The sequence below is a fragment of the Muscardinus avellanarius genome, assembly GCF_963383645.1.
Source record: "Muscardinus avellanarius genome assembly, chromosome: 9".
NCBI classification, from domain to species: domain Eukaryota; kingdom Metazoa; phylum Chordata; class Mammalia; order Rodentia; family Gliridae; genus Muscardinus; species Muscardinus avellanarius.
Window position 1 is genome coordinate 83,866,193 of NC_137795.1, and position 144,179 is coordinate 84,010,371.

At 37.4% G+C, this 144,179-nt stretch overlaps 2 protein-coding genes across 2 annotated transcripts in view; one reads left to right on the forward strand and one right to left on the reverse strand.

Annotated features, from left to right (window-relative positions):
• Nucleotides 1–10,629: 10,629 nt before the first annotated feature.
• On the reverse strand, nucleotides 10,630–69,531 carry WASL (WASP like actin nucleation promoting factor; the record flags this gene model as incomplete). Its single annotated transcript, XM_080701442.1, has 11 exons — nucleotides 10,630–10,691; nucleotides 12,532–12,640; nucleotides 15,515–16,020; nucleotides 21,388–21,541; nucleotides 22,458–22,500; nucleotides 23,090–23,258; nucleotides 25,749–25,772; nucleotides 30,872–30,968; nucleotides 31,307–31,393; nucleotides 33,664–33,798; nucleotides 69,418–69,531. 11 exons carry the CDS (start codon nucleotides 69,529–69,531, stop codon nucleotides 10,630–10,632), a joined length of 1,500 nt encoding a protein of 499 aa, XP_080557568.1.
• Nucleotides 69,532–140,805: 71,274 nt separating this feature from the next.
• LOC308266825 (hyaluronidase-4-like) overlaps nucleotides 140,806–144,179 on the forward strand; it is a gene marked incomplete at both ends in the record, with an annotated part of 7,079 nt that continues 3,705 nt past the window's right edge. The window contains 1 exon segment of the mRNA XM_080701217.1: nucleotides 140,806–141,729. Within this exon segment, the coding sequence (XP_080557343.1) occupies nucleotides 140,806–141,729 (924 nt within the window).

Below are 144,179 nucleotides of genomic sequence, written 5' to 3' on the forward strand. Positions count from 1 at the left end.
ACATTTTTCTCTAAGGAAAAAACATCTCAGTGATGGAAGGTCTGGGGTGGGGGTGAGCACAGCTATCAGAGTTTTGAAAGCCCCTTTAAATAGATTTCTTAGTCATCAAAAAGTCATCCAATCTGAAACAATGTGAGAATCCACATTATAGCCCCTCCGCATAAAGAAGCAGAGTCAGATGTCAGTCCAAGGAATCCAGAGAGAAATCTACAGCAGGAGTTATAATGAAGTGGGCCTTCTGGGCGTGTTTATTAGAAAAACACTTTATCATGGACTGGTATTTTTTTTTTTTAACTATAAAGCAGGACTAATGCATAAAGGCATTCTTGTCATTACTCATAAAAACTCTATGGAATTTCCATTGTGCTCCCATCCCCAATATCAATTCATTAATGAGTTACAGAATCCATATATGTGAAGCAAAGTCCTTTTCTATGTGTTTTATATACCCTAACCCTCTTGAATACCTGACACTAAGTATCTGTGATGGAAGAGAGGATTGGGGAAAATGGAAAAGTAACATGTATCATATAACTTTGATGAATAGTACACAGAAGGTACCACCATTTGCAGAGAAAACGTAGAGCTGGAGAGTGAGTCACGGAAGCGAGGGTTTCAAAAGATGCAGCTACAGAAGCCTGAGAAACAATCAATCCTTGTAATTCCCTGAAACCTGTTGTTTCTTCTGGTTTCCTGTTCAACATTGTGCAGTAGTTTCTATCTTTTGAGATGTGTGAGGAAAAAAAAAAAGTAATTGGGAATTTAGGTCCTGAAAACAAACATTTGTGAAAGCAGTTTTCTACATTTTGACCTTTACATAGTGTTAGGTCTGTTTCTCCAGAAGAATTAGCCAGCACAGCTCTGGTAAGTCAATTAATACCACTGGTAAGGTGCACATTTATTCAGGCCAGTTGTTCCAGAAGATGTAGCTAACCACTGGCACTTACATCTCTCTGAATAGCATGTTAAACCTTGATATCTGTACATGTCCCAAATTCCATGCCTAATGGTCCTTTCTCTCAGTTATAGACAACAATCACCATGGAAAGCTGATTCAGCTTTGACAAAACAATTAAGAAATAGGAATATAGATCTGCCCTCCCTACCTACAGGTTCTGCATCTGCAGATTCAACTATGTATTGAAAATATTTGAAAAATAATTGCATCTATACTGACTCATACACACTTTTTTCCTTGTAATTATTCTCAAAACAGTAGCTTTTATTAAAGCAATATAAGTATCCTAGAGATTGAAAGCATATGAAAGAATGGTTGAGGAATATGTAAATACTCTATTTTATAAAAGAAACTTGAGAATCCCTGGATCCTGATATCTACAAGGGGTCCTATCGTCTTCAATGGCTATAGAGATGGCTTTATTTTCCAAAGTACAGCAGTGATTTAAACTACTGCCACAGAGGTAAATTATACAGCAATTTAATATTAACAACCCTTCAATAAGCCAGTCATCAAATCTTCAAATGAGTGTAAATTTTCATCATCAAACCTACTATCAGCTGGGCATGGTGGCGCACGCCTGTAATCCCCGCGTTTGGGAGGCAGAGACAGGAGGATCGTGCAGGTTCGAAGCCAGCCACGCGCGCTGGTTTAGGAGACCCTGTTTCCAAATAAAAATGTAAAAATAGGTCTGGGAGTGTAGCCCAGAGGTAGAAGGGCTTCCAGGAACCCCAGTACCATAAAAAAAAAAAAAATACTACCAGTTGTTTCAGATTATAAGTCTTTTTCTTATTCTGTTCTTTTTTAACAAAAATTTCTTTTTAGATCAGAGGCTGAGTACAGGCCTGTAAATTATGTAAGAATCATGACTAGGCTAAAATGCCATTTCTCAACTCAAATGGACTCAGCCACAAAAGGAATTGGGCACTAGTTTCTCCTCATACCTGGCAAGTTGTTCTTAATTCCCACAGAGTAGGGTGGTTCTAAAAGTACATTTTATAGACATCAACATACATAGATGTTCTTGCCCACACATATTAACACAATGATTGTCTCTTTTTGTGGTACTGGGGATAAAACCCAGGGGCATTCTATCTCCGAGCTACACCCCCAGCTCTATTTTTTATTCTTTATTTTGAAACAAGGTCTAAGTTGCAGAGGGCCTAAGTAGCTTAGGCTGGTTGCGAATCTGAGATCCTCCTGTCTCAGTCTCCTGAGTACGGGGATTACAAGTGTGCGCCACCACACCCAACCCACAAGGATAATTTTAGTCCCAAGACTGGCACCACCAATGACCTGCTGGAGCTGACCTGACTTTACATAGATTTGAAAATAGTCTTAGCCATTGCTTCATACACCAGCTGTTATAGTTATGATGTCAACTTCCCCTTAGGGTTCATGTGTTTAAAGGCTTGGTCCCCAGCACTATTAGGGGTGCAGTGGACTTTTAGCAGGAGGGTCTCTGCCATACACTGCTCATCATTGCCATCTGGCACCCAGAGCAACAGGTCCACCCAGTCATGGACAGAATCTCCAAAACTGTGAGTCAAAACAAAACTTTTCTTTTTAGAAGTTAATTTTATGTCACGCATTTTGTTACAGCTAACCAATAAACTAATGTAGCCCCAAAACTGTGTCAAGGTTTTTCAGCATCCTTTATTTCTTCATCAATCTATGCCTTCTTGTCATTCTTTCATAGATGGTTATGGACACACTTTCTATTCAAAACTGACTTGTCAAGGTAATTTAATAAACTGTAAAAAAAAAAAATTGCTAAGAAAATGGCAGAATTAGCCAGGCATGGTGGCACACGCATATAATCCCAGCATTCGGGAGGCTGAGACCAGAGGATCCGCGGTTCGTGGACAGCCTCAGCTACTTAGTGAGGCCCTCTGCTACTTAGTGAGACCCTGTTTCAAAATAAAGAATGCAAAATAGGGCAGGGGGTGTAGCTCAGAGGTGAAATGCCCCTGGATTCTATCCCCAGACCCACTTAAGAAAAAAAAAAGAAAATGGCAGAATAATAAGTTAAAAAGCCTAATTAGTTATGAGGACAGAGCATTATGTGATCATTTGAGTTCGCTCTATTACCCTGATCTTGAAGATACACACTACTATGTAGAATAAGAGATTTTATTCTGTCTACTTTTAACTTACAGTAACGATAATCATTTTAAGTAGTTTGCTTGAGAGTATGTAAGGATATAAGGCAACACTTGTATTCAAGCACCAATTTATCTACTGGCTTTGAAAATCAGACATCTGAGAATTCTTGAAGATTTAGAACATTTCCCATCTTCCTTCCTTCCTTCTGTCCTTTCTTCTTCCTTCCTTCCATCCTTCCTTCCAGTACTAGGGATGAAACCCGGGCGTATTCTACCTTTGAGCTACACCCCCAGGCCTATTTTTTTATTAATCTTTATTTTGAAAGGTCTCACTAAATTGCAAAGGGCTTACTAAGTAGCTGAGGCTGTCTTTGAACGGCAATCATCCTGTCTCAGCCTCCCAAATTATGGGATTATAAACTGTGCCACCACGACCGGCTTCCTGGTCTTTTTTTTTTTCATTACTCACCAGTAAGGAACATACGTATCTGAAAGCTTTCTGGGCAAAACTAAAAAACTTTTTATAGTTATGATACCCATCCATATTATATTCTCTTTTTAAAAATATTTTTTCTCAGTTTTTTTTTTTTTTTTGGTGGTACTGGGGTTCCTGGAAGCCCTTCTACCTCTGGACTACACTCCCAGACATTTTTTATACTTTTTTTTAAATTTTGGAAACAGGGTCTCTTAAGCCAGTGTGGCTGGCTTTGAACCTGCAAAATTCTCCTGTCTCTGCCTCCCAAGTGCACAGGGATTACGAGCATGTGCCACCACGCCTCGCTGCCCTATCCATATTCTCAAATGTATAAAAGTCTTATCAACACACACAGAAATAGTTTTTGCTAGTAGAAAGACAACCCAGAGTCTTAAAATGCAAAGCAGTTCAGGGGTCAAGTTATGTGTAGGGTCATTACTATAATCCTAATTTATCATACAATACAAACCAAAATATGAAGATACTGCTCAATCAGTTAACTAGCCATGCAGTAGAAAGAAAGAAAAAGCACATTTTTCCTTTTTTTAATTTTTTTCTTTTTGTGGTACTGGGGTTCCTGGAAACCCTTCTACCTCCGGGCTACACTCCCAGACCCGTGTGTGTGTGTAATTTTTTTTTTTGGAAACAGGGTCTCTTAAGCCAGCGACGCAGGCTTCAAACCTCTATGATCCTCCTGTTTCCACCTCCCAAGCAGTGGGGATTACAAGCATGTACCACCTCGCCTGGCCTCCTTTTTTTTTTTTTTTTTTTTTAATATACAGGTTATCTTACCTTTCTCAACAACCTGCCAAATCCCATTTGAATTCAATAAAACACAATGATTCGTAAAGTCAGCTTTAAAAAGCATTTGCAGAATTGAAACAACTGAAATGCACAATATATTTGCTTTTCCTAAACTGCTGGAATGATGTTGGATTGAAAAAGATCTCAATAGTTGGGAAACAAGAGATACACGTGTATAAGTAAAGATTCTAAACAATTCAGACTTTCTCTCATTGCACATCGCCTGCCTGGCCTGAACTGTATCAGGCGGCAATGTCACAGACCCAAAGCAAGCATCTGGCTTAGGACCTGCCTAAAGTGCCCACATATCTCTAGACATAAACAACTCCCAGACAGTTCATCATAATCACGTGCCATCACATCCAGGTGTTCAACTAGGGACAAAGCAAGGCTACTTAGAAACAGAAAGTGCTCCATTCACAGGTAGCTTCAAAAGAAATTAGTTGTGCATGCTTGTAATCCCAGCATTTGGGAGGTGGAGACTGGAGGATTAGAGTTCGTGGACAGCCTCGGCTACTTAGCGAGGCCCTTCACAACCCACTGAGACCGTTTCAGAAAAGATTTTAAAAGGGCTAAAAAATAGGGCTGGGGGTAGAGCTTGGAGGTAGAATACCATGGGTTCCATTCCCAGTACTGCAAAAAAAAAAAAAAAAAAAAAAAAAAAAAAAGAAAGAAAGAAAGGAAGGAGAGGTTGCAATCCTAGGATTATGCTTATTAGGCTGCCTCATAATTATTTAATTACTAATGTTAACCACGTCATCTTTGGTAAATATCCCCAGTGAAGTTCAGAAAGTCTTTAAAAAGAGAAATTACATTTGCATGGTCTGCTATAGATGGAAGCTTCAAGCTGATAATACAACTCAGAAGTTAGCCCTTTGACATTGACACCCTTGCTCAGTATTGAACGAAAAGAAACTATATTAGTATACACTAGCTATTAGCTATTTTCCATCCTTCAAAATGGAAATTCAAATGTATTTAATTTTACTTAGAATTCTCTCTTGAAAAAAATAGATCCTTACAAACTGACCTCCCTATTCTCTGCCTTCTTAGACCTTCACTGTGACTAAAGAAAAAGAGAAGGTTCTTCTTAGGTCAGAAGCCAACCTAGGGCTAGGTTATGCTTGTCTTAGAGACAACTACAGATTTGGGGCATGGTCAGCTTTGTCTCCCAGTAGGCCAACGGAACAAGATAATACCTCTTCCTTTTACCAAATTTTTACCTTTCACCACAAACATTAGACAAACATTTTATTTCCCTCTTTTCCAATCAAGTACATACAAACAAACCAGAATCTCTTTCTCACCAATAGTAAAAGTAGGACGTCGGATTTAAAGCGTTCAGTTTGTCCTTGTACTCCTTGGAAGAAGTCCTGGTCTTTAAATTGACATTGCAGCTGTTGATTGAAATTTACTTAGAAAAATACACTTTAAAACTAATTTTGTCCTACAAGTCCACTGTAAGGGTTTATAAAATATTTATACCTAAATAAAGACAATACCTATCTACTTCCTTAGGAAACTAATGAGAGTAACTTGGATGTAAGATCAAAAGCTCAACCTCCTTTCAATCCAGTTCTAAATGACAAAAGTACCCTGTGCTGACCAAATGCTTGGGCAGTGTAGGGTGACAGCCATCACTGAGCCAAACACCACATGCTCAGTCAGAGGTTCACTCCTCAGAGCAGGCCAGCTGTTCTGGGCAGAGATGGGCACAGGATGCTAGTGGCGCCTATCAACAGCCAGATGATATGTGAGATGGGATGAAATCTGTAGCCATAAATCTTTCAGAAACAAACCAAATCTATATCTTTCCTTGAGAAAAGTAGAGAAGATGAGGATGCAGGATTATGGTGCATAAAAAAAAAAATCCCTATTAACAATCAGCTGTGGCTTCAGTGAGATCCTTCAAACTGACCTTAGGCAAGCCCCACAGCCACACTAAGGGATTCCAAATTACTTACATTTGCAAAGTGTTTTAGATTCAAATAATCTAAGTATGGGTGGGGCCTATTTTACTATACTATTATAGTTTAATGTCTACATATTTAGTTCTTAATAATAGTTGTCTAAATATGGTGATACTGATGCTTTAAAATTCTTAACATTGGCATTACCGAAAATCCTCACACATCTAGCAACAACTAAATAACTAAACGTAGGTCATAATATGCCAACAAATCTAAGACAGAAAATAGTGTTAATTTTAATACTTTTTCTGCTGCATTTTAATTATACATCATAGTCATACAAACATGCACACAGGTCTTGGTGTTTCCCTTTTATGGCCCACCCCGCTACCCACCCCTCTGTACTCAACTTTTTTAAAACAGAAAATTAAACAACAACAAATTGTTAACTGAGGTAAGAGATTTTTGTTGTAAATAATTCAGGGGCCACTTAAAATTTAATAGAAATCCCCTCAATACATAAATATCACACTGAACTGAAAATCACTTACAAATTATTATTTTACTCAAAACAGTTGTGTGACACTCTTATTTTGTCAGTCTTGATGGTGATAGAGATGATCAGTTGAGATCAAAACTGAACTTGTGTAAAATCAATACAACAATTATTGATGTGCACTTTTTTAAAGCTATGGCAGATATATTTGGACATGTTCTGTTATAGAGACAAAGTAATAAAAGGGTCTTAGCATTAGTTGTAAAGTATGTTCCCCATCATATTCTAAAGGCAAGCAGTGGGAGTGTAATAAAACAAATACACAAGGTAAAACCCCCAACCTCTGTACGAAGGATCTTCTGTTGTGCTATAAATAAGTCCTTATCAGCACACTTGTCTACAAGGAACTCTATTCCTGAAGCAGTCATTTCAGAATCTCTCCGCTGATGAGGTAAATATGATGGGACAGGACAATCTCAGGCACATTTTTCCTTAAAAAATTCTTTTACAAGAATTGTTTAATACATTCTTGAGTGTTCATGTTTATAAAACAGAAACAAGTTTTGATAGAACATATTATTCTTGAAATGTAAGGCATTCTGTAGCATCCTACACTCTGGATTCCATAACTCAGTTTAATCTTCAGACACCCACTTGTGCCAGGGTCAGTGGAACAGAAAATTCCATTTGTGAAAAATTGTTTACAATGAACACCATCTTTGATACTCTTTATTAAAAACTATTTCCATTCCACATGAACTGCTATATTTGGCATTTATTAAGATTACCAGTAAACTCCAGTATCATTTTAGTTTAGAACACTTTTAGCATTATTAGCATGTTGAAAGAGTTCCAAACAGTTTGACCTTGGGATGTGAATGTTCCCTATGCTACAGCAGTGGCTTCCAGAAGGGAGCTGCTGAGCAGCTATCCTATTTCCCGACAGAACAGGGTGTAACATTCTTGTGCTCATCATGTTTATTTAATGGTGCCACCTTAACTCTTGGGGCATACGGTCTGCTGAAAACTCTGACCATTACCCTTCACTGTGGTCTACCCTCAGCTATTCTCTATAGTTTAAAAAAATCTTTACCTATTTTATTCTCTTAATAAACAAAACCACACCATTTTATACTATTTAAGTCAAATTAATTTTATTATGCTCCATGATGAATTGCCACCAGTGCAATATCCTATTTACCATACATTTCAAAAAAATTCACATACTAAACAAAATTTCAGTTAATAAATGAAAATGAATGATTGAAAATCTTTATGAATCTCATACATACAATATGTGACTAGCTGAAATTGTCTATCACGTAGCATTTAGATATAAAAAGCCTCATGCTAGTTGGTTAAATGCAAAGGCTACCAGACAATCATTTAGCTGGAGTATATACGGAGGCTTTCAGACAGTGCACAGGTAGAGTGCTGCCCACGGTGCAAGACGGTGGAGGACTGAAACATGCAACCTCATATCTGACTTGGTAAAGCGGATTTAGTCTTCATGCCTGGACTCAATTCCACAGCTGGATGTTTCAACCAATAATAATTTAGACTTTGTGCAATAACAACAAAGAGTCTTTTTTTTTTTTTTAAGAAAAAAATAAATAAATTTTTTAAGAAAAAATTTGCTTTTGGCAAATTATATACCCACCATACATGTCTCCAACTCAAAGAATTGATATCCCCTGCTCAGATAAGCTCCTAGTAAATATTTATCATACAAAAGTTAGCTGGAAAATCCTGAATTTCTTGGTCAAGAATTAAAGAGACATGATAAACAGGCCTTGTCTTCAAGAAATTTCTAAGGCATTTAAAATGTTCTTTTATAATAATACAAAGAAAATGTTCAATGTTATTTATTCATCTCTTTTCTGTACTGAAAATTGAACCCAGGGGTGCCGAGTCACATCCCTGGTCCTTTCTATTTTTTTTTTACTTTGAGACAGGGTCTCGCTAAGTTGTCCAGGCTGACATGAAACTTAAGATTCTCTTGCCACAGGCTCCCAAGTAGCTGGGATTACAAGCATGTGTCACTGATCACTGTTATTTACCTAAAATAATTATAATATCCTATTTACTGATTGCACAAATTCCTAATTTTATTGGTTAGTAGCTGTCCAACCTCATCTACACCAGACTCACTGAGCTTAAGCCACAATAAAAATGACACTAAGCAGAAAAAGGTTTCTAGCAGCAAAGGGCATTGTTTTTACAAGAAACAAAAATCTAGAATCTTTCCCATGTGCTTAAATTACTCTTACAAGGAAGGTAACATTCTTTGAATAACTTAGCTATTTTTCCACACCACTTACTGCTTTCAGAAATTAAACCTTTTAAATTATTTTTATGATAACTAGATGCATGATCACTAGAGATTATGAGATACACTGGTTAAAATTCAAGCCATATCTTGCAGGTCCAGCCTGTCAAGATCATGCCAATACTAGACTTTGGTGGAACAATTCTAGATAGCACAATTGTTAATTGGATATTGTGACTATAGTAATGAAATACATTTGAAACTACATTCTGTGTACGACTCAATGTGAGAAAAATAGGTCTGTATTTAAATCAGATAATTTTCTACCCAAACTCAACATAGGTAGGTATGGTAATTAGCACTATTAATATGAAACAACCACCTTTAGGCAGATTAGTGAAAGAGGCAAGGACACCCTAATTTTAATACCACTTAGTATGCATAACAAATGTGCAGGTTGTAAAATTTTATTTTAAAAAAATCTATCAAATCAGTTATGTGTTTCAAAAAATTTGACATTGGGACCATCAATCTTTTTTAAAAAAATGCAACCCTTCACCTGATATTTGACAGAAACCTTGAAAATCATCAGTATGAAATACACAACGTTAGATTCAACATTACAGTGCATACCTTTGTCAACTAATTTGATTTCTATGGTTGGTATTTCTGAATATCTCAATCCATACCAAATACAAAGTAAAATACTTAATTCCACATCATTTTTAACAGTTCTGACTTGTATAGCATTTTTAACCAAATATGAGAATAGCCATATTGGTTCATGAAGAATGAAACACTCCCCAAGACCACCAAAACTCTCAACTTAAATAACTTTAGAATAATACCAAAATATGTTTTAGAATTTTGTCAAAAAGAGCCTGCCACATTTGCTACAGCATAAAAATAACTCAGTCAAATACAGTATGTAAGAGAGGGCTCCTTGTGATTCTAGCCTGCCAATACCACTCCTGTGCCTGTGACAGTCAACAGGGCTGTAAGAGGTGTGTTACTGACTTTCCCATTAGTATCTCTGTAGGTTTCATGCAGAGCATATTGCTAAAATTTGAAAAACTGCATCAGTGTAGGATGTCTAGAGAACTGTGCAATGTATCAGCTTTTCAACATTCATATGTAGCATCATATTTAAAATGAAGGGGCTAAAGAAACTAAGGTTTACATCACTTAAAAAAGAATGTAGTGCTATACTAGATTTTAATAAGAAAATTTAGGTACAGAAAAAGTAGGGTATGAAAATAGTGTTTTCCTTCTGGCATTTTAACTAAATTACATTAAGGTTTTTGTCAGTCTCACATATATTTAAACTCCCCTGTTGATGGAATGAAAAATATTCACAAACTGAGTGAGCATCCTGGTGTAAACTTGCACACAGTAACAGGGAGTAGCTTTGTAGAGGATTATGACAAACCTTTACAGAATAATTGAGGTATTGCACAGATTAATAAAAAAAAGCAAAAAAGGCAACAAAAATATACAGCAAATTGGTAGAACATTTACATGATAATTTTACAGAATCCATAGACAGAAAGTAGTGTTTAGTATTTCACCTTAAAAATATATATATATATAATATATATATATAATATATAGATCAGTCTTCCCACTCATCATCATCCTCAAAATCTTCTTCATCATCTTCATCTTCATCTTCATCTAGAAGAAAATCAAGACAGTGAACACATATACATAAAAAAATTACATCATTTTTGGCGATCTCTCCAATTATCTAATTCATCAAACATAGACCATTTCATTCCTAGAGAAGTCTAGTTAAAAAGATGAGTGCGATGATAAACTGAAGAAAGAACAGGCGTTCTGGGGATCGGGTTCTGCCCCTTAGTGTATGTGACAAATCTCAAACCTGTAATGACTTTCTCTCCAACTCCCAACTCTCTCCCCCCAGCCCCTTCTGAGTCTAGTATGGGACTCAAGGCCTCACACATGCTAGGCAGGAGCTATGCCACTGAGCTATATCCCCAGCCCATCTTCTGTGCTTTTTAATGCATACTATTATATTTGGGTCAGTGTTTCTAAATTTCAGACTTCCATATTGTGAATTCAACTGTCTTCTTGTACTCGTCATGTAGATTTTCAAATTCAAAACTTTTGAGGTTTTTTCTCTTTCCCCAACCTGTTTCTCTACCTCCACTCTAGTCAGTTCCATCTAAATAATGGCACCAATCCTCTCAGTAATTAGGCCAAAACCCTGGAAACTATTAATGATTCCTCTTTCCCTCCATCCAATAATCAAGTCTATTCCGTTCCACTCTGACTCCACACCATACTGTACCTTGCCTAACTCAGCATAACTCCCCCATCCATTTGCATCAGAGGAAAAGAGTGACATTATCTACATTCTGAGTTTTAAAAACATCAGAATGCTTCCCTTCGAAAGGCAACTATTCTTGTGGCTAGCCTCTGCTGTCTGAATAAGTCTGATAAACCCTCACTTCTAAAAGAGCCTTTCCCCAAACCTTTCTTCTAGGAGGAGTTTCTAGTAAGATGCCTCCTTTCTATCCCTTGAACAGGCTAACCTTATGCTTGCTCCAGAGATTCAGAAGTAGCACTTTTTCTACCTGCCTGTATCCTCTTTTTATTTATTTATTTTTTGGTGGTACTGGGGGTGGAACCCAGAGGCTTTCTACCTCCGGGCTACACTCCCAGACCTATTTTATATTTTATTTGGAAACAGGGTCTCACTAAGTTGCTGAGAGCCGACTTTAAACCTGTGTGATCCTCCTGTCTCAGCCTCCCAGGCGCGGGTATTACAAGCGTGCGCCACCACGCCTGGCATATTCTCTTATCTTTCTGGTCCCACTCAAAACCCATCTCCTCAAAGGCCTTTCCTGATCATCCTATGTAAAGTACTACTACCTGTAATTCTTATACTGTTGACAGACTTTTTCCTTTAAACTAGAATAAAAGCTCTATGAAGGAGGAGATTTTGCCCATCTGATTCATCTCTGCACCAGAACAGTGCTGCAAAGAAGCAGTTCAATGGTACTTGTTGAATGTATGTTCATCATCGAATTCTAAATGTACACTTTTACATTATATCAACTTCTCCTCATTGCTAACCTCTTAAGGACATATCTCATAAGCCCATTCCTTCTGGTCTTTTCTCAAATGTTACCTCAGGTAGGAATGTCATCTCATTAAAAAATGAATCTCCCTCCCATAGCTTGTAACTCCTTATCTCCTTTTTCAGTTCAATTTTTTGTCCTTAATAATGGTCAGCAACTTTTAGTATTTCTCAATATAGGAAACAAAACTACCATCTTTCCCAAGTTGTTCTCCAGTTTATGATCATGACTGCAGTGTTCTGGCTTCCATCAAGCTTCAGATAGACTAATCATAGAGGGAACGATTTTTATAAAATATACCCGAGGACTCATATCAGTAGGTAACTCAACTAGCAGAGAAAAACTAACAAAGACAGTCATAAAAACAAAAATAGAATTTCAAACACCCAATCTATCTTACACACACACACCTGAAGAATGAATGGCTTTGCTCCTTTTCTGCATCACTTCCATTAATGCACCCACAATTCCTGAAGTAGGTGCTGGTGTAGGTGGTACAGACTCTTGGCCATCAGACACCTTGGAAAGGAAAAATCAGAAACTCAAATATAAATCCTTAGCAAAGAATCTCTATCTTTGGAATGTCTTAGTTTCTTAGAATCACTTCTTAAGAGAAAACTGAAAAGAGAGCAGACAAACTTTCAAGTTCAGGGCAGGATTAACTAAATGAAGAAGAAATAAACTGCTACCTTAAAAGAATTATTCCAGAAGCATTTTCTTCCTTTTGCAATGTATAATCCATGAATACATTTCCAAAATAGTAGTTATATATAGACAATAATCAATCTCTTTCCTGAATAATACTTGTGCATATAGCTGGGTAGTTACTTTTATACCTTCCAGCACACAAAGCCTTAGATAAAACTTTAAAACTATTATGAAAAGACATCATTTTATAAACTGGGGCAATATTTAGATTCCTAGAGTTATTAGGTAGGAATAATACTTAAGATAACTAGAAGCAATAGCAAAAACTTTTATTCCCTGAGAAAACCTTTTTTACCTCACAGAATAGTCATAATTCTGATGTACCATATTTTAAAAATAACCTCCCTTCTCATAGCATATAACTTTTCCTTAAAGGGAGCAAGTGAGAAGCTTTAAAGAATGTACCTGCTCTTACAGGGTAAAAATCTATCCCTACTGGAAATGTTTCCATCTATTCCAAATTATATTCAGGAAAAAGTAAAATACCAAAGAACTTATTAAAGTTCATTTTTTGGAATAATAGTCCATATAAAATGATTCCTATTTTCAATGTTCATATGTAAGAAGAATAATACAAGAAAAATATCCAAGAAAAATTACAATTTAGAATATACTTCTCCTTCAAGTGCATTTTGACTAAAATGAAGAGTTTTTATATATTCATTTTGTTACTTTTGTCTCTGGACGTATCCACATAATGGTATAATACTGGTGTCTAGATGAAACAGCATAGTTATACTAAATAGTTATATCGTTTTTAAATATACATTTTTTTCATCTAAAATTCTGTATTACTTCCTAAAGAAAAATAAATTCATTAAGACAAATTTTTCATTTCACAGCTCTTCTCCATTGTCTTTCTGGGCTGCAGACCTTTCCCTTTTAAAAATATTTAAAAATATTTAAAAATATTCTATGTATCTCCCTGTAAGATTTAATAAAAAGACTCTTTCATTATTAATTAGGTTTTAGAGGCTGTATGTTAAGTATAGAAGTGCCACAAAAATAATAACAAATACAGCTTTAGAGTCTTACATTTTCTGCATGAGGCTCCCAAAGAAGGGCAAGAGCAGCCAGGACTACCTTTAAGTAACCTGGTAGTAGAAAGCAAAGAGCACAAACTGGAACTGCGACACCCACCACAGGCATCGTTCTGTGGTTCTTACTTAGGCAGTTACCGGAGGTACTATAAACAGAATTCAAAATATCTGTGAGTACTGATATGCCTTCTACGAGTTCTTTAATGTGTAGCTCCATGTCAGTCACATTCATCACAAAACTCATGAGATACACAGAAAATTTTAAGAAACATACTCAAAGAAACTTCAGATCATATATAACATGCCACTTTTTCCCACTTATTATGTACTTTATAATACACTGAATCCAACAAAAAAGAAAATTTGTTACAATAATGATCTATTATCCTCTGTTTAAGAATAAAAATATCTTTCTCTAAAAAAAAAGTGAGAAACCAATTAGGATTTTTTTTTAGGAAAATGGAAAGTCCTGGGATGGGAAATGAAGACAATAAAATACAGCATACTGGCCAAATCTAGCCTATTTCTTTTCTTTTTTTTTTTTTTTTTTGTACTGGGGATTGAACACCCCCTCCTCCCCAGGGGGTGTTCTAACTCAGAGCTATACCCCCAGCCCAGCCCCTTTCATCCTTTATTTTGAAACAAGGTCTCAATATATTAAGTTGCAAATCACTCAAGTAGCTGAGGCTGGCAGGAATCTGAGCCTTCCATGTACTAGGATTACAAACTAATCAGGCTACCACCATGCTTGGCTCTCCTATTTTAAAACAACCTGCAAGTTAACAATGTTTTTTACATTTTTGGATGCTTGAAAGAAAACAAAAGATGAATATTAGTAACATGAAAAAGATATGAAATTCAAATTTGTGTACAAAGCCAAAGCTTCATGCCAAATCAAGCCCATTCATTCATTTATATACCATGGTTGCTTTTGTGATACAACAGCGGATTTGAGTAATTGTAACAAAAGACCATTTGGCCTTTAAGCCATGTTTATAATCTGATTCTTTACAGAAAAGTCTGTAGATCTTTAGAAGATTAAACAATCTAATAAGTTTAATTAAATGATCATTTCATAGAATCCAGAAAGCCTAAAATTATGTATTCACTGCTACACATTCTACCAAGGACTCCTTCAATTTTCCATAGAATCTGATTTTCTATTACTCTAAAGTTTAGAACAAGGAAACTTTTGAGCATAATTTGGTTTAGTTATTGATTTGGCCGTACCAAGGTGACTGCAATTGGTTTCAAGTAGGGCTATTTTTATTTCTCCATAATTTAGTAAGGTTTCTTCTTTAAAGTACCTTTTATTTAAAAGTAAAGTCTAGGACAATCAAGGACTTTATGACAGAGCAGTGACTGTTCCAGGAGAGGTTAGCTGGGAAGAGGCTTAAGGTAACTTCCTGGGGTGACAGAATGTTCTTACATTTTGATATAGAAATATGGATGATATAGCCATGGGCATTGACCATCCGAATAGCTGCATTTCATTGCATGTAGAGATATTTTAAAACTCACAGGGTTAAAAATTAAACATAAATAACAAGAAAAAGAGAAAGGAATAAACTTTACAAAGCTGTCTTAAAATCACTTTAAAATTCCATTGTGATAGATGTGTCAAACGCAGGAGGCGATTACTCACAGATTTCAATTGAATACCCTGTCGTATCTGGTCTAAAAGCGCATCCCTTCCAGAGCAGGACACGGGTCTGCTGTTCTGTTCCACTTTCTTTAGCTGCGCACCCTCTCTGATTTGATCCAGCAGGGCGGCCTTGCTCCCGGCAGGCGGTGGTGGAGGGTCCCCCTCGCTGGGGAGCCCGGGAGGCGGAGGGGGCCCTGGCGGTGGTGGCGGCGGCGGTGGTGGGGGCGGTGCTGAGCCAGCAGCCGGCAGCGCAGGCGGCGGTGGCGGAGGCCCAGCGGGCGCGGAGGAGGGCAGGGCGGGCGGTGGGGGCGGGTAGGCTCTGTTGGGGGGCGGCGGGGGCACCCCAGCTCCGGGCCGGGAGGGGGGTGGTGGCGGGGCGGCTGCGGGCGCCCTGGAGGGAGGCGGCGGCGGGGCGCCCCTTCCCCGCGCAGGCGGTGGCGGCGGCCCGGAGCTGTGCGGCGGTGGTGGCGGCGGGCCACCGCGGGAAGGCGGCGGGGGCGGCGGCGCTGAAAGAGGAGCAGAAACCCTGCATTAACAAGCAATGTGGTGGTCAACAGGTATAAACAATACTAAGAGAAAAGGCCGCATCTTTGCATTTGCACACAGATGATACCTTACAATTTTATTTAAAAATATTCAGCTTAAAGACCATCTATCTTCCTGTTGTTCTTTGACGAATATAGGCTGAACAGAAAAATTTACTTCTTAGGAATCAGTAGTAATTCTAACGCTAAGAGAAACACTTTCTATTTATATAACAAAAATATAACAATAAAACCAAACTTTTTGCCTAGTAAGTTATATTATAATTTTTTTTTTTTTTTGTAGTACTAGGGTTGGAACCCAAGGGATTCTCTCAAGGCTATACTCCCAGACCTATTCTTTTTTATACTTTATTTGGAAACAGGGTCTCACTCAGTCGCTGAGGCTGGCTTAGAATTTGTGAGATCCTCCTGTCTCAGCGTCCCAAGCGCTGGGATTACAAGAGTATGCAACTATGCCCAGTTTATATTACAATTTAATAAAAATAAATCTATTTCCTCCTTAAAGACAATTGCATTTAGTGTTTTAGACAAAATTTAAGTTCAAGTTTTATACTATAATAAAATTTGTTCACATTAATTAAAGCTAAAATGCATTTATATAATACTTTTTAAATGTAAGCCTTTGATGCCTAATTTTCATATACTTGTATTTTGTAGCATAACATCCTATGTTTCCAAAAGAGGGCCAGCAATGTTAGCAAAAGTATTAAGGGAGGCCGTTTGCTCAGCTGAAATGTTCAATTAGTTATTTAGGTGATAGAAACTGTTTATTGACAAATTAACTGATAACATGTATAAAATGCAAAATTAAAGTTACTAATACAAGTGGACTGTTACTGATAGTAAAGATATTTACATTCTTATTTCACTTAAGTAACAATACAAGATACAATAGCAAAACAATCCATATATTAAAGAGTATGAATAAAACCTTAAAGTATTTTTTTGTACATTTCTGGAGACATACCTAAATTCATGTAATAATGTACTTCTTATTTTCCCACTGATTTCAAAACTAATAAAAATACTTTTTTAAGAGTAATCTTAGAATTCATGATAGTTAACTATTTACTGAAGCAAAATAAAATTACGTGGTATTGAGGAATGTTTCTACCCAACCTAATTCAGTTATAAATACCTATTTTAATTTAACCTCTTTGGATAATGTAATGATACCAGAGAGGGGGAAAAAACACTTCAAAAGAAAGAAAACTATCTTTTTATTTCATTTGGAACAATCATGGGGATCATGTTTATAAAAATATATAGTCAAATATCATAAACATTGAATAAAGCATGCAGAAAAGACCAAACTCACATGGGTACTGTCTCCTGGCATATAAACTTTTCAATCTGGAAATAATACATAGCTGAAAGCAGGAGAGTGATCCTACTTAGATATAGGCCATCATAATATCATTCTTACAATTAGGTATAACAGAGGTCTGGATGTTACAGCTAAGGTTTACCCAATTCTCTACCTTCAACTGGATCACTCAATTAGCTACCTGCACCCCAAGCAAGGAGCCTTACAACATGCTAAAAGTAGGGTCATTTTCTAACATATTTTCAATCAAAGGGTAAAAGGGGGGAAGACATGGCATATTATGTATTATGCCTACTTCCGAAATAAAAGTACATCAAATGCTTCAAGCAGATAAAACAATTAGTCAGTTCTAGGTTTACATTTCAAGTAACAGTATTGTCTAGAATGGCATTATTATGGTTCTCTCAACTGCTACTTAAGAGGAAAAAGATTCAGACTATCTTATTATATAAGGTATTACATAATTATTTCATGGTTTCACCAAGAACGTATTAAAGTTCTTTTGAACTTGCAGTAAGTTCCTTTACTGATTTAATTTGGGGTTCAACTAATACCCACTCAAAACAGACCTAAATCATTTGCTCAAGGAAAGGAGAACATTAATTTATAAGTAATAAATTATCAACTGTATCAAATTTGATCCTAGTACAAGTTCAACAATTCTATTATCTTAAAAATATCATATCTACCATTTTAAAAGAAGTACAAAAGCCCTACTATGTTTTCAAAGAGTACCAAGTCTAAGTCCAGTACTGGAGTGGAGATATACACTACATGTTCCATCTGTGGTCAGGCTGTTGTTCTAGATTGGACTGTTAAATACTGTGAGGCTGGGTTGTCATTTCTATAACTGTCTTGGTGTTTTATCACCATTATTTATTACTTTTGATTTATAGAATGAGCTTCATACATTTATAGAGCAATAAGAATGTATTTAATGTGTCCTTTTTTTAAACCGAGTAAGAACTGAAAGCATGAATCAATAAAACTGATTAAGATGGTCAAAAATAGCATCAAATTTCTCTATATTTTCTTAAAGGATATCAACTTTCAATTTTTATAGTCTGTGTTATATATACAGAGAGGAAAGTACACAAAAAATGATATATCCTAAGATAAACGTGAAAGAATTAAAACAGGAGAGTAAAGGACAGATGGTCTGTTAGATAGATTTACATGCACAAACACAGAACACCACTATGAAAAACTCTTGACACTGATTTTCAAAACTCTTAAGTCACCACAAACATCAGAATCAGAACAACAGTATTTCTTAGATTTTTAAAAAATAAAGAGGAAAGCATAAATAAAGGAACAACAAATGAAACTGCTCTATTAAAGCTTAGTTAAAGGAAGACAAAACTGGCACAGAAAAAAAACCCGGTCTTGATGGCATCCTAGAGTGAAATGTTAGTTTACTAAAAAATAATTTTAAGTATTATTTCAGGTCAGTAGTAAAAGTACTGGTAAATAATTCTCTTGATATTTGTAAGAATTATAAGTAAAAATTACAAAACAATTTAACTTAAAAGATAGAGTAATACTTCAGAAAATATTAACTGATCTGATGCACTGTCATCAAGATAAAACAAAAAATCTTAACACAAATTTACATTTATGGGAATATACTAAACCCCTGAGTGTAAAACAGGTTACCATAAAATGTAAATTTATTTTATGCAGAAAAATGTCAAATGTGAAAAGCCATTACAAAAGTATAATTAGTGGTAATAAAAGCAACAGGAGTGCTGTAAGGCAAGAGAGGCTTTTTTAATAAGAACACAGAATTTCAACAAAATTATCTAAATTATTGACAAAGCATAAGCTCAAACTGATATAAAAATAAATTTTACCACCTATATACTAAAAATATTAGTTTGGAAACAGGACAAAAAACTTCACTGGAAGTTATATTTGGGGGCAGGATATATGAACTCTAGCTCCTCTAAAAATCAACACAGCAGAGCATGCATTAGATTACTGAGTCAAATATTCCACATACATACCACTCCATTGTGGTGGACCTGAAGAACAGATTATATGAGTTAGCAGACTTCAAACAGTTGTATACATACAGATATGTTGGAAGTCACAAGTCAATTTGCTTTTATAAATTTGATTACCTAATTTTATAAAATAAATGTCAAGATTTAATTAAATTGGTTTTATAAAAAGAACTTCACTACTCCCTGTGTTTTAATATTTCATACTTTTAAGTATTAACTTATATATTCTGTCTAGAAAAGATTTTAATAAATTGTTAATTTGCCTTTTACCCTTCTTTAAACAAATTTCTTATATGTATAAAATGAATCTTTGGTATCTAAAAGATTCCACACTGGAAGTTACTAATTTCTTGCATAGTCCCAAAGGATGCTGTTTTTTTGTTTTGTTTTGTTTTGTTTCATTTTTAATGGTACTGCAGGCTGAACTCAGTGGCATTCTACCTTCAAACTACACTCCCAGCCCAATTTTATTTTTTAATTTGAGACCATAAGTTGCCTTGCTAAATTGCTGAAGCTGGCTGTGAATCTATGACCTTCTGTCTAAGCCTCCCAAATACTGGGATTACAGGTGTGTATCACCATGATGAGTTCCAATGCATGATTTTTAATGTGTGTGATGTTTTCTTTTTCATTTTAGGTAATCCCATTAAGAAAATACCCTGCCTGAGTGTTTTCAAAGAAGGTGAAATAAAAAGCAATAACAATACAGTTTTTAAAAAATCCAATCTAATTTATATGGTCAACTTATAGTTATTCAGGTGAAAGGGCAGTGGTAGGGATAGTCCAATACTATCAAGAAAATCTATAAACTTATAAAGAGCTGACAAGTCTTGCTTGCCATTTGCAGTGAATGGCATGGGTGGGTGGTAACAGTAGAGAAATAGTGTTGAGGAGCACATCAGAATTCTCAAGGTCCCTCCTCCCTCATCTGCACTGACAGTAACTGTGTGTGACTAATCAGGAGGATTTAACATCAATGGTGCTGGCCTGAGATATGTTTTTTTTTTTTTACAAAATTTACATAATTTGAAAATGTAATTTGTCTGCAATAAGATAAATTAGCATCATGTTAGTTTCAGTATAACCAGCATTATGTTTCCATGACAGCGATATGACCTTATTCTTATTATGGATCAGTCTCCATAGTAGATTGTAAGACTTCTTGAGGGCTTAGACCGTTATCTTTACATCTAAATATCCTAGGCAAATGCTGGAATAATTATGTTTACTGGATATATGAATGAATCCATTAAAGACTGAATGGACACCAGCAAGTTAAAGTCAAATAGTTAATTCATAATGACAAATAAATGCAAGAATACTTTAATTGAAGCTATTGCTTTGTTATAGAGTTCAAAATATAAGTATAAAGTAGGCAAGTGAAAAGTATAGTGTAATGTATCAAAAAAGCCAAGTGGATAAGATATGATTGTCATATTGGAAAAATTATTTTATTTGAATTATACTGTGATAATTGTTAAAACACAAGCTCTTTAAATAACAGATATCAAAAGGTTACTAATTCCTTTGCTCTCAGGAACTAAAAAAAATCATACTTTAAAAAAGTTTGCATTTCAAGATCAATGATTTACATTTTTGTATTCTAAAAATGCTTATATTACTGATTAGACAGTAATTATATTTAAATTATTTCTGAATTATAATAAAAATTGAAATGGTGGTTTCTAGGATTCAAGAAGTACAATATTTAGGCAACTATAACTGTTTTACATAGGATATCTGGAATATTTGCATGGATTTTCATATACTTTTTTTAATAACAGTAAATACAATAAACAAAACACTATCAAAAGTTTTAGTTGTACCAAAATAATGTAGAACACAGAGTATGGTGGGCCAAATTAGCTGTCCATGAATTCAAACACTCTGCTTAAAGGGTTGACATGACTGTATACAGCTGTCTGTCATGACACTGACATCAAATATTCAAAAGAAAATAACAGACCCAAGTGCCTCAATAGAAATAAAAGTTACCTTGCCTTCGTAGTTCATTTTTAACAGCTTCAACACCTCCTGTTTTTTCAATAAAGTCATATATAACTTTTGATGTTTCTCTGTCCTTAAGTTGTGCCTCAGAGATTCCACACATATCAAAAAGATTCTTTAATTCTGGATCCAAATTATTCAGCTATAATAGATAAAATAACTAACTTTAAAAATCAAGTACATTTAAAAAAATGATAAAATTTAATACTCATCTGTCCCCTTACAAAATTATTTGATTATTTACTTTTTAAATGGTTATATTACTTAAATGCTAACTAAATTTTCTTATTAAATAAAAAAAAATAAGAACAAAAGGAAGATTTCCTATTCTATTCCATCTCTTTTCTCTGCTTTTTTTTTTTTTTTTTGGTACTACAGATAGAACCCAGGGGCATTCTAGCTCTGAGCTACACCCTCAGCCCTATTTTTTATTCTTTATTTTGAAACAGAGCCTCACTTTTCTCTGTTTTTCAACAACAAAAAAATATCAACTTGAAAATATGAGGGTAAGAATCTCCTTATATCTCAAATACATTATATGGTGCCTGACATAAGAAGTACTCAATATTTGCTTTTAGAGTTAATATTGTAGTTACATAAACAAAAGGATTGGTCACCTCAATCAGAAATAATACTTCTCTTCATGACACTTCACCCACAATCCCTGACTAATACTTGCCACCAGTTTTACCTACCTCACTCTCACAGTGCTACAAAATAAGAGAGGATTAAAGTACCAAAAAAAAAGTAACAGGGAAAGATCTAGATAGATTCCCCACAACTGGATAGCTAGAACTTGATTATATTATTTTCCAATATTTTGGTATATATTCCCTCAAAATTATTACTGGGAAGAAAGAACTTTGTTAATACTCTGTCCTCAAACTTAGCAATGAATGACAAAGCAATACTATGGTTTTAGCCATCAGTAATATACAACACATAAATAGAAGCATACTCAAGGCAGCACTGAATCCAAAATATCAAAATCTAAAGATAGACCATAATATCCCCTCATATTCAGAGTAATAATAAATATAACTTTAAAAAATACTTACATCAAAGCCTGTATTTGGGTCCCAACCAACATGTCCAATATGCCTAAAATAGAAAAAAATAAAAAACCAAAATGCATCAAGTATATTTAATCCCATCCATCCTTTACATATATACAAAGTCAGGAAACCAGGATTCTAGCTCCAGTCCTGCTACTAATTGAATTTCAACATTTTTTGCAAATTAACATAAAAATACAAGCACTATAAATACAATAACGTAGGAGTTTTATAATGAGCTAATAAATGAATATGAAAATGCTTAAAATATGATATATAAATACTAAAGGCCTTTCTTATCTAGAAAATGCCTATAGGCAATTTCTAAATATTATTTATAGATCAAAGTAAAAATTATCTTATGTTTAACAATTAGTTGAATATACAAGTTTATCTAACTTTTTTTGATGGGTGGAAAAGAAAATAAGCTTTTAGATTCACAGAACATCTGTTGAGCAACTGCCTTAAAAAATCCAATAAATTCTATAGCTTTTAAACAAACAAATAAACAAAACAAAAGTGATGCATGCAAGCATCTTCCCAAGAAAGAAAACAAAAATTTCCAAGAAGTTATAATCAAGAGCAATAAGAATAAATCAAAAGTGAAGATAAGAACAACAAAATAACTGTTTTACTGGAAATTGCTTGGCGTTCCAATATCTGCCTTGGTTAATCTCTTCTTTTTAGCTTTTCCTTTTTTCTTTTCTTTGGTATGAGAGATGTTGTTGACTTGTGAACCATAAAATCTATTTGTTGTAATTTCTGGATTTTTTATGTCAACTGTAGCCATAGGTAGACTGGGACCTACAAATAAAACCAAGATAATATGAAAAGGATCTAATTGAAAAAACATTTCTATAACTTTATATTTCAAATGTCTTCTTCTAAAGTAGAATCACTCCATTATTATAAATCATTCCTACTGCAAGTTAATGTTTTATAAGTAATAAAGTACTGACTAAATTTCTAAACCCTACACTGGGCGTGGTGGTGAAAGCTTGTAATTCCAGTACTTGGGAGGCTTAGACAGGAGGATCATGGTTCACAGCCAGCCTCAGCTACTTAGTGAGGCACTATAAAACTTAGTGAGATCCTGTTTCAAAATAAAAATAAAAAATAGAGCTGGGATGTAGCTCGGAAGTAGAATGCCTCTAGATTCCATTCTCAGTACTGCCATAACAACAACAACATCAACAACAACAACAGCAACAACAACAACGTCATTGGGAAGTATATAAGCTAAAATATCAGACTGACCAAGAAAGATATTAGAGTTGGAAAGAAAGATACCAAATTGCATTTTTATATCTCTCTATATAACTTCTACATAGAGTATCTTTTTAATAATTACAATTTCAAAAGGTAATTATTTGATTCTCTAAGGATCTGGGACAGAGCACCTGTATGGCTACTACAAGACATGGTTATGGTGCACACTGCCACCTACTGGTGATGCACCAGAGGCCCAAAAGTAACCTCCACTTAGTGGGGAGAGCAAAACAATTGACTTAATGGACTCTAAGAGGGAGAAAAATACTAAAGTTTCTATCAATAATTACTTCATTCTTTATTATGTAACACTTATTCCATTTTATATATATATATATATATATATATATATATATATATATATATATATATATAATAAAAAGTATAAAGATACTGGCAATATAATTTTACCCTTTAAAAACACTTAAAAAAAAAAAAATGACAGGGGAGCCAGGGAGGAGATACAAGAGTAGAGGTGGAAGAAGACTTAGGTTAATTAACAGAAATACTACCATAGACTATGTGTATACATGAGAAAACATACCATTGACAATCTGGGTACTCCATATTGGGAGGGAGGAAAATGAGGAGGAGGGGGCATCAAGAGTCTGTACATCTATGCCACTGTCAACATGATTTACATTATAAGACTATAAAGCACAAATAAAAGTATAAAAAATGGGAGCTACCTTAGGAAGTTGTTAAGCAGTACCTGCCAGTTGGTAAGTGGCCAATTAAATAGGAGCTGCTGTTTGGGAGGCGGAGACAGGAGAATTGCACAGGTTCGAAGCCAGCCTCAGCTATGTAGGCTCTCAGCAACTTAGTGAGACACTGTTTCCAAATAAAGCATAAAATAGGTTTGGGAGTATAGCCTGGAGGTAGGAAACCTGTGGGTTCCATCTCCAGTACCACCAAAAAAAAAAAAAAAAAAAAGAGCTGCTATGATTATTACTGTTCCTATATTTGTCATAGTAGCTATTATTAAGCACTATGCTAAGCACTTAATCTCATGTAACCCCCACAGCAGCTCTTAAAGTATCAATACTTTCATGTAAAAGACAAAACTGAAGTATACAATACATGACAGAGGGGGGAAAATAATTACATTAATAATAAAATTCAATACAGCAGTATTTGGTTTATATTTTATAACAGGTAAGGGAATTGAATGATAAAATCAAAAAGCAATATATTTGTTTAAGGGAAAAGCCCAAATATCACCCAATAGTCACCATATATTAAGAACTTTGTAATATGTTTTACCTTTTATAATCATTTTAAGCTCTGACAGAAGAATTTAGATGCATTAAAAAAAGAAATAGCTATCCTCCCTATTCTAATGAAGTTTCCTGGGGCAATGTTCTTTAATCGTCACAGTCAAGGAGCTTATTTAAATGTGATAAGAGCTATGGGTCCTCTCTTTTCAGTGAAAATAACATAAATAATTGTAAAATTTAGCACCTAATTTCAGAATAGGTTTATAGAGTCCAGTCTCTGCCCTAGTGGCCTAATCCTTATCTTTCATATCTCTGGCATTCACTACAAAAAGAATGGATTCATCAAACTTTAAGGGTTCATTAGCAAATTATAGGGTTGCATTGTATAGCTACAAGTGGTTGTAAACACATTTTCATAGCAAGTGGCCATTTTAGAATTTTACATACCATGTAAGTGTTCATTTTACAAACATGTAAAAAGTGTGAAATATTTTGAAATAAGAAAAAAGATAAATCTTAAGGTAGGAAATAAATAGGCTAGATAAAATGTATGCCTTCTGGAAAATTTTTAAGACAACAGTATACAGTTTCTAAACTTGGCCAATTTATGAGTACAGAGTTAAATACCAGTCACTTTACTGTGTGATTTATGTTTTAAAACAAAACAAAGCAAACATAGTACATTTCATTTATTTAAAATAACACAATAAAACACAGTACTTGGTCATATACTAAGTATTAGTATAAAATGCCATTTCTATAAGCATTAAGCAGTAATATGTTTTTGGTTAATCATAAAAGAGCTTACCATTTGGGGGGTCTCGTCTTTTCTCTGTTAGAAAATAAATTAGGATATTATTAGATTTATGTAATGTAACATTATAAAAATTAACTCAAATTCTGTCTTACTACTGAGTTGATGTGCAGGTGGTTAAAGAAGGTTTTTCTGGGAACTCTTTTTGTTTTGTTTTTGTGGTCCTGACAATGGAACCCAGGGCCTAATAGGAAAGTTTTCTGAAGAACTGACATGTAAGCTGACATAAAGAAAGGGGACAACATATTCAAGGACCTAAGGAGGGACAGCACGAGGGGATGCCATTAAGACTGGACTGTAGTGCGTGAGGATTCGGAATGGTGTAAAGAGACAGGTCTGAAGAATCAGACAGAAACTGATGTGAGCAGCATCTCAAAGTCCATGGATGAGGACTACTGCTTTATTCTGTGTATGACAGAAAGCTCTTATAGGATTGTGAGTAGGGCAAATGACATGATCTAATCTCTGTTTAAGAGTTTCTTCTTTATGGCTGAATAGAATTCCATTGTGTGTATTTCCCACAGTTTTGCTATCCATTCATCTGTTGATGGTGGTCTGGGTTGGTTCCATATTTTGGCTATTACAAATTGTGCTGCTATGAACATAGGTATGCATATGTTGCGGTATTTCTCTGAATTCAACCCCTTTGGAAAGATACCCAGGAGTGGTAAAGCTGGATCATATGGTGGATCTATTCCCACCTTTCTTAGGAATCTCCACACAGATCTCCATAGTGGTTGAACTAGTTTGCACTCCCACCAACAGTGTAAAAGAGTTCCTCTTTCCCCACATTCTCGCCAGCATTTGTTGTTGTTTGATTTCTTTATGCTTGCCACTCTGACTGGGGTTAGATGGAATCTCAGTGTAGTTTTGATTTGCATCTCCCTGATGACCAGTGATGAAGAACATCTTTTCATGTATCTATTGGCCCTTTGTATCTCCTCTTTTATGAAGTGTCTATTTAGTTCATTTGCCCATTTCTTATTATATCATTTGCAAGAAGATGGAAAGCCCTGGAGAACATTATGTTAAGTGAGATCAGCCAAGGACAGAAGGAGAAGGTACATATGTTTCCTCTAATATGCCCAAACTAGGAAACACAGAGAATACCAGTGGGACTCCAGATAATAAAGGGGAAATATCAGCAAAGTTTGAATGGAAAGACAGGAGAGGAGGAAGGCTGATCTTGATTAATGAGGGTCTACATCTGAACATGTGTAAAATTATGAATAAGACATGGTTAACCTAGACAACCATTGGTGGGAGGGGGGAAGGGAAAATGGGGGCAGGGGGAGAGGGCACCAAATATAGTTTAAATGTATACTATTTATGTTCAATAAAAAAATTGTTAAAAAAAAAAGTTTATTCTGAGCCGGGAGTGGTGGTGCATGCTTGTAATCCCAGCATTCAGGAGGCTGAGACCTGGAGGATCACAGTTCGTGGACAGCCTCAGCTACTTAGTGAGGCCCTCTGCAAACCAGTGAGACCCGGTTTCAAAATAGAGAATAAAAAATAGGGCAGGGGGTATAGCTCGAAGGTCAAATGCCCCTGGGTTCCATCCCCAGACCCCCCCCCCCCACACACACACAAAAGTTTATTCTGGCTGTGGTGTAGAATACAAAGAGCAGAGGAACTGACAGGGTAGCAGCGGGGAGACTAGCCAGGGAAGTGGGGTGCTAGGCCAGATAACAGAATGGTCACTTGGATGAGGATAGCAAGGCAGCACAGGTAGCAAAGGATGGGCATATCCAGGGCATAAATTTAAAGGCAGAGCCAGTGGGACTCCCGGATAGAATTATGAGTGTAACTCAGGTAAATCTGAATGATGATGAGATAGAGCACGTGCCTTGTACAGAGGCAGGGAAGAGGAGCAAAGTGGAGGAACAGTCTGAGTGGAAGGTGTGGCTGGGATAGGGGATGCTGATCAAGTGCTCTCTCAGACAGGACAAGTCTGAGGGCTATTCTGTCAGTCAAGTTGAGTAGAAAGTCTGAAGGGTAGTACTGAAAATAAAACTTTGGGAGTCATTAGAATATTGATGTTTCTTTGGCACCCTGGTATTAGACGAAGTCATAAAGGGCAAGAGACTACCCAGAAAACTCTGAGCACTGTGACAGACCAGAAAAAAACATGAAAAGCTACAGCCAAGTCAGAGGAAATCCAGAAGTCTTATTCTTTGCATTCATTTATATATCACCTTCGTTTAGAACAAGACACTATTTTTAAAGAAGTTTAAAAGTGGTTGAAAATTTTTAAGCAAATTTAGGTCTTAAAGAATCACTAACAAACTTTTATGAAATTTCAATAGGTATGCCCATAAATAATTGATGCAGTAGTTGGTTTATAAATACCCACAAAATCAATAGGATTTATTGGTAGACAAGTTAAAAATCCTAGCAATGGGAAATATTAATATATTAATCCAACTGGCCTCATGAAGTTACTTTCTGAAACATTTAAAGTATGTAGTCCTCTTATGACAATGACTATCAATCCCCATTTTCCAAAGATGATATAATCTCTGCATAAAGATAAGGTATAATTTTTAATTTGTGGATGTTACAAATATGGGATTATACTAAGATAAATATAAAAAATTAATGTAAGTCCTAAGAAGCAATTACTTAGATATATATCACCAACCTGGATTGAGAGCTATTCATGAGAAAAAAAGAGGAAGATATGGTTGAACAAAATAGAATGGGAGCTAACGTTGTGAAACAACTGCTAGAATGGTATTTGCCTAATTTGAGAGATGCTTTAGTAACATAGTATTAGACTATATTCGAGTACTGTATTTAAGCCTAAAGACCATATTCTGCAGAAGACAAAATCAATAGTGAATTCAGAGCACTGTACTCAGGATGGTGAGTCTGTATATCACTGGAATATTTCAAGAAACTAGAACTGGTTTGACTAAGGAAGAGAAGGCAACAAAGAGAACATGACAGTTCCCAAAGTTACACAGCGACAGTAAAAAAAAAAACAAAAAAACAAAAAAACAGACTAATCTGTTTCTCCATGAATTGGATTCCACATGCCTAGGTTAAAGAGTGGTAAAGGAGGATACCCATGATGACTCAACCTCCTACCTATGTTAAGATCTCTCTGCTAATGAAACACTTTGCCTAAAGGTTGAGAAACCATATACAAGAGAATTTCTACGCCATGTGAAAGACACCTTTAATTTACCTACCAATTTCAAAATCAGCTACTTTTTATTTTAAGAAGTATTTGTCACATGTTTTAACTAAAAGGAGCCCTAGAGAGTCACTGGCCTAACACTGCACCACCATTGAAAGAGCCACTAGATTGTAATTATTCCTAAAGCTCAAGTTTCACAGCAAAAAATCCTTTACTAGAATGGGATCAAATGGAAAATGCACTTGGTCCCCAAAAGGTACAAAAAGAAGCAGATGCCTAATAATTCTATGTACTCATTAGGAGAATATAGTAAAATAGCAATAGTGAAGGAACAACTTGGTTCGCTTTTTTTTCATTTTTACCTCACCTTCTAAGAAACAATACAGATGTGTAAAATGGATTACATGCTTTTATGTGGCTCTTTTACAGATCCAGTGTATTCTTCTGTCTTAGCTTATTCCCTCTTACTGGTAAACAATGAATACAGTGATCTTCAAACTGAGGTAGCATGTATCCCAAAAATTTTAGATAGATATTTAAAGAGTATAAGGGTATGGCTAATTCTGAGGGGATTTACCTGTCAGTATTAACTCTCATATGTTACCCTTCCTAAAACTGATCTGTTGAACATGATGATTTTAGAGGAGTTCAGCAATTCTTAATGACTCTTTCCCATTTAACCAGAGTGGAGCTTAGTACATTGGCCAAACAGTAGTTTTACACCAATTAATTTTTTTTTTTTTTTGGTGGTACTGGGGTTCCTGGAAGCCCTTCTACCTCCGGGCTACACTCCCAGACCTGTTTTATATTTTTGAAACAGGGTCTCTTACGCCAGCGCGGCTGGCTTCGAACCTGCGCGATCCTCCTGTCTCCGCCCCCCAAGCGCAGGGATTATAAGCGTGCGCCACCACGCCCGGCTACACCAATTAATTTAAAGCTCTAGCCTGGAGAGGTGGCCCATGCCTGTAATCCCAGTACTTGGAAGGCTGAGACAGGAGGATCGCAGGTTCAGTGCCAGCCTCAGCAAGTTAGTGAGATCCTACTTAAAAGACTCTGTTCCAAAATAAAAAATAAGATCAGGCGTGGTGGCATACGCTTGTAATCCCCGCGCTTGGGAGGTGGAGATAGGAGGATCGCGCTGGTTCAAAGCCAGCCTCACTGGCTTAAGAGACCCTGTTTCCAAATAAAAAGTATAAAATGGGTCTGGGAGTGTAGCCCAGAGGTAGAAGGGTTTCCAGGAACCTCAGTACCACCAAAAATAAATAAATAAAAAATTAAAAAAAATAAGGACTAAGAGTGTAGCTAAGAGGTAGAATGTGCCTGGGTTTAATCCCTAATACCAAAAAATAAAAATTAAGTTCCATACTATCCTCCATCATTACCTAATTGTTTTATATATGTTAACGTCTCATAAACAAAACTAAGCTCCTTATGGTTTTATAGTATACAATATTAGGGACAAAAAAGAGAAACAAGGTACTATTTGCAGATCTTGTTTACAATTCTGCTTATCTGTTTCTAAGCTTGCTTATAAAATATCTATTCACAAAGTATAGGATATTTAAAGAAATTTAAGGTACAATGTCATCAAAAATACAAATTTAAGATTCAGTATACATGAAATGTCATCAACAAAAAACCTAGAATGAGTACTTGAATAAATATAAAAAAATTAGTTCTCAATAAAAAATGTAATTTATTTTCAGGTTTGGGTCACCAAACTTATTTTTTTTTAAAGGCTAGACAGTAAGTATTTAGGCTTAGAAGAATGTACAGTCTCTGTCCTAGCTATTCAACTATGTTGTGGTAAAAAAGAAATCACAGTATATAAAATCAATGAATATAGCTGGATTTCAAAATATAAAAAAAATGTATACACACAAACAGGAGATGGACCACATCTGTTCCATGAATCATAGAGTTTGCTGGTCCGTTCTATGTAACTATAAAAAAGAAAAGTAAAAGGGGGAATTACCTGATTTCCTTTGTCGCCGGCCCAACAGGTCTGTAACTGCTTTTCGAAATTTTTTTGCTTCTTCTTCATTGGCAAAATTAAGAGCAACTTGACAAGTCTAAAATATTTTTATCAAAAAGGGCAAACAAAGTGCAGGAATTTAGGTTTACATAATATAATGATGAACAGAAATATACTTTTAAAGGAGATAGTTAACTTCATTGACAGACAAAAAATTATTTTATGATTTGAATAATTTAAGAAGGCAAAAAGCATGGAGAAGGTAGACTGTTAGAAAAGTTACTCAATGCACCAGACACTCAAATATTAAGTCCAACTCAAATAGTTAACAAAGTAAATTTAGTTTGATCTTTATAATGGGTCTCTATATAATTTAGGTTAGAAAATACAGACAATGAAAAATTAAAGATGGCAATAAAGGAAACTATGACTTACATCTCCAGCAAAAGTATGAAAATATCCTCTAGGACTATTATAAACAAAGTTATTGTATAGTTCTTGTTCCCACAACAGTTTCCCATCCTAGAAAAAAGTAAAAATTCAAATAAAAACTATCAAAAAACATATCTCAAATAACTTAGAGAATTATTTACATTAGCATTAACTTTATACACAGATAGTTTTAATATATTAGTAATATCACATAATTTAATACCTTATTGACAAAACAAGTGAATTTACTTCAAGATGCAAATATATCATTCATTTGGCCTAGCATTCCCAAATATAGTATTTAGTTAAATACATAACTAGAATAATTGCTAGACCAATGTTACAAAGCAGGAGTAGGATATGCACTGACTACCAGTGCTTAGTTCCACCAGCAATATTGTGACTGCATACTATCAAATATTACAAGATATTTCATGCTGCGTTCCTCAGTTGTAGAAATGTGAGAGGGTGGAATATACTGTCTCCATGCGGCTCATTAACAATCTTCAAATTCTTAACTTTTGCAGAATGGCTTCCTAGTTAAATACTTGTATAAGCAGTAGTGATTACAGTACAGAAAGAGACAAATTACTAAATGTGTCAAGGTTAAACTATAGATAAAAATATATTTAACCTTCCTACCAAAAATGATCAGCAGTGGTTACCTTCAAATAGAAATTTGTGAGTAGAGAAACATAATCATTGTCGTACTCTGAAAAGTTCCACCTACATCACAACTGTCAAATATGTAAAATACAATATATGTGCATTATGAATACTATAACGGAATTCCTTTCTTCTTGATGAAGTTGTATGCTACTCACTGTGCTTCTCATTCGTGATGAGAAATATATCAAAGCACTTAGGAATTTGTTTCTAACTATGTATGTATTTCCACCTCCCAGAATACTGCCACAGTAAGCCACTATTAGTAACAGAAGTATGCCATTATCTCAGCTGTCTTGGGGGTAGGTAGGAGATGTTGAGAAGCAACAATTTATAAAATACAGTAACATCAATCTTACTTAATCTCAGAAGCTGAGACCAGAGATGTTAAAAAGTTGGTGGGTTTTTTTGTTTTGTTTTTTTTTTTTTTTTTTTTTTTTTTTTTTGTGTGTGTGTGTGTGTGTGTGTGTGTGTGTGTGTATAGGGATGGAAACCAGGGGCATTCGACCTCCAAGCTACACCCCCTGCCCTATATTTTATACTTTATTTTCAACTCACTAAGTTGCGGAGGGCCTCACTAAGTAGCTGAGGCTGTCCGCGAACCACGATCCTTCGGTCTCAGTCTCCCAAATGCTGGGATTACAAGTGTGCACCACCACGCCCGGCCTGTTACAAAGTTTGATTATGATCTATCTGCTCTTATTAATGCTCAGTTCAATGCCACTTTTCGTTTTGTATAATTAAAATTCCATTGCACTTATTGCCACATATAAATGTCAGTCATGGGGCTTACCTACAAAAAGATCTTAAACAGAGAGCAGAATTCACTTTAACAAAATGGCCGTTACTTTTGAGATAAACACCTGACTAGCACATCTAATCTATTATGTTTGAATAATTAAAGGAAATGGAAATTAAACTATAAAACGCTAAATATACCATGATGAGAAACAACAAAAGGAAATGCATAAGAAATATATGTATTTATAGATACCATACAATGCTTTAAATCTGAGCCGAAGCCAATAGCACTCACTACATACAGAGCTAAAATAATCTTATTATTCCTTGAAAGAACTATGTAATACTAGTCTATAATGGGCAAGATGAAATAAATGAGTATCACCGGCAAAAGAGAATGTGCCAAGATCAAAAGACACATTTACAAAATCATTATTTTTAACATACGATGAGAGTAAAGAAATAAAAAACAGGGAACTACAGTAGCCCTCCCATCAATGGGAGACTAAGCTGAAGCTAATTCCTGGATGGCTGAAACCCTGGATAGTATTGAACAGTGGGTGTGTGTTTGTGTGTATATGTGTACACACACATTCTATTTTTCCTACACAAACATGTTTATGATAAAGTTTAACTTATAAATTAGGAAAAGTAAGAAATAAACAATAATAAAATAGCACATTGAGTTGTTTGTTTCAGGAATTTTACATCTGGACCACATCTGACCAGAGGTAACTGAAACCATGAAGACACTACAGTATTTATTTTTGGCTTAGGACATGTTCTATTACATCCCAATCTCCATACTTTAATATCCCAAACCAAGTTTCACCCTTCTAATATAAGTGCAATTTAAAAATTACACATAGGATCAACATGTAAATTTATACTAAATTACAATCAATGCAAAAAATCTAATCTATAGTTTAAAGTGAAAGTCAAACAAAACTCACCTTAATGTCAAATATTCTTAAAAAATAAGATCTCTGTGGATTGTCCTTAACAAGACAAGCAACACCACTGCACTTCTTTGACCACATACAGTTACGATCTGCTGCATATAACTGTACCACTGCCGAAGACATAGTCTGCAAAATAGAAAATTTATAGTCATTAACACCATGACTGTGACCTTATAAGAGACACCAAACCAGGACCATCCAGCTAAGCTGTCCCTGAATTGCTGACTCCCAGACAAAGGAGATAGTACAAATTCACTCCTATTTTAAGCCACTGCTTTTTGAATAAGCACTTGATATAATAACCATATAACAACTATTATTTAAAATCAACACTTATTGAAACTCAAAATGTGCCAAGAAATGCATTAATACCATTTCTCAATATAGCCCCACTTAATTATTATTGCTATTGTAATTTCATTTTATACTTCAGAAACCCAACCCCAGACAGGGTAAGTAATGTGCCCAATATCACACAGTTAAGAGACAGAGCTAAAATTTCAACCCTAGCAATATGTGAACTCTGACAGATTCTGCATTATATCAATAAAATAAATATTTAAGCAATGAAGTAGTAGTATTAGTAAAAGTTGTCTTCTACAAAATAGTTCAAAATAGCTCCAATGCTTTATGGTTTGGGAAGGTACTAACTCAAACTTGAAAGCAAGACTGGTGGTTACTAGTTATTATTATATTACTTAAACATATTAGCATTCTAAAAGGTAGGCTATAATAACCCCATTTTTGAAGATGATAAAACTGAGGGAAAACATTTTAAGTGACTTGTGCAAATAGCTAGGGAGCACAAAACCTATACTGAGGATACAAAACACAATTGTCTTGATTTCCCCCCAAAGAGAGTCTAATTTTAACCTTTTTGGGTGCATGGGGAGAAGTTGATTCATTACGTAATGTAAAGGACATCTTTGGCAGAATATCCTGTTGCTACCTTCCCCATGCATATCACCTAACAAAAGAACATCACATTTTATCCTAAATTAAGTTTCTTTCATATTATAATCTAGAATTATTCAATATTCTTGTAAATGTGATACACACATATACTGATACAGTTCTTTTATGTCCTCTAAAAATTATTACCATGTTTTCTGGTATAGTAATCTCATTCCTAAGCTAAAAACTAAGAAAGTAGTTTAGATAATAAAATATATATATTTTTTGACAGATGGAACCCAGGGTTATTACACCTCTGAGCTACACCCCCAGCCCTATTTTTTAGTCCTTTTTGTATTTGAAACAGGGTCTCACTGAGTTGCAAAGGGCCTCACTAAGTAGCTGAGGCTGTCTACAAACGGTGATCCTCTGGTGTCTGCCTCCTGAATGCTGGGATTACAAGCGTGTGCCACCACGCCCAGCTAAAATATAAATGTTAATGTAAACAAAAGCATTTTTATATAAATATATAGTAATCACTGGTTTTAAAACAGAAATAGAGAAAAGTAGGAGCTCATTAAGTAATAATGATAGCTCAGTTAAAAAAACTTGGGTACTGTGAAAAATAATACACTATAACTGGGCACTACCCTTCTTTGGTAAGAGGATTCTTTTAAGCTATTATATACAGATCTTTTATAATGCCCAAACCAGAAACGCAAGACTACTATTAGGGATCAAAGGTTCCTAGAAATGCTCAGATAAAAGTGCTCATATGATGTTCTTAATTTTTACAGGCAAAATTCATCTCTGAACTTCACATATAGTCATGAGCAGGATATAGAGCAGCAGGAAATTTTCCACAAAAAGAGCTATTAAAAGTTATGACAATAATGTAGAAACATGAAAAACGTGTATACTGGGAAACCAAGTTTAGAAAAAAAGAAGACTAAAGAATATGGGTACACCTCTGGCCTGTTCAAGACAGCTCTGTGTTCCTCTGAACGCACACACTGCAGAATAAGAGCCCATAGTTTTCATACCCTTGAACCCGCAGTACTGAGAACTTCAGAAAATTCATGCATTTTTCATATATTATCCAGAGGCATTAAACAGAGAGAGGGCTCAAGAATTCAAACCCCAGATGATAAAATTTGTATTCTAATGAAAATTTATATAATGTTATAAGCAGTCCTTTCAGTATTGCGCTGTCAAAGTGCACTTATTTCTAAAAAGACAAGCAATTAAGAGACCAGGTAGGAAGACAAAGATCTATAAATCTCCCTACTTTATTTTTCAACTAGAAATCAAGACGTAACAGCTTGCAAGAGGAAAAAAAAAATGTGCTATTTATAGAGTCTGAAATTCCATTATAAAATTTCCTTGCCAAAAGATCAAATATTATTAACACTGTAAAACATTTGTCTGGATATATATGTGACTGCAAAGAAACAAACACTAAAAACAAAAAAAAAATATATTTAAACATTTATATAAATTTAAAACCATCTGCTTCAGAAATAAAGATTCATTTCACTGTTCCATAATTTTCCACAAAGACATGGTCTGGCATTATAAAACCAATAAAAACCCAACTATTCATAAACAACTTTCAGTAACCAGATATCTAAAAATTTGCCACAATCTTTTAAGTCTTTTAATCTTTACCTTAAACTGGCAAAGCTGAAAATGGCATGCCACAGAACTCTATAAAGCCATTTCTGATTAATTCAGAACTACAGTAAATGTAAAATTAGCATGCACATTTAATATTTTATATAGTAATGCTAGACAATATAAGAACAGTAACTATCCCTTAAGCCCTAGATTGACAGTAGCTTAATTAAGTTTTTAAAAAACATTCCTTCCATTCCTTTAAAGTAATTACAATTAACCAACCCATTACTTCTTGTCTTTCATAATCATAAAGATATTAATGAAAAACAACCTTAAAACAAGTGCTTGAGAAACCTATTAGCCCAATAATGTTAAGGTTAAAATCTACTGATTAAAAGGAAAAAAATACTGTATCAACTTTTGTAGAAAAGAACCTGTCATTATCTTATGCATTCCAGATATTTCAGTACTGAGTAAGCACAATAACACATTCATCCTCAAAACTTTCATTGTCAAGGGCAAAAATAAGATGGGGGAGGTATTCTGGGAAATGAATTGCCTCCCATTGTCCTTCAACAGAGCGCACGTTCACCTCTCTGGGGTTGATGTTGTACAACCAAGAAGTATTTCCCTGACTCTTGGTTGGAATGACTGCTTTTTCTTCAAGTTTCTAGAGTGCTTTTTTCAATTGGTGTTACTACTCTATTATGCCACAGATCTTATTCTAAAATAGAATAATCTCCTGTATTGATTTCTTGCCCATTAAAGAGACTAATTCCCTTAAGCATTTAAAATGGTTTGCCAAGCCTCTATTTTCACTCTATCTATATTTTGTCCCCAAGTAAAGAGATATTTAACTGAAAATTGCATGCTGGTTTTGATAAATGCTATGAAAATAAATGAGAATAACCTTGATTTTATGATACATGCCCGAAAGCGGCATTATGTCTGCAACTCACTCTTAAGTTACTTAGGGAAAAAATGTAACTTGCATGTATACATGTAAGTAGAGAGAGAGGAAACCAATGTAGAATGTAATAAAATTTTGGCAAATCTGGTTGAAGGATATACAGAATTCTTTGCACTATATTTTTAACTATAAAATTATTTCAAACTTTAATAAAATTGAAAATACAAATGATTCACAGGAATGTAGTACTCTTAGTCCCATTTCACAGCCATGGCAGTTTTGAGATAGCAATGTCAAGATGGCCCCAAACTGAGAAATGAAGTATTTACCACTTCCCTCAATTCCTTCTATACATATCCCTACTTCGTGAAAATAAGGTCCATGCTAAGTAAGACAACCCACAAACACCCAGCACTTCAGTAGTTTAAATTCCTTTCATGCTTTCAGGACAGCCACATTATATAAGAGGTCAAAAGAAGAATTTTAGAACAGGAAAATCAGTGTTTCTGTGATTACATAATTCTGGAATAACCAGGTAAGAAATGGAAAAGAGTAGGAATCATAGGCCTTGTTTTTGGCAAAAAATGCCTAAAACAATACTAAAATAACATAATACTGAATAACTGTCTACAATGTTTTATTAACATAATATACAATGTTGTTAAAAATGTTTTAAGGCAAACATTCAAAAAAAGATCCAAAATTAACCATGTGGTGAAAAACAATCTTATAACTGAAGAAAATCAGTCACTTCTATAATTACATTGGCCTAGACTAATGGTCAAATGCTCCCACTTTTTTGTGTGTGCCTGTGACTGCAAGTGTACTTGGCTCCAAATGTTTAAAAATTAATCTGTGAAATATTCATCTTAAGTTTTCTCAGGATGTAAAAGCTAAGCATTAAATATGTTCTTAGGTACTCTGATGATATAATCACATGAAATAACCCATCATTATCCAAATGATAAATTTCTAGTCTACACAGTATTAAAAGAAGCATAAAAAGTAAAGAAATACAAATTTTGACTAAATTCTTATAATTACTTAATTATGCAGTTGGCTCTCCAGGAGGAATTTTCTAAATAATGAAAGCATAGACTTTAGTTCTCTATCAACCTTGGAAGGCCAATACAGTAATCAGCAACTTAAAGATAAAACAAAATATATCTGGCAGTGAACAAGCAACTCCTGAGCAGTGGTCGGGATCTGTAAAAACTATCCACAAAAAGAAACACAAAACTTACTTTTCACTCTGGGAAGGAGCAATTGTCATCATGTGGTAATTTTTACAATGAGAAACAACCAGAAAAGAGAGGAAAAAAATAAAATGTTAGAAATTAAAAAAAAAAAAAACTACTGCAAAGATATGACTCCATAAGAAATAGTTTAAAAAAAAAAAAAAAGAAGGCGGTGGCTAGAGGAATGAAGGAGGAGGAAGAAAGCAAAATGTAACAAACAGCATCCTAAGAGTGAGGAATGAAGCCAGATAAAACAGCTGCTGTCATAGGGACCAGACAGTGAGTGCTTTAGGTCTTAGTGGCTATTTAAGAAAACTACTGTGCCAGACATATTTGTTCACCAAGTGTTTATTGAGTACCTAATATCTACAAAAGACAGCGGTAAGCAGGGGTGAGGGAAGGACTGGATGAGGAATTAGACACTGTCTGCAGAAAACATAGTCTAATGAGAAGACAGGAGTTAATTCCAAATGCTATAAAGGAAAAATCCACTATGTGAGGAAAATCTAAAGCCTAACTAGTAGGAAAGCTTTTTTTTTTTTTTTTCCCCCGAACGATGAAAAGGGATGAGTCAGATGAACAAAGGACAAGGGGGGAGAGGGAGGAAATAGCCTTCTCAGTGGACACATCAACAGATCTTACCCTGCGAACGCACTTGGGGAGTTTAAGGAACTCTGTGGTATAGAGAATAAGAAAGTGTGGCATGGAACAAATGTACAGACTCGATATTAAAGTAGTATCAAATATTGTCCAATTCTGCTTACACAGCCAACAGTCTGTAAATCTTGACTGGAAAAGTATAGCATGATATATCATTTCTGTAATGGCCTTTGATACCTCTCAGTATCCAAGTCTTTAAGATTCTCTTTCTCCACCAGCTTGGGATTTGCCCACATGAATTGCTTTGACCGAAAGGACATCACTAAGCCTAAGTAGAAATCTTAAAAGTACTTCTACATTGCAGCCTGTCACCTGGGAACTGCTGCGATAACACTGGTATCAAAGACCACATGAAGAGGGATGGCCCAGTCCTTTCCACTAGTCCTTTCTGAGCCCAGCACCCCATAGGCCTGCCAGCCGAATACAGCGGCCTGAGTGTGCCTCAGTGGCACCAGAGAGGAGCTACCTAACCAAGTCACAGAATCTTAACAAGCTGACATAGCTTTAAGTCACAAAATCATAATGTGGTTTGTTTGCAACAACAGATAACAGATGATGGGGACTGTTTTAGTATATTAAAAAACATAAGAGCTTTAACAGATGGCTTTGGCTTCTTCCTCTATTCTAGTTTTAATAGACATGTGTTTTAAATTACCAGTAGAGCTTTCAACATTTTTAAGTGACAAACCATAAAAGTTTTAGACCTTATTTTCATTATCACCATACATTTATGTTTGGGGGGGCATTTTAAAAATCACTTTATATACAAAAACCAAAATGAGAGGTGTGTCTGAGCAGTAGACTCACTGAGTCTAAACCATAGTAATCTTATGGTGCCTATGATTTAATTTTACACATCTAGAAAACTATAAATGACTATGTGGCACAGACTTTTTGTATCATCTATAATCAAATTTATAGATGTTAAAACTACAAATGGCAAGGTTTACCATATTCTCCTAGATTTTCTACTTGAAGATATAAAGGTATTAAAGGAAAATTGAGCTCTTGCAGATGGGATCACATTTGCCAATGGTCAGGGACAATCTAAGGCCGACATGTGGTCTGCTCTTCTCTACCTCTTCCTTTCCTGTTTCAGGGTCCTTTACCTAGAAGAGACTCTTACAAGGCTTGGCTTCTCCTTTTAGAACATATGGAGGTTGTAGCAACCCAGCCTTTGGCTTTGGGGCTCCCCTCAAGCTATCCCTAAAGGTAGGTGAACAAGGTATGTGCATAGAGGATATGTTATCTCTACATCTATCCAGCTCCTGGCAATAATCTGTCTTGTTCCTTCTGGACTACGTGATGCATCCAGACTCAATTTGTGTGAGTACTGCTCCACTCCTGCTGGGGGTGTCACACTATGACCACACTACAGGGACACTTCTGGGTACTGGGCAGCAGACCAGTTAACTGTGTCTGGAAGCTCCTCCAAAGCAAAAAGCACCCTTTAAGCCAAGTGAAATAATTTATGGATATGCCATTACCAGTAATGGCATATTACTATCAGTAATAAAATTTGAACAAATACGTTTGGGCAAAAAGGTTTTCTATAAAGAGCAAAACAGCTATTTCAGGTTTTGTGCTCCATAGAGTCTCTTTCAACTTGGCCCTTGAGGTGATCAAAACCAGCTATTACAGCCAGGCGTGGTGGCGCATGCTTGTAATCCCCGCCTTGGGAGGCAGAGACGGAAGGATCAAGCAGGTTTGAAGCCAGTCATGCTGGCTTAAGAGACCCTGTTTCCAAATTTAAAAAAGAGTGTAAAATAGGCTTGGGAGTGTAGCCCGGAGGTAGAAGGGCTTCCAGTATAAGAATGCTGTGAAAAACATCCCCCTCCCTTTATAGAATTAAGTTAGGAAAAATCCCTCTCCCCTTATAGAATTAAGATATTAGAATATAGAGTTAAGATATAGAATTAAGTTGGAGTAATGTTAGTAATGTTAAGAGTTGTTTTTGAGAATTAAGATGCTTGGATTTAGAATTTAGTTAGAATAAACTTGTAAGTTCCTGCTTTTAATAACTGCCTGCTCAAGCTCTGGCTTCTGTAAAACTGCTTGCTTATCTCCCATTTACTTTAATGCTAAAAGTTGTTTTAATCTAAAAACCTGGTTTGCTGTTAGAAATTGTCTTAAGGTTAGACTTGTCTTTTAAAATTCTTGTTTTGATGTTAGGAGTTGTTTCTTTAAAGTTTGAGATATTTTAAAATATTATACAGTGGTTTAGAGAGTAAAGCTATTTTTCTTGGAAGTAAGTTCCAAGCCCGCCACAGCCGTATCTAAGAAAACACCTGGCATTTATGGGCCGAGCTAAAGGTTACCATAGTAACCAAGCCTAAGAGGGATAGACATTCCTTGGCGGGCAATGACGTAGACAGGCTGTCTTTAAAAACCATTTGCTGTGATTCAAGTGTGTGTGTGCTTGCTTTTAAAATTACTGGTTGTACTTGTTTATTTCATAATGTGATTGGTCATATTGTAATTTTGACGGGCCGTGACGTGTGTAAGCATTCCCTTCCGGGGCTATAAATTTGGACCCTGAAGTGAGCTAGGGGTCAGCTCTGACCACACCCTTCTGTCCATGGGACTGAGACCTGGCCAGGGCACTCCCTGGTAGTCAGCAGTTTCCCTAAAGGCAGTTAGGCTTGTGAAGGAGTTTCGACCACTGGCTTGCCAGTAAGAGCTGCAGCACAATAAACCCTGCGTGTGATTTACATCCTTGGCGAGTTCTTCGTTATTTGGGTAAGGGGGCAACTCTCAGACCCTAACACCAGGAACCCCACTGCCAACAAAAACAAACAAACAAACAAACAAACAAAAAAAACCCAAAAAACAAACAAAAAACCCCCAGCTATTGTAGACTGGTGTTGTGGTGCACCCTTGTAATCCCAGCCAGCAAGCCTTGGGTACTTAGTGAGGCCCTCAGTAACTAAATGAGACCCTGTTTCAAAATAAAGAATAAAAAGTAGGGCTGAGGGTGTAGCTCAGAGGTAGAATACACCTGGGTTCAATTCCCAGCAACACGCACATGTGCACGTGCAAACACACACACACACACACACACACACACACACACACACTCACACACATACACACGCGTGCGCGAGCTATTGTTTAATTGAAAATACCCATGTTGCAATAAAACATCAATAAGAAGGAGCAGGCTGGAACTGGTCCTCAGGTGACAACCTACAAAGCTGAATAAGAGAATTCTTTCTATAGAAAATATTATAATAAGAAGCTACTTTTCTGAATTTTGTGATGTTTATAGACCTTATTTGTTGTAATATTTCCTCATGCTAAATAATTACTTTTAATTTTGGAGTCTTAATTTATAGGGAACACCTCTAAAATGTGTAAGCTTCAGGCCACAAAACCTGGATCAACCTTGCTTGGTGAGAAAATGATACAATCAAATCAATAGAATTTTGTATCTAAAGCAAAGGAACAACTATCTAAGCCAATAGATTCAGTTTGCCAAACCACACTTATTGAAATAAGCATTTAACAGCCATTGATCTTATCTGCTTAAGAAAACCAAGGCAAAGCAACTTGGAAAAAAACATTAAATAAGATGGGTAGGAAATGTCAATGGGTGTGTGTGTGTGGAAGGAGGGGATTCTTCTATATTCTTCTATAAGAATCTTTTCTATAACATTCTCAACAGATAATTAAAAGGCATTTACTTTTTAAATGTTTGCTCTAATTGGGAGCTCATAACTTGAAATGATTAAATGATTTACATCCTACAGTAAATTTAACAAATAAGCAAGAAAGTGAGGCATAGTAAAATAGCACCCAAATATTTATATACAGAACCATGTCTATCACAGAAGAACTTAAGTTCCATAAAGAGTTTGGTCTATTTAAGGGGTTAACACATTTTTTAAAGACTTCCATTAAAAACGTTAATTATTTTAAGTCTTACTTATAAAATCAAACCTTCAGTACATTACACTTATCGAAAGTTACTCAGACAACTGGAATTTTCTAGATTAAAAAAATCACTTAAGCCGGGCGTGGTGGCGCACGCTTGTAATCCCCACGCTTGGGAGGCAGAGACAGGAGGATCGCGCAGGTTCGAAGCCAGCCGCGCGCACTGGCTTAGGAGACCCTGTTTCCAAATAAAAATGTAAAAATAGGTCTGGGAGTGTAGCCCGAAGGTGTAGCCCGAAGGTAGAAGGGCTTCCAAAAACCCCAGTACCACCAAAAAAATAAATAAATAAATCACTTAATTCATTAAATAAGCCAGTTCAGTTACCCAATAGGATAGTGTCCAGCTGCTTAAAAAGAGGATCCTAAAGTAATGAAAGACAAGATACATTATCATGTAAAAATAAGCAAGAGGTAAAAAGAATAGTAGAGTATGCTAATATTTGTATACAATGGCAAAAATAAGAGTAACTTTCATTTGCCTAAGCAAGCACATAACTTCTCTGAAGAGACAAAACTAGTATCGTCCCTAACTAGAGATTTTGTGTGTGTGTATGTATTTGTTTTGTGAAGGAAGAAATGGCTGGATAAATGTAGGATATATAGAAAAGAAACTTTTCACTCTCTCTCCATATATAAACGTGAAAAATGTACAAATCAAAGAAAGAAAAAGACCATCTTTCTAACTTAGAAACTGTAACCTAGGAAGAATTTTAAGTGGCTTTTAAGCCTACCCCTTAAAAATTAAAAGTGAACATTACTGAATAAGAAAATATGACGCCTACAAGAGGCATGAAGTAATAAAAGCGAACTGGTTACTATCGGGAGATGGCCTTTGTCTCTAATGAAGGACAAAGTCTATGCTTTCCTAAATTTTCTCTGAATCTTTTGAGCTCCTAAACATGACTAAGATAAGCAAATTTAAACTTCAACTGGCTTTCTCTTTGCTATTCCATATTTTGCAAATCCTAATTTTCCACACATTTAAACAGTCACAGAAATGTATGAAGATAAGATACATAGATAGATGGAATATATCGAGGTGGAGATGTTTATCAGAGTAAATGAACAAAACATGGAAAGGGCCTTCTTTTTTCTATTTTTTTAAACAAGTAGCAGCTTAAATTCAACATTAAAACTAAGGGTTTTAAGTGCAACATCTGAGACTTTTCCATACATTATGCATAATAGACAAAATGAAAAAAGGGAACATTTCTGAATCCTTGTTTTAAAGATAATATGTTTACAACTTAAAAGATTTAAAATTAAAGTGTAAAACAAAAATGAGCTAGTTAATAATTAGCATAATAAATTAATCAATATTTCTACCTTTAATTACTAAATTTAATGAACATGCATAATTATTCAAATGGAACACCCCCATAAAGGAGGAAACTGCCTGTATTAAAATAAAAGAGGCTGGGGATATAGCTCAGTGATAGATGCTTGCCTAGTATGGACAAGGACATGGGCTAGATATCCAGCATTGTAATACATTATACATATATACATAAAAGCAGATCACGTTTGTTTTTGAAATATCTTTACCATTAATAAATCAAGAATGATGCCGGGCGCACGCTTGTAATCCCTGCGCTTGGGAGGCAGAAACAGGAGGATTGCGCAGGTTCAAGCCAGCCTCAGCTACTTAGGCTCTCAGCTCCTTAGCGAGACCCCTTTTCCAAATAAAATATAAAATAGGTCTGGGAGTGTAGCCCAGAGGTAGAGGCCCCTGGGATCCATCCCCAGTACAAATAAATAAATAAATAAATAAATTTCAAGAATGGAGGAGAAGAGAGAGAGAGCATGGGAATTTTATATACTATAAAATTACATTACACACTGTAAAAGCCAAACCAGCAAGTTGGTGATTTCCTATTTCAAAAGAAAGGGTACATACATGTTTAGTAACTTAAATACTCTGTATTTTTATAATTATTTATTCATTCATTCATTTATATTTTACTCTATTTTTATTTTTTTGTGGTATTGTGGGGTGGAACCCAGGGGCTTTCTACCTTCAGGCTACACCCCAGCCCTATTTTATTTTGGTGGTATTGGGGTGAAACCCAGGGGCTTTTCTACCTCCGGGTTATACTCCCAGACCTATTTTATACTTTATTTGGAAACAGGGTCTCAGTTGCTGAGAGCCTCACTAAGTAGCTGAGGCTGTCTTTGAACCTGTGCGATCCTCCTGTCTCAGCCTCCCAAGTGCTGGGATTATAAGCGTGTGCCACCACGACCGGCCAAAAATGCTCTGTTTTTTTTTTTTTTTTTTTTTTAATCACATAAACTATTAAGGAGTAATTTCACTCTGGGTCAGACCCTTTGCAATGTTATTGTTCTGTCCAGGTAAGCCCTTGATCAGTATTGCTGGTAGAGGAAAGGGCAAGCTGGTGGGAGGACATTAGGTTTCTAGACTCTTTTTCTGCTATGGAGTTTCACTGTCTAATAAAGCAGCCATCAGCCAGGCATAGTTATCTAAATTTTAGTAAAGCTAAAAATTCAGTTCTTAGCTTTACTATTTAGCCACATTTCAAACATTCAATTAGACAGCACACATGCTATATGATTTTTAAGCAATTAGTCTATCCCTGTGTCAAATGGGGAGAGTAATACTTCATTCAGTTCATACATGTAAAGTGCTATGGTAGAGTTATTAGGATTAAATGAAATAATACATGTAATGTGTTTCAAAAATTGTTTGGCATTGCTTGCATTTATTAAATGTCCATTACTATATTATCAGACTGATTAGTTGCTTTATTTTCATCAGATCATTTTAAAGTTCTATTTAGAGGATTAGTATTTCTTCTATTTTCAGCAAGTTGGTTACAGAAAAAGCCCAAGCTTCCAAGACAAAAACCCTTCTACTGTCTGCAAACCTTCAATCTGAATACGTACTTTAGTACAACAGAAAATAAGTATTCTGGATAATGGCATCAAAAGCAGGTTTAGGTTAGTATCTTAATACAATTTTTACTAGCTTGTACACATATGGCAAGTCCACCTTTAGGTACTGCCTGTCCTCCATCCCCAATACTTGAATGATGGAATCTCTGCCCCTCGAGGGACAAGTACCTGTGCTACTCACATTTAACAGACTCTTTCCCATGAACCCAAAACTCCAGGTCTGTTGGGGAAAGAGACATGTGTAGAACTGAGAGACATTCCTCTGACTCTGGCTTTCCAGCCCCCCTGCTGCTCCTGAAACTGCACTGTTAATTCTGTTTTGGATTCCGTAGCATCCTCTGGTAGCCAATAAATTCCTTTTTTGCTTCGGGCAGCCAGATTAGTTTCTATTATTTGCACAAAAAGACCTTAACAATACAATTCTTGAAGTATATATTAATGTATATTTCAATGCCTTTGAAATCTTAATAGAAATGATACATTTTTACTATATTTATATGCTATTATATACAAGTGTATAAATGAGATCAGAAATTTATACCTTGCTTTGGCCTAAAGTATCATAATAATCTCTCATAGAGCATTCTGCCTTATTTTCCTTCATGAATTTTTGCCTGCTATCTTTTAGTATATAGAATTATGTTTAAAAATATAATGTTACTACTTTTAAAAATAAGATTTACACTCCTTATTAAGGAAACAGGCTCCTTCTCAGTCTGAGGTAATCAACACTTTTACACTCATCTCTTGCTCTTAATCCAATATATATCAAAGACAACAGCCAAGTAATCTATAGATACTCTCAAAGACATCAATCACACTTCTCAGCTGAGCTTATGGGGATATATCACATTGAAAGCTTTTCAAATTGCACATATGTAGTTCAAATATCACAATCTTGATTGTTTTCTGATTTCCTAAGCAAATACTTCTCCTTGTCTGAACTCCAATAATGTATATATCCATAAATGAATGATTTATATGTTCCCACGTGGGGTCTGCTTTACCAACACACTGCAAAAGACAAGGGCTACTAAGAATTAAGGACCTTAGCCCTTAGCAAAGCATTTTGCCCTCATTCATTTGCTAAATTTAAGAGAAACTGTCTTAATTTTTTCAGAGGGATAAAAATTGGTAATCTGTGGTAACCCATTGTGTCCTATCATCTTCTAATAGGACATCTATAAAATTTAAATTGAGCAATTTTGTGTGCCTTATAAAATGTTACAGGTTCTAATAGGTGTCCCAGATAGAGGATGATTGGACATGATGAGTTAAAATTATTTTTAGCAAAATGACAACAATTTTCTTGGCACTTCAATTAACCATAAACTTGTATGACATGGTGGAAACCCTCATTTATGCATCCCAAATCCTAGTATTCTAAATGCCACAAACCACAGAAATTCACTCTCACCACAACTTTCTCCCTATAAGAGGAGTAGGGTATTAAAGTCTGAGGACAAAAAAGATGATCAAAGTCAACATACATTTTTAAGAGAAAGATTGTACCTCACTAATTTTCAACGCACATCAAAGCCAGTAAGTTAGATGGGCACAGAAGCAGGAAATAACCTTTAATACATTTGGTTAACTGAACAAACACTTTCATGATTTTTAAGCCAATCTTAAAAAGTTAATTTTTTACAATTGTCGTGGTATACTATATATAAATATAATGATCTCATTAACTGCTCAATATTAACTAAGTTCATCCATCATACTGTGCTAAAACATAATAAAGGACTTTTTAAATTCAGGGTGCTAATCTTTAAAGAAAGGAAGAAAATAATTTGAAAACTGTAAAATATGCAAAGATAGCAATTAAAATACATGTAATTGTACATAGAATTTACAACCTCTGAAAGTAAAACATGTCTATTTTAAAATATCTTATGCCTTCTTTCTTACAGAATCAAAAATAAAATACTAGTGCCAACTCTTCAAAACTGAATATTGATATCAGCACAATAGAAAGAATTTTACCTTATTTAAATATCAACCCTAAAAATAGTACCTTCATAGAAGAGTAAATTAAATTATGACATTTAGTAACTTGCTCCTATCACAGAAGGAGTAACTCATGAGTTGGGTGTGGTGGGGCAGGCCTTTAATCCCAGTACTTCAGAGGCTGAGACAGGTGGGTCAAAGGTTCAAGGCCAGCCTCAACAACTTAGCATTTTCAAAATAAAAGACTAAAAATAAAAAGAAATAGAAGTGTAGTTCAGAGGTAGAATGCTTCTGGATTCAAACTATACATACATATATACATATATATATAAACACATATATATGTATGTATAAGAAAAAGTAGTAACAGGTGGAACAGAGTTCTTACTTCAAACCTACCTTTCTACAAAGTCCATGCTGCTAGGCAGTGTTCTGTGTCTCCATGCAGAAAATATTTAAGTTAAATGTCTCCCTGGCTTCTCAGCGGGAGAGGTAGGATTTCAATTCTTTTCCTTAAACTAAAACTTTTTTTTTTTTGGTGGTACTGGGGTTCCTGGAAACCCTTCTGCCTCAGGTTACACTCCCAGACCTATTTTTTATACTTTTTATTTGGAAATAGGGTCTCTTAAACCAGCACTGCGGGCTTCGAACCTGTGCGATCCTCCTGTCTCCGCCTCCCAAGCTCGGGGATTACAAGAGTGCGTCACCAAGCCAGGCATCCTTAAACTAAAACTTTTAAGTGAACATGATATCTACAAGAATACCTAATAATTAATTCTGGTTACAGGAAAGAAACATATGTCCATGAATGTTTTAAAATAGACATAATTTCAGTTATATATTATCCAGTGATTTGAAGAATATATTTTAAAGGTTCTGTAAAGCCAACATTAACCTTTTAGTGAAACACTATTAGTAAAAACAAAGACCATATAAGAAAACAAAATTTTAGGCCAGCAGCAGTTATAAATATGACACTATTAGTAAAAACAAAGACCATATAAGAAAACAAAATTTTAGGCCAGTAGCAGTTATAAATATGAATATAAAATCCAAAATATTAATAAGTGAAATCCAGCAATTCATAAAAAAGAATCATGATCAAGCTGGTCTTAAGAATGCAAGGTTGAGGTAACGTGTGTGTGTGTGTGTGTGTGTGTGTATGTGTTTGTGTGTGTGTGTGTAACTGGAACCCAGAGACATTCTATATCCAAACTACACCCCCAGCACTATATTTTACTTTATTTTGAAACAGGGTCTCGGAAGACCTCCTCACTAAGTAGCCGAGGTTGGCTACAAAACTGCAATCCTCCTGTCTCAGCCTCCAAAGTACTGGGATTACAAGTATCTATTCTTACCTTCTATTCAACATTATATTAGAAGTCCAGGCCAAGCAAATAAGTGAAGAATAATAAATGAAAGACATAAAGGTGAGATAAAAAAGGAATAAAACTGCATTTTCACAAAAGACATGGTTGTGTACATAAAATATAGAATCTACAAAAAAGTTATTAAAACTAATTACGGAATTAGCAAGATTGGAGAATACAAGATCAATACAAAGCCCAGTTCTAGGAGTTATCTACTAACAATTTGAATTAAAAGTTTAATTACACCAGCACAGAAAAGTAAACACTTTTCTTACTTATATAGAAATAAATATTAAAATGTTATGTTTATACTATCTACCTACACCAAATTAATCAATTAACATAATACCCAATTAAAATCTAGCTTTCTGAAAAAAGTCTGAAAAACTCACTTTAAATTTAAGTGGAAATTTAAAGGGCCTACACTAGCCAAAACAATTTTGAAAAAAGTTGGCTCGCCATATGTGATTTTAAAGTTTAAGATAAATCCACAATAATCAAATCAATATTGGTATAAAGATAAAAAAACTAACTTGTCAAATCAAGATCCAAAAATATATCCAAACATATGTGGTCAACAACTGCAAGTAAAAATCACACTGAGAAATTATGCCACATTCACTTGAATGACCAAACAAAAAAGAAGATGTGGAACAATTACAACTTCCAAACATTATCGGTGGGAGTGCAAAAAAACGGCAGAAACTTGGCTGAAAGTTTCTTGTAAAAATAAACATCTCACCTATGATAATGTAATTCCTTTCCTGTATATTCACCCAAAAGAAGTATAAAACATGTAACCACAAAATTTGTACAATATATCCAATTTTATTCTAATAGCCAAAAAGCTACACAACCCAAACTAGAACCAGCTCAAATTATCAAAAAAAAGAATGGATAAATCATGGTATATTCATCAATGGAATGCTACTAACCAAATGCAAAAGAGCATCTATTCAGTAACAGAGATAAATCAAAAAACATGCTGAGCGATTTGAGGCCAAAACAGGCAAAACTAAACCATAATGATAGAAATCAGAAAGTGATCATCAAGGTGGAATGAAGGATGGAGAGAGGCAGACATTAGAAGGTAACTGGGTAAAGCCTGTGAGGTGGTGTATGCTTGTACTAGTATGTATATGTGTGTTCGTGCACACGTGCGTGCGTGCGTGTGTGTGTGTATTCCTACCTGTGCATTTGTTAGGGGGAAAAAAAGAACTTGTTCATCCCCATGGAATAGTTAAGTCCATATAATATGTCACTGGTAATGGTATATTACTGACATGAAACAATGTCAATAAAAAATTAATGCCTGTGCCTCTGGGGTGTGTTTGCTGAAACTAAGTAGCTAACTGTGTAGTCATCATCCAATAACTGATGCACAAAAAAAATCTGGAAAGATGTGTACAAAAATATTAATAAGAATTATTTCTGGGAGATAAAGATTAGATGATTTCTACTTTTCTCATTATTAATCTGTGAAGTGCCTAAGTCTGCACTTCCCAATAGAAATATGAGTCAAATAAACCAACAAAAATATGAGAATTTTAATATATTTTAGCTAACTGAATACACTTCAAAACGTAACCAATATCAAAATGATGAAATATTCATTATCTTTTGGACTAAGTCTTTCACACGGAATATCTCAATTTGAGTTAATTATATATCTACTGCTCAATAGCCACACGTGGCTAGTGGCTACCATGTACTATACTTAACAGTATAAAACTAAATTTTTAATGATGACAACTACATTTTTAATGAGAAAGAAAAGTTATTTTTTAAACGACTGCTATCAGAGCTTTTCCCAAAGTCTCACAGCTGTGTATTACATAATTTTTTGGATTACTTCAAACTGTTTCCTAGCATTCTGCAGAAGATTCTTGTTTTAGAAATGAACAGGTTGGTCTGAGCTGATGGAAGAGATACAACAATACAAAAATCAATTTAAATGCAGCACTAAAATGAGTCTTTTGGTATGTATGTGGATGTATGCATGAAACCAATTCCCTGATTTCCACATATTCTAATAGTAGATTGACAATAAAGTCAATAAATAGTTACTGATTATGTGCATACCATGGGTAGTACCACATTGAGTATCACTTTGGATCATTGAAAGTATATTTAATTAAATACTTAAAAAGCTTCTCAAACTTTCCTGAGTAATAGGAAAAATATAATCATTAAGTATATCAAACATAGGTTTACATTTTTTTAAAATTAATTCAGTATGCTTCAAATAAACCTAAGAATTCATGCTAGAGAAATTTTTCTTCTCTCATGAAGCAAAAGAGGCAAGAATTACATTGAACTTTTCTTCAGAAACCATGTGGACATTAAAAGTGAGATATTGAAATTATTAAAAAAAATCCATCAACCTACAGTTCTGTATTTAGCAAAATTACCCTTCAAAAGTAAGAGAGTTTCTCAAATTAAGGGAATTTGGTATAAGTAAAGCTGCCTTGAAAGAAATATTAGAAGCTCTTTGGAGAAGAAAAATAACGTAATCCAGAAACTCAAATATTCACAAAGAAAGAATATTGTTAGAGAAGGAATAAAAGATGGCAAATAAAATGCTTTGTTCTCTTATTTCAGTTGATCCAGCAGATAACAATTTTATTAAATAACAGTAATATATTCCATGCTTAGGGCTTTTAGGTAAGTAAAATCAATGAAAGCAATGTTATACGGGATGGGTGGAAAAAATTGGAAATACTCTAATGTTCCTTTTACTGCCCAAGTTAACTGCCCAAGAAGTAGCACAGTGTTAGTTAAAAATGGACTTAGGCCGGGCATGGTGGCACAGGCTTGTAATCCCTGCCCTTGGCAGGCGGAGACAGGAGAATCCCACAGGTTCGAAGCCAGCCTCAGCTACTTAGTGAGGCTCTCAGCAACTTATTGAGACCCTGTTTCCAAATAAAATATAAAATAGGTCTGGGAGTATAGCCCAGAGGTAGAAAGCCCCTGGGTTCCACCCCCAGTACCACAAAATAAATAAAAATAAATAAAAATGGACTTAGACTAGTTGTAAATGTAATTGCAAAATGTAGAAACATCATAAAATTTTACATAGAAGTATAACTGCTATGCTAATAATATAAAATGCTCAATTAAAACCAAAAAGGAATAGAAAAGCAAAATATACAATAAAGTAGCAAATACAAAAATTACAAATATAGACATGAATCCAATTATATCTATAATTATATATAAATGGTGTAAATATACTAATTAAAAGACAGGGACTGTCAGAATGGATTTTCTTAAAAAGACCTAAATGAAGCAGGACAGCAATCCCAGCATTCAAGAGGCTGAGTCAGGAGGATCGCAGTTCAGCCAGCCTCAACTACTTAGTGAGGCCCTTTGCAACTGGTGAGACCCTGTTTCAAAATAAAGAATAATAATAAAAAAATAAAATAAGGCTGGGGGTGTAGCTTGGATCCCCAGTACCACACACATAAAAAAAGAGACCTATATGTACACTTGTCTCAAAAAAAAAATTAAGTATAAAGACACATAGATAAACTAAAAGCAAAGTAATAAAGAACCACGCTGAAAGAACAATGTCAGAAGACATATATTGCCTGACTTCAAAATTTGCTTATAGCAAGTTACCAAGAATATCAGAGGATAGAACAGAAAGCCCAGTCAACTCACTTTTTATGAACATGAACTATCCCCTGTATTTATGCATATCATTGATTTTTTTCATTGGAAAAAAATTTGAAAATTCATAGATTTTGTACATATCTGTTCATTTATACCTAGCTCTTTCCTTCTACCCCCAATTCTCCTTTCCATCATTCCACCCCCCATTCTTCCTTCCTCCAGCTTGGAGGTAGAATGCTACTGGGTACAAACATCATAACTGAAAAAAAAAGAAGTGGGGGCAGAATGAGCAAAAAGGATATGGACATCTCCCCAAAGAAGATACACAGATGGCAATTAGTTACATGAAAGAATCTCAACTAATACGGCAAATGAACTAATATTGCAAATGAAGACCATGAGCTTACAACACAAACTTATTGGAATGGCTAAAATCCACAAGCTGGTGAGGATGTGGCACAACAGAAATAGTCAGTCTGAAAAGGCTACATACCATTTAACTCCAACTATATGATATCCTATATAAGGTGAAACTACAGGGAATACAAAAAACTCAGTAGATAGTAGGGTTTGGGTAGAAAAGGGAAGAGATGAGTAAGCAGAGAACAATATATTTAACCATTTTAACTATTCTGTATGATATTGTATGGTAGATATACGATGCCATGCATTTATGAAAAGACTTCACGGAAAGTAAAACCCCCTTACCACTAAAAGTCAATACTTGTTTTAAAAGGGTCAAGGTAAATTTAAAAGTATTTACCATTCAATTAAAAATTACCATGCATGCAAAATAAGCAAGAAAAAATGATCCACAGTCAAGACAAGAATAAAGAAAAACTGACACCATAATAGAACTGCAGACAATGACAGTTAAAACAATAATACTTGTATATCAAATATTAAACCACTGCTACGCTGGGCGTGGTGGCGCATGCTTGTAATCTCTGTGCTTGGGAGGCGGAGACAGGAGGATCGTGCTGGTTCGAAGCCATCCTTGCTGGCTTAAGAGGCCCTGTTTCCTAATAAAAATATAAAATAGGTCTGGGGGTATAGCCTGGAGGTAGAAGGGTTCTATCCCCAGTACCACAGAAAAAAACAACAAAAAAAAAAAAACCAAAAAAAAAAACAGCAAAGACTGTACATGTTGTAGACATGGAATATAACAACTAAGTCAAACTTCTAGAGATGAAAACTATAATGTTTGAAGTGAAAAATATAGTTATGTAGCCAGGAGGCTGAGTCAGGGGGATCATGGTTCGCGGACAGCCTCAGCTACTTAGTTGGCCTTTTGCAACTCTCTGAGTCCCTGTTTCAAAATAAAGAATAAAAAAAAATAGGGCTGTAGTTGTAGCTCAAAGGTAGAATGCCCCTGGGTTCCATCCCCAGTACATCTATCTATCTATCTATCTATCTATCTATCTATCTACAGTTATAGTGAGATTAGACATGGTACACAATGTATTTGTGAATTTAAAGCAACAGTTTTAAAGTAGCAATAGCTACTACCCAAAAGAGACAGAGATTTAAGAGAAAAAGAAAAAATAACTTTCTTTCAGTGATGTATGAAACACTTTAGGCAGTCTCAAACATATGTAACTAAAGTCTGGGAAGGTGGGGTTAAGGGTAGATACTGAACAAAAACATGTCTGAAAATTTTCCAAACTTAATATTAACTTACAACTACAGATATAAGAAACAATAAGAAAATACAATGGTATATCATAATCAGATCTCTTAAATCAGTAATATGGAGAAAAATATGAAAAACAGACAAAAGGATATATTATGTATAAATTACAGAAAAGGACAACAGCAAATATCCTGTAAGAAATAAAGCGAAACAGAAAATACGGAGGCAACATCAATACTGGGGCAGCATCTTTAAAGTACCAAAAAAAAAAAAAAAAAGAAACTATCATCCTGAAATTCCAAATAAAATAATAAAATATCTTTAAAAGACTCAGGGCAAAATGTATTTTTTTCAGATAAACAAAGCTGAAAAAAAAATATCATCAGGAGGCCTGCAATACAAGAGATTTAAACAGAAAGGACAAAATAAAAACTGATTCTAGCTGAAGGAAAATGACACCAAAAGGAACCTGTATTTAGAGAAAGGAATGGGGCACCAGAAATGATTACCACATAGATAAATATATTTTCCCCTTACTATTTAAAATCAATAAAGTAGAAACAGAAACAATAGGAATCAACAATATTAAAACCTGGTTCTTTCGTAATACCAATAAATTGATACATCTCTAGCCAGACTGACTGGTTGTGAGATGAATGCCTAGGATTTTCTTTAAAATAATAAAGGAAAGGAATCCATGAGCAGAGTAGATTAAGTAAGACTGGATATGTGTTGGTATCCACCACAGCAGGTGACAGGCATATGAAGGCTTATGAGATTATTTTAGTTTGTGTGGTTAAAAGACACCATTATCTAAATAAATAAGTAGCATGATATATATATATATATATATATATATATATATATATATTTTCCTCACATAAACTGCTCAGAATATGATTCCTTTCAGATAAAATGCAGACATAGATACACACATATAAGAAGGATGAAAAAGAGTCAAACCATTAAAAATAGAACTTTTTATGATGCCTAATTATATTGAGAGAAGGCAAGAATAAATAATTACTTTAATTTGGAGGGGGGTTGGTGGTACTGGGGATGGAAACCTTCTCCAGGTTATACTCCCACACCTATTTTATATTTCATTTGGAAACAGGGTCTCTTAAGCCAGCGAGGCTGGCTTCAAACCTGTGGGATCTTCCTGTCTCTGCCTCCCAAGTTTGGGGATTACAAGTGTGCGCCATGACCCCGGGCATTACTTTAATTTTTAACTCTGTATATAATGCATTCTGTGGTTTTACATTTTCAACAAGGAATACAATTGCATATTACTTTTAAATGTTAAAGAAATAACTAGTGCATGTAAGAAAGTTGCAAAACTAAAAATGGAAATAAGACTTAAATAATAAAAGCTACTTGCTTTCCAACAGAAAGCCTCAGTAAGTCAATTTTTCCATTAATCTACAAATCAAATGTTACTCCAAATCAAACAAATATTTTCTGGTAAAAGGTAAGGAGTAGAGGTTAACGCATTAAAAGAATATAAAGGCTGGGTGTGGTGGCATGCTTGTAATCCCCGGGCTTGGGAGGCGGAGACAGGAGGATCGCACAGGTTCGAAGCCAGCCATGCTGGCTTAAGAGACCCTGTTTCCAAATTAAAAAAAAAAAAAAAAGTATAAAATAGGTCTGGGAGTGTAGCCCGGAGATAGAAAGGCTTCCAGGAACCCCAGTACCACCAAAAAAAAAAAAAAAAAAAAAATTTTAAAAAAATATCAAGTACCAGAAATTTTAAAATAACCAGAAAATCCTACAAAGCCATTAGTAAGGAGGTAGTCTAATCAAATTACATCATCATTATAAAGCTACACTAATTAAAACTATTAACTGGCCAAAAAATAGAAAAATGAAAGAAACAGAACAAAATACGAAAACAGAGATAAGTACACCTGATAATATATGCAATTATAAAGATAACATTTCAAATACTGGAAGCAAATAAACTGTTCAATAGATGGTTTGGGGGAAACTAATCACCCATTTATAAAAGTATTTTATTTATTTATTTATTTATTTATTTATTTATTTACTTATTTATTTATTTTGCGGTACTGAGGATTTAACCCAGGGTCATTCTACCTTCAAGCTACACCCCTGCCCTATTTTTTATTCTTTATTTTGAAACAGGGTCTCACTGAGTTGCAAAGGTCCTCACTAAGTAGCTGTACATGAACTTTAATCCTCACCTCAGCCTCCTAAATGCTGGGATTACAACCGTGTGCCACCATGCCTGGCTTATAAAAATATATGAATCTGTATTACACTTGTTTTCCAATATCACATCCAGAAAGATATAGATGATGTTCAAAATAAAACTATGAAAGTACTAGGAAAATGTTTAAATATTTTTGTAATTCTGAATTAGTAAAGTATTAATATAAATCTGATCTAACAAAAAGTAAAAAAATTTTGATATAACAAAAAGATTACACTTAATAACTACAGTTTAAAATTTGTAAAATGACCAAAACACCAAAATACTTTTATCAAAAGTGACATACTGCCCCAAACACCCATAATATAATTGTTATTATTATTATTATTTTTTTTTTTTTTGGTGGTACTGGGGTTCCTGGAAACCCTTCTACCTCTGGGCTATACTCCCAGACCTATACTTTTTTTTTTTTTTTTGGAAACAGGGTCTTTTAAGTCAGTGAGGCTGGCTTCGAATCTGCGAGATCCTCCTGTCTCTGCCTCAAGCACGGGGATTACAAGCGTGCGCCACCACTCCTGGCTATAATTATCTTTAATACATAAAAAGTTCCTTCAAATCACCATGAAAAAACAAATAACCAATAGAAAATGGCCTAAGGAGAACTAGCAATTCACTAAAGAAAGACAAATGGCCAAGAGACATGAAACATGATAAAACTCACAAAAAGTACAAATCAGTTAATGAAAACCCCATCCCATACACAAGCATACGGAAGATTATAAAAAATAACAAAAAAAACCCAATAGAAAATGGCCTAAGGAGAACTAGCTCTTCACTAAAGAAAGACAAATGGCCAAGAGACATGAAACATGATAAAACTCACAAAAAGTACAAATCCGTTAATGAAAACCCCATCCCATACACAAGCATATGGAAGATTATAAAAAATAACAAAAAAATAACCAATAGAAAATGGCCTAAGGAGAACTAGCTATTCACTAAAGAAAGACAAATGGCCAAGAGACATGAAACATGATAAAACTCACAAAAAGTACAAATCAGTTAATGAAAACCCCATCCCATACACAAGCATACGGAAGATTATAAAAAATAACAAAAAAATTTTTTTTGGATGTACTAGGGGTGGAACCCGGGGCATTCTACCTCTGAGCTACATTCCCAGCCCTATGTTTTTATTCTTTATTTTGAAACGATCTCACTGCGTTGCAAAGGACCTCACTAAGTAGCTAAGGCTGTCCCTGAACTGCAACCTTCCTGTCTCAGCCTCCCATGTGCTAGATTACAATGGTGCACCACCACACCTGGCTCAAAAAAAGATTTTTAATACTTTGGGTGTACGAAAATCTAGTTGGGTAACAACTGTTCTGGCAGTATCTTAATATTTTAATGCTTCTAACCCTCTCACTTTATTACTTAAACTTATCTACAAAAATACTTGGGAACCATATACTACATATATTTGAATGTTTATTATAATACTTTAATTTTTTATTTTTTATTGGTGCACTATAGTCTCACATCATAGTATAGATCATGTTGACAATGAGCATATATTCACACAGCACTTGGTGCCCCCCCCCCACTTTCCTCCCTCCCAATACTGAGCGTTCAGGTTAACAATGTTATATTCACATGTATACACATAGTCGCATGTAGCTTTTCCATTAATAAACCTCAGCCTTCTTCCTCCCCTACCCTTCCTTCCTGGCTTTACTGAGGTTTCCCCTCCATTATCTGGAGTCCCTGGTATCCCTAATACTTCCTAGCTTGGGCATATTAGAGAAAACATATGTCCCTTCTCTTTCTGTGCTTGGCTAATTTCACTTAACATAATGTTCTCCAGGTCTTTCCATCTTCTTACAAATGACATGATTTTGTTCTTATTGTTGAGTACAATTCTTTTTGTAAAAGCATAAACTTTATCAAAATACCCACTGTATCAGCGGTGTAAGTTGAATTGTGTCCTCCAAAAAGATATGTTAAATGTCCTAACCTTCATTCCTGTGAATGTGAGTTTACTTGCAAAGGTCTTTACAGATTTAACCAAGTAAAATGAGGTCACTGGTGATCTTCCAAGCGAGAAGACACAAGCATAGACAAAGAGAACACCATGTGATAGCACAGGCAGAGACTGAAGTGATGAATCTACAAATCAAAGATCCTCAAGGACTGCCAGCAACCGAGACTCTGAAACTGTGAAATGATCCTCCTTTAAGTTGCCCTTGTCAGGTATTTTGGCCACTGAAAGGAAAAGCTGATTAACACACTTCTCTAATGCAGGACAAGTCAAAATGGGCTAGACTCATTCCCTTCTGTAATCTTAACTTTGACAGATCTCATTCCACTCCCACAGCGTGAAAACCCAACACTCTGTATTCTTAAAATTCCTAGTATCTAGCCATTTCCATGAAGAGGTTCTGTTGTCATTTGGAATCCACACAGCCAACTGAATATTGCCAATTTTTCTTAACAATATCTCTACTATTTAGCCTTGAAACAGTAACTAGACTCTTTTGTGAACCTGGGAATTGGTCGTGGCTGCCTGTAGGAATATGCTGGGTATTCAAAGTCTGTATCTAGACTTCATAGGAAGAAATGTTGTTGAGTAGTTGGTTATATTTGCAATGGTCACACAGACCAGTGACTTAATCCCTATTTACTCCAGATACTCCTACAATCTAGGTTCCTTAGCCTGACTGATCAACTATGATCAAATAATAAGTTTTCAGTAAACTCCTAGGCATTATTAAATTATTTCTATTATGAATATTTTCAATTATCCCAATCACTAGATCTTTCCTATCGACATTCCTTGAATCAAAAATTATAGTGGCTCCTTACTATCTAGGGAATAAAAAGCTGAACCCTTAAGACTGAACTTCAAAGTCTCCCCAAATCTAGCCTCAATGTATACTACAAATTGATGGCCCACTCTCTCCCCAAGCAAATACCATTCTCGATTCTAGCTAAGCCAATGTATTCAGTATCTTCAAACACTCCATACATATTTACTACTTCAAACTTTTGCTTATACATTTCCCTATAATGGAATTCAATTGCATTCTTGCTCCTGACCTAAATTCTACAGACTAAAGTGCTGAACTTCAAGTCCTACAGTGAGGTAGCAAATATCACAAGCCGGGCATGGTGGCGCACACTCATAATCCCAGGACTTGGGAGACTGTGACAGGAGGATCGTGCATGTTCAAAGCTAACCTCAGCTACTTAGAGAAGCTCTCAGCAATTTAGTGAGACCCTGTTTCCAAATAAAATAATAAGCCCATAGGTAGAAAGCCCGTGAATTACATCCCCAGTACCACAAAAAAGTGGCAAATATCACAATGATATATCTTTCCTCTCTATTATTCAAATCTCTAATATCCATTAGCTTTTAGTATGATCCTTTTTATGATGATACTTTCTTTCCCAGTTACACAGTACATAACTAAGGGATAAGGTCTGGAACATTCTTACTACTTGTATTTCTTGATACTAGGAGGTTGCTCCGTATCAGTAAGTAATCAATTACTAATGATATTTCATTGATAAAAAAGTAAATCATTTGGATTTCTGACTGGATTTATGAAACGCATATAAGTCAACTAGCTCCTTTACTAATATGGAAATTTTAAAGATATTTAGGTATTCTGATACTTTTTATGACATCAAAATTCACCATACTCCAGAGAGCATTTCATTTTTTTCTTTTTCTTTTTGAAACCACAGGTATGATAAATGACCAATTTCATCTCTAAATAGTTTCAGCATCTTCAAATATAAGATAAAAGCTTAACTTGATAAAGAAACTTGAAAGCCATTTCATTGTTCGAAACTTACTGTGTAATTTGTGATAATTTCAATTCCCTCATATCATTATTAACAGCAGCATCATTTTCCTACTTCTCTCTCCTATTTCCCTTTTGCTTCAATCTAGCAGCACTTCTTTACAGAAACAGATTTCTATAGTGAATCTTCAGGTCAACTTAAACAAGTTTAAAAAAAACACTATGGGAAAGGAACCTAAGAGTCAAGAATACAGAATTAAACAGATAGTCATGGTAAGTAATTAAAATATAAATTTAAGGTAGTGTAGTGGCACATGTTTGTAATCCTAGTAACTGGGAGGCTGAGAAAGTATATCATAGGTTCACAGCCAGCCTCAGCAATTAGTGAGACCCTGTTTCAAAATAAAAAATAAAATAGGGCTGGGGTGTAACTCAGAGGCAGAATGCCCCTAAATTCATTCCCCCGTGTGTGTGTGTGTGTGTGTGTGTGTGTGTGTGTGTGTGTGTATGTGTATAAATATGTTTTTGTACATATATATGTACACTGTGTATACATGTTTGTGTACATATGTATATAAACACATACACACATATATAAAAGTTTATATAAAATATGCTATATATATATTTGTGTGTGTGTGTGTGTGTGTGTGTGGTATTGGGGTTCCTGGAAACCCTTCTACCTCCGGGCTACACTCCCAGACCTATACCTATTTTATACTTTTTATTTGGAAACAGGGTCTCTTAAGCCAGCGCGGCTGGCTTCGAACCTGGGCGATCCTCCTGTCTCCGCCTCCCAAGCATGGGGATTACAAGCGTGCGACACCATGCCCGGCCTTGATCCTATTTTTTAAATGGGGCTTTTCTAGATTTACCTCACCAACGTTATAGTCAATTATTTCATCATTTTTTAAAAGAGATCACAATTCATGTACAACACAGAAACTACAAAGTGAAATTGGTATTTCCTAATTAATCCCAGTATCTCATTACTATTATGGTGCCATAACTGTCTACTACTTCTAACAATATTGACACATGCAATAAAAACAGGATTTTTGTTACATTGTATTTATGAATACAGTTAAATATGCCAAGCATCTTTTAATTACTAAATAATACTATTTAAACATACTAGATTGTTCATCTAGGCACGGTGGCTGAGCCTGTAATCCCAGTACTTGGGAGGCTGAGACAGGAGAATCTCAAGTTTGAGGCCAACCTCAGCACCTCAGCAAGTTACTGTTTCAAAATGAAAAAGTAAAAGGGCTAGGCATAGCTCAGAGATAGAACACCCCCAAGTTAAATCCCCAGTACCAAAAACAAAACAAAACAAAAAACCCCAACATATTATTTCTTGTTTATATAAACAAGAAAGAATTATATTTACAGTTAGCAATGTATATTCCATTGCTATGAACAAGAATATATGACCTAAACCTAGGTGCTATGGTACATGCATAATCCCAACGACTTGGGAGGTTGTGGAAGTAGTATCCAAAAAAATTTTGCGTGTGTGTGAGTTTGGGAATAGAACACAGAAGCATTCGACCTCTGAGCTAAACCCCCTGCCCTACTTTTTTTTTCTTTATTTTTGAAACAGTCTCACTAAATTGCAGAGGGCCTAAGTAGCTGAGGCTGTCCGCGAACCGTGATCCTCCAGTCTCAGCCTTCTTAAAGTGGGGACTACAAGCGTGAACACCACGCCTGGCTCGTAACCAAAATTTAAAGCCAGCTTCAGCAACTTGGAGACCCTGTCTCAACCCAAAATACAAAAGGGACTAGGATTAGCTCAATGGTAGAGCATCTCCCACTCTGTTTAATCCCCAGTACCACTAAATAAATAAATGTGTGAACTTCATTTTGCTTCAAAAATCTTTATAGTAAAAACAAAAACAAAAAACCTTTTTAATCATGCTGGGTTCTTATCTATGCTATCAAAGCTATGATTCCTAGCAAAATAATTGAAAACAAAGTCCTATTCTATCTGCTCTTTATTTATTTATTTATATTTTTTGTGGTGGTGGTGGGGGTTGAACCCAGGGGCATTCTCATTCTAAGCTATATCCCCAGCCTTATTTTATTTTAAAACAGGGTCTTCCTAAGTTGCACAGGGCCTCACAAGTTTCTGAAACTGCAATTCTCCTGCCTCAGGCTCACAAGTATTGGGATTACGAGCATGTACAACCACACCTCACTGCTCTTTTAAAATATATTTTCGAGCCGGGCGTGGTGGCGCACACTTGTAATCCCCACGCTTGGGAGGCAAAGACAGGAGGATCACGCAGGTTTGAAGCCAGCCGCGTACGCTGGCTTAGGAGTCCCTGTTTCCAAATAAAAATGTAAATAGGTCTGGGAGTGTAGCCCGGAGGTAGAAGGGCTTCCAGAAACCCCAGTACCACCAAAATAATAATTAATAATAATAATAATAAAATATATTTTCGAGCTGGGCACTGTGGGGTACACCTGTAATCTCAGTATTTGGGAGACTGAGACAGGAGGATCATGGTTTGCAGGCAGCCTCAGCTATTTAGTGAGGCCTTTTGCAACTCAGTGAGGCCCTGTTTCAAAATAAAGAATAAAAAAAAAAAAATAGGGCTGGGGGTGTACCTCAGAGATAAAATGCTCCTGGGTTCCAGCCCCAGTACCAAAAAAAAAAGTGTGTGTATATGTGTATTTTACTCAAAATGAGAATAAGCTATCATCATACTTTCATTTAATATTTTTTTTAAAAAATCTATGAAATAGAAGTGAGATAAACTAAACTACTGTAAGTTTGCATTTTATTTGAAAATCTTACCAATTTTTATAACAAACTCCTAACAATCATGTTTTAGAAGACTAAAATACTGATATTCATGGTAAAAGTTGCTCAGCTTCACTACAAGCAAAAGCCAAGTCTTCAGTACTTTAGTCAGCACTTAAAAAGTCAGATTCTAACCAATGTGGGCAATCTTGAATGCCCTAGTCAAACATGCTTTCTACTTCCAAGAGACTGCATTTTATTTTTAGACTTGACAATTTGACATTATTTCCAAAGTACCATTTTTACATTAAATTAAAGGTAACTTTTAGCCAGCCCCAGCAACACAGGCCCAGTACTTGGAGATGAGACAAGAGGAACAGGTTCAAAGATAGCCTCAGCAATGTAGTGAGACTGAATAACCTAGTGAGACTATTTCAAAACAAAAAATAAAAAGGACTGGGGGTATAGCCTGGAGGTAGAGTGCCCCTGGATGCAAAACCCAGTACCCCCCCCCAAAAAACTTTTTCTTTAAAGGTGCATTTTTTTGGGAGATGGTACTGGGGATAGAACCCAGGGGCATTCGACCTCTGAGCTACACCCTCCAGCCCTATTTTTTATTTTGAAACAGGGCTCACTAAGTTACAGAGTGCCTCACAAAGTAGCTATGGCTGTCTGCAAACCAGCCTCCTCCTGTCTCAGCCTCCCACATGCTGGGATTACAAGGGAGCGCCACCACACCCCACTCAAAAAGTGTACTTAACAAAATCACTAACAACGTCCACAACAGAAAAAGAAATCAATGGCCAGAGTGGCAGAACTGGAGGTGAAGGGACCCAAGCCTGGGACCTGCCCAAAAGGCTTATTATTTAAGCTGTTCCTTAACTCTTTATTTATCTCACTTTAAACAAAATCGTTAACATAGATTTGCCTAAATCAAAGCAATAATATAAAATTCAAGTGTACTCTAAAATCTCCCTGCCTGTACCAGGAAGTCTAACTGAGTTCAGCATTAACAACTCTCTTCCTTGTGCTTCTCCAAATGTCCAGAGTACTCAGGCACTCTACATGATTTACACAGCTACTGCATTATTCTTCAATATCCCTGACTAAGCTGTTTTACAAATCTAGACACTTGGCTCATACTGGCTAAGAAATTTGCCTTAGGGCTGCAGGTCAGTGATAGTGTGCTTACTTAGGATGCTCAAGGTCCCAGATTCAATCTCTAGCACAGCAACAAAAAAAAAAAAAAAAAAAAAGAAAAGAAAAGAAAGGAACAGAAATTTGCCTATATTATAGAGCTAAAAATTACCAGAAACAGGATTTTTAAGCCAGCCATGTTTGATTCTTCTGAGTCTCTTCCTGTACTTACTCCCTGTATTACACCCACTCTTGTGTTCACCTTTTTCCTCTATAACAAACAAGGGAACCTTCCTATCTTTGAATATTCAAATCTAGTGAATTTACCCATTTTCTTCTTCCAAACTACCCAAACTAACATACATTTCCAGCCCCAACTTCTGGCTGGTAGTACCTTACTTCAGTGTAGTAATATTAGACTGAAGCTCATTTTTCCCTCTACACCTTTAAGAACTGCTATCCAAAAGGTCTGATGTAGAGCAGAAACAAAACTGTTACATAGCTACTGCTATCAAGTTCAGGAGCATAATTAAACCACTTGGTTATCCTAATAAATTAAGACTTACGTCTAGATATCAACTGCATTAGAAATGAAGATTTTTAACAACTTAGTCAAACAATAAGAAATACTCAGCAGGGAGAAGTGGCAGAGCCCTGTAATCCCGGTATTCAGGAGGCTAAGACAGGAAGATCACAGGTTCCAGGCCAACTTCAAAACTTGTATACCCTTGTTTCAAAAATAAAATGGGCTTAGGGTATAGAGCTCAGATATAGAATGCCCCTGGGTTCAATTTGGAGGAAAGATCTGAAAGTGTAAACAAGTGAGCAATTACAATTATTCAATCAATAAGTATTCAATGATCTGTACTAATGTTTTAAAAATTATAGAAAACTACCAAAACACCTCCCAGAATTTTATAGTGAGAAAACAAAAATTTCACTAAAAAAATAATTAACGTAAAACACTGGTTTGAGAAATTAAAGAAAAAAAAGTTAAAGTTGATTAATAAGATCGTTTTTAAAGTATCATTAAATCATTAAGAAACAAACCCAGGTTGAGTTTGACAGGGAAAGATATTAGTCAACATTATCAATCTCAACCTATTTATATCAGAGATAGCAACAGAAGACAAGTTGAAAGCTTTATTTTTTCCACTTCTTATTCAGTACTACATATATTAAACTCCATTTGGCCAGAATGCGCATATTCTTTATAGAAAACAAATCTACAACATGAAAGTTAACAACTACAAGACTTTTCTTGTTTACCAACTTTCTAAACTGTTCTAAGAAAAAACCACCAGATAACAAACACCATCAAAACTATTTACGTAAAAGTTCATAACACATTTATATACTAAATATCTGCATATTTTTTCTGCTGGTGCTTATAATGCCTGTCTTTATTGCAATTTCCTTCCCCCACCCTGTATACTTAAGTGGGGATAAGTTTTTGCCTTGAATTTCCACCAGAACTGCTTTAATTCAAGTCATCAGATTTAATGTGGTCCTCTATAAACATTTATCTGATCTCCTTTGTCTCTACTCTCACAATCCTCAATCTACCTTCTAAACTGCTTCCACCTTCTCAAGCAATCTGATCTGTGATTCCCTACTAGCTATACTTCAACTGTATCTCCTTCCAGCTATAAAATTAATTTTTATGCCTTAAGAGAAATGCTGTACTAAAATAATTTGTTGTAACTTAATTTGACCTTAATTCACAAAATATAGACAAAAGACTGAAACAAACCCTATAATTTCCAATGCTACTTTTCCAGTGCAACAGCCACTGTTTCTAATATGAAATTTCTAGGATTACTCTATCAGCAGACTTCAGTTCTCAAACTGTAATATACATTAGAATCTTCTGCCAAGCTTGCTACAAACAGAAAAGCCCAATCCCATCTCAGACCCAATAAATCTGAATGTTATCTAGGAACTAAAACTACCATATGTATTTTCTAATAATCTTCCACAATGACTCCAATGTATACCTAAATTTGAAAACCCAAAGCCTGGCATGGTGGTACATGATTGTAATCCCAGCATTTGGGTGGCGGAGACAGAAGGATCACGGTTCTTGGACAGTCTCAGCTACTTACTTGCAACTCAGTGAGACCCTGTTTCAAAAAATAAAGAATAAAAAATAGGGGTAGGGGTATGGCTCATAGGCAGAATGCCCCTGGGTTCCATCCCCAGTACTGCAAAACGAAACAAAAAAAGAAAGAAAGAAAACACAAGCAGAAACTCTCTGTTTCATGAGAAACTATTAGTAGATTTTATAACTTTTCAAGCTGTTTTACACCTCTCTTCAATCTCAGGAGTAACTATTAATCTTCAATAGTCAGGTACTGCCCATTCTATGAAGCTTTTACTGGTCTCCTTTCCCACCATCCTCTCTTTTAATCCTTTAAACCTTTGTAAAAACCATTTTCACTTCTAACCCACATAACCACTCCATGAGATGGTATCCCTGTCTTACATCTAAGAAAACCAAGTATATGACAGGAAAGAAACTTGTCCAGTTACCCTGATTTTGAAACCACATGCACTGGCTACAAAGCAAGTGTCTGCCATGCTGACATTGTAAACTAATGACTTATTAGTTTACACATTTGTTTCCTTTTTTAGACATACCATGTTCCCTAAAGGCAAGTATCAACTGAATTTGACCTCTCAATAGTTGGTTTCTTAATACAGGTCTGCTGAATGAAAAAGGGAACAAAGCCCTCAAGAGCTGGTACTATAACTTGTTTCATTTCTTGAATTCATAGAGCTCTGAATGAACTTCTTGCCTAACACATTTGATCTGACCTGCAGATTGATTGCTGAATTTATAATGAAAGAATGTATTTCAGAAGTACTTTTAGCTATGAAAAACTTCAGTCGAGAGAGAAAAAAGATTATTCCAAAAAATTAAAGTATCACTTATGTTATCCTATATCAAACTCGAGATTTCAAATTTTAAAGTTAATCTTCACAATAATTTCATCCCACAAGAGCAGGGAACTGTTCCAGTAAGGTTTTAAATGACTGAAAAAAGGAAGGTAAAGTTGACTAAGATAACACAAAGAAACCAAGAGCTGAATACTGACAACCTATTGAGCAATTCACTTATGCCAACCAGTAAGCAATGTTATCTTTTTCACATATTCTCCTACATGTCATTTTTTAAAATTAACAGTACACACAATAGGTAAGCATAACTAGTCAGTGTACTTATGCATAAACATAATGTCCTTCCTGCCTGAAGCTAATGTTCTGGTATGTAAAACTTAGTACAACTACTTCCCTTTAGAAGCAGAATAGCAAAGGCAGTAAGTCAGCAAAGTTGACATTTTTTTTCCGATTTTGCAGTAATTAACATCAAAGTGTCAGAGATTTTCCTAAATTGAAAATATACAAAATTTAGAGCTGCTTTAAGAACCTAACATTTTAACTGTAAAGTTTTGGTGAAAAATGGTTATTCTTTTAATTCCAATTTTAGATATAAATCAGTAAGTCCAGGCATGTAATCCCAGTATTTGGGAGGCTGAGACTGGAATCACAGGTTCCAACCAGCCTCAGCTACTTAGTGAGGCCTTCTGCAACTTAGTGAGAACTTGTTTCAAAATGAAGAATAAAAAATAGGGCTGGGATTGTAGCTCGGAGGGAAAATGCCCCTGGGTTTCATCTCCAGCAACACCCCCCACAAAAAGTCATTAGTAAGAGAAAAAACACTTTGAAATAACATGATATAGTAGGAAGTGCAAAGGTGAAGCAGTCATAGTTTTCTAGTTTCTGTTACATTTCTAAGTTGCTGTGTGACTTGGGACTCAGTGACTCTGTTTTAAAAACTATGTTTGGAGGGGGCACTTAATTATCTTTAAAGTTGTTCCCCCACATCCTGATTCTGCGCCATACTTGTTTCACTTTTCTAATCGGCAAACTTGATATTCTTGTCTAAATTCTTAAATAATGAACGAACACATCTGAAATTGAAAGGAAGGATTCAGTCTCCAACTGGATGGCACAAGATACAAAGAGTAAACTCTGAAAAGTTAACAATTAATCTGGTAACTTTCCAGAAACTATCTAACCTGAATTTCTTAAACAAGCAGGTGTAGTTTGACATTTCTAACGCTGTTAAGCGAACTTATAAAATGTTACCGCTCTGTTTAAACTTCCCTGGGTTCCAATGGCAAATACTCTGCAGGTGTTAGAGCAAAGAAGGGAGCCAGAGAGCCAGCCAGCATTTCAACAAACCACAGTTTCAATCCAGCACCTCAGTAAGATCCCGACAAGGCCTACATAGCAGAGCAGAACCTCCCCACCCCCAGAAGTGCCAGCAGCCAATGTAATGAATGCTTCCGTCAACAACACATTCCCCTTCCCACAGAACTGCTCGCTCCAACCCGCCATCTGGGGTTGCATTTGGCCGCACAACACCGACCTAAAAAGCATTCTTGGTCCCAAAGGCCGAGAACTGCCAGAGATTGCGGTTTTCCTGCGCATGGCTGCGGGGAGAGCAGTATCCCCTCCCACCAATGGAAAAAAAAAAAAGAAAGAAAGAAAGAAAACATCAGTGGAGAGTAGAAACCGGGCCTAGGCGTGATAGCTATATTATTAAGCCGTTTCTCTGCAACGGAGAACAGTAGCATTTCCTGCCCCTGCTTTGATTTCAAAAGTGTCCAGGAACCTGCACTTCTTGGCTTCATCCTTTCTTGGGATCCAAAAGGGGAATTCAAAGCCCAAACCGTTCCTTATCCCGACCTAGCTACTCCTCAAACCTATGGCATTGTTAAGGAAGGTACCCAGGGACTGCTCAAACAGGAGGAGATGAAGCAAGGGCCAGAACCGGGGTTTCTGTTCGGAAATTCAGCAGTCCATGCAAGAAGAAAATCCCCCTGCGGTATGAGAGTAAAGTTTGAGCAGCAGCAAGGGCGCGGGCCCGGGCGCCGGCGGCCCGGGGCAGGCCTGCGGAGCTGACACTCCCTTGTTCTCCAGCAGCTCTGGAGGCGGCGTCCGGCCGCCGGCCTGAACCCCGGGCGCAGGGCAGGCGCCGCCGCGGGCCCGGGGCCGGCTCGGGACCCTCCCCACGCCCACGCCGGGGCCCGAGCCCAGGCCCGCGGGGAGACGTCGGGGGTGGCGACGGGGGCTCGGCCACTGACCACACATTTCTTGCCGAGGAAGGCGAAGAGGGACTCATTCTCCTGCGGGGTGAGCAGCAGGGACCCCACGTTGGTGACCCGCCGGGGAGGCGGCGGCTGCTGGCCGGAGCTCATGGCGTCGCCGGCGGGGCCGGGAGTCCAGGGCCGCGTCCGGGGCGAGTGGGCGAGCGCTCGTTCCCCTCGGGGTGACAGGGGCGGGGAGTCAGAGGCGCAGCATCTCGGAGCTCGGGCGGCGCGGGGCGGAGGACCAGGGAAGGAGGAGCTGCCAGCGGGCCGCGCCGAGGTCGGGAAGCGCCCAGTCGGCGCTCGGTGAGGCTTGGGCCGGAGAGTCGTTGTCCTCGCACTCGGGCGACTGCGCTAAACTCCCAACTCCTCCTCCAGTCCTCCGGCGGCAGCAGCGGCGGCGGCGGCGGCCGCACAATCCAACATGGCAGCGGGGGCGGACGAGACCACAGGACGCAGGGCGCGGGGGAGCGCCGGAAGCGCGCGCCCGCGGCGCGCGCCCGGAGGAACCCCCTCCACTCGCGGCGCGCTCGCCGCGCCGGCCGAGGCCACGCCCACTTCCGGCCGCGGCGCGCGCGTGTGCGGGTGTCGACCTTTGGCCTCTGGGCTCGCGAGGCGGCGGGTGGCGCGCGCGGCTCCGGCGCTCCAGCCTTCCACCGGCGCGCACCTTTGCGGGAAGTCGGGGAGCTGTCAGGTCCGTCTCCCCGGAACAGCTCTCTCCATGGCGGAAGTGGAGCATCCAAAAGGTCCGGAAACTGGGGTGCAAAAGTGGGGAGAAGAGACGCGCCCGGCTGTGTGAGCACCTCGCGGTTTCGGCGAAAGCCGCAGGTGCCTGGAGTTTCTCTTTGGCCGAGTAGTGGAGGAATAAACTGGCCTCTCCCAGGATTGTGAAAGATTTTGATGCATTGTTCCCCAAACAAACGCATTTTAGAAAAGACGTCTGCCGCCCGCGCGGCGTCTTGTGGCCGTAATGTGTCTGCAAGATTTAAACTCGAAATTTTTTAAAGGCTCTGAACACATCCCTCCCTCGCTGGTCTCTTGAATTGAAGAGATCCCCTTTCGCCTTTTTCTGTACCTCAAAGCCCTGAGACGTGTGTGTGTGTGTGTGTGTGTGTGTGTGTGTGTGTGTGTGTGTGTGTGTGTAAATAAATATGCTCATCTGGGGGTGCCACACAGGAAAAATACTTTGGTTTAATACTTAGAAATCTCAAGAACTTATTTATTTTAATTTGTATGCTTCAGAGTACTAAAAGTTAAAATAACCCCTATTAAATACTAAACTTGTGAAAGGTAATTTTGGAATCTGGAAGTAATAAAATGAACTGCAGTGAATTATAAATCTGACTTTTCTCCTCATTGACATATTAGGATGTGTTGTATAAGTTTTACCATGGCCAACTACTCATTTTCAATACACAAAGGTTACATGTTAAATTTAAGACATACTATTTGCTAATTAAATTTTTCTAAAACTATTTGCTACTGACACTTCTGGTAGCATCCTATAGAAATCTCTGATGTACTAAAAAGATTAGTAAACCATTATCAAGGCACGTTGAAAATACTATAAAAAATTTAAAGGTTCCCATAATGACATTAGCTGAGCAGCAATAAACCTACAATGAGAAATGAGAACATATAGCTCTATGAGTTCTCATATAGGTTGTTTGTTTGCTTGTTTGGTGGTACTGAGGTTCCTGGAAACCCTTCCACCTACGGGCTACCCTCCCAGACCTATTTTAAATATTTTTATTTGGAAACAGGGTCTCTTAAGCCAGCAAGGCTGGCTTCGAATCTGCGTGATCCTCCTGTCTCCGGATTATCAGCGGACACCGCCACCACACAGGGCTATATAGGTATTTTTAAATTAAACTTAATTGATAATGTGACAGGGAGTGAATGGCAAAAGTGACTGAACTATTTGTACAATAATTACATTTAGAAAGGCAGTATTAGAATTACATTTAGAAAGGCAGTAGTAGAAATATAAATCTGGGATTGCCTCTGAATTACACAACCAACAAACAAAATGGTAAATCAGTTCATCTTTTGTTAAAAATGTAGCTCTTAGCCAGGCGATGTGGCGCACTCTTGTAATCCCCGCGCTTGGGAGGTGGAGACAGGAGGATCATGTAGGTTCGAAGCCAGCCGTGCTTAAGAGACCCTGTTTCCAAATAAAAATATAAAAATAGGTCTGGGAGTGTAGCCCAGAAGTAGAAGGGTTTCCAGGAACCCAGTACCAAAAAAAAAAAAAAAAAAAGAAAAGAAAAAAAGAAAAAATGAAGCTCTTATAAGTTGAAAGCATAGCAACAACCAGAAGCTTTACAAATTCTTGAGAAATGATAGAAATTAGAGTGGTTAATTTTTCAAAATTGTCAATAATTACAGTACCAAGAGCATAGGCTTCAGATAGGCCTAAGTTGAATTCCATAGGCCTCTTATAACCTCTTGGACTTTGAGGAAGTTGCTTCTCTCTCAGTTTCCTCATGTGTAAAATGACAAATAATTTGTTTCATAAAGGTATAGTATAAGTAGGGATAATTACATCAACTTAAAAGCTGTAAGATAAATTAGTTATGTAAAGAACCTGATACATAGTGACTACTCAAGTTTTGTCATTTCCCATTCTGGCCTATGTTCTGTTCTGCTTCCCCTTAGATAAAGACCAGGACTTGAATTGAAATGTGTTCAATGTATAAGCCTGATTCTTCAAAACTGTCCTCAAATATATAGCTCCATCCAACAATTCTAAGTGTATGTGGATGATGTATAATCTCTGCTAACAAAAATCTCTGATTAAGCTACATGTTATGCCAAATATATATATCCCAGTATGTCAAAGTAACAAGGCTTTTTAATATTATGAATCTATAGAGAAGGAATCCTATAAACTTGTCATTAATAAAAGCTCAGGGACTGGAACATAGCAGTTGCAGAGTACATGTTTAGCACATATGAGATTCTGGATTTAATCCCAACTACCAAAAAAAAAATCATTAAAGATAGCAAGTTTTTTTTTTTTTTGGCTAGAAAACTTTTGTGCTTCAAACTTGTGGACCACCAATCTTTTGAAGATGAGCATGATGTAGGAGAGGGCTGTACAAAAAAAGCTGTAGATGATGGGTGAAAGGATAGTAAGTATGCACTGAAGTTTCTATCCTATGCTGAGAAAATGAGTTCCAATCATTTTACTTGTTTGTTTGTTTGTTTATTTATTTATTTGGAGTACCTGGGATGGAACCCAGGGGCCTGCCTTGTACCTCTAAACTACATCCACAGCCCTATTTTTTATTCTTTATTTTGATACAGGGTCTTACTAAGTTGAAAGGCCTCACTAAGTAGCTGAGGCTGTCTGCGAACCGCTGTCCTCTGGTCTCAGACTCCTGAATGCTGGTATTACAAGCATGCGCCAACATGTCTAGCTTCTTTCAAGAAATTTCAAGTCTTATCCAAATGCAGTTTTCTGTTTTCATTTGTTCCCTTTCTTTAGATTTGAAGCCTGAACATTATGACCATCGTAGACTTTTTTCCTGAGGCCCAAACTATTTTTTTAGTTTTTCCTCAAAATTTTAAATATAGTACTTTGTCCACAAGAAAAAATGCATTTTAAGCTCTTATTTTCTATCCTTTTTGCTTTTCTCTGGACTTTTTCCAATTTTTTAAATATCTTTAAAGTATGGAAAATACACACATGAATATTTTACTGATATATGGCTTCCTTACTCATTTGAGCATATAAACAGGCAATATTTGAGGTTTTCCTCTTTACCATGCATAAAGGATACTATTTTTCCACAGTCATCCTGAGATGAAGAAGTACTAGCTGAATTTGTTTCAAAAATCTTAGCCAGCCCTTTCTGCCTTCCATTCTTGATGACATATCCTCTCTTTAGCAGAACACAAGACATCTTTCACTGTTTTCTTTGGCAAGTTATTTTCTTATCTCAAGTTCTTTTTACCCAGTTTGAGAGATTGGATTGGTTCCAAAAAAGTAAGCAATCTCCTTTCAACTGGGTATTTTGAAGTTTGTAAGCCAGGTTAAAAAGACTAGGAATTTTATTTTCACATATACATACAAAGTATATGTACTGTACCAGAATATATGAAAATAAAACAAAAAGGCAACTTTTGGGTTTACTTTCTCTCATTTGATTTTCCTTGCTAGAACTAGAATCTATTCTAATACTTCTATTTTCTTCTTTCTTTGCCATTATCCTTTAAGGTGAAGCCCTCATTTTGACAGAAAATATTAAGGTAGCTTATTTATGGAAGAGTGGGCATATTTTCAAATGCATTCCCTGCTGTTATCATTGTGCTTTGCACATTTCTCTTGTCTAGGTCCTCCATTATTCATTTTTTCTTCTTTACAAATGTCACTGATTACTGTTATAAGTCCTCTGAAACACCCTATTCCCTTTGCTAATGTTAATCATTTATACTGACACCCTTCCCTGTGGGGGAATGTAGAAGCAGTGGCACCATGGGGATCTAAGGCTTTCAGCAGCCATTGTAGCCATAATTGCTGGTACTGACATGCTGCCTGGTTGTGGCAGGACTGAATCACAGAGACAGAAACAAATCTGGACACTGAAGGGTGATGAATGTCATTTCTCTCATCCAGCCTCCAAGCGTCATGGGTTTAAAATGTTCACAGTCTAAAATACTTCTGCATACTTTTATATAAATGTTACATAGAGTAGCATTTAAGAAAATTTGTCCTAGTACATACTCTCACAAATTGAATGAATTGAATGTTGAGTGTTTTATTTTTTATCAACAAAATAAGCAAAAGCAAACTTCCCTCCTCTCTCCTCTCTCTCTCTCTCTCTCCCTCCCTCCATTTAAATGCATTTAAGTTCCTCTTTGGGAAGCTTACTTTTCAAGAATAGATATCTTACTTACAACCCACTCACCCCACTCAATAACTTCTTTATTGATATTAGGGGGAAATTTAATTCTTAATCATGCAGCTGAATTACCAGTGAGAGTTAAAATTATATGGCCTAGTCTCCAGATACCTCAAGGATACCTTTATTCAGAAAGTGATTTGAAGAGCTAAGGATGTTATTGTTCCCAGTATGCTGCTTACTGATATTTCAGCTGCTGCTCTTTAACTTAAATGAATATTCATTGACTCTTAGTTTAATTATTCTAAATGAAAGAGAAAAAACATTGGCTTCTTTATTATAATGTGCTCAAGGTCAGTCTACAGGTGAGTAGGCAATTTGAATACTTGGGATAATTTGAAGATGCACATGTCCCTATTCACTGATAATATTGTGATAAAGGTTATGATCTCTTCTGCCATATTACATTAAACATCAATTTATATTTTTACAAAAATGTTAATTGTGCCTAACTTTAAAAATTGCATAGTACCACAAATCTTATAAAAACAAAACAGAAACTGTACTTTCTTCTCTATTCCTATTTGCTCTACTCAAAGACAACTACTTTGAGGTATTTATTCTGGTGTCCATATATACTTTTAAATTATAGGCCAAGTTGCTATTTATTGACTGAATAGAGCATTATCTACTATTATAAGTGGCGAAGATTTATCTCTTAAACTACCACTTCTCCATTTCTTTATCCTCAAATTTAGTGATATAGCACAATTTGAACTTAAATCATTATTGCACAGCAGAATAATGTGTTATTCTCTAAAAGTCAAATGTTATACTGTATATATATATATATATTATACTGTATATATATATATTATACTATATATATGCAATATATAATATATATATATTATATATATATATATTGCATTGTTACAAACTTTGTTGTTCTCTTTTATTTTTCAATAATTTCCTCAGGAAAAAACCCTTTTTTTGGTGGTGGTACTGCAGATTGAACCAAGGAGCATTTTACCATTGAGCTACACTCTTACCCCTATTTTATTGTTTTTATTTTGAAACAGGGTCTCACTAAGTTGCGAAGGCTGGCCCGGAATCTGTGATCCTTCTGTCTCCTTCTCCAAAGTCCTGGGATTACAAACCTGCCACCATCATGCTCAGCTTTCTTTTAATTTTTTTTTTTAACAATGATAACGTCCCTCTTCATAGCTAAATGTGGAAAAAAGATCCATCCTCCATCATCTTATATTAATCTGGATATAACTACATGGCTGCTGTTTGGAATTTTCTTTAGTTACCAATTTAGGATTTCTCTTCACCTCCTTTCTGTGCTGGACCCTCTGTTTCTTGGATCTTATATTATCTGTCTTGGTTTACTTCTTTGTTTTGATAGTATATACTGTTTAGAGGCTTCCTAAGAAAAGTGCATAGAAAGTAAAATTTTTGAGACCTTAGCATACCTAGTGATATCTTACTCTAATCTACTGTTGGCTGATGTTTTAATAGGATATGGAACTTCATGTTAAATATCATTTCTCTTCAAAATTTGAAGATGTGATTTTATTGATTTTGAATTTTAAACATCACGGTTGGCATCTGATGTTATTCTAATCAGATCTCTAGTTTGGACCCTGAATGCCCTTCAAAAGCCCACATGTTGAAAACTTGGTCCCCAGCCTATGGTGGTATTGGAAAGTGATAGGCCTAGTGGAAGGAAGTTAGGTTGTTGGGGGTGTGGCCTTGGAGGAGATACTTCAGCCCATCCTTCTTCCTATCAGCCACCACTAGGTGAACAGACCTCCTCTTGTATATGTTCCTACCATGACATACTATGTCCCACAGGCCCAATTCATTCTATATTTGTAAATCAAATAACCACTTTTGATTCCAAAAATATTTATGAATATCTACGTCAGGTACAAAATTAGTTGTACAGATTCAGAAATTCAATTCAAGGGTACCTACCGTCTTGTCTGAGTTCTTCCATATAGTACTGAGCAAGTGGTATTCTAGGAGCACCTGGAGGATCTACATACTAACTAGGTGTAGGGGGAAGAGTTCTGACTACTAGTAGCAGAAAGGAGTGATGGGCTTCTACTACAGATGGCCCTGAGAACATTCACATCCAGAGGATGAATTGATTTTTGTTTTGTGAGCAAGTTTAGATGTCTGGGGTCTGATCTGACAGGAAAAATATGGATTTATTTTTAGAGTTTTCTGGGAATAATAGTTTTTAGCATGTTATGGCACTGCCAAAACATGAAATCTAGGCTGACTCAGGATTGGATAGAAACTCTGGAAGCAAGTTCAGTACTTAGAAATACTGGAAACTGGAGTAATAACATGAACCAGGGCAACAAGTCAGTAGTCTGGCATCCCAGGAACTGGGAAAATAAACTCATAGGTCTAAAAGTATGTTCTTCTAGTAGTATTAGTATTACCTCGGAACTTATTTATCAGAAATGTAAAATTTCAGGCCCCATTCTTGACCTGACTCTGAAACTCTAAGGATAAGATGAATTAATCTATCTTCTAACAACTCCCCCAACCTCGTGATTCTAGTAGCCTGATCTTCAAGAGGATATCCAAGAGATTAAATTTAATTTACCACCAACAACAACTTTCTTCCCTCCCCAAGCATATGAGGCATATAGCATTACACTAAATGTATCAGAATCACATTCTCTTTTGGGAAAGGGAACTTGTCATGAACCACTGGGGTTTATTCTTGTCAGTTTAAGACCTAGATAGGGTAGAATCCACAGATGGAATTCTTCGTTGTTCATTGTTCATATCTGGTCAGGGCTAGCGGAGATTAGCTATTCTAATTTGAGTTCTGATGGTAACTAGCCTATATGCTTCTTTTGACTCATTTGTGAAATGAAAGGAATGAATTCGTGATTGCTAAGGTCATTCTCAGCTCAAAATTATACAATCAGTTATTTGGAGGGATTTAAAAAGCATCATTTTTTTTAGAAAGTAATCAGTAAAAAGCAGTGCAGAGGAGAATATAAACAACGTTATATATTTTTCACTATTACACATGCCTTTTTGGCAGTATGAAAATGAATATGTCTTATTTTAAGCTTGACTATTGGAAGAGGGCTGGTAACAATTAAAATCCACTGAACATAAAATCCTGTTTTTTATTACTTCAGAATAGAGAGGGCTGAGTAACTGATGACTGGTTTCATGGATTGTTGATCTACTGTATGTTATTTGTATTTATAACTAGATTGTATAATACTAGATAATCATTAAATTAGTCATGATTCTCAATCCTTCGTGTCTGGAAGTTCACATCAATTGTCATTTTTGTTATTTTATTTTTTTAATTTATTTTTTTGTGTGTGTATGGTAATGGGTGTTGAACCCAGGGGTGTTCTACTTCCCAGCTATACCCCTGCCCTGCTCTTTTATTTATTTTTTTATTGAGAAATAGGCTCTCACTAGGTTGCTGCAAGTCTTGCTACGTTGCTGAAGCTGACCTCCAAACTATGATCCTTCTGTCTCAGCCTCCCTAGTACTAAGATTTCAGGCATGTATGACCATGCCTGGCTTTGTTTTATTTTTAATACATATGGAACAATTCTGAACACTAAATAACTTAGCCAATCAGTGGTCACTTTATAACAAGTTCCTTATTTCTTTTTCAGGAGTAATTTAGTTCCATATCTTTATTTAGAAACAATGCATTAGAGCTGGCAAGGCCCTTAGCAATTATGTAGCTCAAACTCCTCATTCACCTTTGCCTGAAATGGAAAAGGCAAAAAATATAAAAGAAAATATGGATATATTTGGTTTGCTGCATAGCAACAGGTATTGATTATGTGTGTCTAAAAATTTCATTGAGGGGTGACATAATGTGTCAAAATTAATGCAGACCTGGGTTGAAGAGCAGCTCTATAGTGCTGTAAGTTCACCGGACCTCAGTTTCTATCGAGTGGATCATGCACCTCAGTACATAGTAAATATTACTACTAAATAGAAATAAAGCCACAAGGGTCTTCCAGATATAAAATCTTCAAGAAACTGAGCCACATTTTGCGTACTCAAAACATAAAAACATGTATAACCTGGAGATTCTATAGAAACTAGAAAACTTTAAAAACTCATTTCCTTGCTGTTTTATCAGTTGGTTGAGATTCCTACCTCTCCCCTTCAATTTTGTTATCTCATCAGTAATTACAAATTTGAATACTATTCTATCTAAGATTGAATTCTTAGATTAATAGCAGATTACCAAGTATAACTTGTTAAAATTTTAGGCCAGATGTATGCCTGTAATTTGAGTACTTGTGATACTGAGACAGGAGGGTCACAGGTTTGCAGCCAGCCTCAGCAACTTCACATGGCCATCAGCAACTTAATGAGATCTTGTTTCTAGATAAGAGGTTAAATAGGGCTGAGTATGTAGCTCAAAAGTAGAGTGTCAGGGCCAGGGCGTGGTGGTGCACACTTGTAATCCCCTGGGAGGCAGAGACAGGAGGATCATGCTGGTTCGAAGCCAGCCTCACTGGCTTAAGAGACCCTGTTTCCAAATGAAAAGGTTAAAAAATAGGTCTGGGAGTGTAGCCCGTGGGAGTGTAGCCCAGAGGTAGAAGGGCTTTCAGGAACCCCAGTACCACCACCAAAAAAAAAAAAAAAAAAAAGTAGAGTGACCCTGGATTCAAACCCCAGTACAACAACAAATATATTTAATTAAATAATTAACTATGGTCATTCTCTAGAATCTGTCCGTCACTAAACTTTGAAAAAGAATCATAATTCATACTTGTGTTAGATCTGGTTCCCTAGAAACAGAATCCGAGACAGGGATTCAAGCACAGATGATTTATTAAGAAAATGCTCTTCAGGAAATGCCTGGAAGGAAATGAAAGAAGCAGGAAGGCAAGAGGAAATCGACGTGCAAATGACACACATGGTCTCTGGTGAATTCTTGCCGTAGCCTGATTCCCGGGAGATGACGCTCTGGGACATAAATTACTCTACAGAAATGCTGGCAAGAGGATCAGCCTTTTTAATGTTGTTGGTATTACAAGCTCAGTCATTGGCCTTCTGGGGAGGGGGAGGACAGTTTTGGTGGTGGTTCCCATCAGCTGAAGGTAATGCCAGATCTCTGGAGCCATTGGCAGCAGGAATGTGAAACATTCCCAGTAATTGGGAAATGGGTACATGAACCCGTGCAGGGGATGGAGAAGGGACCAAAATAGGGTAATCCAATTCTCAGCATTTAGAGTATGCCATACAGTTTACATTCTGAAGCCCAGTCATGGGCTGTGGCACCCAGAGAGAACACCTTTTGCTAATTTCAGCAGAAGCATTGACTAGACTAGATAATGCCCAAAAGCCTGAAATGCAAGTGAAAGGTCCCAACAACTTCTGCTTAGAGCATGAGGAAGGCAAGACCAACCAATGTGTAAGGGAAAATAATTCTTAAATACAAATAATTCTTTCAAGTGTAATTATTATTGGTCTCTGATCACCACCAAAACTTGCTTTCACTTACTACTAAGCATAAGTAAAAATCAGGCTTTCTTTAGATTCTGAAGCACCAGAGGTTTTTATTCAGATTAGGTTTAGATTCTCGCCTTTGGCTCGAACTCTGTAGTGCCCAAGGCATCAGAGCTTAGACCAAAGGTTGTACTGATCAGAGTGCAAGCAGAAAATCAGAAAATAGGTATTTAAACAGAATGAATTGAATCCAGGATTTGATTTCACAGATGAGAGGAATGCTGGACAGCCAAGTAGAGATCACGAACCAACCCAAAGTTTAGCAACAGAGGAGAGAGAGCCTCTACAGCTCTGAGTCTGGAGGACCAAATGGAAAAGGTGGAGCCAGAGTCATCTAGCAGAAACCAGAAGCACAGCTAGAATACTTAGTGGGACTGTGGAGGAGCAAATGTACTCAGGGGAGAGACAAGGGCATTCTCTCTTTCTCCAGTCATTCAGCATTCTGCCACTGCCTCCTACTGGCTTAACTGAGCGGGATTAGCTGACTTGAGAGTTGGAAAGTGTGCCTTGTACTTAACAGAGCAGAAGGAGGGTGAGAAATTAGTTTGATAGCAAATAGTCAAGGACAGGTACAATAATGTTTGCTAAAATAACCATAGAAAGCTATCTTTGGCCAAATTCTCTGTTCCATATATCAATTAAGAGCTAGCAGCATATGTGTCCTAATTCCAAATTTATTTCCTCATGATGGTATTTTTTTCCACTTCATCCTGTTCATCACTAGCTTTCAAATAATTTGCTAATAACAACATTTTATATATAACCTTTACTCTTCTATATTTTCCTGTAATAGATGCCTGCTCTTCTTCAAGCCGGTATTTACAATCCCAAGCAGTAGGAGCCACTTTCATATGCTGTGATCCTGCCTTCTGGCCACAGAAGGTTGGAAAAGGGCTGAACATCTAATCCACTTTGGCCAATCCACTTTGTTTCTTGAGCTAAAAATCATATGCTCTAGGAGTGAGTGCACACTAATTGCATTGAGTTCCCATGTGGAACTCCAGAAATGGAAAAATTAAAGCAATTTGCAGACAGAAAGTAGAATGAAGTTAACATAGAGAAAGAAGCAGAGATAGGAAATCTTTTGCCTCATTTCCCACCAGGGAAGAAAACTCAAGGAAGAGTGGCTTGTGGCTCAGATAGTTCATCAGTTCCGAATTGCAGTCCTTCAGGAGGCTCAATTTCATCTCCTACTCTTGGATTTGGAGAAATGCTACATCAACCATATCAACCAATTCCCCTTGCCCCTTTCTCTTTTTCTCTTTCTGTCTCTGTCTTCTTTCTCTATTTTTGGCATTTTCTAGTTTTCTATTAACCTACAAGTAGAAGATCTTTAGTGAGATAAAATTTTAACTGATTTGAACAAATAGTTGAAAAATTAAATTATACACTCAATTGCTTACATTTCCATCTTTAAGATAGACAGATATAGACAGTGCAATATTGTTGTTGTTTTTCTTTTGTGGTACTGGGGGTGGAACCAGGGGCATTCTGCCTTCATACTATACCCCTAACCCTATTTTTATTCTTTATTTTGAAATAAGGTCTCACTGAGTTGCAAAGGGGCTCAATACGTAGCTGAGGCTGTCTTCGAACCACAATTCTCCATGATCCTCCGGTCTCAGTCTCCCGAATGCTGGGATTACAAACATGTGCCAACACGCCCAGCATAATATTGGTATTTTTTCACCTCTATACCTTTTATGCTGAAGCTATTGTATGTTTATGGAACTTTCTGTTAGGCTAGGACTTTGATGAAACCAGAAAGCTATAACAAACATCAGAACTGACTTGGCATATTGACTCAGTTCCTGGGTTATGATGATATCTACACGCATGCACATTGTAACGTTCTGACACACATGTGAAAAATGTCACCATGTCACAATTTCCTGTTTTAATGCAAGTCCAGGCACCATCCCAATCTCTCAGGCTCTTTGAGCACTACCGGGTTTACTGTGTCATGAGGTACTATTGACAGACCAGTTTACCCACCTAAATGTGCTGCAAAGCCTTCTTGTGATGTTGGCTCAACTCCAAGACAGCACTTTTGTTACTGTTGGAAAAAAGTTTGAAACCAGGTACTCAATTTGGTCTATCATCTATCACCATAGTCATCTAAAGAGTGAGGCCCACCGAACCTCATACTTATTGGAAAGACATGGAAGGAATTGTATATGCCTCATAACACCAGACCCCAGAAATGTTCCTGAGGTATCAGGTTCTTGTATTTGAAACTATTTATAACCTATATACCTCTGGGAATCATTATCTAACCATCAACCTAGTATACTTGCAACTTCCTGCTCTACGGGTCATTCAGCATGCTATTATTTTATGTAGTGAACTAGCATGATATCAAGTGGAATGGAAAAATAATTTAAGAGAGCTGCCCTCTGACTGAAAAATGAGCTGATCTGTGAGTCTCACAATATCCTTCTAATAAGTGCCCTTTTACTTAAGTCAGCTCAGGTCAGTTTCTGTTGTTTGAACTGGAATCTTTATGTGCTTCTGAAATTTGCTCTATAAAGATGGTTGCAGGCAACAGGTCTTCAGGAAAGTTGGGTTATTTAGAATTGGTTATCTGGTTGTGGTGAGGAAAGGAGTACTTCATATTCCAAGATGAGCAGCAAGCATCAGGCCACAGGGAATTACAGTATAACCTTTGGTAATTGGGGTCCAGTCTGCTGTGATTCTAGGATCAGCAAACGGCAGAGTTGAGTAGTTGGAACGCAAACATATGGTCAACAAAGCCTCAAATGCTTATTATATAGCCCTTTTCAGAAAATGTTTGTCAGCCCTTGGTTTAGGTAACTACATAATTTTTGCCATCAATTAATAAAAGCACAAGAAATTCATGAACTTTGAGGTTGCACTAGATAAACTAAATAGTACAAACAATACATTCCAGTCTGCAAATTCCTGCCTCAGAGCAGACATTCTATGATAATTCTGTGATAATTCTAATGGCTCTATCTTGAATAGTTATAAGATTACGATAGCAAAAAGTGAAACTTGTGTGACTTGACCCAGAATTACTAAACTATAACTTATGAATTATAATATTTAAAATACTTTGTAATGAGATAGGGGATGAACATGGAAACAATTTATAAAAAATTACTGGTAGCCAGGTATGGTGGCACACAGGCTTGTAATCCCAGTATTTAGGAGGCCAAAACCAGAGGATCACAGTTCTGGAACAGCCTCAGCTACTTAGTGAGGCCCTCCACAACTTAGTGAGATCCTGTTTCAAAATAAAGAATAAAAGAAAATAGGGCAGGAGGTGTAGCTCGGAGGTCAAATGTCCCTGGGTTCCATCCTTAGACCTGCCCCCCAAAATTACTGGTTATCTTGTTGTACATATTTAAAAGAATCATTGAACTTAATAATTTATTTACAAATCAGACAACTGTTACACCATCTAAATTTTCTCTGTTTTTTTTTTTTTTGTTGTTTGTTTTTGTTTGTTTGCTTGGTACTGGGGCTGGAAACCAGGGGCATTCTACCTATTTTTTTTTTTTTTTTTTTTTTGCAGGTCTGGGGATGGAACCCAGAGACATTTGACCTCAAGCTACACCCCCTGTCCTATTTTTGATTCTTTATTTTGAAACAGGGTCTCAGTGAGTTGCGGAGGGCCTCACTAAGTAGCTGAGGTTGTCCGTGAACCGTGATCCTCCGGTCTCAGCCTCCCAAATGCTGGGATTACAAGTGTGTGCCACCACCCCTGGCTTTTTATTCTTTATTTTGAAGCACGGTCTCACTAAGTTCCAGAGGGCCTCACTAAAAAGCAGAAGCTGGCCATGTACCTGGTATCCTTCAGTCTCAGCCTCCATATTTTAGGGATTATAAGTGTGTATCACCACCCGAGCTTGCTCTCAGTTTTTTGTTTGTTTGTTTGTTTGCTTGTTTTGTTTTGTTTTTTGAGGTATTGGGGATGGAACCAAGGAGCATTCTATCTCCGAGCTACACCCCCAGCACTATTTTTTTTATTCTTATTTTGAAACAGGGTCCCACTGAGTTAGTTGCAAAGGACCTTACGAAATAGCTGAGGTTGGCTACAAATCGCGGTCCTCTTGTCTCAGCTTCCAGATCCTGGGATTACAAGTGTGTGCTGCAAATACTTTTGAAGAAGGAAAAAGGGATACACATTTAAAAATCTCCAAAGTTTTTAAACATGAGAGAGAAAGTAACTACTTTTCAGAATAAACTTGGATTATCTCAAGCACACTTTAAAAATAGTCATTTGGAATTTTGTCCATCATTATGTGATTTTACGTTCAAAATGATAAAGTCTAATATCAGTGAAAACTTGTATTTGTAAAGTTAAATACTTTGAGATAATTTAACTTGTTTAAAAAGTTCCTAAATAAAATGATTTAGCATGTTTTTGTTGCTGTTGTTTTGTTTTTTTGTTGTACCGAGTTGCAAAGGGCCTCACTAAGTAGCTGAGGCTATCTTCGAACTTTTATCATTCTGTCTCAACCTAGCATGTTTTCTTTTTCTTTTTCTTTCTTTCTTTTTTTGGTGGTACTGGGGATGGAATCCTTCTACCTCCAGGCTACACTCACAGACCCATTTTATATTTTATTTGGAAACAGGGTCTCTTAAGCCAGCGAGGGGCTTCAAACCTCTGAGATCCTCCTGTCTCCGCCTCCCAAGCACGGGATTAGAAGCGTGCGCCACCACGCCCAGCAAGCATGTTTTCTAATGGACAAAAATATGGAAGTACTTCTTAGCAAGCAATTTACTACATAAAAATTTCAACAAATTCATTACAGATGAATGGTATTGCTTGAGAAAGCAAAGCTAAAGTTATACCTGTCCCATCGTATCTCCCTGCTTTTTGTAAAGTGTCCTTTTCAATTATAGCTACTAAAATCAACTATAGTATAAGCACAAACATCTTATAGTTGAGCCTTTGGAGGATCGCGTAGGTTTGAAGCCAGCCATGCTGGCTTAAGAGACCCTGTTTCCAAATAAAAAGTATAAAATACGTCTGGGAGTGTAGCCCTGAGGTAGAAGGGTTTCCAGGAACCCCAGTACCACCAAAAAAAAAAAAAAAAAAAAAAAATGTAAAGCTGACTTCTCAGAAATTCTGGATCATGTTCAATCACATTGCACTTATCAAAATGACTGTTTTCTTAATATTTTAGGAAAGGCAAACGATACATTTTGTCAAATGCTCTTTTTATGTCTGTTAGAAAACTCACACAGTTGTTTTTAGTCTATTGATAGGGTAAATTATACTGACTCATTTTTTACATTATAATATTTTTGTACTTTTATTGGTACATTTTAACCTCACATCATACTGTAAATCCTGTTGACCACAATATACATGCATGCAGCACTTGCTGAGTGATTTTTAAAAGTTAAAAGAGTCCTATTCCTGGGATAAACTCCACTTGGTAATGATGTATTACCTTTTTTTTTTTTTTTGGTGGTGGTGGTGGTACTGGGGTTCCTGGAAACCCTTCTAACTCCAGGCTACACTCCCAGACCTATTTTTATATTTTTTTATTTGGAAACAGGGTCTCTTAAGCCAGCGTGGCTGGCTTCGAACCTGTGCGATCCTCCTGTCTCTGCCTCCCAAGTGCGGGGATTACAAGCATGTGCCACCACGCCCGGCCTTTTTAATATATTGCTCAATTCTGTTTTAAAAAATATTATGTTTAGGATTTTTGTGACCATGATATGTTGGTCTAAAATGATAGACTCTTCTACCAGTTCTACCAGCTAAAGGACTTTTCTAATGTTGACTTTGTCATTTCCAAATAATTTCAGTTTCTTAATGTGGTGACATCTTATTATTTCATGCTGAACTCCCTTTTAGTTTCATCTGTTCTGTATTCACATCTTTCCCAGTGTTGGATCTTCCTTCTTAAGCAAAACATTTCCATAGTCCCCGAAGCTGCATATACCACCAGTTCCTGTTTATTCCTAGTGGCTAATTGATTTCCAATTAGTTCCTAGGGAATTCTTGTCTTCGCTGTCCTACTGCAAGTAACACACTGTGCTAGCGTCAAATTCAGTAATCTTTTGACAGCCCCTGGAACTATTCAAGTGACAATAACTTAAGCACCCAGTAAGTCTGGCTTCTCTGTTCTCACTGAAACATGACACTTGGCGCTTTGTAAAAGCCGCTGCTTTGCCATACTCTAAATTTCTCTGAATACTTGCTACATCACTGATTCACCTCCTTTCCCCCCTCTGTTGGCTTTTTTCCATCAGCATATAAATATACTTAAATATCTCTCAAATAAAAAGAAAAGCTATTCTTATTAAGATAATTAGGCAGTTAAATGAATAAATGACTTTGATTGGTTTCTAACTTGTATTTTTTTCTCCACAGCCAAACTTCTTAAAAAAGATTACTATACCCTCATTGTGTTCATATTTTCGTCTTTTATTAAGCAATTTCAGCTTGTTCCCATCCCTAATATTTCAATGGTTAATAGCACCAATTACTTACTAACTAGGAAATTCCTTAAATTCACTTGAAATTTTAGTTATGTGACATCTTGATAAAATTTGACATTACTTTCTTTGTAAACTATGTACCATTCATCATTATGGTATATAATCTCTGCTACTTACATGATCACTTGCTTTGTTTTCTCTGTGGCACTGCACTGTAAATATTGATCCCACCCAGAGTTCTATCATTTACCTTTTTTTCCCTTGGCTTGGAATATAGTAGGATCCCCCAAAGATTTAGGGAGTACATTAATTTGTTAATATTTTTATCAGAATAGCATTAGCCAGTGTTACTGAGCATTTATTACATGCCAGACACCTTGTTGAATGCTTTAGATATTTTCTCATTTAATTCCTTCATGACTTATTAGAGGTATTATTAATAGTACTTTTCAGATGTCAACAACTTGCACAAGGTCAGTGAGAGAGCTAGTTTAAGTCTGGGTCTTTAGACTGCAGAACCTGTGCTCTCCTAAGAGGTGCCATTAACTAATGTCTTTGACTTATTGACATCTTTGTGTTTCCCAAATTTCTCTATAGACCTCTTTCTAGAATTCTAGAAATGTAGCTTCAGTTAATAAGCGTCTCAAAGTCGTCACATACACACCTGATCCCATGATCTTTGTTCTAAATCCGTCTTCTTCAAATATTCCCTGTCTTAGTGAATATCAAACACCACCACATACTGTTTTACAATTAGAAACCTTAAATCCATCCTGTTGGCTAAGAGTGATGGTACATGCCGGTAATCTCAGTACATGGTCCGAGATGAAAGGGTTATAGGTTCAAGGCCAGCCTCAGGAATTTAATAAGACCCTCAGCAACTTAGCAAGATCCTGTTTTGAAATAAAAAGGGACTGTGGGTGTAACTCAGAGGTAGAATGTCAGTGGATTCAATCTCCAATATCAAACCAAATCAAACCAACAAACAAACCCAAAACTTGCTGGGTATGGTGGCACACACTTGTAATCCCAGCATTTGGGAGGCTGAGACAGGAGGATCTTGGTTCACAGAGAGCCTTGGATACTTAGTGAGGCCCTCTGCAACTTAGTGAGACCCTATTTCAAAATAAAGAATAAAAAATAGGGCTGGGGTGTCACTCAGAGATAGAATGCTCCTGGGTTCCATTACCAGTACTGCCAAAAAAGAAGAAGGAGGAGGAGGAAGAGGAAGAGGAGGAGGAAGAGGAGGAGGAGGAGGAGGAGGAGGACAAATATCCCCAAACCAAAAAACAACAAAACCCCCACTCTGTTCTCTAATTCCTTAGATAATTTCTATCCTCTAATCTCAGTCACCACATCTTGCCATTTTTCCCCTACTAACTTTCTACCATCACCTCTTTTACTTCTCTCTGCCTTGTGCCCTAAATCAAGCCCTACTGGGTACCAGTCTTCCTGTTTCAGTCTCTTTCCCCTGCCCCCAACTTACCTTTCCCAGTGTTGCCAGCACGCCCATCAAAATCTACACTAAAACTCTCAGGAACTCCTCACTGCTTGCAAGATAAGATTTCCTTTCCTTTCCATGATGTATAAGGCCCTTTAATATCTGTCCCTTCCAACCTGGTAGGCCTCATTCTCTGGTAACTGCTACCCAACCTCAAACCCCTCACTCTGTGCTCTCCCCCATTCGTACTTGCCGTTGCCTGAAGAGGCATAATAAGGTAATTTTTGGACCTTATTCCCTCTGCTTTTGTCCTCCCTTCCCCCGCCATTTGTCTGTGAGGAGAGCTTTCCCTCAATATTTAGGTCAAATATTTAGCACCGTGGTGAAGCTGTCTCTGAATTTCCCGGAGGAGTTGTTCCTGATTCCTCTAGGCCACTTTTCTTTTTTTTTTTAATTTATTTTTATTGGTGCATTGTAATCATACATCACATTGGAATATAAGACTTGAGAGGATATACAAGCTCACATCATCCAATTAGCCCTTATCCAGTCCCCATTCCATTCCCTCCTCCTCCCTCGATCCTATGCTTGTTTGGTGATTAACTTTGATACATATGTTTATGTACCTCCTGCTTTTTAAAGAGGCTCCATCCTCCTCTATTCCATACCGTCTGATTGGTCACCTTAATTGCTTCACTTTAGGGCCCTTTCTATAGCTCGACTACTTCCTGTTGTCCCTTTCCTCCTAGTTATTGCTGATTACGGGAAGCATCTGGTTTTAATTTTCTGTGATATTTCTCTGTGCATGCCGCGTTGCAAATACCGATCCCACTCTTGATGGCCCCAGTTGTGGCCTGTCTACCCGGTGGACTGATCCAGACCTCGCTGGCTCAAGAAGCAGCCTTGCCTCATGGGAGGCCCCGGTTCTGGCCTTGCTGGCCCTGACACTGGCCTAACCCCTCAGCTGGCTCTGATCCCAGCCTCAGAGGCCCCAGCACTGGCCTTCCTCAGGGCAGGCTCAGATGTTAGCCGATGGCCCCTGCATCGGCCTAACCCCTCGGCAGGCTCCGATCCAGGCCTCGTAGGCCTCAGTAGCAGCCTTGCTTCATGGAAGGCTCCGATGCCGGCCGCTGGCCCTGGCACTGGCCTAACCCCTTGGCAGGCTCCAATCCCGGCCTCCGAGACCCCAGCACTGGCCCTGCCTCGCGGCAGGCTCCGATCCCGGTCTAGGCCACTTTTCAACATGCTTGGTTTCCTCATTTGACTCTAAGGAGATGTGTCCTGGATTTTTACAAAGAGGTGTCCCCACGTATGTGCATTTTTCTTGACTGTGACACAACCCTGCTTAGCACAGATTCTCAGTAAGAATTTTGGCTAAAGCCAGACATGGTGGTACATGCTTATAATCCCAACTATTTGCGAGACTGAGGCAGGAGGATCATAGGTTCATAGCCAGCCTCGGCAACTTGGTGAGGTTCCTTGCAACTTAGTGAAACCCTGTTTCTAAATAAAGGAATAAAACAGGGACAGGGGTGTAACTCATAGGTAGAATGCCCCTGGGTTCCATCCCCAGCACTATTAAAATTTGTTTTGATTAATTATCAAAGAAGAGAAGAAAGGAAAAGAGACAGGGAGGGAGGGAGACAATGGAAAGACTGCTCATAGTTCTAAGAAATGACTCAGATTCCTGGTAGCTCTCGGTCTCTGCTTCTGTTAAATTATTTGGGGTCTCCCAATGCTGAATCTTTGAACAGAGGCATGTTCTCACATTTTTTGGATATAAATGTCAAAGGCATCCTCTGTAGCAGGGTAAGGTCGCAATACATTGGAAGATCTTTTGCCAGCTACCACCTTCCTCTTTAGTCTTACTTCCTTTGCCACTGATGCTCCCGATACATAATAATTTCATAAGCAAAGAAAACAAAATTTGCTTTTGTTTTGTCATTTGTCCAGGAATAACAGAAGATACTTATATATTCTGTCTAAATAGATTTCCATTGCAAATAATGTAACATTGAATACTTGGAAGCTACTTACTTTGTGTATTGTACTCAATATTCAAAATATTCATTTAATCAAAAAACTTGTCAATTTCTCAAGGAAAAAGAAAAATGTATTTCTGGATTTTTTTTTTGGTGGTACTGGGGATGGAACCCAGCTTCATTCTACCTCTGAGCTACCCCCCACAGCCCTATTTTTTGGTCTTTTTATTTTTTAAACAGGGTCTCACTGAATAGTGAAGGGCCTTGTGAAGTAACTGAGGCTTTTAGAAATTTTTGTGCTTAATTGTTTTGGATTAGTAAAGCTATAAGTAATAAGTGAAGAAAATGAATTGTCATTCTGAGGGTATAGAAAGATTATAATAACAACCTTCTTGGATATAAAGCAAACTTTGTTTTCTAAGCAGGTTGAGGCGGTATAGGAAAGAGTTCAGTTAAGCCGGGCGTGGTGGCGCACGTTTGTAATCCCTGCGCTTGGGAGGCAGAGACAGGAGGATCGCGCAGGTTCGAAGCTAGCCCCGCGTGCTGGCTTAGGAGACCCTGTTTCCAAATAAAAATGCAAAAATAGGTCTGGGAGTGTAGCCCGGAGGTAGAAGGGCTTCCAGGAACCCCAGTACCACCAAAAAAAAAAAAAAAAAAAAAAAAAAAAAAAAAGAGTTCAGTTAAGAATTAAGGATAAAAACTAATAGGATACAATTAACTGGGCAATAGAGATTTGTACAAGTCTATGGTTTAAAATATACTCATTCATTAAATAGAGAATTTACAGCTTTGGGCAGTATTGGGTATTTTCTGGTTCTATATGAAATGTAGTAAAAAAAAGGAACTCATGGTCTATTTAGTCTAATAATTTTTCTTTAATCCCATTCTTAGTTTTTATAAACTTTTTAGAAATAATAGCTGCTAATAAAATAGTTTGTCTTTTGCAGAGCATGGCAGCACACATCTATAATCCTAGTACTTGGGAGGCTGAGACGGGAGGATCTCAGGTTTGAGGTCAGCGTATGATAATTTAGTGAGACTCTATTTCAAAATAAAAAGTAAAAAGGGCAAAGGGTGTAGCCCAGTAGAAAAACACTCCTGGGTTAAATCCCCAGTATCTCACTCTTGCTCAGACACACACACACACACACACACACACACACAGTTTGTCTTTTCAAAATGGATCCCATAGGAGGAAGTTTTTATTTAATAAAAAGGAAACATAACTTAAATATTAAATTTAACAGATGAAGAATTGAAGAACCGCTGCTTTGCTTTTGTGATCTACCTTCCTGTAGTCAGCATTGTTTCAACCAACTCATTTTCCCAGTGGTGCAGGTCTTTATCTTAGTCTTCACATTTATTTACACCAATGCTAGGACTGAAACTACTTTATACCTAAAAAATAGCAAACAATATACACAACCTCCTTTCTTAGAAAGGCAAAACATTGTCCCAAGGACGTTTATTCTCAATATATGTTTATTCTCTGAATATGTTCTATCACTCTCTCCTGTTACTTGGTTTCTTTTGTTACTGCCTTACTTTTTCTTGAGCTATTTTAATTTCCTCCCCAAGAAATGCCTTACAAGGTCAAGTCCAGATCTTTTGCTCCTTTGCCTCTTGCTGTTGTTCCATTATACTTGTTCTTTTTGTAACTAGATTCTTATACTTTCCATCGCTCCAACTTCTATTCCTATAATTCCAGATTGAAAAGACCAACTAGTTGGATTTCAAACAATTTATATTCTGTTTCTTTATGTTGGTATTATACCTAATATGTAAGGCTCCTAACTGTAGTTGCTGCAGCGCTCTTTGAATTAGAAAACAAATCCCTTTTATTTCTGTTACTAATAATAGTTTGTTCTCTTGATTTTCAAAGTTTATGAATCTGTCCTCAATTACCAATATAGAACACCGGTATTTCAAGACTGCCTCAGACAACATAAATGCCAATTGTTTCCTTTTCATCTATTTTCAAAACCCAGTAAGAGATGCAAAATTTACAATAGTTTTCAATGAAATGTTCTCCAGTGAAACCCCTAGGTAACCTAAGTTTACTTCTTATTAAATTAGGTCCCAGGAATGCTGTGTGGTTGTATTAAATTTCTCATAGAATCAAATGCACTAGGGCATGTTTCTTAAAACTTCTGACTTTAATTAAAGACTATTATGAGAGAAAATATTGGGAGTTAAATAGTTTTATTTGATTATAAAGTTATTGTTGGATATTTTTCTTAAGCAATATAAATTAATGGTCTCTCTATGAAAGTGCTAATGAGAGACTTTGGAATTTAGTTGCAGAAAATGAATAGGCTGTCCAGAAGGGTTGACATAATTTCTTTCAGATGATAATTACAAAACACTGCCTTTCTCCTTCATTGCTTCTAGGACCCTCAGAGCAAAATCTGATTCACAATCACATCAGTTATGTCAATGTTTTCAAGATGTTGGATGTTTGAATAATACCTTCATAATATTTGCTAAGTCTTCATATTTCCTGAAGAAAAACTGTATTCTAATTTTAAATAAATAATTTTTTACTTTAACAATTATCTTTTGAAAATAATACTTGGGTTTGATATGCCAGCTATGTTTTTAATTTACATAAAAATAGTACTAAACTATTAAAATAAAAATATTATTTGTATAGTGTTCAAAAACATCCCATATACGATCAGTGGAGCACATATACATTAGAAAACAAACTACACTAACCTTTAGGATTGTTTTATTTTTTCCTCTTATATTTGGCTCTGACTTTCCATTTAATAACTTTTTGTACATATCATTTGTTGCCTCAAAATATTTTTGTTGAAGGGAATTGTAACTATAGTTGGGCAGAAATCTAAGTGCAACTAGCTTATATTTAAAAAGTGAATCTATTGGTTCTCATAACTGAAAAGTCTGGGGTAGCACTAGTCAGGCTTAGCTGGACAGGCTCAGTGCCACGGGAAGGTTTCAGCCTTTCATCCTTTACTTTTCTCGTTTCCTACGTAATTGGGATTCTTGGGCAGTCTCTTTCCATTTTCTGCCTCCCCACAGCCCCAAGGATTATTAACACTGAGCTTAGAAATAATTTCATAAAAACAAAACAAGACAAAACAAAACAAAAACTGCTCCTTTTTTTTTCTGTAAGTAGAGCAAAAGCCTTGAGTCTGGCCCACATCGCCCTGTGATGTTATCCACCCCGTCACTGTGGCATGGTATTTGCAATGTTCTGGTTGATGAAGCTTGGGTACACACCTTGGGAAGATTTGTTAGTTCTGCCCATATCATTACACCTCTAGTGGGGCACATAGTTTCCTAAAGGAAAAGGGGGAAGTGGTTATCCGTAGTAGGGAAAAATGAATTCCAGATAACATCAGGTGAATATCACAGTGTAGAAGGAATGGGTAGCATTCCTTGGATACCCAAGGTGCCTTGAATTTCAACAAACAATTAAATTTCAGTGTAAGTATGTTCTATGCAATACTGGGTCAACTTAGACTAAAATAAAATATTTGTTACTTATCCACAATTCAGACTTAACTGGGCATTCTATATTTTACCTGCCAAACCTACCACAAAGGTATGTAAAGAAGCCCAATTAAAAGGAGAATAATATATGTAAGATTAACTTTAGTGGAATATAAGAATAATCTCATACTAGTCAGCCACTTAATCCATCAGTGTGAGAGTTGAAGTGTTATATCACTTAAGTATAAATTACATTTATAATAAAATTTTCATTATCAAAAACAATATTTTTTTTGTGGTACTGGAGATGGAGTCCTGGGGCATTCTACTTCCGAGCTATACCCCTAACCCTATTTTTTTTTATTTTGAAACAAGGTCTCACTGAGTTGGAAAGGGCCTCACTAAGTAGCTGAGGCTGTCCGGGAATCCTGTTCCTCCTATCTCAGCCTCCTAAATGTTAGGATTCCATGCATGCACCACCATGCCCAGCTAAAAACAATAATAATTTGATATCAACAATTTAAGTAACTTTGTGAGTTTAGTTGATATTATTTAATTACCTATGCTGTCTACTTTTTGGTTTGTTCATCTGGCAAAGACCTTTCTTATTAAGACATTTCCTATTTAGCATCCCCAAATATATGAAACTGAACAGGGCATTTGTTACATTTGCTGGGCCATGGCTTATTTGTCTCAGGGTGTCTTGCTGTTGTCATCTGGAAGGCCTCTATAAGGCAGGCAGACTCATTCATAGGTACTGTACATGTGTACCACCCTGAGTTGAAAAAAAGCCTTCCAGAGGCTATTGAGAAGGACTATTAATCTAGGGATCTGGCCATCCTTGAACAGGTAGGCATGTGTCCCAGATCAGCCCCAGCAAACTTTTCCTCCATGAAATTTGAATTTCAAAAGGACTTATGCTAGAAACAATAAAGAAGCTGATTCATTCTGCTTGTGGGTAGCTGAGGAGATTATGAGCTCCCTTTGGTATGATCCCAGGCAAATGAGGGTGCCCTTGTTTTTATTCTAAGATTTGTATGAGCCTCCTCACTCTTCTAATAATTTTCTTTTGGTATACTAGAGTTTGTTTCTGTTTATAGAGACCCATAAAACTTTCTAAGTAGATGTCATATCATTTTGTCATCTTAAATAGTATCTCGCATGTCAGCTTACAAATCTACCTTAAGAATCTACCAATGCTGAATTAGACTCTCTATGATATAGTCACAGTAAAAGAAACACAAATAATGACTTTATAACCTATGTTTATCTAGTCCTTCTTTCTTATTTCATGGGGAAAAAAATGGGTATCAGCAGGAGGATCTTCCTTAGTCAAACTATTTTATTGCTACAAGTATATAAAATCTTCCAGATAGCCGGGTGTGGTGGTACACACTTGTAATCTCAGCCTTTGGGAGGCTGAAATGGGAGGATCGCAGTTGGCTGACAGCCTCAGCTACATAGTGAGGTCCTTTGCAACTCAGTGAGACCCTATTTCAAAATAAAGAGTAAAAAATAGGGCTGGGGGTGTAGTTCGGAGGTAGAATGCCCCTGGGTTCCATCCCCAGTACCAAAATAAATAAATAAATAAATAAATAAATAAATAAATAAATAAAATCTTCCAGATATAGTGTAAGGATCTTGGGAGAATATAAGATTAAGAACATAGTGTAAAATTTTAAAGACCTAATAAATCAGGCTGGGTTCCATTGAAGTCAACTCTGATAGGGAGTTGAGTAGTCAGGCTGTGTTCATGGGATCTATACAAGTAGAAAACAGGGGAAGAAAGGGGAGTAAGCAAAATGAAAACGGAATAGATCCAGCAATAATTCTAGCCCAACCAAACCAACCTTTGGAGCTAGAATGGCCCTTCCCAAGCTGGTGTCAATAGGCCCTTGATAATGAGCTACCAACAGGAGTGTGACCTTGACTGAGGTGGCTCTTTGCAATTAGAACAATCTAAAAGGTGCTGGAGGCCGGAGGCTGTTGTACAGTGGCCCTTGAAGCAGCTGGAGTAACAAGTTCTCCTGGAAGGAGGATCTGGGTGACACATTACGATGTCCATTACTGTTCACCGTCTAGTGCAAGAGATTATGAGATACAGACATCTACATCATTTAGGTAGCCCTTTTGCAAGTCATCTCACAGAGAAATAATAACTGCTTCAAATTCATTAGGGAGAGTTTTGAAAAGAAATACAAACAAAATCATAACCACTTACTAGTGTAAAATAAAATGTGACATGCAAATTAGGGTGTTTAAAAAATACAACTCAGAAGTCAGGCGTGGTGGCGCAAGGGATTCCAGCATTTGGGAGGCTGAGACAGGAAGATGGTGGTTTACGGACAGCCTCAGCTACATAGTGAGGCCCTTTGCAACTCAGTGAGACCCTGTTTCCAAATAAAGAATAAAAAATAGGGCTGGGGGTGTAGCTCGAAGGTAGAATGCCCCTGGGTTCCATCCCCAGTACCACACACACACACACACACACACACAAACACACACACAAAGCAAAACCAAATACAACTTAGTCATTAAAGGGAAGGGTTCTATAATATTAAAAGTTAGACTGGACATAATATTAAAATAAAGCAGAGCTAAAGTGAATAAATACACCTTTATAAAATATCACTACATAATTTTTTATCTCAATTTATTGGGAGCAGGAGAGAAAAGTTTGTCATGAATAGTTTGTGGGCCAGCATTTGGAAATGATGGCCATAAGTGGGCTATTAAAATAATAAAAAAAAAACTACCATGTATGTTCCAGGGAAGACTTTGTAGAAAGAGTCATGGAAGCTGGACAGTTCTAGAAAGATAAGTAGCAGGATGAGTCAGGGAGGAGGTTTCTGGTTGAGTGAGGAATGTGGGCAAGGGCATGGAGGTTGAACTGGGCAGGGCATAAGCACACACTGATTACTGAGGTGTAGTAATCCTGCTCAGGAGGGACATTACTCATGTGGGGGAGATAAATGACTAGTTGAGGATTGGAGCTGCAGTTCAGTGGGATCAAATCATTAAGTAGACAATTGGGAAATAATAGAGGTTTTTGAGTGAAGAATGTACATGATCAGAGTTATGCTTTAACAAAAGTAATTTATCAGTAAATATGCTTAAATGGATTGTGTGGCAGAGATTCTGTGTCTCCTTATCAAGCTGTTCTTAGAGTCTATGGAAGGTAAAAATAAGACTTGGATTAGGGACATGGTGTTTAGAATACAAAGGAGGAGATGAATATGGCAAACATAGTGGTAACATAATCACCAGGCCTTGCCAATTTTGGGGGCTAGTATGTGTGGGTAATCTTAAAGAGAAAGAAAGGAAAAAAGAGTTTTGTTCCATTAATAGAGAAAGAGAGTTAGGAAGAGATACATTTTGGAAAAAAGAGGAAAAGCCCAATTGCAGGTATCATGAACTTAACTATTCTGCCTTAAGAAGTAAGCTGAGAAGAAAGGTCTGTTTCTAACAATGCCTTATCTTTGCAGCTCTTGTAAAATGGCTAGTTGAACTTCAACCGGCAACTAAATAGAGGCAGCCCTCCCTCTGCATAGTGTGACTGTGTCTTCCCTCTTCACTGTGATCAAATCTCAGTCAACACAGAACCGTGCAAAATGAGGCTTCCTGGATGTAGATTTCAATAACCACACATCAAGGTTGCTGTACTTGAGCACTATCGAGGTTTGGGGTTGTATAATTCTTTGTTTTGAGAGGCTATCCTGTGCATTGGAGGATGTACCATCATCTCTGGCCTTTACCCAGTAGATGTCAGTAGCACCACTCATTGTAACAAACAAAAATGTTCTCACACATCACCAAATATATCTGTGGCTGGCAAAATCACCTCAGTAGAAAACCACTGCAATATACATACATGTAGAAATTGATGTACAAATATAAATTGTGCATATTATGGCAAATCCAATGGTATTATCACCAGGAATTGTCAATTTATCAGGCTAGTATGTGCGGGTAGCCTTAAAGAAAGGGAAGAGAAAAAGAGAGCTGTAGTTCCACTACTTGGAACTTAATAGTGAGAGAAAAGGGTCCTTATTATGAACTCATGTTTGTTAGTTTTAGTAAGATGCCCAATTGATGGGCATCTTAGCTATTGCTTAGGTTTGAAGTTGTATATGATCTCAGCTCACCAAGCTTATATTTTTTCTTCAGGTCAGTATGCATATACATTGGTCATCCTGTATTTTTTTTTCATCTCTATTCAGGTGGTAGAGCTATGCTAGGGTATTTTATCTCACTGATAGAACATTGGCTGCGATTTAAAATATAATACTTGACATATTTTGTAATATATACTTCGTGCATGGTTCCAATGCTTGGTTAGTTAGTTTTGCATGCCAACTTGACTGGTCACAGGGTATCCAGGTTAAACATTATTTCTGTGTGTGTCTATTAGAGTTTAAAATGAGATTAGATTCAAATTGGTGGATTCAGTGGATTTCCCTTTCTAATGTGGATGGGCATCATCTAATCCATTGTGGGCCTGAACGGAACAGAAGAAAGGGGAAGAAGTTAACAGTCACTTTTGCTTCCCCGGAGCCTGCTTGAGCTAAGACATCTCATTACTTCTTCTCCAGCCCTCAAACTGGGATTTCCTCCATTGGATACTCTGGTTCTCAGGCCTTCAAACTCAAACTGGATTAAAACACAACTTTCCTGTGTCCCCAACTTTCGGATGGCAGATTGTGAGACTTCTTAGCCTCCATAATTGAGCCAACCCCTCATAATAAACATATTTATATAAAACTAGAGATCCAGAAAAGCTGGTGGTGAAATCCAGTCTATATGCCAAGGCCTAATATCTGTATATATCTCCTACTGGCTCTGTACCTCTGAAGAGACCTGGCTACTATGCTTGGATTTGGAGAAAAGTCACTATGACTGGAAGCAGAGCATGTAGTAGATAGAATCCACTGGTAACATCAACATCCTGTTATGGTTCAAGTAACAGAGGGCAGGAAAGGTCCAGGCTTTAAAAGTGAGGCATCTCAGTGGGTGGGAAAAGCATAATCATGGGTTCCTGCGACATGAGATACTGTGACATTTAGGGATGTTCAACTCAAAGACTGAAAATTTTAAACCCAATTTACAAATCAAAAGCTGAAGCCGAGTGTAGTGGCCCATACTTGTAATCCCAGTATTTGGGAGGCTGAGACAGGAGGATTGTAGATATGCATCCAGCCTCAGCTATTTAGGTCCTCTGCAAATTAGCGAGACCCTGTTTCAAAATAAATAATAATTAAAAAAAATAGGGCCGGGGAATGTAGCTTGGAAGTAGAATGTGCCCCTGTTCAATCTCCAGTACTGAAAAAAAAACAATCAAAGGCTGAAAATTCAAACTTAAGTTTAAATATATGCATATATACTGAAAGTTTAAGTGTGTGTGTGTGTGTGTGTGTGTGTGTGTGTGTGTGTGTGTGTATGTATTCCCTCATCTTAACAGTAGGAATGAGTGACTAGCAAAAAGAAAGAAAAAGGAGGAGGAGGAGGAGGGGAAGGAGGAGGGGCGCAGAAGGAGGAAGAGGAAGAAAACCAGGACAGAAACTAATTAGGAATGAAGCATAGCTTAATTATTTGATATTTGTCATATAGATACTGTGGGATGGTAGATGGTAAATGAAGTCAGTGGTAAGTCACTTTTACAGAATTGTGGAAAGTTGGCTTATCGTAAAGCTCTGTCTGATGAGAGCCATTAGAGCACTTTCTGCCTCAATTGAGAGGAAGGAAATGCAGCAGGGTGGTCAGATCAATAGTTCTCTGCCATGTGAGTGGCTGTGAAATTCTTAAATGATGTTGCAACTAAAAACCTGAACCTGTTGTAGGCCAGACCACACCCAGACAAAAGAACTGTTGGTACCAACTATTGGTGATGCATGTGATCTCTTCTCAGATTTACTGTCTTGACTTGGTTTTCTTTCCTTGTTTTTTTTTTTTTATTTCCCTGTATTTTCTCAGTAGTATTTTTGTGTATGTGTGATGTTTGTGGTACTGGGGATTGAACCCAGGGGCATCCAACCTCTAAGCTTCACTTACAGCCCTATTTTATTTTTTTATTTTGAAACAGGATCTCACTAAATTCCTGATGCTGACCTTGAGCTTGAGATCTTTTGGTATCAGACATCTTTCTTTCTTTCTTTTCTCTCTTTCTCTTATTTTCTTTCTTTCTTTCTTTCTTTCTTTCTTTCTTTCTTTCTTTCTTTCTTTCTTTCTTTCTTTCTTTCTTTCTTTCTTTGTAGTACTGGGAATGGAACCCAGGGGCATTCTATCTGAGAGACACCCCCAGCACTATGTTTTATTCTTTATTTTGAAGCAGGGTCTAATTGAGTTGCAAAGGACCTCATTAAATAGTTGAAGCTGGCTGCAAATCCAGACCCCAAGCAGGGACTGGAGGCAGAACCCCAGAAGCCAGAAACAGAGACTTCGCGAGACTTCCGATGTCACGAGAGGACCAATTGGCTCCACCTCAGCACCTGCTACATAAATATTCACTTCCTCTCTGCCCGTGACTGCCTACCCTGACTCTGCTGACTTTGTGACTCTGCTGCTTGCTCATCGGTCCCTTCCCCCGATGGTCGGCAGACCTAGCCCAAAGGTACCAGTTTTAATTAAAGAGGCCTTTAATAACTTGTCTGGTATTTTCCTCCTTTGTGACCCCCCAACTCAATTTTCTTTTTTTTTCTTTTTTTTTTTTTTGTGGATCTGGGGATGGAACCCAGTGGCATTTGACCTTCAAGATACACCCCCTGATCTATTTTTTATTCTTTATTTTGAAACAGAGTCTCACTAAGTTGCAGAGGGCCTCACTAAGTAGCGGAAGCTGTCCCCAAACCATGATCCTCCAGTTTCAGTCTCCCGAATTCTGGGATTACAAGTATGCACCACCACACCTGGCTCCCAACTCAATTTCAACATTACATCTGGTGCCAAAACCCTCTGAACCCGAGAGGACTTATTTCTCTTTCTCTCTCTCTCTCTCTCTCTCTCTCTCTCTCTCTCTCTCTCTCTCTCTCTCTCTCTTTATTTTTTTACTCCTCCCTGAGCCCCTGACTCCTCTCAGGAGCTCTCCTCTTTAGTCCCAGGAACCTGGACTCTCCAACTCTTAATTGGACCCAACTGCTTCCAATTTCAAACAAAGTAAGTTCCTTTTTTCCCTTTGATCAGTGGGTTCCATCCTCTTGCCTTCCAGCTTCTTATAGAAACACGCAGCCGCATCAGAGTTACCCCTGAAGAACCAGGTCATCCTCTGGTCTTGAGATGGGATTAGAGACATCTATCTCATCTATGACCCCCGTTCCCGGACGTTGATCAGGAAATCGGGGACACCTGTTTCCTGTTCTTCGTTCTCACCCACAGACAAGACATGAGAAGGCAGAATTCCAAAATAATGGGTCACTGTGCCCCAAAAACAGAACTCTGGATTTTACTTTTTTTTTTTTTTTGGTGGTACTGGGGTTGGAACCCAGAGGCTTTCTACCTCCGGGCTATACTCCCAGACCTATTTTCTATTTTATTTGGAAACAGGGTCTCACTAAGTTGCTGAGAGCCTCACCAAGTAGTTGAGGCTGGCTTCGAACCTGTGTGATCCTCCTGTCTCAGCCTCCCAAGCGTGGGGATTACAAGCGTGCACCACCACACCCGGCTCAGAACTCTGGATTTAATACCCTGACCGGGATCAGCAACTTTTGTAAGCTGTCTGGTAAATGGTTGGAAGTCCCTTATGTCCAGGCCTTCTTTTTCCTGTGCTCCTGTCCCTCTGACAGCTCTTCCTGCTCAGCTGCCATTTTCCTTTCAGTCGCCATCTTGTAATGGTGCGACCTGGTGACGTCGCAATGTCGTCATCTTGGTCACCCCACTGTGGCGGCATATGGTTGCCAGCCTGTGACCTTGCTGGGTTATAGATGCTGCTTTCTGAGGACCCTGATCCCCAGGATCTCTCCTCACCCCCAAACCACCAACCTACCTTAGGATGGCTTCTCACTCTAACCTGCTCCTTCCCCCCTTGCCATCCTTTCTTAAGGGACCAACCCTTACCTCCTCCTCATCTTCCCCTGTAAATCACCGTACCTGCTCCAAGGACCCACTTCCTCTCTCGGCCCTGCTCCACGAGGTGGCCAATACAGAAGGCATAGCCCTTGTCCATGTCCCTTTCTCCCTCCCAGACCTTGCTCAAATTGAAAGAAAACTGGATTTTTTTCCCGCCAATCCATGTGGTTTTATTAAAAAATTCCAATACATTGTGCAAGTATACAATCTCACATGGCAGGATCTCCATGTTATTTTAGTCTCTGCCTTAACTTTGGATGAATGGGATTGAGGGTGCCCAAGAATGGGACGACCAGGCTCACTTAACCAACCCAGCCCTCCCTATGGGAGCGACCACAGTACCTTCTGTGGATCCCCACTGGGATTATCAGCCAACCCCTAATGGTTGTGAGGGAATAAAAATGAGAGACCATATGATACTATACCTTCTTGATGGCATGTGGGCTGCTTCCCATAAAGTGGTTAATTATGATAAACTTAAGAAAATCACCCAAGGTCTAGATGAAAACCCAGGCATTTTTCTTACTCAGCTTCAGGAAGCTTTTACCCTCTCTACCCACTTAGTTCCATCTACTGAGGCAGGATGTGTGGTGTTAGCAACCCATTTCATTGGGCAATTGGCCCCTGATATTTGAAAAATTAAGAAAGGCTGAGGACAGCCCTCAGACTCTTATCTGAGATTTGGTGAATATGCCATCTAAAGTCTTTAATTTCCGAGAGGCTGAAATGTGGTGTACAATCCAACTTCACCAAAGGCAGATCCCTGGTAGCTGCCCTGCAGCCGGCGGTGGTGGCTCAGCCCTCTGGAGTACCACCTAGGGGTGGAAGACATTAATGACAACTACCTCCAGGAGCCTGCTTCAAGTGCAGCAAGGCTGTGCCCATCAACCAGAGAATGCCCAGCGTGTGGCCAGGAGGGCCACTGAAACAATGCCCTTGGAAAAGCAGTGAGTCCCAGGTGCCTCAACATAGGGGGACCACACTTTCAGACCAGGCCCCACCGCTGGCCCTACTTGGCCTGGCCAAAGACTGATGACTCCTGGACTCCCCAACCTCGATCCCCCTTGCTGAGCCCAGGATAACTCTCAAGGTAGCGGGTAAGCCAATCTTCTTTTTGGTTGCCTACTCGGTCCTTCCATTCTTGTCGGGTCCTACTTTTCCTTTTCCAATCTCAGTACAGGAGATTGACAGTAAGTGTTCCTGCCCACACATTACAGGCCCTCTTTTACAGGACAAAACTGCCTTGCCCGATGCTCAGGCCGAAGCAGCCATTAATCTAATACATAATTCTCTACACATTGGGCCTTCAGCACGTAAACATTTTCCAATCCCCTTATTTTATTCTCCCCTCCTGAAACAGCTGATTAATAAAGTCAGTGCCTCCTTTTCTCCACATTTTCTTTATATCAACAAACTCATTGTTTAATTCAAACTTTTACTGATTGCTTTACTTAAATTGTTCAAGTTTGTGATTCAGAACTCAAATCTTAGCCTAGATGGACATTTTTTATTGTTAAAATAAACTTTCCTTTTGGCTTTCATTCTTTGTTTTAATCTCTCTCTTCAAATTCTTTTTCTTTTTTTTTTTCTTCTTTTTTCTGAGGCAGGCTCTCACTCTGTTGCCCAATCTGGTCTCAAATTTGTGGAGTCAAGTGATCTTCCACCTCAGCTTTCTAAATAGCTAGGACTACAAGTGAGCACTACCATGGCTGCTTTAGAATTAACATTCATCTGCTCAGTCAGTCAGTACATCCACATTCATCCATTTATCCATTCATCAAACATTTGTCTCAGGCTCCATTGAGCATGACAGCCTGCTGGGCAGTGGGGAATCAGGAGTGAACGAGACATCACCTCACTCACATACCTAATTCCTGCCCCTGTGTTTTGCTCAGGTGCTCCCTTGCCTCGACCCCAGTCACCAGGTGCTATTAATTTTGCCTCCTCTTCTTCCTGAATTTGTCCCTTGCTGCTCTTGTCAGCCTCCACTGCTACTGTCTAGATGTCTAGATCAGGTACCTGATTTTTATCACGGTGATAACTGCAACTGCTAATTAATGAACCGCTTTTCTTCCTCTGATTCAGTCAGCGCCACAGTCCGGGATCTCCCTGAACTGCAAATGAGAGTTTTCACAAGCGCTGCATTACTACCTTGTGCTCCCCTCCTGATAAACTCTCCTCCTGATGAACTCCAGATGGCTGGTGTTCATTCCTCCAGGCTCTTCCTGTTCTGTCTCATTTACAAGTCGTTTGCTACTTCCTCCCTAAAATCATTTAGTTCCTTGAACATGTGTTCTCTGACTTCAGAGTCTTGGGAGGCCCTTTCCCTCTGCCTCTGCACCTCAACATTCCTGATTGCCCATCCCCTTCACCAGCTCTTTTCTAGCTAATTCCAACTCCTGTTTAACACTCTACCTTAAGTCTCACTATTTCTGGAAAATCTTCCATTGGTTAGGTTTTTCTTCTTGGTGCACCTTTAGTGTATAAAGTTGTGGAATAGCCTCTCTTCTTGTTTCTGTGTCTTTCCACTAGCACACTTGGGGCAGGGGAAATGTCTTTTCCACGCTGTATTCATAGAGCCTAGCTTAATGCTCATTATAATGGAGGTGCCAAGTAGGCACTTGAATGAATGCTTGAATAAGAGAATGGCTCATCAATTACTTTAAGAAAGTACTTTTAAACTTTTTTTTAAATGCTGCAAGAACCCATGTTTTATATTTCAGAACTATAAAAAGAAAATAAAAATGATTTTGTCTTGAGTCTTCAACCCCACCATCCAGGTTAAGACAAAATATAGTATATTCACTGTTCTTGTATTATGTATAAAATGCTAAAGGCAGCCAATTTGTGGCAAAACTTAGATTTAGCCTTCTTCTTGATCCTGGTCTTTGGATTTGGCCTTGTCTTCTTTCTTCTTTGCCTCTCCCCCATAAAAGGGAGTAAAAAAAAGAGCTCCCTACTTTTGGTTCATTATTGTCCAGATAAAACGATAATAGCAAACTTTGTCAGGCAACTAGTATAATAGTAAGCGCATTAAACCAGAAGACTCACAGCCAACACCATGAGTTGTGAGTGGAATGTGGTTGCTACCATTTCTGATCCTGCAGATTCGGGGCACACAAGAAGATAGAACCTTTTGAAAGGATGACACATCCCTTCAAGTGGTTCCCAGCAAGGTTGATGAATGGATTGGTTGTGAATATAGCAATATACACTTGAGAACTTTGAAAAAGGATAGGATGAGAATGAGAATTTTGCAGCATAGTATTGGCCCATGAAACACAAAAGAGAAAATAGGCTCATCAAATTTGAGTAATTAATTCATATTTTTTGGTGGGGTTGGTGGTACTGGGGTTCCTGGAAACCCTTCTACCTCTGGGCTACACTCCCAGACCCATTCTTTATATTTTTATTTGGAAACAGGGTCCCTTAAGCCAGCGCGGCTGGCTTTGAACCTGCACAATCCTCCCGTCTCCACTTCCCAAGCGAGGGGATTACAAGTGTGTGCCACCATGCTCAGCTCTTGAGTAATTAATTTAACAAAAGTTCATTTGTATCACCAAGATGACAAGGTCAGAAGAAATTAGATGGAATTTAGGGCTATGTGGATGCATTTTCTAAGCCATACATTGCCCATCCTGCTATTTGAATGGGATAAATTCTCCCTCTGTGCAAAATAGTAGCCACTAGCCACATACCTCTTTTAAATTCATAAAATGTATCTGGTTTAAATTGCTCTAAATGTAACATATACACCAGATTTCTGATGCTTTGTATAAAAAGAATGCAAAATATTGATAGTTTCTATATTGATTAAATTTTAAAATAATATTTTGAATATTTTGAGCTAAATAAAACATTGCTAAATTTAACTTTATTTATATATTTTATTTTGTTTAATGTGGCTACCAGAAAATTAAAAAATACACATGTAAGATGTATGATATACTTTCATTGTATGGGGCTGACTGATGATTCATTTTGGGAAATATACCACTTGTTATCTTTTTAAATTCAAACATGCCCCAAATTTTAGCTTAATAAAATGATAAACTCTTTATGAATAGGTCTTATGTCTATATTTTTATTTTTTTCTGGTACTTAAAGCACTGTTAGCATTTGATATATTTCACTATTTATTCATTGACTTGAACTAATTAAAAAGACTATTTGTTTATTTTTATAAAACTGTGAACCACTTTTAGACTATGTCCTAGATAAGTGTTTTGATTATAAACATAACTTTATATTGTTATAAAAAGTATTCAGCTCAGAAAATGTGCTAATAGATAATAAAATTATTTTAATTCCATCATGAGCTCATTTACTATTTCTTTGTTTAATATTTTTTAAATAGGATATTTAAGAAAGACATCAGGGAAATTTTTTCGTTAATGATATTATTTCTGTAAGCCTTTGTTAATTTTCTATAACTAGGAGAAATATTAGCTGGATTTATGAAGTTGCAAAAATATTAGTGTTTATTTTTCACTACTTATTTGTAAATAAATTTCCTACAGAAGACTTAAAAGAATGGAGTAAGAAACTCCTTTATACTTTACAAATAAATTAATCAATTCTTCATTTTTAGCCACATTTGTTTCATCAATATGTATTCTATCTTGGAATATATTTATCTTCATATTGTTACTTTGTCACAAAACACTTGAGGGATAGTTGTAGGCATTATAGTTCTTTACCCATATCATATCAGTATTTCTCAGGAATAAGTATATTCTTTTATAAAATTGTAATATAATGATCATACTGTATGAATATTAACACTAATTCAATGCAACTGTCTATTATATGGTACATATTTAAATTTTACCAACTGTCCAGGTTCTAATTCAAGAGCATTCCTGGCATTTAATTGTTCTATTTTTAGTTTTTTTGTAATCTAGAACAGTTTTTAGCTCTTTTTTCCTTTGGCTTTCATGACAGTGATATTTTTTAAGAGTCCAGGACAATTGTTTTACTCAATACATAGTGTGTGTGTGTGTGTGTGTGTGTGTGTGTGTGTGTGTGTATGTGTGTGTGTGTGACCCAGGGGCATTCTACCTTTGAGCTGTACTCCAAGAACTTTTTATTTTGACACAGTATCTTGCTAGATTTCTGACTCTTACTAAATTGCTAAGACTGGCTTTGAACTTGGGCTCTTCCTATCTCAGCGTCCCAAGTACTGGAATTACAAGCATGTGCCACCATACCTAGCCTACACAATGTCTATTGATGCAGGTTTTCAAGTCCAGGATTCAGGCTATAAATCTTTTGACAAAAGTACAGTACTTTGTGATACCAAACATTAGGTCAGAAGAACATTGTCAATTTGCCATTTAGTGGATGTCTATTTGGTGGAGTCAGTTAGGTGCCTGCAATATCAAACTGCAACTTTTTCTTTGGCAGTTCATAAATATTAGAGAGATCTGTTTGCTAGTTAAATATCCTATTCCTCTGCAAACTTTCACCCATATTTTTAGCTTGTATTTATGATCTTCCCTGAATTAACTTCTTCATATTCTTTAACCAAAACAACATATTACAATAAATAGATTAAGTGCTGTTGATATAAGAATCTGAAATAATTCAGTAAAGCAGAACTTAATGAGAGTTGCAAATAATATGTAAAACAATTCTGCTCTCCCCAATAGTTTATTTTTGTTTTGAAAAAAAGTATATTTACATATGACTCTGTTATAAATGCTAATATATAACTGGTTCACAGAAGGTTCCAGATTCCATGTTTCAACTAAGCTTTATTATTTTAACGTTAATTAATAAATATTTTAAAATTTCTTTCAGTATTGATTTATAATATAGTAACCTATATAAAACAAAACTTTTTTAGGCAGTAAGTTTGAGAGGATAAGGCAATCTTGAGAAGAAAAAGTTTGAGAACCATTACCATGACTCAATACCATGCATTTTATAGGATAGTAGTAGTGAGAAAGAATAGAAACTGAAATTCAGATTCAATTCAGTTAATGACAACAAATAATTATTCTCTGCCTCTTATACATCCAGCCTGGGCTAGTATTGAAAATGCAAAAATCAATTAGACATGATGTAACCTGAAGTTGCACATAGTTAAAAGATTTGGTATAAAAAAGACAAGTAAAATATCTCATTGATATTTATGTTAGTTAGCTTTTTGTCACAGTGATAAGATACCCAAGATAATCAACTTAAAGGCAGAAAGAGTTATCTTAGCACTCAGATTTAGAGGCTTCAGAGCATGGCTGCTTTTTGGCCTGAGGTGAGGCATATGGTAGAAGCTCATGGAAGAGAAACCCTATTCACTTCATGGCAGTCCTGAAGCCAAGTGAGAGACAAGAAGAGCCTGGGATCCCAATGTCTCCTTCAAGGGCACCACCTCTCCCATGACCCAACTTCCTTCCGCTAGGATCCACCTTCTAAAGGCTCCACCACTTCCTGTTAGCACCAGGGGCTGGTCACCAAGCCTTCAGCATAGGAAACTTTAGGGATTATTTAAGACCTAAACATAATAATATTTCTATATTGAATATACTTTGAAATAATAATACTTTGGACATACTGAGTTAGAACATTATTAAAACTCATTCTCCCTGCTATTTAAGAAAATTTTATGATGCCTGTTATAAAATTGAATTATGGCTCGCACTATGTTTCTTTTTTTTTTTTTTGGTGGTACTGGGGTTCCTGGAAGCCCTTCTACCTCTGGGCTACACTCCCAGACCTATTTTTACATTTTTATTTGGAAACAGGGTCTCCTAAGCCAGCGCGCGGCTGGCTTCGAACCTGCGCGATCCTCCTGTCTCCGCCTCCCAAGCGCGGGGATTACAACCGTGCGCCACAACGCCCGGCTCGCACTATGTTTCTAAGGACAGTGTTAGTCTAGAAGTTTATAAGTAGTGATTCCTTTATGAAATGTTTTTCTTCTTACATCAAAGCCTCACAGAGCTGCTGACTTTCTAGAGTTGAAACCATTTACAGCGTGGTCAAGACCCATGATATAAAAGAGAGAGATGGTTGATCTGTATAGTCTTAATTTTGGGCAGGGTGGCTTTTGGGCAAGAAGAGGGAGGATTTTTTAACTGTAACTGCTACGTGGGGAATGGCATAGGATATTATCCTTTCCTATAAGTACAACCTTATCATTCAAATTATATAATTTTAGGAAAAGGGTTGCAGAAGTGCTGAGGATCCTTGAATTAGAAAAATAAAAATATGCCATTTTATGTGTGATGGTTTTGTGATCTTCCTGATTCTTGTATTATTACAGACTTTCTTTTTTTTTTTTTTTGTGGGTCTAGGTCTGGAACCCAGAGGCATTTGACCCCCTAGCTACACCCCCTGCCAAATATTTTATTCTTTATTTTGAAACAGTGTCTCACGGAGTTGTGAAGGGCCTCACTAAGTAGCTGAGGCTGTCCGCAAGCCATGATCCTCTGGTCTCAGCCTCCCAAATGCTGGTATTACAAGTGTGCGCCACCATGCCCCCCGGCTGCAGGCTTTTTCTTTTCTTTCTTTTTCTTTTTCTTTATTTTTTTTTTTTAGCATATTATAAAGAGTAGGGCTACTTTATACCTGGTTTGCCTGGGGTAAGCTATCTCAGCCTACCTCTCTTGCCCTTGCATAATGATTAGCAGCTCTTTCTTTCATTCTCCAAAGTGACCTAGGTTGGGCCTTAACTTCATGACCACCTTCACAAGATACTTTTTGATGACAAGATGCATTTGTCAAGTAATTTTGGGAATTTAGTCATACTTCATTCTTCTCTCAAAAATTTATAACATGTATGAGCATCAAAGAAGTCATGGAATAGACTTATTTAACTTAGTTTAACTCAGTGTTTCCTAAATTTATTTCATGATGGAACTCCTTTTTCCTTTAATACAAATTAAATACAAATTTTTAAGAATGTTCTTAAAAATAGTTTAACCATACTCAAAAGCTTTTAAGGCCAAGTTTTTGGCTAATAGGTTTCTACTTAAAAAGAAGACAGTCACAATTATTTTTAAATCATTATGTAACTATATAGTCTTTGCATAACAAACCTCTGACTTCTTCTAGAGCATAGCATACCTGTTACCTGTTTAATGAACAGGTAGATACCTACTACCTGTTTAATGAAATGCTTTTCTTTAATTCATGATCAGGTAACCTGAGTTTTTGCTCTAAAATTCAAATTCAATTCAGTTAATAACAACAAATATTATTCTCTGCCACCTGTACATCCAGCCCTGGGCTTGTACTGAAAGTGCAAAAATAAGATCAGCCAAGCACAGAAGGAGAAGGTACATATGTTTCCTCTAATATGCCCAAACTACGGAACATAGAGGATACCAGTGGGACTCCAGATAATGGAGGGGAAATATCAGCAAAGTTTGAATGGAAAGATAGGAGAAGAGGAAGGCTGAACTTGATTAATGAGGGTCTACATCAGAATATGTGTAAAATTATGAATATGGCATGGTTACCCTGGACAACCATTGGTGGAAGGAGGGAAGGAAGATGGGGGTGGGGGGAGAGGGCACCAGGTATAGTTTAAATGTATATCATTTATGTTCAATAAAAATTTGTTTTAAAAAAAGAAAATGCAAAAATCATTTAGACACAATCTGTAACCTGAAGTTGCACATAAATGTGTGGATTGGCTTGCCTCTTCTGTGCATGGACTTTCCCCCCTATTTTTGGTCAATTAGTTGCATTTCATAATTGCACTTCTAGTTCTCACCACACTAATGACATTCTATAAATGTCAGTGGAACATGTAAAATGAAATCATGGCTCCCACGTGTTTCTACAGACAGTGCTAGCCTAGAATTTGGATTGCCTTATGCATAATGAAGCTTTATGAAGCTTTCCCATTACATCACAGCCCGAGATAGCTGCTGCCTCATAAAGGGCAGTGAGCTAATCTAGTGGTATAGGCAACTAGACACCCGTGTAAATGAGTGACATGAAGATACCCAGAAGCCTTTTGCAGCAGTGAGGATGCTCAGGTTTTAGAAGAGACTTGCTTCTGGGGTCTTTAGGGTGGCACAAAGCAGGTCTGACTGGCATCACTAATGCCAACTCCTCCAGTTAGCAGATCCGGAAGCTGATCAAGGCCGTGCCGAAGGCTGCAGAAGAGACCCTGGGTGAGGAGGATATGGACTCCTCACAGACTGATCAGAAGGTGCTATAAATCCAAGACTGACCACTTGTGCATCGCTGCCTGTACCTATAGGAAGTGTGTGAAAAAGTAAGCAGATTCTGATAGAACACAGGAACAAACCAAAGGCAGACAAGGCCAGCAAGTAGCTCCTGGCTGACCAAGGAGAGGCCCGTGGGTCTAAGACTTAGAAAGCCCACAAGTGTGCCAGGAGCCACCTCAGGATGCTAAGGACAACAGCAAGACTGTCCAGAAAGAAAGAGACCAAGAAATAAAGCACCCCCTTTTGGGTCTATGTAGTGGCCCTGAGTAATTGCATAGATTCATCATCAGTGTAAAACAGGCCTTTATCTTCCAAACAAATAAAAAGAAAACCACAAGCAAGGATTTTGTAATTCTCTCCAGGGTCATTAAAAAGGATTTCCCTGAAGAAATGCCAGATAAAAGAGCCTTGAAAATTAAAAGGCTGAGCTAAGCCTGGTAGGCATGCCTCTAATCCCAGTACTTGGTAGGCTAAGAGGATCACAGGTTCAAGGCCAGTCTCAACAACTTAGCTAGACCCTGTTTCCAAACAAAAAACAAAACAAAACAAAACAAAAAAGGTTGGGTGTGGTGACACATGCCTTTAATCCCAGTACTTGGAAGGCTAAAACAGGAGGATTTCAAGTTTAAGGGCAGACTTGGCGACTTAGTCTTTCAGCATCCTAACAAGATTCTATTTCAAAATTAAAAAAAAATAAAATAAAATAGAGCTGGGTATATAGCTCTGAGATAGATCCCTACACACACACACACACACACACACACACACACACATACAGAGTAAATATTTTTAAGTAGAGAATTGTTTGTACAAAGAAGCATGGCAGATAGGTCCATGAAAGCTCATGGACCATGGTGCTGGAGGTGATCATGCTAAGGTGACGGGGGCAAATAAGCTTTAAAGACAATTGGGGCCGGGCGTGGTGGCGCACGCTTGTAATCCCCGCGCTTGGGAGGCAGAGACAGGAGGATCGTGCAGGTTCGAAGCCAGCAGCGCTGGCGTAAGAGACCCTGTTTCAAAAATATAAAATAGGTCTGGGAGTGTAGCCCGGAGGAAGAAGGGCTTCCAGGAACCCCAGTACCACCAAAAAAAAAAAAAAAAAAAAAAAAAAAAGACAATTGGGAGTCAAATATAAAGTCTTTGTAAATACTCTTTAAGGAGATTGAAAAATGACCTATGATTTTTTTTTTTTTGCAGTATTGAGGATGGAACCCAGGGTCATTCTAACTTGAGCTATACCCTCAGCCCTATTTTTTATTCTTTATTTTGAAACAGGGTCTAACTGAGTTGCAAAGGGCCTCACTAAGTAGCTGAGGCTGTCCATAAAACAAGATCCTCCTGTCTCAACCTCCCAAATGCTGGGATTATAAGCATGCGCTACCATGCCTAGCTTGACCTATGATTTTTAACTGCTATGTCTTTATGACATGGGTCAGTACATTTCAGTACTGGATAGTAAACTCCTTAAGAGCCTGAAGAGATACTTCCCTGAGTGTGTTGAACCTGGACCAGACATAAAGTGTGGTGAATCACCACAGCGAACAATAGCGTTGGGGCACTCCCTTCCAATAAAATGATTGTCATAAACCATTTTAGCAAGAACTTCCGCCAGAAAGTACTTGGCCTGTGTGTGTGTGTGTGTCTGTGTCCATGAAACAGCAACAGACTATTTTGTAAGAGGGAGTTTTAATTTCATGGTTTGACTATCTTTTAGTTTTCTATTGTATGCTAAATAATTTTCCTTGTATTTTGAAGTATGATTTGTTTTGTTAGCTTTTTTTTTTTTGGTGGTACTGGGGGTAGAACCCAGAGGCTTTCTGCCTCCGGACTATACTCCCAGACCTATTTTATATTTTATTTGGAAACAGGGTCTCACTAAGTTGCCAAGAGCCTCACTAAGTAGCTGAGGCTGGCTTCGAACCTGCCAGATCCTCCTGTCTCAGCCTCCCAAGCACGGGGATTACAGGTGTGCGCCACCACACCCAGCTCTTGTTAGCTTTTTTTTTCTTTTTTTTTTTCCCCCTCCTATTGGGGATGGAATCCAGGGGCATTCTACCTCCGAGAGACATCCCCAGTCCTATTTTTCATTATTTTGAAACAGAGTCTCACTGAGTTGCAAAGTAGCTGAGGATGTCTGTGAACTGAGATCCTCCTGTCTCAGCCTCCGGAATGCTGGGACTACAAGCATGCGCCACCATGCCCAGAGTTTGTTAGCTTTTTAATTTCAAGCTATTTATGAAAGTAAGATGTTAGATGAATGAATTCAAACTGTATCTAATTTATGATTAATCAGAAATTTAGGACAGACTTTTTTTTTACATATAACAATTCAATATCATAGTCGGCTTTTAAAATTCTTGGCATGCTGATAAACTAGAACCTTCCATTTTCTACCAGTTGAGAAACTACTTGATTCAACTAGAAAATGTGGCATGAGCCCCACGCTGATTTCACTTAATGACTGGCCAAAGGAAAACAGAATTTCAGAGGTTTCACAGCTGCTGACACAGAGTCCTTGGAAAGAATTATTTGGAGTATTCTTACTGTTGCTAAAGGAGGGAATTAGGTCAGAAATAGGAAACCAAGAAGAAAACAAGTCTGTCAGCATTCAAAACTGATTATGAGGGAATTACTTTGTGGTTAAAAATCCACAGTGTTTCAGTAATTTTGTTTAGTAATGTTTATCCCAAAGGACTCTCATTGCTTGCATTTTGCTACAAATAAATTTGCTTACCTTGACTCTGTAATGAGCTTTACAAACCACAGGTGCTCAGGTTTGTAGTTGTCAGTTTTCATGGTGGCTACCAATGCCATTGAAAACAAGGAGCCTTCCAGAAAGTGGGAAGGCCTGGCAGTCCCAGGGCTGGATTATGTGATTGTTGCTCTTGTTACAATACATATCTTAGGATAAGTCAAATACGAAGCTGTGACCTCACCCGTTAGCAAACAGAAGCCTGTTAAGCATGCCAGAACTCCTTATACTGAGCGTAGCAAAGGGAGAAGTGGTAATTTTTCAATCTAAACCATTGGATAATTTAGTTTTATAGTTTTATTTGCTTTAGTACTTGTGAGCAATTATTGAAAAAAATTAAATATGTCGATTTCTCAAAAACTCTGAGTGGGATTAGATAGTAACAGAGCCTGGTATGTGGAGTTTTAGGTCTCTGATAAATGCAAAAACTATAAAGGAGACAATCAGCCAGAGATCTGTTTTATTCAGAGCCCTTTGGGATGGGTCCACCGGCCATGGAAAGGTATGTCCCAATAGGCCGTTGGAGTCATCTTGGTTCTAGGGTGGAAGTAGTCCTTTTAAGCCAATACTTTGGGGGGTGGGACTAAGCGTGGGAATGCCGGCTCCTCTCATGATATATCATCGCCTGTCTGCCTAGCAGAGTCTTCTCCTTCTTCTCCAGGGTTCTGCCTCCTGCGGGGAAGGGGTGAGGGACCCGACTTGTCATGGAGTAGTAGATAATTCAGGAATTGACATTCAGAGGACCTGTGCTCAATTTTCTACTTCCTCTCTCTCAATTTCACCATCTTTATAATGGCTGTGATGATATCTGTGTCCTAAAAAGACCAAAAAAGACCGTGTATGCCAAAGCATTTATTAAAACAGTAATGTTGGCCAGGTGTAGTGGTGAACACCTGTAATTCTAGTACTTGGGAGGCTGAGGCAGGATCGCAGATTTGCAGCCAACTTAGTGAGACCTTGTTTCGATATAAAAATAAAATAGAGTTGGAGGCGTCCCTGGGTTCAATTCACAGTGTCTATGTAACTCTCTCTCTTACACCGAAGAACATAAAAACAAACAAAAAACAAACGAAATAGCAATGGATTATATTGCTTTATTTCTCTTCCCTTCCACAAACATGTCTCTATTTTCCCTTTGTTTCTTTAAGGTCCTTGAATTCAGAGTTAGATTAAGGTACAGGGCATATGTACAGCCTCAGCTAGATACCAACCTATGAAAGTGCTACACAGGCTTGGATTGCAGAAAAATATGTTGCTGGGGAATGCAGGTTTTGACCTGCTCTCCTTGGCAAAGTGTAAACTTTTGGTGCTTAGAAATGAAAACACCAAACACAACTCTTCTTCCTGGAATCACCCGTGTGTTCTGAGCCTCATGTGTTCTGAGCTTCCTTGCACAAAAGCAGTCACAAACAGCCCAAATCCCAAAGTCCAAAAGCAGGCTATGACACCACCTAACAGGGACATGATTAGTCATTTTGTTTAAATGTTTAATCTCTAAATATGCTTTTGCTACATTCCCCCCACCCCCAGGACTTTGATCAGTAAAGGGATTTGTTTCTATGTAAAACTCTTTATTAAAATAATTTTTATAACCTCTAAGTAAATGCTCAGCAAGTAGTTTGGTTTAAAGAAGTGCCAGATTATTTGCCTCCAATGATGCAGTTACTGATTTTTTAAAAATGTATTTTAATTTCCATACTGTCTTTTTTTTTTACTTTGTCCTTATTCTCTGCGTTTTTTTCTTTCTTTCTTTTTTTATCCCTCCCCCTTCTTATTTGCCCCTGGGAATTTAACCCAGGGTCATTCTACCTCCTGGCTATAGCCCCAGTTTTCCCCTTCCTTCCTTCCTTCCTTCCTTCCTTCCTTCCTTCCTTCCTTCCTTCCTTCCTTCCTTCCTTATTTCTTTATCTCTTTGGTGGTATTGGACCCAGGACCATTCTTCCTCTGAGCTACACCCCCAGCCCTTTTTGGTGGTGCTGGGAATTGAACCCAGGGGCGTTATACCTCTGAGTTACACCACCAACCCTTTTTTATATTTATTTGGAAACAGGATCTCTCTAGGTTGATTAGAATCTAGCTACTTGCTGAGGCTATGTTACAACCTGCAATCCTCCTGTCTCAGCCTCCCAAGTACTGGGATTACAGGTGTCCACCACCAAGGCCAGCTATTTTTTATTTTCAGACAGGGTCTCACTAAATGGGATGGCTGGCCTCAAACCTGTGATCTTCCTTTCTCAGCCTCCCAAGTACTGGGATTACAAGTGTGAGCCACCAGGCCTACCTGTCCTTATTCTCCTTTGTTCACTATTCATTTTTTGAGTTAAGTAAAAAAATCAAAATTTTTATTGTACCTTTCTTTTCCCTTTATTATATACATGGAATTATAAGGCTGATTATAGAATATTAAAAGAATGCATACATTTTAAGACAGGTTCCAATAAAAAAGCACTAAAATGATCAGATAAGTTTTTAAACCTAGAAAGTGCAGTGGTTATTTCTTCTATGAGAAACTCTAGCACACAATACCTTCTCTAGTTTAGTGTTTGCCACATTATATCTAGATACCTGTATTTATGGATCCATATCTATTTTAAACATAAGGGGTATAAATTTGGTATATGAAACCTAGGTGAAATAAATGCTATATTTCTTTATTTTGAAAAATAAGAATGTATCTTGTTCTGAACTCCCTTGTCAACACATCTAATATTAGTTACTAGAAGCACTTGCTTGGCATTGTTCTCATTTTGCAGTGGCCGTAGTTAGTCCTGTGTCATCAGGAAGGAAGGGATTCTTGACCTGAGTTTGTTCTAGTTGCCTAATCATCATCCCAATTGCCCAAGCCCATGTGACCTATTTGAAGGTAGGCCACCCTTGTTGCTGTAAAGAACCCTTCCTGCAACCTCCATTCAGATCCAGGGCCTCCTGCAATGCCAAAACTGTACGATCCAGTCACAACCATTTGATGCATTTCTTTCTTTTTTTTCCCCATTGATCCTGCCATCTATTGGGTTTGCAGGTAGAAATAATATCTAAGTCCATGACCACCTCAGGAAATCACCCCCAGAACCCAGTCACCCCCTTTTCAACTCCAAACAGTGAATCTCTATTCATTCTACTCTTGGAGGAGAAGGTATACTCTTCAGGGTGGGGGGGGGGCTTGAACCCCCAACCATTTAATGTTCTTTCTAAAAAGTTTTGTTCTTATTGAGTGGGAGAGGGGCAACTGTCAGATAAAGAGAGAAAATGCTTTACCTTTTCAGGTACAAGACAGGAATTTTTACTGTGGCGAGACAGCTGCAGGGAACACCAAAATACCAGTGACTGACAATCAGGACTTACCAGTTGGTTTGGTGTTTATGACCACTTCCTCCCAACAGACTCTGGTCTTCTTGAAGAAAGAGCTTTATTTCTTCATAGCTGGGTCCCAAGCACTCAACACAGCATGTGCCATTTGCTAATAAATATTATCTCTTTGAAATGAATGCATAGTGAGTTATTATCATTGTATTCTATAGCACAATTCTGTTCAGAGAAACTTTTAGATGACTAAAAATGTGAAACTAGTTGAACCAAACACAGGAATCATTCTGTCCTCCAATCATAATATGTTGAAGAATTTCCCCCAGATGTACAAGGAATACCGGTTGTCAAATATGCTAAATTGGAATTTTAAGATTCCTGAAACTAAAATAGAGTTCAGTTAGTTTTATTTGTTCTCTCTTCTTGTGCCGCTGTGTCTATGAACATGTTGTGAAGTTAGTGAAGTGTTCCGAATTGAGATGAGTAGTTCACACTGTTCATGGAGGGCACAGAAATATCTTTGGAAGTGAAATACTTGATGGATACACAGATCCTTGTATTTTGCTTTCATTACATATTTAGCAGTTAGTTTATATCACAGATAAATATCAAGAACATTTTGTGTGGGAACCAGGACTTTCCTTGGTCACCATGAAGTCACCAGTGTACATTTCAAAGGCTATACTATTTTACAACCTGTCTTCATAAAATTACCTCATTTAAAATATTATTTTAAGTCAATGTTCAAGCTCACTTTTTAGACAACTAAAGCCCCACACTGCTGGAGCTTTGTAAGCCCAAATGCTGGGTTTACAAGTATGTACCATGATGCCTAGCTATCAGTAGTTTTTAAATGGCAAATATGAGGCACATAAAAGATCAGTATTTACCACCAGACCATTACCATACATAAAAGATTACAGTCATTCTAATAGAAATTACTTATAGGATATATTAAAGCACCAACTAAACCAAAACATAAGGTCTAGATCCTGAAATGACCTATTAAAATTTATTTATTCAGTCCATATTTCTTAAGACATCTTTAAGCAAGCAGCTAGAGTGGGTGCTGGGAAAAATTATGATTTATCAGTAAGTTCTACCCTCCAGGGGATTGTTATTTCTAGAGGTGGAAACAACAAAAACACACAAATAACTATAATTCAGGACAGGAAATAAGTAAAAGTATGAGAGAAACAGAGCTCAGAAGAGATAGTGACTATGTCCAGCTAGAGAAATTGGGCATCTTGATTTAAAAAGGTCACTGAGCTGTACTTTGGAGAAAGGGCTATCGCTCTTTTGGATAAAGGGTGGTTGGGACAGAAGGTTTTGTGTTGTGCAAAACAACTTGAACAAAGACACATCAGAGTACAACAGGCAAATCTATCGCCCCAAGTGCTCACAATAATGGACAGGCTTGTGACATCACATGGCCTACTTAGGTATATTAAGGGTGCACATTTCATTGGAATAATGGAAGGCATTATGACACACATATGTTCTATTATTTGCTACTTCATAAATATTCAAAAATAAACAATAGGAAATATGGAGAGGAATATCGCTTGAATTGCTTCTCATATATTTTTTTTTTGTTTGTTAATTTAAGTTCTTACTTCAGGACAACTGTTGTATCAGGGTTCTCCAGAGAAATAGAATAACATATACACACATATGTTCATACTAGCATATGCATTTTATTGATTGAAGGGATAAAGAATAAAAGGGAGAGAAGAAGGGATGGAGGGAGAGGGAGAGAGATATATTTTAGGAACTGATCACATGGTTGTGGGGGTTGGTAATTCTGAAATTTGGAGGGCTTGTGAGTAGGCTGGGAATTCTGGCAGGAGCTTAAATCCCAGTCCTGCGTCCGCAAAAGCCTAAAGGCAGAGTTCCTTCTTTTGGAGGAGACTCCAGTCTTCTTTGAAGGTCTTTAACTGATGAAATGGGCCTACATACATTAGCAAGGGACATCTACTTATCTCTGTGCCTACTCATTTAAATGTTAATCTTACCTAAAAAACACACTCACAGCAACAAGCAACATCTAGACTGATGTTTGACCAAATTGCTGGGTCCAATAGCGAAGTCAAATTGACCTATAAAATGCACCGTTACTGTCCCTCATGAATCAGGAAGACAGGGCACTAATGAAGGGGGGGACAGTAAAGTCTCATTTATTTGCATAAATTATTATGTTTTGTGTTTTTGCGTATCTATTATTAAAGGAATAAACATTTCATTATCAATAGTTTTTATTTTATTTTTATTTTTTGCAGTACTGGGAATGGAACCCAGGGGCATTCTACCTCTGAGCTATATCCCAGCCTTAGTTTTTATCCTTTAATTTGAAATAGGATCTCACTGAGTTGCAAAGAGCCTCACTAAGTAGTAGCAGAGGCTGTCCACAAACCGGGATCCTCCTGTCTCAGCCTCCCAAATGCTGGGCTTACAAGTGTGTGCCACCATGCCTGGCTACCAATAGTTTTTAAATGGCAAATATGAGGCACATAAAAGTGAATGATCTTGAGGTTTGTGGAGCTAGAAGTGGCACAGTTGGTATCAGAGTTAGAACCGATGCCTTCTGACATATTATCTAGTGATCCTTCTGGGGCTCCATCTGCTAGTTATAACCCCAGTTCTAACAGCATTTATTATCTGCACGTTTCTCTTGAAGATTAATGCAAAGTGTCTTTATGTAGGTGCTATCTATCCAACTAATTTAAAAACACACCTAATTATTAACAACTCCATTGTGTCCTGCATGTAATTGGATACCACTATATATATATATATATATATATATATATATATATATATATATATATTTTTTTTGTGTGTGTGTGTGTGTGTGTGTGTGTGTGTGTGTGTGGTACTGGGGGTAGAACCCAGAGGCTTTCTACCTCTGGTCTATACTCCCAGACCTATTTTATGTTTATTTGGAAAGAGGGTCTAAGTTGCTGAGAGCCTCACTAATTAGCTGAGGCTGACTTCAAACCTGTGCTATCCTCCTGTCAGCCTCCCAAGCGTGGGCAATAAAATTTTTTAAGAGTAAATTTTGTTAAACATTCTATTTATGGGGGAGCGGTGAGTTGGCCTGGGCCACCCTCCCCCAACATGCCATTTTGGCATGGGGCTGTAACTATTTTCTGTATTTCTATCTTTTTAATAAACTTCTTTAAATCTTCAAAAAAAACCCCATTCTATTTATACAATGTAGCAATTTGCTTATATAGCTTGTGGTAATGTACTTTTTACATTAGTTTGCAAGGCATGTGGATGAGCTTGGTACAGAGGTTTTCATGAAGTTGGGAAGTCTGAAAGGCCTAAATTCTTCCTATTTAAAAAGGCTCATCAGTTTTTGTAAACACAGGCAAGTTGATCAATTTTAGGGCCTAATTTCTTTATCTGTAAAAAGAGAATGATACTAGAAATTTGATAATATGTAAATAAAAAATGAGAAGCCAGGCATGGTGGTGCACACTTGCAGTTCTAGTACTTGGGAGGCTGAGGCAGGAGGATTACAGTTTTAAGGACAGCGCCTAGAATTTAGTGAGGCTCTCAGCAAGCTATCCAGACCCTGTTTCAAAATAAAAAATAAAAAAGAATGGGATGTAGCTTGAGGTAGGATGGCCCTGAATCAGTCCCCAGCACGGAGGAAACTGTGTTCTTGTCTATATAGAGGTGTAAACAGCCCTTCAAAGATGAAGAAGCAAGGCATGTCATGTTTATTTTCTGAATGAAACTGTCTGTAAATCACAGTGCATTGGGATCAAGGGTAAATCTGATATGCGTTATTAACTGGGGTTATCATTTTTGGAGTCTAAGAAATCTCTGGATCTTCCATATTCCTAAGAAAAAGAGAGAGAGAGCTTGGTTCTGAATTCATAGGAATGGTCACTTTCTCCTTGGTTCCATTTGGTTAATACACACAGGGCTGCCTTGTATGGAACCCTCACAAGTGTGGATGGCAGCTCGGTCTTCTGAGAATGTTCATTAGAAGCAAAACCCTACTTCTTTGCTGTATGTTGGTGATGACCTCCTTGGAAGGACTGACATGAAATTGCCTCAAAACTTTCCTCTGTGCTGATTGCTTGGACACAAATATCTTACACGAGGTGCTCAAGACTCGGCATGTAATGGCCAATTCCTACCTGTGTGCAGACACAGTTCTTATACAAGGATTTGTTCCTCCTACAAGGGTCAGTCCAAGTACTTGAAGACATTCCCAGTGTCCCCATATTTACATCAGTGGAACCAACTCCAGGGCTGAATCCCTTTCCCAAACCTTTCTTTTACATCTCTTTTAGGATAGTTCTGTTTAATTCTTTCATTGGCTGATGACTTTGAAGTGAGTCCTATGAACTCTTGCTCTGGGGATAAGGGAAACCTAGTTGTCAGGGCATAGAGTCCTGGCATTGTTCTTTTAACTGATGAAAGCATGATTAAGGGGAAAAAATCAAGATCAACATACTATTAATTTCTGAGCAAATCATAGTGTTTCACAAGCCATATCACACAGCGTATAGTAATTACTCGATTTATGAGCATTTTATCTCTATTATTTGGAAAACCATAAAGGTTTATCACTTGTGCTTCATTAGATCTTCCATATCTTGGGAAGCTTTAAGGGATGGGAGAAACATCCTGGCATTTAGATTCACACAGCTCTGTTTTGGTGCTTGGCACTGCTCTTGTTATCTCTGTGCACTTAGGTAAATTACCTAGGGTTTTGCTCTGTAAAATTGGTTGTGATGGTTAATTGTACACAATCCACATTGCCTTGGGCTTTACCTGCCAGGACATAAACATATTTCCCAGGTATAATATCTTACATCTTAAAACTTTGAGCCCAAACCTGCCTGGCTAATAAAAATTCAGTCCTTTGGTAGAAGTTCCTCCCATTAATTTATCCTATCTTGGAGGTCCCAGGGAATGAAGTTTGCCCAAATGCTCTCTATTTTCATATCTGGTTTCACCCGATATTTGCTGGTCTCTTGCTTTTCTTTCTCTCCAGTTAGTTAGAAAATTCCTTGAAAAACTCATGCCCAGAGACATTTCGTACAGAGGAACAGTTGGTCTGCTAGAAAAAGGTCTGCCTTTACATTGTGGCTTTCTCCTGCACCATTGTTAGAGGGTAGGGAGCAATACTGGAAAGGCGATCCACCGCACCATTTGGCATGCATTCAAGCTTCCAGCTTAGGTCTGCTCTTCCTGATCTCCCTCATAGCCTCTGAAGACTTTCTCCAGATCAGCTTCCATCAGGGGATCCCGGTCTCCAGGGATCTCCTGCTATAAACCCTGACTGGTGTGTAGATGCCTGAATACAATATGCAAACCAAGTTTGGGTTCTCCTCTACCAATATCCTAGGATCATGCAAAACCAAGTTTGTATGGACTTATGCTTTGGTGTTTCAAAACATGTTGCGATGATTAAGAAGTTCTTGCATCATTCCATAATAGGAAGCTATGCTCTTCAGGACACACAGAGGATCTTCATGTCATACTCCAAATTGATCTGGTCCAAAATATTGCATAAAGCAGCTAGAGTCCATACAATACCTCATGGTCAATATAGGTTTTATCCTGTCTTTTTTGCATAAGAACAATTTGATGTATTTACTAGCCAGTTGACTCGAAATGTACTCTGTACAAAGCTAACTGTTATTGAATCTGAAACCCAAAGTCATCTGGATCCTTTTGTTACTACAGCATCTCAGGACTCAGGAGTCCACTAGCAACTTATTCTTCATGGCAGTAAACATGATTCAGTGAATCAGAATTATGACTAGACAGATGTTTAATGGTTACCCAGGAAGAGTCATGCTATTGTATCATGGTGAGACCCAGACAGCTTGGACTCAATAAGCAAGGGATTCTTAATGAAAATGGTAACTGGTTCCTGGAGTGTTGTGTGACAGAAACACACAGGCTGGAACACTTAGTTTAAGAATATAAGGCCAAGACAAATAGAAACTTCCCCAGGGTTTATGGGAGAGTGGGAAGCAGCTGTTTGCAAACTCTATTTCAGGGGAACAAAGCCTCTATTAAACTTGTAATTAGGTGAACTTTGAACTTTTTCAGTGCAAAGATAATAGCTATTTATAGACCCCTATATGGGATTAAAGGCAAGAAACAACAGTTCCAACACAGGACAGTGGGGATTAGATGTCATGGGAGGACAGAAAATGACTGGTAGTCCTGGAACAACACAAGGGATCTGCCCACACCTGACCAGAATCCAGGATGGTTCCTTGTAACTTCCTGGTTTCAGGATTCTTACACTATCTGTAAGGAAGAGGAAATAAAAATTGATTTTTGAAAGGATAAACATCTTTATGGTATTTATACATATACTATGAACCTTTCAAAAAGTAAGTTATTTAAGCTTTGTTTTTTAATCATAGAAAATGACATTGACACCACTTAGAAAGAACCAGAGGCTTAACAACTTGCCCAGGGACACAGAGCGAGAAGCGATCGAATCAGGATTAAAAATCAGGTCGTCTGGGTCTTGACCATCTCCCAGTGCCCATGTACTAAAAGCTTGTGGCTCTGTTGGGAGGTGGTGGTAGGAGACTTAGGAGGTGGGATCCAGTAGAAAGGAGTGAGATCATCAGGGGCATGCATTTGACAGGAATATTGGAGTCCTGGCCCCTTTCTGTTTCCCTTTCTGCTACCTGGCTGCAAAGAGGCAACCAGGCTTTGTCTGGCTCAGGGCCCTGCCATGATGTACAGGCCCAAAATACAGCACTTAAGTGACCATAGACTGAATCTTCTCAAATGTGAGCTGACATACACCTTTCCTCTTTTATGATAATTTATCCCAGGTATCTGTTACAGAGATAGAAAGCTATATAATATTTCTATTAAATATTTATTTACCATAAGACTTAATAGTTATACTCATGGATATAAATCCAGAAGAAATGAAAAAGAAATATGCTCACACAAAAAACTTGTACACTAATGTCCATAATGGCATTATTTATAACAGCGAAAAAGTGATAAAAATTAATTGTCCATCTGCAAATGAACAGATAAACAAAATGAACGAATACACACATGGAATATTATTCAACCACATAAAGGTAGGAAGTGCTAGTAAATACTATAACATGATGAACCTTGAAAATGGGTGTGTGAAATGAAAGACACCAGTCAAAAAAGACCATGTATTGTGTGATCCCATTCACATCACGCAGGATGTCTTAAATCTACGGAGACTGAAAGTAGATTAGCAGTTGTTTAGGGAGAAAGGGCTGGCAGAGGAGAGGGGAGAGTGATAACCAAGACATTAACAGTATCTAAAAGTAAGTGAATAAGCGAATAAAACAGGGTAGCCTGGTTCAAGAGTCTCGGCCCTCGACTCCTGAGCGAAGCTATCATTCCTGGGCTCAGAAGCCTACCAACTAGAACTTGTTGCTGTGTATATTTGGGATACTAAGAGATGCCTAAGGTTGTGGTGCTTATATGGGGGATAATTAGGCACCGAGTACCATTCAGTGAAAAGAAGACTGGCTAGATGAGGCACAATGATATGTGACTGGGCAACATGTTCTAGGATGGTTTGGCATCTGTTTGCTGCGATTTCTTCTTGTGCCCTTCCCTTTCCATGTTCTTTTGGATAAATACTGAGGATTGGTATATCTGGATCATACGGATTTGTTCTACTTTTAGTTGCGTGTGTGTGTGTGTGTGTGTGTGTGTGTGTGTGTGTGTGTGTGTGTGTGAAACTTCCATTCTGTTTCCATAGTGACTGAACTAATTTATGTTCTCATCAATAGTGTATGTGTTCTTTTCCAGCCTATTCCTCACCAACATTTGTTGTTAATTGTATTCTTGATTGCCATTCTGATTGGGGTGAGATGGAATCTCGATGTAGTTTTGATTTTAATTTCCTGGCGGCCTTGCTGGAATTTCTAATGTTGACTGACAAATAAGTGTGGAGCGCCCTCTTCTGGCCACTTACTAAATGCTGCGGGAATTGGAGCCCAGGGTTACGGACTTTGACCTAGAACAACAACAACAAAAAAAAAACTTTCTAAAGTGATTAGTAAGGCATTTGGCTCTTTGGTGAAAATAGTTTCAGGTTGTAAATAATTATCATCACTAGAGCCCGATTCAATTCACCTGGGTTTTACTGCATCATAGCAGTGATACTATGAAACATCATAACACTTTCCATTTATCCTTATTTTCTGAGAAGAGGATTTCATCTCCCGGGGTTCAGTTTCAAAGTCCTAAAACACCTTTTATTTGAAAGCTTAATTTTATCTATGATACGAATGCTCATTTTAACAAATGCTTAAAATTGCAGTTTCTCCAGCAATTCCTGAAACCCTCTTTACATTTTGACCACTAGATGGCGCTACGTCCTTACCTTTTCTAAAGACAACCACTTTTGACGGAAATTTTACAGTAAATTCTAAGTAACCTGCGTTATCATTCAAAATAGCAAGATTCTGTTATTCAAGTATCTTTCATGCAATAGGAATTTTGTTTTTTTTATTTTTAAATATTTTTGGTGGTACTGCGGGTGGAACCTAGAGGCTTTCTACCTTTGGGCTATACTCCCAGACCTTTTTTATATTTTATTTGGAAACAGGGTCTCACTAAGTTGCTGAAAGCCTCACTAAGTAGCTGAGGCTGGCTTCGAACCCGTGCGATCCTCCTGTTTCAGCCTTCCAAGCGCGGGGATTACAAGTGTGCACCATCACGCCCGGCTCTGCAATAGGAATTTTAAAAATTTGAAACATCTCGCTTGTGGTTGGAGAGCTAGTTGAAAAAAAAGTTGGATGTTTTACTTTTAAGTTGCTCTTGTGTATTTATTTATTTATTTATTTATTTATTTATTTATTTATTTTTGTGGTGAGGGTGGAGCCCAGGGGCTTTTCTACCTCTGGGCTACACTCACAGACCTATTTTATACTTTATTTGGAAATAGGGTCTCACTAAGTTACGGAGAGCCTCAGTAAGTAGCTGAGGTTGGCTTCGAGCCTCTGAGATCCTCCTGTCTCAGCCTCTCAAGCGCTGGGATTACAAGCAAGCGCCAGTACACCCGGCTTCATTTATTTATTTGTTTATTCATTCATTCACTCTTGCTGTACTGGGGATGCTCTTGTGTCTTTAAAACAGAAGTAAGGCCAGGGGATTATATGGAGGCCATGGGTACAGAAGCTGAGCAAATACCAGCATGCTCACTCATCTGTTGCTTCGTGTCTAGTTCTTAAGAGGTGTGAGAGTAAGTGCATCCTTTCATCCCATAAATATTACATCATTAAAAAAAGTTACTCACAATGATCTCAGACCCAAAAGTTAGTCTTCAGTATTCTTGAAGATCTTGCAATATTCTTTCCCAGCCACAAAGTATAAAGCTGCCTGTACAAAAGGATGATAATATTTATTCTGAACTTAAAAGCAACTTTGGAAAAGACAGAGCTGAAATTAGGAGGGCATAAGGGGCTGTGTGAATCATGTTCAGGGGACTGAAACAGAGAGACGGGTCAAACGTTCATCAATTCTCCTACATTCCTGTCCCCCTTGCAATTAGATGGTCCACAGACAAGTTTGGACCAACGAAATGCTTGTGCATAGAACGTATCATTTCCCGGCTGAGGTAGCAAGATGCCCGTGCACATTTCTTGTTTATCTTTTCCCCTGGCAGAATGCCCTCAGAGGCTGGGTGCTCGGGGTGGTGTAGCTGCAAGATGTGAGATCTGTTGCCCCTGGTCTTTGAGTGGCTGCTCGGAGTGCAGAGCTCTGCCAGTTCTTGTGGGAGACGCAATGTGAACAAAAGTAAAATTTTGGTGTGTTAAGCTTCTGAGATGTTGGGGTTGGGAAATAAAGGCCGCTTTCTTAATTGGTCTGTTCTTCTCTCAACCATTCCTAACAGATATAATTACACCATTCAGATTATTTACCTCTGAAACTTTTGGTAGTTTATGGATATTGTCACGCCATATCCATCCATATATCATATATTGCTTTTTAATCTTTGACTTTAGTTTTATTTCTCTATAAGGATTAACTACAAACATTCTAAGAAAAGGCTTTTATTTATGGGACTGGGGGTTGCACTTAGGAGCATTCTACCTCTGAGCTATACCCCTAGCCCTATTTTATTTTTAATTTTGAAACAATATCTCACTAAGTTGCTGAAGCCTTCATTAGGATGCCAGGGTTGGCTTAAACCTGTAATCCTTCTGTCTCAGCCTCCCAAGTACTGGGATTACAGACATGTGTTACCATGCCTGGTTTAAGAAAAAGTATTTTAATATGAACATTTTAGGCAGAACTGGTAGGAATCCCAGCAATATTATTTTATAATCTGTTATATAACCTTCATGAGCATCACTCTAAAATGGGATTAATAGTAGCACCTATTGAATAATTCACTTGATATGAGAATTGATTTAGTTAGATAATAAATAATTTTGCATAATGTTTTGAAAATAATATATTTTTGCTGCCTTTTTTTTTGGTGGTACTAGGGGTGGAACCCAGAGGCTTTCTACCTCCAGGCTATACTCCCAGACCTTTTTTTTAAAATATTTTGTTTGGAAACAGGGTCTCACTAAGTTGCTGAAAGCCTCACTAAGTAGCTGAGGCTGGCTTCGAACCCATGCGATCCTCCTGTCTCAGTCTCCCAAGCACGGGGATTACAAGCGTGCGCCACCACACCCGGCTTTTGCTGCCTTTTTGACTGCATGATTCTTACCTTAGTTTTAAGGAGGCTTCTTATCTATGTAAGATGGATATAAAATATAGAAAGATTCCGCTTCTGACATGTAAGCTTGGATTTATATGTCAGAAGTGAAATCCAAGCAGAATTTGGATTTATGTATCAGGATGATAGCCACATAAGCTTGCAGAAGCCAGCTAACCATACTGTTCTCCAGTGACAGAAGGATGACACCCCTTCTCCCTCTGGCTGCCAGGCTCTGTCTGGGGTGAAACCGAGAACTCAGAGGAATTAAGAGAAGAGGAGGAGAGCGAACAAGGGAAGCAGATCTCTCTCGGTGTAGTTTTTCCGCTCTGGGTTCCTGGTTCTGCTTGGAGCTGTCCATTTTTTAATTAAGAGAAAACAAGGTGGAGAAGTCACCTCTCACCTCCTACTCAGGTGCCGAGACCGTGGGAGGAAGGAAGTTTGCTGGCTGCACTCTACCAGTTTGGAGCACAGTCACATAGACACGAACTATGACCAGGTGGACGAAGCCTTGGAAATTTAGTTCTCTTGGGCGAGCTTGGATTTTCTGTGGTGTAGACCGACCACAATTCATTGAACATCGAGTAGGAGAGTCTGCGAGAAGAGTTACCCAAGCAGAACTATAGCCCAGGAGTATTTTAGAAGAGGTGTGACCTACTTGGAGCCACAGCCAGATGTGCAGCCAGTGGCTGGATCAGTGGGGCATAACCTGGGTCCTGGGCAGCATGAGGCCATTACCAGGCCATGGCCGAGGCTAGGACAACAGAATCATAGTTAGGCCAGTCTTCAATATCCATCTTAAAATACCACCAGGGTAAGTAACAATGTCCAGGCAGATAAAGAATATTACTCCAAAAGCCCGAAGAGGCCAGGGACACTGCACTGGACTCCTGACTTCTCTGCTGGGGGCTGTATTGGCTTCCTTCACGGGCTCCACAGGAAAGGTCTCTTCCTCCAGGAAGAGAGGTAGGAGGAATGGAAGAAGGCCACAAGAGAGCTTGAGCATGTTTATTACAGAAAAATGAACATTGTAATTTTTTAAATGTTAGATTGGATTAAATATAAGTAAAGCCAGGCGTGGTGGTGCATGCTTATAATCCAAGCGTTTGGGAGGCTGATATAGGAGGATCGTGGTTTCAAAATAAAGAACCAAAAATAGGGCTGGGGTTGTCGCTTGGTAGTAGAAGGCCCCATTCCCAGTACTGAAAACACACACACACACACACACATATAGAATAGAGCTGGAAATTTAATTTTTTCTACTCAGACAGAGAAGATTCAAATTGAAGGCTGGAGTAGTTGTAAAGAAAATAGTAAAATTTCATTTTATGCATGTACATGATTTTTATTTTTTGTTTTTCTTTTGCAGTACAGGGGACTGAACATATTCTACCCAATTTTAGTTTTTATTTTGACATGCAGTTTCACTAAGTCTCTGAATACCTCTTTAAATTGCTGAGGCTGGCCTTGAACCTGTGATTTTCCAGTCTCAGCCTTCTAAGTACTGGGTTTACAAGCATGTGTCACCAAACTCAGCTGATATATATGAATATATAAATTTTGATATGAATGAAATTTATGACCATGCTTCACATATAAAAGAACAACTTTGTAAATGCCTTTCACATAAGTGCTAATAGATATGAATATTATCTTGAAATTTCCAGAAGACACATCTCTGCTTAGATATATAGAAAGCATTTAAAATTGAATATGAAAACAAAGAACTCTCAGTTACCCACACTTCCTATTTATTTCTTCACTGTCTCTTCTATTTAAAAAAAATGGCTTCATAGTTTTTTCCAATTTTCTCTTATCTCTATATTTAATCAGGCAGGAAATCTGTTGAGTCTCTTATCAATTCCTTCTCTCCCTTTTGATGACTTAAACATAATTGAAAAGCTACTGAATTTCTGCATTTAGCATCCTGTCCTCCTGCATTCTTTTTTTTTTTTTAACCAAAAATCCAATGTGGTCTTTCAAAAACATGAAAGGAAATCTTTCTAATTTCCTGCTTTAAACTCTTTGATGACTTTTATTTCTCTTGGAATAAACATCTAAGTTCATCACCTTAACAAATTCCTGTGTGTCTTGGTCCCTGACTATCTGTCTACTTACGTCTCCCACTATTCTCTTCCTTCCTGTCTGAGCTTTGGATGACACGTCTACTCCACATTCTTCATACTTGGACTTCTGCACGTGCTCTGTGTGTCTGGAATTCTCTTCCTGTAGATATTTGCAAGACCAGTTCCTTTACAGTGTTTAGACTCAACCCAGATATTGCCACAGAGAGGCTTTTCTCACTGTCTTCCCTGTTTATCAAATGCTTATCCCACGGTAATATTAATCCAATCTATACCTGTTATGATTTTTAAAAATTCCATTCACTTGTTTGCTGTCAGTGTCCCCTAGAGTACTGCAAGCTCTTAGGAGTGGGAATCTCATCTATTTATGGTGGTATTCCCATTACGTAGACTCTGTAGAGTCAATAAATAATTACTAAAGAAGGAGGAGGGCAAGAAGAAAAGAAGAAAGAAAAAAAGGAAGGAAAGATGTAGGGATTGAATGAAAGCTCTCAAGTCTAAACCATTCATAAAGTTTACTATGATGAATGTATATCTTAACCAATTTTCTGCATATAGCATAAATATGTCAAGAGTAAATGACATATTTATGACATTAGCATTTATTTATGTTTTATAATAATTATATATTTAGAATAAAATTTCAGAAGGAATTTTATAAAATTTTGTTATTAAATTGCTTTATCAAATTCGACACAAAACTGCATCAGGTTATAAAACTATTCATCAAATATCTAGATTTCTGCCTTCAGATAAATGGTGGATAATATTTTAGGGAGCCTTTGTTGGCTGCATAAAGCTGTATGGATAGTTCTAACTAATGAATAGTAATGGAATGGATGTATGTTTCTCTCAGGCTGGAGCATATAATTACTGGTACAAAAATTTTCAAAGCTGTTTTTTTTTTCTGTCATAGTCCACCAGATAAAGTTGTCACCATTGTTGCATTTTTCATTAACATATAAACATTTAAGTGGTTCCCAATTATTATTAAATGTTGATGAATGCATATATTCTTTGCTTCATTAGGAAAAGGCTTTGCTTCAATGTGTCTCAAAACTCCATTTTATCAGCTCCTTGTTGCTCATTATTCATATATTCCACTGGCACTCTCCTACATGCTTGGGAAATACCAATGGGCAAAACAGATAAAGCTCTGGGTGTGGTAGCCCATGCCAGTAATCCCAGGACTTGGGAGGCTTAAACAGAAGGATCACAGGTTCGAGACCAGTCTCAGCAATTTAGTGAGACTCTCAGCAACCTAGTGAGACTCTGTTTCAAAAACCAAAAAAGCGCTAGGAGTACCGGTCGGAGGTAGAAGACCCCTAGGTTCAATTCCCATCACTCTCCCAAACCCTCACATATACATATCATTCTGGCGGCTGGGCAGGGGATGTTAGGGGCAAGGGCAGCAGTTGAACATCTACAGCAGTCATCTAGGTGAGATAGTGAAGGTAGTCCGGGCAAGCCTCACTGGAGAGTAAAATACAGATGGTCTTTGTCTTGATGAGGGTTCAACTTTAGATTTCTCAACTTTTTTATGAAGGAAAAAAGCAAAATATACATTCAGTAGAAACCATACTTGAGATTTTAAAATTTTAAACCAAGGTTAGCAGATATGCAGTGGAATGCCCTCTTGCCACAGGGTGTGGAAGCAGCTTATACCTATACCCCAGGCAGCCACACAGTCAAGGTCAGCAACTCTACTCTACAATCAAGTGAGCTGGGCTGCTCCACTATGGCATTCAGTAGGTCAGCTTCAATTTTCAAATTGATGATGATGATGATGATGATTTTTAATTATTTGCGGTTCTGGGGATTGAACCCAGTGACATTCTACCTCCGAGTTACACCCCCAGCCCTATTTTTGCTTCTTTATTTTGAAACAGGGTCTCACTAAGTTGTGGAGGGCCTCAATAAGTAGCTGTCTGGCCACAAACCCATGATACTCCTGTCTCAGCCTCCCAAGTACTGGGATTACAAGCGTGTGCCACCTTGCCCAGTTTGGAATTTAAAAAAAAAATAACTCTTGAGATTTTAAATTTAATGCATTTATGTTTCAATTTGTGATTCTGTGATTCTTTTTTTTTTACTTACAAATTGCTTTGACATGAGCAGTTTTGGGAAAATAAATTTGTACAACCCCTAATATCTCAAATAAACCTGCTATATGTATAAATTAGAATGAAAATATGAATAACATTATAATTGTCAAGTATACAATAATTTAGGTGAAGCAGTCCACACATACATATAGCAGGTAACTCTAGATATATCAGCAGACTTAGCACAGACTCTGTTTGTGTTGTTACCAGAATGCTATTTCCCTCTGTCTGATTCACATTCGACATATGTTTATCTTTTTTTCCTCTCATGCCTTTACATAAAGACATCTTTCTTCCTTCCTTCCTTCCTTCCTTCCTTCCTTCCTTCCTTCCTTCCTTCTTTCCTTCCTTCCTTTTTTTTTTTTTTTTTTGCAGTACTGGGAATGGGACCCAGGGGCATTCTTCCTCTGAGCTACACCCCCAGGCCTATTTTTTCCTTTATTTTGAAACAGGATCTCACTGAGTTGCAAAGGGCCTCACTAAGTAGCCGAGGCTGTTCACAAACTGTGCTCCTCTTATCTCAGCTTCCTGAATGCTGGGATTACAAGTGTCATTATTTCTTTTTAATTTTTTTCTTTTATTTTTCCTTCCTTCCTTCCTTCCTTCCTTCCTTCCTTCCTTCCTTCCTTCCTTTCGTTTTTTCTTTCTTTCTGGTGGTACTGGGGTTCCTGGAAACACTTCTACCTCCGGGCTACACTCCCAGACCTATTTTTATATTTTTATTTGGAAACAAGGTCTCTTAAGCCAGCAAGGATGGCTTCGAACCTGCGCGATCCTCCTGTCTCTGCCTCCCAAGAGTGGGGATTACATGCCTGCACCATCATGCACAGCACAAATGTCATTATTTCTTAACTGGGCATTTCCCTTGAATTTTCTTGTTAAAATCCAAACAAAAATTATTTTCATAGCTCCTTTTAAGCCAATATTTCTAGTTCCCTATTCTTTTGTTAGTAGGCTCCTTTATATATCTTTAAAAAATATAAAAGCAATTATAAATCCTTTTGCTAACATTCTTGTTAATGCTTTTTTCTTTAATTATTTTAGCTCTATTTTTTGTTCCTTTTATCAGATATAATTTTCTACAAATGAATATCTTGAATTTTAATCTAGGCCTTTCTTTGACTTCAATACCAACATAGATTTTTTCTGAATAAATTTTTTTGGTACATGAGTTCATTATAGCTTAAAAATAGAAGTTTCTTTTCTTTTGGTACTTGAGAAATCAAATCAGTACATCATCTGCTATGATTTAATTAGAATGTAATCACTCCCTTTCTCTGTTGTTCCTCCTAGTGTAAGACCCATTTGAAATTTCAATGTTATTTTGAAATTAAATGGATTGTGGAACACTGCCCTCTATTTCACACAGTAGGTTGTAAATTCCTTAAAGAACAGTTTTTATGGGCCTTCCTTTACCCACGTACATTTCCTTGTCCCTCACTGACTGATGGGAATATGATTAGCTTAAGTGTTTCTTGTGTTATTTTTCATTCACTTCTTGGTTTACTTACTGAAGCACCTACAAAAATCTTATTAAATATAGTAAATTTTTAAAAATGACGGTTTTTTAACAAGTGAAAATTTGTGGAGATGAGGATCGCATTAGGCATTATTAATAGAAAAGAGATTTTTGACTTTTCTTCCTTCTATTTATCTTACTATTCTCTTAAAGAGAGGTGAAATATTTCATTGTACTTACGGGCCTGAACCAATGATTTTATGAGGACTTTTCTCTTAGGAAGAAGGGTAAAAGATGAATATTCGTTTATTGAAGATGACTACTGATTCATAGTTAAGTTAAAAATATAAAATCCTGCCGGGCGTGGTGGCGCAGGCTTGTAATCCCCGCGCTTGGGAGGCGGAGACAGGAGAATCACGCAGGTTCGAAGCCAGCCGCGCTGGCTTAAGAGACCCTGTTTCCAAAAATAAAAAAGTATAAAATAGGGCTGGGAGTGTAGCCCAGAGGTAGAAGGGCTTCCAGGAACCCCAGTACCACCACCACTAATAATAATAATGATAATAATAATAATAATAATATCCTATTCATATGTGAAGTTGTCTCTATCAATGTGAACATTATCTATGGGGAGGGGAAGGAAGCAGAGAGAGAGACCCAGAGGTAACATCTAACTAATGCTTTCTGCATGTATTCTACCACTCTGAACCTCACTATGACTTATCATCACAATGCAACCTACAAAAGAATAAAGTTAATAAATGAGTGTATCATATCCACTTGCTAAGTTACCACTTTTCATTTTGGTGGTACTGAGGGTGGAACCCTCTCTGAGCCATACTCCTAGCCCTATTTTATTTTTTATTTTGATATTTTGAAACAGTGTCTCACTAAGTTGCTGAGAATCTTGCCAAGTTGCTGAGCTAACCTTGGACCTGTGCTCTTCTGTCTCAGCCTCCCAGGTATGGAGATTACAGGATAAATTACCACTTTTATTTCATACTTGATTTATAATCTGTATAAAATAAGGGCAGCACACATTTTATTTCTTGGGGTTTATTTATTTATTTTTTTTTGTAGTCAAAGGGAGAGAATTTCCAGCACAGTACAGAAGGAACACTTTTTTATCTGTTCTTTACCTCTTCTCTTATTCCTCCCCAGGGAAAAAAGGAAAAAGGAGCAATGTTTCTGATTAACAATTTTGAGAGAGGATACTGGGCATACAGCCTTCACCTATAATGGCGGCCAAAGCAACAGGTGCAATGACTGATGCTTTTGAGAAGAAAGATTTCCCCAGAAGCCTGCTGTAAAAATTTCTGATATCATATAAGAAGATAGCCTTTTTTTCCCCTTTGCTTCATGATTCCCATTTTATATATCCGTATGGGCTTTTAGAAAATTAAATTTAAATATATCTCTATCCACATCATCCTCTACTGTGCATCTTTTAGTAATCTTCAGATAGACTGTTCCTTTTAAAAAAGAACTTTCTCTCCATGTTTACATATCAACAAATGTTTTCTCTGTTCCTGTGAATTTTTAATAAATTTATTTTTTATTCCTTTAATTTTAATAAATAAAGATAATTAAATTTAAATTGAACTCATGATTTTTGGAATACATTAGCAATGCTTTATATTAGAAAATAAATAAAGTTATAGATATTATATGTAGTCTTGAGCTATGTTTATTATTAATGTAAAATTTTTAAATATATCCCAAATTGATAATGGTTTTTTTCTTCATTTAAAGACTTCCCCCCAAAATTGTGTCACTTGAGTATATGTTACTTTTGAATACCTTATTGAATTTTCCATGGAATTTCACATTCATTTTATTTATTTATTTATTTATTTATTTATTTATTTATTTATTTATTTATTTGTGGTACTGGGGTTCCTGGAAACCCTTCTACCTCCGGGCTACACTCCCAGACCTATTTTATACTTTTTATTTGGAAATAGGGTATTTTAAGCCAGCACAGCTGGCTTTGAACCTGCGGGATCCTCCTGTCTCCGCCTCCCAAGAGTGGGGATTACAAGCGTGTGCCACCATGCCTGGCTTCACATTCATTTTAAAAGCAGAAGCAAGCCGGGCGTGGTGGCGCACGCTTGTAATCCCCGCGCTTGGGAGGCAGAGACAGGAGGATCGCGCAGGTTCGAAGCCAGCCGCGCGCGCTGGTTTAGGAGACCCTGTTTCCAAATGAAAATGTAAAAATAGGTCTGGGAGTGTAGCCCGGAGGTAGAAGGGCTTCCAGGAGCCCCAGTAAAGCAGAAGCAAAAGAAAGATACTAATGACAAAATCAAATATTAACAAATGCCTATTATCAATTGCTTGAAAAATAAAAATAAATAATTGTGAAAGGTGAAATGTCACTCCAAAAAGATGTATCCTTTACATTGTGAAACATGCAATTGTAAGCTAATATGTCAGTCAGGATTACCTTATATCTTAAATTGGTCATTCCTGGCCTTGCTGATGTTTCAAGACCAAAAGGCACCAAGTTTCCTACACCTGGTTACTTACTACAACACTAAGTCTAATGTGACTCTGTTCCTTAGTCCTTCATGAGTAAATTCAATTGAGTACCTGAGGCTGGGAGGCCTGAGCATTCCAGACATCTCTTCTTGAGAACGAATCTTTCCTCTGTACCAGCTGCAGGGTCTCTAGGGAGAGGGATGGAGAGGAATGGAGAGTCTGTTCTTGAGCATAAGGAAGGGTGCCGCCTGCCCACCCAGGGCTGACTTAAGCACAAACCCCTTCACTGTTTTGAAACTGCTCTACTGAGCAAAGACTGTTCTTCATCTAGCCTCTGTATCAACCTTACCTTTTCTTTCTTCTTATTCTTTACAGCCTACCTTCCTCAGAAGTTTGTACTCCTTATCTTTAGGTTTATGCACTGACCTTTAGATTCTCTCAAGACTTTTGCATTTTTATTCTGTTATTGGGTATCTTCCTTCCTTCTTCAACACAAATGCAAGTGATCTTCAAAACCCTCTTTTCCAGTCTCATTTTTTTCTCTGAAGATATTTTTCTACTCTGTACCAACCATCACTGAAGATACTCAACTATAATTTAGAAAAATCTCTGTCTGCCTGCTACACGACTCATATATATCTCAAAAAAGAATGTCTGTTAACATTTATACATGCTTCTTATCTTTCTTTTCTGTATCCCTCCTCTAGACTCCCTCCATCTGGAGAGCTTTTGCAATTTCAGCTTGTTGAAATTCTGCTTACATATCAAATCTCGAGTACCACCTCCAGCTTGAAGCTTACCCAGATCTTTTTAATCACATTCGATGTCTTCATGTTTTGAACTGACTTGGTAACTTATGAAGCTGATTTTACTCATTGAAACATGTAAGTTATGTGTATAACTGTCTTATAGTTTGAAGTTGCTTCCTACTCTCTCTGTCTCTCTCACTCTCTCTCTGTAGACATATATATGTATATATATGTCTACATATATATGTCTTCATATATATGTCTACATATATATGTCTACATATATATGTCTAGAGAGCTAGAAAGAATATACATAGAAAGAGATATATAGATATCTCTCTATATAGAGTATCTCTAACTCTCTCTCTCTCTCTCTTTATAAACACACACACACACACACACGCACACATATTAAGAAAATGTAGCCTTTACTCCCTCTAGAGCCCTGTCAATTGTCCTTATAAACTACCACCTGAGGTGAATAAACAAAGTAGTAAATGGCATTATAGTGTGCTTTGGCAAGGAAGCGTATGGCGAGCATGCTTATGCACATGTATTTCCTGTCTTACCTACAAATGGTTCACATCTGTAGCAGTACTACAAGTCTCAGTACTGAGCATCTCCTCATGTCAAACTTTTTCTTTAATAACCTCTCCAATTTTTGAAGGGTCATAAAGGAAGTGAGAGGACAGTTTCTCATGTAATTGGGGCTTTTGCATCCTGTGTTAGAGTTTTGGCACTCTCCTAAGATACCTGATGGGAACAATTTAAAGGGGGCAAAGTTTATTTGGGTTCATCAGCTGACTCCATTGACCTGGGCCATAAGTGAGGCAGAACATCATGGTAGAAGGGCATGGCAAAGTAAAGCTGGAAAGAGAGGAGAGAGAGAGAGAGAGAGAGAGAGAGAGAGAGAGAGAGAGAGAGAGGAAGAGGAAGGGGAAGAGGAAGAGGAAGAGGAAGAAGAAGAAGAAGAAGAAGAAGAAGAAGAGAAGAAAAGATAACCTTCCCACAGCTCACCCCCAGAGACCTGCTTCCTCCAGCTAGGTACCACCTCCAAGTAGTCCATCCAGCTCTCAGTAGATTAGTCCATCAAGTAGATCAGTCAGGGTAATCTACTGATGAGCTCAGAGCACTCAGGATCCAATCATTGCCTAAAAGCCCCACCTCTGAACCTTGCTGCACCGCGCCCATGTTTTCAACACATGAGCTTTTGAGTGACATTCCAGGTCCAAACCATAACATATCCCTATGCTCTAACACCCACTACTTTTACTTACGATCTGTGGTCACGATTTGCTCAAAAGGTTTGAGCAAGCCCTTTTCTGTGTGACTGCCAACCTACTGCAGACCCCGTATCCCTCTCCAGATAGCTGGAAAGATTATTCTTTTTCTCAGTTCCACAGGGGAATCATGGGTCTCTATAGCTGTTGGACAGAAGTGTTTTATTCTGTATCACAACTTTATTTTACCCAGAGCATTCAGGCTCTAGAGAGGAGCCAGGGCAGGTCAGGAGATGATCTGTGCTTGCAAGTGTATCTTCTGTTCTTTGGACACTGAGGCGCAATACCTGATTTTTGACAATACTGAATCTGTTTCATATCACCTTCTAATATTTTCCCTCCAGCCTCAACTCTTTCAGCCACCTGAATTCATGGAATAGATCCTGCAAATGGGAAGCCCACTTAGAGGCCAGATTCCAATGTTTTCTCCCCATTCTGGGCTCCCTGCATTTCAGATGATAAGTCCAGACTTCTGCTTCAGTGGCATTTTCTGATAGAAGGTAAAGGGGCTGCTCCCCTGGGAGCTCAAAGAAAGCCTAGATGTCTTCACTGACAGATGCTACATCTAATCCAACAAAGCCTCTTCTTTGAAACAGGTGAAAATGGATTTGCATGGAGTGAGGTGTCCATAAAGATGCATAGAGAGCCGGCTTGGTGGCGCATGCTTGTAATCCCAGCATTCGGGAGGCTGAGACAGGAGGATCGCGGTTCACAGACAGCCTCAGCTACTTAGTGAGGCCCTCTGCAACTCAGTGAGACCCTGTTTCAAAATAAAGAATAAAAAATACGGTTGGGGATGTAGTTCAGAGGTAGAATGCGCCTGGGTTACATCCTCAGTATTGCAACAACAACAACAACAACAACAAAAATGCATAGAAAAATGTTATGCTTTGAGTAATGAGAATACTATTAATCTTGATTATTGTCTTTATATTTTCTGTATTTAGTGCAGTGCTCATTAACTTAATTCAATTTTTTAAATTTTATTTATTTATTTATGTATTTATTTATTTACTTGCAGCTTCATTAATTTTAGTATATATTAGTGCTATGGTTTTTATTTAGAATACCCGTCTAGACCTCAGGGACACAAGGCAGCCATGTTGGAGGTGGGGCTTGGCTGCTGAGGAAGGCTCCCTGAGGGTGTGGCCTACAGGATTATATCCATTCTCTCCTCCCCTGGCTTTCACTCTGCTTCCAGTCTCAATGTAAGAGCAGATAATCAATGAATTCAAGTGTCTGTGTGTATATAAGTTATAAATGGGATAATATAGACCTAATTTTATACTTTGAATAACAAGAAAATGGTTTAAAAAAGAATAAAATCTTAGCATCATGTAGAAATAATTCACTATATTTAAAAATTTATATGAAATTCATAATGCATAATTGTGTTACTACTGTAGTAGAAGTTTGTTATAGCATGAATACTGGAGGCCAAGATAATACGAAAATGATACATTTTACATAAGAGTGACAAAGATTCTGCATGGCTTATATACACAGAAAATATGATTAAAATCTACTAGGAGGAAATTTGAAATTGGATTTTATTAAAGCACATATTTTGGACTTTTTGTACCTTTGTCTCTAAAATGTTTAATGTAATTATGGTATTTAATAAAGATTTATTTCCAAGAATGTTAACAGTTTGTTAGGCATTTATACAATGTACATTCATACAATATACACAATCACAACAAAAGTGAAGTTAAGAATAATTTTTATGACGAGTGGGCATTCTTAGATGCTTCTGAACAACAAAGATGGAGAATGCTTGTTCTCCCTTGCAGGGTCACAGTAAGTCGAGTGGGGAGAAGTAAAGTGGTTGATGGTGTCTTAGGAGATTCATCTGGTGCCATACTACAAAAGTCACTCAAGTGCCGGGCATGGTGGCCCATGCTTGTAATCCCAGCATTCGGGAGGCTGAGACAGGAGGATTGTGGTTCATGGACAGCCTCAGCTGCTTAGTGAGGCCCTTTGCAACTCAGTGAGACCTGCTTTCAAAATAAAGAATAAGAAATAGGGCAGGGGGTGTAGCTTGGAGGTCGAATGCCCCTGGGTTCCATCCCCAGACCTGCAAAAAAATAAAAAAAAAGTCATGCAAATCAGGTCTTAATCAAATTCAATGTATTAAAGAGTAATTTATCATTCATATTTGTTGATTTAAAAATTCAGTGTGCAGAGAGCCTATGATTTACTCAAGTTCTTTTACAAACTTGGAGTGCTATGTTGTAATAATTTATATTATTATTATATTGGTATTATTATGATGATGTGTGATTTGGGCTGTTCCCTCCCTGCAATTAACACATTAAAAATAACAAAAACTACATAAGAAATAATGCATGACTCTTAAAGAAGACCAAATTTAATTAAGTCAGAAAAGTAAATCTGTGATTCCTTTATTTAAATGTATATACAATATCTGATAAAGTAAATTTGATAAATACCTTCAACCACATTGCTTTCAGGGTGAGATCTTATTGGCTGGAAAGGCATCAACTCATAGTCGTTATATTCCAGGGAGATTCTTTGGCAGTTTTTAATCCTAACTGACTAGAAGGGACTGAAGAGCCAAGTTTCACTTGGAATTTAACTGCTAAAAGTAAAGTCCAATTTTTCATGAAAAAACAATGAATTTAAAGAAATATTAGGTTTTTAGACTTATTTTTGTACTTAAGGGAAGATGATAGCATCAGATTCATCATCAACAAACAATAATTGACGGTTTTTGTTCAGCTTATGCTAGTTCCAGGAGTAACTGCTGTTTATCTTTAAAACAATTCAACACACCTTTGAGGTCAGTGCACATCAACTCACATAAAAGGTATTGTGAATGGTTTGCTATTTTTATTCTCTTTAATATTTGTTACAAATGCCAGCATTTGTTAATTCCCAACTGGTCATGTCCTTGGCGTCATTTTCCAGTAATTAGTAAGGAGTTACAACAATCTATCTTGACTTTCTCTTCTAGTTTTCTTTCTAGCCAAAGGCTTGTGAGTACATGATGGTTTAAGCGATACTCAGAGTTATAAATTAAGAACAGTTAGTAGGTAGAGTTTATTATTTATTTATTTATTTTTTTTTGTGGGACTGGGGATGGAACCCAGAAGCATTCTACCTCCGAGTTACAGCCCAGCCCTATTTTTTAGTCTTTATTTTGAAACAGGGTCTCACTGAGTTGCAAAGGGCCTCACTAAGTAGCTGTTGAGGCTGTCCTCACACCTGATCTTCCTGTCTCAACCTCCCAAATACTGGGATTATGTGTGTGTGCCACCACACCCAGCTATAGGTAGAGTTTTTAGAGCTAAAGATTTGCCTGAAAAAATTTTTAGTTTGTATTCACTGGATTTTTTATTTTTTATTTTTACATCCAGGGGAGGGATAGTATCTTTTTTTTGTTCAATTGAAACTCTAAATGAGGCCTACATAAATCTTTAAATATTTATCTATTGTGTACTAAAAACAACATTTTAATCTATTGTGTACAATATTTTTCCTCTTATTATTAAGAGACTACAGTAATGTGGAAAACTAGATGCCATGGTAAACCTGTGGTGGGTGCCATTGTTGGGAGAGCTGCTGGTGTTCATCATGAGTGCTCAGCCAGCCCCCAAACCAGCGCTGCCTCCGGTGATCAAGGACCAGCCTTTCAACATTTTCTGGGCTGCCCCAACAATGCATTGCAATCATTTCTTCAATGTGAATATGAATCTTGACGAATTCAACATCATAGCGAATCCTTCACAGACTCAGAGTGGATCAACAATTGCCATATTTTATCCAAATGAGTTGGGATATTACCCTTATTTCTCCAACAAGGGAAAGTCCTTTAATGGAGGGATACCACAGAATATGAGCCTTTCTAAACACCTTAGGAAAACAGCCGATGACATTTTAGACACTGTCTCTTGGTGGCAATCAGAAGGACTTGTTATTATTGATTGGGAAAGCTGGAAACCCCAGTGGGATAGGAATTGGGGCAGCAGAACTGTATATAGAACCCACTCCTTGGCTTTCACTAGATACCACCATCCCAACTGGTCAGAAGCAGAAGTGGCAACAGTTGCCCGACGGGAATTTGAAAAGGCCGGACGGAGTTTTATGAATGTCACTCTCACGCTGGCTTTAGAGATGAGACCAAAACACTTATGGGGCTTTTATCTCTATCCAGATTGCTACAATTACGACTACAGGATAAATCCAGAGTTATACACAGGTAACTGCCCAAATGATGAGGTTTTGCGCAACGACCAACTCCTGTGGCTGTGGGGCAAAAGTGCAGCACTTTACCCTTCAATCTACTTGGATAAAATACTGAAGTCAAGTCTAAACGCACTGAGGTTTGTTCATTACCGAGTTAGAGAAGCCATGAGAATCGCCGAGATGGCTAGACCTGACTATGTCCTGCCAGTTTTTATTTTTTCCAGACTGTTTTATTTGAATAGTATTGAAGCTCTGTCAGAGGTAAGAAAAAATAGTCACTCAAATAAATGAAAATTTGGTAGAATGACATATAAAGTCTAGAAAGAAATGCTTTAGGATTTTTCTTCATAATAACATAATGCTATTCTATTTTTAAGAGTATATTTCTTCAAATGCCATCTCAATTTTGAAACATTATTGCTGGCAATTAGATGTGTGCATATAGCTTTTGGATAATGATTCTTACCAGCTTAGAAATTGCAAGAATTTTTTTTTTGCAGGATAGTTGGTAAACTTTAGTTAAGTAATGTAACAGATTAATTTTAACCAGAGATATGTTTCAGAATCATTTTCCCAATATGAAAATATAGCAGCAATTACCAAATTAGAAACATACAAAGGAGACGTTGAGCTAAATTATTAGGTACACTTTTTTTGTTTTAATCTATTAGATTAATAGAAAAATATCATAGATTCTAATGAATATTTTTTTTTGTAGTACTGGGGTTGAAACCCAAGGGCATTCTACTTCTGAACTACACACCCAGCCCTATTTTTATTCTTTAATAAGAAACAGGGTCTCACTGAGTTGCAAAGGGCCTCACTAAGTAGTAGCTGACGCTGTCAACAGACAGAGATCCTCCTGTCTCAGCCTCCCAAATGCTGGGATTACAAGTGTGCATCACCATGCCCAGCTTGATTATTTCTTTAAGTAGTTAATGCTGTCCAGCAGTTAGTGTCAAGGGAATAAAAATGACTTATGTAGACAGATATTGTCAAGGCTTAACATAAAGAGGAAAGCACACCAGAGATGTAGGGTGAATTTGTTTGGAAGATAATGAGTTTGCAGAAATTTCAAGTATTCAAACATTAGCTAGATAGTCACTTAGAACATTTTATAAGGATGCAATCAGTAGATGTAGGCCCAATTAAAAAAAATAAAAGCCCTTAAGTCTCCATGCCAGAGAACCAACAATTCTTATTTATTGAAACTGGGATTGAACCCAGGGGCAATCTACTTCTCAGCTACACCCCTAGATCTATTTAACTTTTAATTTTAAAATAGAATCTTGAGGCCGGGCGTGGTGGCGCACACTTGTAATCCCGCGCTTGGGAGGCGGAGACAGGAGGATCGCGCAGGTTCGAAGCCAGCCTTGCTGGTTTAAGAGACCCTGTTTCCAAATATAAAAAATAGGTGTCTGGGAGTGTAGCCCGGAGGTAGAAGGGTTTCCAGGAACCCCAGTACCACCTAATAATAATAATAATAATAATAATAATAATAATAAATAATAATAATAATAAAACAGGATCTTGTTAGGTTGCAGAGAGTCTTGCTAAGTTTCTGAGGTTGTTCTCCAATCTGCAATCCCCCTGTCTCAGACTCTTAAATAATGGGATTATAGGTGTGTACCAACTTACTTGCTAAGCAGTTCTATTTTTTTTATTACCCAACACAGAAGTAGAGTTTGGGATAGACAATACACAGCTCTTTTTTATAGACCACTTAGGTTTGAGATCAGGCCAAATTCAAAGCAGTAGCAATTCTTCCTAACATATTTAAGAATAAAATCTCTTAATTGCAATGTTATTGATTAGGACAGTTTTATCATTGCACATTTATTGGTACCCAAAATTGTGTGCTCAGTCAATAACTTTAGGAGAAAAAACATCATAGCATCATGGCAAAAAGTTAAAGGAATCACAGCAATATCTAATCCACTTCCCACCCGTACAAATATTCTTTCTTACCTAGCCTCTGCTTTAGCACATTTTGTATCAGAAGGAAAGCTGCCGTATGGGGGCAATATTCATTCTTTAAAGATTCTTGAGTGTGTTGAATTTTCTTTGCCTCTGGATAATTTCATAGCACTAGTTCTAATTTACCTTCTGGTGCAGCACAGAAAAAAAATTCCAAAGACCAGTTGTCTAGATATTTTAGAGACTTTAGTTATGCCTACCAAAGTCTTCTCACTAAGATATTACTCAAGTGACAGATTTTTCAAATCATGCTGCTTTTCAGATCTATTTGGGGAAAAAAGACGAGATTATATTCATTTGTTCAAAATTTATTTATTGAGTGCCTACAATGTGTCAAGAATAATGTTATTAATAATAACAGTAAAATATAATAATCCATGCAGTCTCATTTGTTTTTGAATTCTGATTATATGCAAGGATTCATATGCTTTCACTCCTTACCCCTGGATCTGTGTAGTTTACATCAAGAAGTGACCAGCAGTTCCCAGGGTGGACTGTGCTCCTGCTTGTGCATGAGCCTGTGTCCTCATGATCCTTCTGGACATGAGACTCCTCTCTCTAGACTCGCTCACGAATTTATTCTCATTTTCAAAGACCTATCTGAAATTTCACCTGTTTAAGGAAGACTTCCAGGCTCTTCCATGCAAAATTAAGCATTTGTCCTCATGTATATATGCTGTGGGTGCTAATGATACAGATATTGATTTATTATATTGCAATTATTTGTGTATGTC